This window comes from Rhinolophus sinicus, linkage group LG12, assembly GCF_036562045.2.
Source record: "Rhinolophus sinicus isolate RSC01 linkage group LG12, ASM3656204v1, whole genome shotgun sequence".
NCBI lineage: Eukaryota > Metazoa > Chordata > Mammalia > Chiroptera > Rhinolophidae > Rhinolophus > Rhinolophus sinicus.
In genome coordinates, this window is record NC_133761.1 from 41,319,574 (window position 1) to 41,463,752 (window position 144,179).

At 46.9% G+C, this 144,179-nt stretch overlaps 1 long non-coding RNA gene and 1 pseudogene across 2 annotated transcripts; both read left to right on the top strand.

Moving 5' to 3' along the window:
• The first annotated feature begins 13,247 nt into the window (after positions 1-13,247).
• LOC141567808 (eukaryotic translation initiation factor 3 subunit C pseudogene) lies at positions 13,248-15,909 on the top strand (annotated as a pseudogene).
• Positions 15,910-21,427: 5,518 nt separating this feature from the next.
• Positions 21,428-101,328, top strand: LOC109459874 (uncharacterized). Of its 2 annotated transcripts, XR_012490738.1 has the most exons (4): positions 21,428-21,616; positions 40,415-40,504; positions 72,079-72,329; positions 97,343-101,328. It is a non-coding gene; the product is annotated as an uncharacterized LOC109459874 (long non-coding RNA). The 2 variants fall into 2 exon arrangements; XR_012490737.1 differs by lacking the exons at positions 72,079-72,329; positions 97,343-101,328 and adding an exon at positions 62,978-63,390.
• The last annotated feature ends 42,851 nt before the right edge of the window (positions 101,329-144,179 follow it).

Below are 144,179 nucleotides of genomic sequence, written 5' to 3' on the forward strand. Positions count from 1 at the left end.
TAAATGGAACCATACTGAGCACAGAGTACACAAAGCTCTTTCAAAAACCTTATATGAAAACTATCACCGTTACCAGTGTGATTATCAGTAGTCTATTCCGCACAAAAATTGAAACTACTCTCAACTATGTGATAAGTACCCATTTCCCAAAACAGACAGGATTTACCCCTGCTGGGCTCCTCCTCCCTAATGGCGTTTTCCTAGGTAGTTACACCCAGGGCCCTACAGGAGACGCTGTATCTTATTGTACTTCTGCCATGCCCAGTCCTCACGTGGAGACAATAGTTTGCCTTTCTCATGCAGTTTATAATGTGCCCATATTTGGGATCTAAATGAGAATGATTGCTCTTGGCAATGGCACACAGCTGAGGGAAGCCCTAGGCTTTCTTCCAGGCTTCCTGGGTCCTTGTCCTTCCTTTGCCACTGACTTCTATGCGTTTAGAGGGTGAGTTTAATTTCTCTGGGCTTTAATTTCTTCAACCTCACCAGGAGCTGAAGTTGTGAAAGCTCCATTGTTCCTTTTCCCTATAATTTTAAGATAATCACACTTGTTTTCTGCCTCGATCTCCACAGGCTTAGGAGTTTTCATCTGAAGCAAAATCAATATCAAGTTAATAAATCTGTAGTTCTCACCAAACCCCAAGGACAGAAAATTATGTCTGGAGACCGTTGGGCTTAGCCGCTCCATGTGTAGCTTTTGCAGACGTGGAAGGAGAGGCAGCTGTGGTTCTGAGTGGGGCGGCCAGTCCTGGATCAACATGAGTGTCACCCCAAGACCGAAAACCTCTAGCATTCTGATGCCTGAGCAGCTCAATGAGTGGTCTTTCCACTAATCAAAACCTGTTAAAGGATTAAAGAAAAAGAAGAAAAAGGGAAAAAGTTAGATTCAAATAGTACAAAATAGAGAAAATAATGAAGTCAATTAAAGTGAGTGTATGCCATGAGAGTTTGTTGGTTCTTATCTCTATCAGGCAAAGAATTTACTACGCCCCTCTCTGTGAGTGCCAAGGAGAACCCAGGGCCTCGGGTCCTTGCTCTTCTGAGAACTTACTGTGCTGGTTTTGCAAAGTCCTATAGAGATAAATATGCTCCCTCTCTGATGTATTCTTGCTGAAATTTCCCAAGCTAATTAGTCTCTCTTGGGGAGACAGAGTTATCTCTTATTGCTGCAATAACAATTAACTTTTTAACAATTAACCACAGCCTGCAGCCGCAGATATGCCACAATTTAAACAATATGATAATATCATCAACTGACCAAGATGTGTCAGCCCTCAAGCACTTACTCAGTGGGGACCTTTATTCCTGAAGCCCCATGCTGAGTGCCACTCTGCCAGGCCTAGGAGACTGCCAGCTTAATGCCTAACACACTGGAGAGGTCACCACTGTGACTGCAGTGGGGTGGTGACGGAGGAGCAGGACGGGAACTGCAGTTTAGGAGGAAACAGCATTTGGAAACTACCATTAACAACGGTTTGTTTTAATACTTTTTAAATCATAAAATTAATATATTCTCATTATAAGAATACTGGAAAAACTGGAAAACTAGAAAAGAGAGAAGCAATTGTAGTCCCGTCACCTAACATTTTGGTAATTCTGTTCCAGTGTTTTCCTTCATGTCCTCATGCTTCCTCATCACTGTCCCCAACCCGCCTCTCCCTGGGCACTTTCTATATGCAGGTGTCAGCCAGATAGAGCTGGGCCAGCCTGCCGTTTGTGGCTTTGATAAGATCCACTCAAACTCCCTTCCTCCATCTGTGGGAAGTTGAGGGCCACAGCCCACTTCCTCTGAAATACCAGCTCTGATTTTTTGCCTTGTGAATTTAATCTTTCACATTCATTTGATCCAAATGAGGGCCACAGCCCCCTCCTCTTTCTTCTGTATGTGACCATTGTGCCGTGGATCAGCCCGTTGCCAGGGACACCAGGGTTTCTACCCTAAATTGCCCCACACCCTGACAGAAAAGGTTCTCCACATAGGCCTGAGCTGCCTCTAATCCTGCTATCTATAACAGCTCTGCGACAGGTGTCAATCGTACTGTACACAATTGACCAACATTCAACATTTAGCAGATCCCGTTCCCTTATTTCCATTCTCAGGCAGCATTGTAAGAAGCCAAGTCAGGGTGGGCTTCTGCACAGACGTTGAATGTCAGGCTTTCCTGAGGCTCCTTTCTGAGGCTGAGCTTCCATTTGCCGCCCACAACAGAAACCCTAAGAGACAAAGTGGCCACTGAGGTCAAGGGAGCATGAGTTTGGGGATAGCTATTGTGTTACACCCCAAAGGTTATATGATCTGCTGGAACATGGTGCTGCTGAGGACAAAACACTGCAAGTGCATCTGGCTTTAAAATATGCAGGAAGCATAATTTTTTTCAAGAGTCCCAAATTATGCAACTGATAGGAGCAGCAGTTAGTGCTCAGAAAGAATGGGAAGTCGGAGGCAGAATGTCCAGTCATGGCTGGAGGCTGGCAGGGGGAGGCAGCTAGCAGGAGGTCTTGTCCTCTCCCTGCCACAGTCCACTGAACCTCGGCTGGCAACACAGACACCAGCAAAGAGCATCTTCACCGGTCTGTCAAATCGTGAGGCGGTTCTGGCCAAACTTGTCTCTGCAGATACTCTCAAGAGAGACATGACTGTCAAGAGACCTGTGACTCCATCTGTTTCCATGATGAAAAGGTGACATGCCCATATGATGCACACACACGTGTGATGTTGCTGAGAGAACATATAATATCAATGTATTTGGATTCAATTCAACAAGTATTTGTTAATCACTTATTTGAGGTATTGTCATTCCGAAATGACTAAGGTGGCTTTGTCGTTAAGAAGCTCACATTTCTTTTTAAGGCAGGAAGCTAGTGCAGGCATCTAGTACAATAAGGCATTCTGTAGCTGGAGTCTGGATGGAACCTTGACGGACTCCCAAGGGGCTGACAGTCCTTCTGAATAGAGCTGGATCCTACTTAGTTGTGTGTATCTGTCCCTTCTGATAGACGGGACACTGCTTGAAGACAGGGATCACATCTTCTCTGTTGTTGTATCCCTACCAAAAGTACAGGACTCACCCTACTTTTTATAGAAAATTAGAAAGAAAGAGATAGGGGAAGGGAGGGAGAAAGGGCAGGAGGAAAAAAAGGAAGGAAAAAAATGCTAATAAAAGGCAACTCGAGTCAAACATCAAAGAGTGAATATAATTTTTTTCAATTGGAAAAGGAAGAGGAAATGATGAATTCTGCTTGGTTTGGAAAAAGAGTCAGCGAAGATTTCATAGAAGAGATGACATTTAAGCCCAGACTTGAAGAGCACCAGAATTTACCACCTGGAGAAGGAGAAAAGAGGCTAAGGCACACAGGCAGAGTGACACTTTTATAAAGAAATATAAGTGCTTGGAAAATGTCAGGAGAGTAAGCTAGACATGGAGAACTAACAAGAGATGAGGCTAGAAGGCATATTGGGGACCAACTGTGTAGGGCTGTGACGGTGGACCAAGAAGGCAGTTGACACAGTAGAAATAATTGATCTAGTCTTTGATTTAGAGACAGACACCAGGAAGGAGGAAAGGAAGGGTGAAGAAACACCAGGAGAGAATTAGGGCCTGTCACATGGTCCAGACAGAAGGGATGAGGGTCTGACCTAGATAAAGGGCCTTGGGAATGACAAATTGAGGATCAATGTCACATACTGGGGTAGAATCTTTAGAAATGCCTGACCACAAGAGAAACCAAACTCGACATTAAGGTTTCATCTTAAACGGAAGGTGACTACACCACATGCAGAAATACTAGGTCGGGAGAAGTTGGTTATGAGCCGGGGGGAGATGACGATTTGATTTGGGATTTGAGGTTATGACAAAACCAACGATACATGTTGCCATGATTAGGAGAGATCTGGAAGGGAAAGCTGCACCCCTGGCAGGGGTTTTTAGTGCCATCTTGTCCCCATGCTGTATAGGCCATGTCATGTCAGAACAGACTTGCTGTGTCCCAGCCCTGTCTGCAGCCTCAGCCTTCGACGACCAGTGGGTGTATTGCCCCCCACCTTCCTGACTCCCGCCCCATGAAATGGAACCTCACTGTACCCTTCCCTGAGAAAGGACAGGCATGGTGATAGTGCCATAACATATGCCCCCAAACCTCAGTGGCTTAGAACACTAGAAGTTCATTTCTTGTTTACATTACGACAGTAGGTCAGCTGGGGACACTCGACCATGCCATCATTGTCCTTCCTTTGGGTTTAGGCTGATGGAGCCGCTGTTAATAGTTGTCACAGAGTGGCAAGAGAGAACATGGCAAAGCCTATGCTGGCACCAAAACTTCTATTCCGGTGGCACAGGGACAGACAAGAGACCAAGCTCTTGTGTGGAAAAATTCCACATAATGTGCATACATACTCCTCCCTCAGGGAGCTGAAACTTAAGGCCCCTCAACATGACATGTAACGTGCTCAGTGACTCCTTCCCAAGAGTGTGGAAGGCAGAAAAGGAACTTCACAGTGGAGAAGCCCAGCAGGTGCCCAATTAGCCAGGTGATGGACATCGTCAGTGATAAGTCACGTTGGTGGCATGTAGCCTTGATATGATGTGATGTGTCGTGCAGGAGACCCTGCTCGCTGCGCCATTTGTCGGGCAGGGCGGCCTGTGGGGTCTCTGCTCCTGCTCCCCACATAAGAATGCAGGATATGGTGAGGCCAAAAAGGAACACCCACGGAGCCATCGGTAGGGGAGTCATACCACTATGGTCTCACTGGAGGCTGGGTTCACTGGACGTGCGACCTGCTGTCCACTCCTCCGCCAACTGACCGACGACTCTCCTCCACTCTCCTTGGCTCTCCTTGGCTCTCCTCGGCTCTCCCCCTTAGTGTCCCCAGGTAATGATGAAGCAGACGCCCTAGCACGGGTCCGATGGTTAGAACGGGCTCCTGCCACTGATGTGGCCCTTTGGCTGCGTAGGAAATTGCAGCACGCCAGAAGCTGAACCATGTGGCAGGTGAGCAGACGCTGGGGCCTGCCTTTGAAATGGCAGGAGATAGCAGATGCCTGCTATGACTGTGCCATCTGTGCCCAGGACAGCCCCCAAAGGCGGAGACTCCCCTGGGAGACACAGCAGATTACGCGAGGGAGGGTGCCCCTCACTCACTGGCAAGTGGATTACATTGGACCCCTGCCTAAGGCCCGCAATGCGATATACGCATTTACAGCAGTGGACACTGCTACGGGGTTGATGTTTGCTTGGCCCTGTCCGGCTGCGGATCAGCGGCATACAGTGGTCGCCCTTACACGGCTGTGCGCCCTCTATGGGTGCCCCCAAGTCATTGAAAGTGACAGGGGTACCCATTTTACGGGGTAAGAAGTGCAGCGCTGGGCTGCCAGGATGGACGTACAATGGTTGTTTCACACCCCGTACAATCCACAAGCAGCTGGCATGATTGAACGCTATAATGGCCTTTTGAAGCAAGGTCTCCGGGTGTCAAAACACCCTCCCACGATGTGTGACTGGGCCTCTTGTCTATGGGATTTCTTGAGAGTCCTGAATGAGAGACCACGGAAGGGAGGGCCCGCGCCAGTATAAGCTCTGCTACATCGAACGGCCGCTCCCATTCAGTTACAAGTTACCACTAGTGAGACTCTGTTAAAGCCAGGCTACGGCAGAAATGGAAACACTTTGCTGCCAGCACTCACATGCTTGAAAGCAGGGGACCGGCAGCAATGGACTTGGCCCTGGGAGGTCAAAAGCCCCCACTGTCGATGGTTGGGCCTGATAGCCCCATGGGGGGCCGGTTTGACTCATGATTTGCAAGTGACGCCAGGGGTGGTGGCTGAGTGGCCACCGCAAGTGACTGTAGTATACAGAGGTTCCGATACCGGGATGATTTTGCGAGGAAACTATGTGCTCTCACTATGGCCTATTATGGGGTCCCCTGTTCTGTTACATGTTGAAACTATGCAAGGGACCCCAAGCACTGCCATAAAGGTCTGGTACCACAAACCGGGAAAGGTGCCAGTGGCAGTGACCCTCCTTTCCCAGGACAAAAAGCTAGCATGTATCCTCCCAGATGGAAGGGATTTGCCATTGTTGGTTCCTAAGACTACCATTTCTTTTCGTCTGTAGGTGTCAGTAGGCTAATATGGCACAGGGACCCTCGCAGAAGACGCTTGTTGCGTAGATTATGAGGCGAGACCCTGTAGGGGTGGAGTGTGGGGACAGAGCCCCAAAGAGCAATTTCTAGGCTCTCGGCCTCATATGGAGGGGTGCTGGCTCGGGTAGTGGATGGCCGTCAGCTGTGGCTGATTGGCCGTCAGCTGTGGCCAGTTAGCCAATTGGCCACTAATATAACTGCTGCGGCTACGGAGGAGAGCTGAGGAGAAGGGAGGAGAGCCGAGGAGAGCGGAGGAGAGTCATCGGTCAGTTGGCGGAGGAGCGGACAGCAGGTCGCACGTCCAGTGAACCCAGCCTCCAGTGAGACCATAGTGGTATAACTCCCCTACCTATGGCTCCATGGGTGTTCCTTTTTGGCCTCACCATATCCTGCGTTCTTATGTGGGGAGCAGGAGCAGAGACCCCGCAGGCCGCTCCGCCCGACAAATGGCGTAGCGAGCAGGGTCTCCCGCACGACAGATGAGAAGGGCACCTCACCTCTCTGGTCCCCTCACAAAGCCCCATGACCCCAGTCTGATCATGAGAAAAACATCAGACAGACCCCATTTAAAGCACATTCTATGAAATCCCTGATCGCGACACCAAAACTGTCAAGGTCACCAAAAAGAAGGAAACCTGAGAAGTTGTCACAGCCTAGAGGAGGCCAGAGAGACACAACAACTGAATGTGGTATGTGGCTGGGCCCCTGGGCCAGAAAAAGGACATGAGGGGAAAACTAGTGAAATCCAAATAACATGTGGGAGTTAGTCACCAGTGATGCACCGAGATTGGCTCAGCTATGACAAACATGGCACATTGATATAGGATGTTAACAAGAGAAGGAACTGGGGGAGGGCAATGCGGAGGGCGTACTACACTTTTCTGTACGTCAAATTATATTCTAAAGGAAAAAGTTTATTCAAATTAAAATGAAGTATGTGTCATTTCTGATCACAAAACTGACCCAAGAACGCAGAACCACTTGCTCACACTGGTGTCTCTCTCTTAGATACAGTCACTCAGTCATTAGGGGATTACTAAAAGAAATGAAGTCTACATTTCACTTGTAAATACCGGGGGCCAGGAGTGACCAATACCAAATAAATGTATCAACTGCGATTAAAGGGAGGAAGGAAATTGAGTTAATGTCTATAAAACAAAGACAAATAGCAGAGAAATAATAGTGTTCAGAATTGTCAGCCACTCTCACTGTGCTTACTGGTGCCAGTCTCATAGCCACATCTCACCCACGATGGGAGGGAAGGGGGTTGTCGTCCCACTGTGTGTCCAGGGTACTTACCTTCTTTGGATCTAAGCTTAGTGACACTTCTCATGTTCAATGATCTCAGCTTCCCCCTGGACTAGGACTTGGATTTTTTGTCTGCACACACTGGACATCTCCCTTGGTCCAGGCTGGTCCCTAGAACACAAAGTCCCTTCTCGTGTACTCCTGCCGAGTCTGTCTGGCCTCAGGAGCCCACTAGACAGAGATAACAATGTCTGGGTCATCAGAGGTGGGGAGAAGGGCAGAACTGATAAACAGGACCAATCCTACTCTGTGGGGACACCATGGGGGACCCAGCAGGCTGGACTGGAAGACCATGCTGGAAAGTGGGGTAAGGTAGAGGGAGAGGTGGTGCTGGACATTGGGGTCCTGTGTGCTCAGCAGAGGAACAGGCACTTGGCTGAGTGGACAATGACTGGCATGGTGCCAGGTGGAGGTGGCCATGTTCTAGGACGTGGTGTGATGGTGGTGGCAGCAAGGAGTGTGGAGACCAGCTGCTGAGAAGCAGCGACACAGAGCTATTACCCAGGTCGTTCAAGTCAACACCAGCCTTCTGGAATAGAAAACAAAAGAAGACCCGTAAGAGTGAGATGGATCAGCTCCAACACGCTTCTATACACTGACACAGTCTGTCCTTGAGACGCGCGAGAAGCCCTGGGGCATCCGTGTGGGTGTTTGGTTTATAATGAAGTGCTCCAGGAGCGATTTTTGTTTTTTCTCATCTGATGTTTTCTGAAGCACTTTATAGTCCTGATTTGCACTTCTACTCTTCTCACAGCAACCTGTCCCTTTGAGTGGCTCACAGGGTCACTTGTGCCTTCGATGAATTAGTGGCTGGGCTAGGAGCCAATTTCGTGTTTGCAAATTGCCTTGTTGCCTCTGCTGAGCTAAATCCCAGCTTGTGGGACTGGCCAGCCAGGCGTGTTCATTCTGTGCCCCTGGGACTGAGTGTCGTGTTTTTCATGGCAGTTCTCTAATCAGTATCACTATGTTCTCATTTCTTCAAATGCTGCCACTGATTGGGATTTCTGTTTCATGAGAGGAATTTATTGAGTTGGTTTCTTTGCCATAAGGATGCACGGACTTGTGCAGAAAATCTGGTAAAAGGAGAGTAGGAACTGGGCAAGAAAGGGGCCAGTGCTTAGGGAGGAGTGGGAGGTGACCGGTGTCTTCCTCCCAGGTGTGTGGACACGGTGTTTGGGGCTTGCACTCGGCCACCTGCCTCCTCTCTGCTGAAACACTGTCTGCCATTTTCTTAGCAGGATGGCTGTTTAGGTAACAACCATATCAGTGTTCTGGGCACTTTGGTCCTTTACAGAGGTTTTTGTAGCATCTGTGGGGTCTTTGCCAGTGAAGAATAGGCTTGTGGACAAGGGTCAGGCACAGTGCCCAAAGCAAGGTGTAAAGAAAGGCAGTATCAGCAGTTTGCTGTCAGTTTCCAAACATCTCTTGTTTCTTTCTGTTGCCTTGGCTTGATGTTGCTTTGTTTCAGAAGACATTAGCACATACAATTCAGTTTGGCTTTCCTCTTTCCTCCATTAGAAGTTAATGAATTTTTTGGTATTTGATCTGGCCACAGGCTATTTCATTAGCTAAATAAGTTTCATTAACTTTAGCGATCTCATAATTATTCCGGATGATAGACTCTGGTGTGAGCAGATAGTCACACTGTCCTTGTTCAGTTTAATCTTTTACATTTCCCCTGGAGATGGACAGTATGGACCCGCTGATTTATATAACTACATAAATATGGATGAAAAACGGCATCTAAGATTGGACACTGTCATCGTTCTCCTCTCTGCTGTCAGGGTAATCACAGGGTGCTTTTTTGTGGTGGAGCATCTTCCTCCAGAAACACCCCACCCCTGAGACTTGTGGCAATGGAACAGGCAAGAGGACATGCAGACAAAAGCCATTAGGCACCTGGAGAATTTGACAGGCTCTGAAGAAGTACATAAGTCATGGTTCCCTTGGCATTTCTTTTTCATAAAAGAAAGAATTTTAGATCCATTATACGAATATGTTTTAGATACAAATAATTCTTTGCTCCTTGGTAGCTTTTAAGACAAGCAGAAGAAATGATTGTTCTAAATGGCATTTGAGTTGCACAGCGATAGCCTAATTTTATCTATTGCTTTACAGTTTAAAAACATTCAGAATGACAGCTCTACACAACAGTATGTTACATGATTTATTTATTTATAGAAAAAATAGGCAAAGCTAATGTGTGGTGTTAGAGGACCAGAGCATGGTTATCACCAGGGGTCCTGATGGGCAGATGTCACAAGGTTGGGCATCTGGGGTACTGGTGACATGCTCTGTTTCTGATCCTGGGTGGTGATCACACGAACCGATTTGCTTTGAATTAGGTCTTGGCAAGTCTTGCACGGTTTTGTTTTGTTTTTTTAAATTGGGGAATACTGGGGGACAGTGTGTTTTTCCAGGATGTCAAATTGTTGGTTTTTCAATCTAGTTGTGGGGGGCGCAGCTCAGCTCCAAGTCAAGTCATTGTTTTCAAAAGTTGTGGAGGGCGCAGTTCACTGGCCGATGTGGGAATCCAACCAGCGACCTTGGTGTTAAGAGCTCGCGCTCTAACCAACTGAGCCATCCACCCGCCCCCAATATGTTTTTTAAAATAGGTTGCACTTCAAAAAGTTTAAAAAAGGAAATAAACTCCTACCGAGAGAGAGAGAGAGAGAGAGAGAGAGAGAACATATTTATTCACTTAAATTATTTCACATAATTTCCTGACCACCACCCATGAAGGAGGCATGTGGGGTGTTAGGCACCCACCCCACAGGTGCTGCTCTTGCTTCTGAGCTGCAAAGTGCCTGCCCATCCATCTTCTGAGGCAGGTCCAGTGCATTCTCTCCTCTGGACCGGTGGCCTTATCAGTTGGGATGTGCCAGCAAAATTGGAAGAACTGGAGGAAGGCAGGAAGCCCTCTTGACACTGATGTGATGTAGGGAAAAGAAGCAAAAGGCATGCACCATCCTGTGCTTTGATTGATAAGCAAACTGAGACATGAAATAGGCAGTTTCAAAGCCAACTGGACCTATTGTTATCCTGCTCAGCAAGTGTATATGGCCCTTGTCTCTGACCCTGGATGTGGAAGTTGTCACAGCTGAAGGTGTTCACAAGTATGTGAGGGAGAATATCTGAAAGGACAGGCCACTTCCAGGAGCTTATTGGCACTCTGGGGCCATGTGGGGAATGTTTTCCTTTTTGGGAGAAGGCCATTGCATCTCTGGTCACTACCTGCCAATGAGTGTCTCTTCTGATGGTCCGCGGGGGTGACCCTCCTTCTGCTCTACACGAGGAGTGAATCTTAGGCCTGTGATCACTATCCTTCACTCACCCAGTCACAAGATATGTCTGCTCTGAGGACTGAGGATTCTCAATGGCCTCTGAAACACAAGGACAAGCTAAGCCGGGAAGATTTTTCTTCTTTATTTGCAGTTTCATCACATGAAGGATTGAACTAGACCTCTCCCACTTGAATGTTATATAGCTTTGACTCTTAAATTTCTGTAGGGCTTCCTGTTAAATGTAGAGGATTGAACCACTGCTCCATTCTAAAGCCCCACTGAAGTGACAGTAAGTGAATGAGTGAACCCGTAGGACAAAGAAATTGGCTGTGCTGAGCACAGAAGACAAGAGACATCAGTCAAGTTCAGGCAGATGAAAGCAGGTCAGAGACGGGTAACTGATCAACAGGACAGAGCAAACAGAAACCGCAGGTCTGTGGGGAGCAGGGCAAACAAGGAGCCAGAGCTACTGCATTCAGAAGAATGTCTTTGCTTGTTACCAGAATAAAAGTGTGAAGACCATCACTAAACCCAAATCCAAATGGAAAAGGACTCATGGCGGCATCCAAACTGTCACACCCACAGATGGAAGCAAGTCAGCCTCTACTGGCTGCCGGGTTTCAAATGTGGTGGAACCAGCAAGATATCTATGGGGAAGACGGCTATCTGCAAAGGGCTCTTCAAACACCACTGGGGCATAAAGAAATGAAGACTAAGCAGGAGTATGGACCCTGCCGATGTCTTCTTATGAGAGTTTGAGACCAGCAAGTACAATGTGACCTCCACTGACAACTAGTGTATGAATGTCCCCTTTCCTCAGGCTGCTGTAACATATAAGCACAAACTTAGTGGCTTAAAACCACACAAACGTATTATATTCAGTGTGCCCCACACGGGTCTCGCTGGACTAATGCCAAGGTGTCGACAGGGCTGCTTGCTTTCTGGAGGCTGGAGGGAGAACCCAGTTCCTTGTGGTTGTAGCACCAAGGTCCCATTTCCTTGCTGGCTGTCAGCTGAGTGCCAATCCCAGCATCTAGAAGCTGCCCACATCTCGTAACTCAAGGCCCCTTCCTCCATCTTATAGCCATCTTAATGTCCCTCTCATGCTTCAAATCTCCCCTACCTCTTGTCCCATCTTTTCATCTCTTTGACATCAGCAGTCCCATCCAGATAACCCAGAATAATCTCCCCAGTTTGAGATCCATAACCTTAATCAACTTCCTCTGGACCATGTGATGTAGCCCATTCCCAGGTCCTAGGGATTGGGGCCATTATTTAGCCTGCCACACCTTAGAACACTTTACCAGAAGCATGATCACAGCCATATCTCAGGCTGACTTCTGATCGTCGCCGTGCTGTGGGTGAATTTGTGGCTGGTGACTCAAAGAGTAAGCAGGGGATGTGAGGATGGCACTGCAGAAGTCAGATGTACATTTCAAAGAAAATGCTGTAACCCAGACACACTAGCATTTGTGTCACTTTCAGATGACAACACAGAGCCGAGTGCTTATGGAGATGGGGCTTATGGAGATGGGATGTCACTGTGAGAATGGCCACATCGGCTGACTGCTTACCCCCTCCTACCCACAAGGCCTCTGTCCGTTCCTCCAGGGCAATTGGTGCTGTCCCCGTGGGTCACATGGAGACTGGTTTTCTAAGAGCAGACGTGGGGGTCACCTTCGCCCAGTCAAAATCACAACCAAGGAGACATCTGTGGAAATGTTTTACTTTTAGTGAAGTTCAGCCTCAGGATAATGTGGCTTCAACATCAAAACCTGCCCATCAGAGACACTCGTCACAGCAAGAATGAACTCTGCTTCCATGAAAACTGTCAGCTTCTGTGCACAGGTGAGAACCCCTAGCCATTCAGGCCAACTCAGAGGTGGCCAAACCCTGGGGCTGCATGGCCATTTGCAAGGGGAAGGATGATCTGGCCAGAAGCCGGGAGAGGCACACAGCCTTGAACTTTGCGAATGACATCATCATTACATGGTTCCTAGGGGGCTTCCTGGACTATACCCCCTGGGAGAGCTCTACTGTCGGGATATGAGAGGGTCTGTAGCTGTGGATGTCATCAAGACAGTTAACAGGAAGGCAGATGGGGCAGCCAGGTAAAAATGTCTGCCCAGAAAGCTCAGAGGCTAAAAGAACATTCTTTGTCATGTGTGCCCCCTAGTCTTACCACAGCCAAAGGCTGACTTGGCAGTGTTTGTCCTGATGGACTATTTGAATAATTTTTGTTCAAGAGGAAATGATTGACTAATGAAAACAATGCATCATAAAAGCTTCAAAAGGAAAATAATGTTTTGTGTACCAGTTATTTGCAGCATTTTACGTTTTTAGATTTTAAAATTAATATTAAAGCTGGAAACAACTTGATCAAAAATAGGTCTCAAAATATTAGGACAGTTAAAATAAAATTTAGTTTTTCTTTCCGCATTTCCGTCGTTCCGCGGTGTGACTCGCAGGCTTAGTTGGCCCATCTGCATCTGCTGTAGCCCCTCAGGGCCATCGCCATGTCGTGGTTTTTCACCACCAGTTTGGACAGTGAGTCCAAGTTGTCCCTGTCTCCAAACTCAGGGGCAACTATGGCAAACAGCCATTGTTGCTGAGTGAGGATGAAGAAGATACCAAGAAAGTTGTTCAAAGTGCCGAGGACAAGAGGTTTGAGGAGCTGACCAACCTTATCAGGACCATCCATAAAGCCATGAAGATTCGGGATGTCACCAAGTGCCTGGAAGAGTTTCAGCTCCTGGGAAAACTCTTAGCATATGGGAAGGCTAAGAGAACGGTGGACAAGGAAGGTGTCCCCCAGTTCTATATTTGCATCCTGGCTGACCTGGAGGACTATCTTAATGAGCTCTGGGAAGACGAGAAATGGAAGAAGATGAGTAAGAACAATTCCAAGGCCTTGAGCATGCTGCACCAGAAGATCCGAAAATTCTACAGGGATTTTGAGTCCCACATTACCAATCACAAGCAGAACCCTAAACAGTCTGCAGATGAAGAGCTGAGAAGAATGAGGAGGTCTCAGAAGGCTCTTCAGATAAGGATGAGAATGAGAACAGAGTCAGTGCTGCAACTTTCCTGACGAAGAAATTGGAAGCTCCATCTGGGGAGAGTCGCAAGTTCCTCAAAAAAATGGAGGATGAAGATGAGGACTCAGAAGATTCAGAAGAGTGGGCACAAATTCAACGTCTTCTAATTCAGACTCAGAAGAAGACAAAGAAGGGAAACAGACTATGCTGGCCTCAAGATTCCTTAGAAAGGCCCCTGCCACAGAGGAGGACAAGAAGGACGCTGAGAAGAAATGGGAGGACAAAGCCAAGAAGGAGTGCGACAGGAAATCCAAGCGCCTGGATAAGGAGGATGAGGACAATGAGGGAGGGAGAGGGTCAAAGGTCGAGTGCCCCTCATTAAAGAGAAACCAAAATTGTTTGCCAAGGGCACTGAGATCACCCATGCTGTCATCAAGAAACTGAATGAGATCCTACAGTCACAAGGCAAGAAGCGAACAAATCGTGCAGCCCAAATTGAGCTATTACAACTGCTGTTTCAGATTGCTTCTGAAAACAACCTTGGTGTGGGGACAGAGCCCCAGAGAGTAGTTTACAGGCTCTCGGCCTCACGTGGAAGGGTGCTGGCTCGGGTGGTGGATGGCCATCGGCTGTGGCTGATTGGCCGTCGGCTGTGGCCGGTTAGCCGATTGGCCGCTGGTATAACTGCTGCGGCTACGAAGGAGAGCCGAGGACTGCCGAGGAGCTGAGCAGAGCCGAGCAGAGCCGAGGAGAGCAGAAGAGGAGAGAGGAACAGAGTGGAGGAGAGTGGAAGAGAGTAGTCGGTTGGTCAGTTGGCGGAAAGGCGGACGGCAGGTCGCACGTCCGGTGGGCCCAGCCTCCAGTGAGACCATAGTGGTATGACTCCCCTACCTATGGCTCCGTGGGTGTTCCTTTTTGGCCTCACCATATCCTGTGTTCTTATGTGGGGAGCGGGACCAGAGACCCCGCAGGCCGCCCCGCACGACAAATGGCGCAGCGAGCAGGGTCTCCCACACGACACTTGGGGAAAGTGTCATTGTCAAGATCAAGTTCAATATCATCACTTCTCTCTATGACTACAACCCCAACCTGGCCACATGCATGAAGCCTGAAATGTGGCCGAAGTGCCTGGGCTGCATCAATGAGTTGATGGACATCCTGTTCGCAAACCCCAACATCTTTGTTGGAAAGAACATTCTGGAAGAGAGTGAGAACCTGAGTAACGTCGACCAGCCACTGCATGTCTGTGGCTGTATCCTGGTGGAACAAATGGATGAAGAATTTACCAAAATAATGCAAAATACTGATCCTCACTCCCAAGAGTGGGTGGAGCACCTGAAGGATGAGGCATAGGTGTGTGCCATCATCGATCATGTGCAGTGCTACCTGGAGGACAAGGGCACCACGTCTACCTGAGGCACATCCTCCACGCCTACTACAAGTTTGATTACAAGGCCCATCAGCGGCAGATCACCCTCCCTGTGGGCTCTTCCAAGTCTAACCAAGCTCAGACAGAGAACAAAGGGGAGGACTCAGCTGTGCTGATGGAGAGACTGTGCAAGTACTTCTATGCCAAAGACTGCATGGACTGCATCCGCACCTGTGCCATCCTCTGCCACATCTACCATCATGCCCTGCAGTCCCTCTGGTACTGGGCCTGCAACCTCATGCTCATGAACCGCCTGCAGGACAACATTCAGCACACAGACCCTCCAGTACAGATCCTGTACAACCACACCATGGTTGCCTGGGGCATCTGCGCCTTCTGACAGGGCCTGACCAAGGACGCCCACACGCCCTACTGGACATCCAGTTGAGCAGCAGCGCCAAGGAGCTGCTGGGCCAGGGTCTGCTGCTGCGCAGCCTCCAGGAGCTCAACCAGGAGCAAGAGAAGGTGGGGCAGCACCGCCAGGTGCCCTTCCACCTGCACATCAACCTGGAGCTGCTCAAGTGCATGTACCTGGTGTCGGCCATGCTCCTGGAGATCCCGTTCATGGCCGCTCATGAGAGCGACGCCCTCCGGCGCATGATCAGCAAGCAGTTCCACCACCAGCTGCGGGTGGGTGAGCGCCAGCCCCTGCTGGGTGAGTGTGGGCTCTGGGGGAGCGGCGTCAGTCGCCTGTTCCGCGATGACTTCTAACCAAGGATTAAGGGAAGTGGAAGGGAATGGCTTTCCCTCAGGTGATTCCATTTGGTTTGATGACTGTCTCCATGTTGTCTCCTGAAGGCATCCTCCTTACTCAGCGTGTCTGCAGTCTCTTAGGATACATTGTCCTGGCCTGCAGATCAAACTCTGCGGCTTCCTGTTACTCTCCCCTTCAGTCCCTCTCTGTCAGCATTAACTTTCTACCAAATTTATGGTGTTACACACTCCCCACACCTTACAAGTCCTTTACTGCCTGCAGAATAAAGTTCAGTCTCCTTAGTCTGTCAGTTAAACACTAAAAATAAATAAATAAATAAATAAATAAATAAATATTTAAAAATAAATAAAATTTAATATAGAAACAAAATCAAAGAAAATAGTGTAGGATAAAGCTGAAGAAATCTCCCAGGAACTAGAATAAAAATACAAAGAAATAAAATAAATGAAAAAGATAAGTAAAGTAAATGACCCATCCACAGGCCCAACATCCTACTGAAAGCAATTCATGAGAGAATGAGGAAAGGGAGGGAAGAGCTTGTCAACACATCATTTAAGTAAAGACCTGAGATCTGAGAGGCAGGCTCAGGGTCTGCCCTGTACTCAGCACACAGTGGATGAAAAACACCTTCACCAAGCCACAATGGGCATGTTTTCAGGGCTGAGGGTGAAGAGAAGATCCTAAAACTGTCCAAAAGGGACAAGAAAGTTTTTATACAGAGAATTGAGAATTAAAATGCCACTAGATTTTCCATCTGTCCCACTGGAAGCTAGAAAACAAAAAGCCAGTCTTCAAAATTCTGCGGGAAGATATTTCTGTCCTTGAATTGTGCATAGAGTCCACTGGGTGTGGTCAGGTGGTAGAGACAGGCAAGCTCTCCAGAGTGTGTATTGCCCATGGGCCCTTTTTAAAGAAAATCAAAAGAGGAAGTAAGCAAAGAAAAAATGACTTGGGATTCAAGAAATGGGATCCCGCCTGGGAATTCCCGGCACTGTTGGAGCAGGCCTGGGGACAGCCCATCCAGGTAGGCTTCAGGAGGGATATTGTCAAAAAAAGAACAGAAAACAGATACATTACCTGATGTTTTTGTCTACACAGAGAGGAATTTTGTAGCTTTGGTTGCAGAATTTCATTAAGCGATAGGTAGATAGACAACTATGAAACAAAAAGAGTATATTTCCTACTTCCAGAAAACCAGTGTGCTGCGCTAGAAACAACATGTAGTCACAGTATATTCTGGGCTCAGCCTTGGGCCACGTTCACATGGTTGTGAATAACACAACCATTGACTGTGGATTGGGCCCTACTTGTGACGTGACTGTCTTAGGGGGTGTGGGGACAGAACCAGGAGTGCAGTTTCCAGGCTCTCGGCCTCACGTGGAAATGTGCTGGCTCAGGTAATAAATGGCCATCAACTGTGACTGAATGGCCATCAGCTGTGGCTAGTTGGCCGTCCCCTAACCAGTGAGCCATTGGCTGCTAATATAACTACCGTGGCTACGCTAGCAGCAAATGGGGGCTAGCAAGAAGATGGTGGCTGGCAAGCGCGGATAGCAGTTAGGACAGCAGGTTGCGGACAGTGTGGCTCCTGCTTCCTGTGTCTCCAACCCAGCCGCCAGCAAGAATATAGAGGTATGACTCCCCTATCTATAGCTCTGTGGGTGTGCCTTTTTGGCCTCACCATGTCCTGCATTCTTAAGTGGGGAGCGGGACAGGAGACCCCGTATGACACCCTGCATGACACATGGCGCAGTGAGCAGGGTACGGTGCCGGCCAAAGCTCTCCGAAGGGCAATAGAGTAGTTTGTGTGTATGAACACTCAGTCTCAGGAAGATCAGGAGGAGCAGCTGCTAGAGAGCTGGACCCCTGTGGAGGGGTGGGAAGACATGGATGGTTCTCCAACCAGCCTATGCCAGAGAAAGCAAAGTTCATTGAGGCCCTGTGGGCTGGGAAGTGCTTGCTGAAGCCCTCATCCCCAGGTTGGGGAGGACTTGGAGCCCTCGCCCTGCAGAGAGGGCACACATTGTGAGGCTAACGCACAGCCCTGGTGAATGACTGTGGACTGTGGGGAATGGGCTCTATCCCTAATTTAATGGACCGCTTGACTGTTTGCTTGGGAACATACCACCATGTAGTGGAACTGGTGGATGTTTGCTTTTGTGTCTCGACCAGCCACCATGGAGAATATGTGAGAAAGACTGGCTGTGCCCAGGAAGACTGATGGTACCCTGAGAACCCTGGCTGAGCCCAGGAAGTCTGGCTGTGCCCAGTGAGAGTGGCGGTGCCCTGAGAGGCCCCTGGCTGTGTCCAGGAAGTCGGGCTGTGCCCAGAGAGAGTGGTGGTGCCCTGAGAGGCCCTGGCTGTGTCTAGGAAGTCAGGCAGAGCCCAGAGAGGGTAGCAATGCCCTGAGAACCAAGCTGAGCCCAGGAGGTCTGGCTGTCCCTAGAGAGAGTGGCAGTGGCCTGAGAGGCCCTGGCTGTGCCCGGGGAGGCTGCTGGTACCCTAAGAGGCCCACGAAGTCTGGCTGTGCCCAGAAGGACTGGTGGTGCCCTGAGAAACCCTGGCTGTGTCCAGGATATTGAATTCACCTCCAGGCTCTTCACACACAGTCCCTCGCAGAAGATGCTTGTTGTGTAACTTGTGAGGCGACACCCTGTAGGGGTGGAGTGTGGGGACACAGCCAGGAGTGCAGTTTCCAGGCTGTCGCCCTCACATGGAAAGGTGCTGGCTCAGGTAGTAAATGGACATCAACTGTGATTGGATGGCCATCAGCTGTGGCTAGTTGGCTGTCAGCTTTAACCAGTGAGCCACTGGCCACAAATATAACTGCCGTGGTTATGCTAGCAGAAAAAGGAGGCTGGCAAGAAGATGGTGGCTGGCAAGTGCCGATTGCAGTTATGGACAGTGTGGCTCCTGCTTCCTGTGTCTCCAACCCAGCCGCCAGCGAGAATATAGTGGTATGACTCCCCTATCTATGGCTCCATGGGTGTCCCTTTTGGGCCTCACCCTATTCTGCATTCTTATGTGGGGATTGGGACAGGAGACCCTTCATGACACCCTGAATGACAGGGGGCTGGGGGTGAGGAGTAGGGGATCGATGGGGGAGGAGACATTGGCAGAAGACAGCTAGATTCCAACCCCATGTAATAGGAAGTCAGAAAATGATATTTTAAGTTGTAAAAATTTGAAAAGCTATGTGTGTCACTTAAAAATACAGAGGTAAGTTCTAGGAGAAAAGCTAAATGAGCTGCCTCTGGGGGTTGAGGCTCAGTGGTGAGGAGAAGGTGTCAGGAGACCCCTTGTTTTGTATTGCAGGACTTGTAATACCATTTAAATGTAAAAACTGTATACATTGCTTTGATAAAAGTAGAAATTAAAAAATGTAAATAACATTAACATTCTTCTGCTTTTACAGCAGCTGTGTTCCAGCACCATGGACAGGTGACACTGGGGTAAAGCAGAAGTGCTGGTGATGTCACACAGCAGACAAATGAATTTCGGGGTCCAGTCAAGCACCAGGCCGCACAAGAAGCTGGGCCACACATGCCTTCCCAAGTCACACGTGGATCTCCTGAGGCCATGTCTTCCTTCTCCCAGAATCACCAGGTAACTGGGAAAGAGTTGCTTAGACATGTCAATAGCCGAAAGTACTATATCCTGAGGTCATTAAGTAATAATGTGGAGTGATTACCTGGATAGTTCCGAATAACTCAGGTAAAAACCATGCACTATTTTAATGGGGGGTGTGGGGACAGAGTCCCAGCGAGCAGTTTCCAGGCTCTCAGCCTCACATGGAAAGGTGCTGACTCGGGTAGTAGATGGCCGTCAGCTGTGGCGAATTGACCATCAGCTGTAACCAGTTAACCAATTAGCCACCGATATAACTGCCATGGCTGCGTTGGTTGGTCGGTTGGTTGGGTAGCAGGCAGAGAAGCGGACAGCAGGTTGCAGGTCATGTGGATCCAGCCTCCAGTGAGACTATAGTGCCTCCAGTGAAACTATAGTGGTATGACTCCCCTACCTTTGGCTCCGTGGGTGTTCCTTTTTGGCCTAGCCATATCCTGCGTTCTTATGTGGGGAGTGGGACAGGAGACCCTTCATGACACCCTGAATGACAGGGGGCTGGGGGTGAGGAGTAGGGGATCGATGGGGGAGGAGACATTGGCAGAAGACAGCTAGATTCCAACCCCATGTAATAGGAAGTCAGAAAATGATATTTTAAGTTGTAAAAATTTGAAAAGCTATGTGTGTCACTTAAAAATACAGAGGTAAGTTCTAGGAGAAAAGCTAAATGAGCTGCCTCTGGGGGTTGAGGCTCAGTGGTGAGGAGAAGGTGTCAGGAGACCCCTTGTTTTGTATTGCAGGACTTGTAATACCATTTAAATGTAAAAACTGTATACATTGCTTTGATAAAAGTAGAAATTAAAAAATGTAAATAACATTAACATTCTTCTGCTTTTACAGCAGCTGTGTTCCAGCACCATGGACAGGTGACACTGGGGTAAAGCAGAAGTGCTGGTGATGTCACACAGCAGACAAATGAATTTCGGGGTCCAGTCAAGCACCAGGCCGCACAAGAAGCTGGGCCACACATGCCTTCCCAAGTCACACGTGGATCTCCTGAGGCCATGTCTTCCTTCTCCCAGAATCACCAGGTAACTGGGAAAGAGTTGCTTAGACATGTCAATAGCCGAAAGTACTATATCCTGAGGTCATTAAGTAATAATGTGGAGTGATTACCTGGATAGTTCCGAATAACTCAGGTAAAAACCATGCACTATTTTAATGGGGGTGTGGGGACAGAGTCCCAGCGAGCAGTTTCCAGGCTCTCAGCCTCACATGGAAAGGTGCTGACTCGGGTAGTAGATGGCCGTCAGCTGTGGCGAATTGACCATCAGCTGTAACCAGTTAACCAATTAGCCACCGATATAACTGCCATGGCTGCGTTGGTTGGTCGGTTGGTTGGGTAGCAGGCAGAGAAGCGGACAGCAGGTTGCAGGTCATGTGGATCCAGCCTCCAGTGAGACTATAGTGCCTCCAGTGAAACTATAGTGGTATGACTCCCCTACCTTTGGCTCCGTGGGTGTCCCTTTTGGGCCTCACCCTATTCTGCATTCTTATGTGGGGATTGGGACAGGAGACCCTTCATGACACCCTGAATGACAGGGGGCTGGGGGTGAGGAGTAGGGGATCGATGGGGGAGGAGACATTGGCAGAAGACAGCTAGATTCCAACCCCATGTAATAGGAAGTCAGAAAATGATATTTTAAGTTGTAAAAATTTGAAAAGCTATGTGTGTCACTTAAAAATACAGAGGTAAGTTCCAGGAGAAAAGCTAAATGAGCTGCCTCTGGGGGTTGAGGCTCAGTGGTGAGGAGAAGGTGTCAGGAGACCCCTTGTTTTGTATTGCAGGACTTGTAATACCATTTAAATGTAAAAACTGTATACATTGCTTTGATAAAAGTAGAAATTAAAAAATGTAAATAACATTAACATTCTTCTGCTTTTACAGCAGCTATGTTCCAGCACCATGGACAGGTGACACTGGGGTAAAGCAGAAGTGCTGGTGATGTCACACAGCAGACAAATGAATTTCGGGGTCCAGTCAAGCACCAGGCCGCACAAGAAGCTGGGCCACACATGCCTTCCCAAGTCACACGTGGATCTCCTGAGGCCATGTCTTCCTTCTCCCAGAATCACCAGGTAACTGGGAAAGAGTTGCTTAGACATGTCAATAGCCGAAAGTACTATATCCTGAGGTCATTAAGTAATAATGTGGAGTGATTACCTGGATAGTTCCGAATAACTCAGGTAAAAACCATGCACTATTTTAATGGGGGGTGTGGGGACAGAGTCCCAGCGAGCAGGTGGTCTGTGTACTTAGATAGCTGAGGCGAATTGACCATCAGCTGTAGCCAGTTAACCAATTAGCCACCGATATGACTGCCATGGCTGCGTTGGTTGGTCGGTTGGTTGGGTAGCAGGCAGAGAAGCGGACAGCAGGTTGCAGGTCATGTGGATCCAGCCTCCAGTGAGACTATAGTGCCTCCAGTGAAACTATAGTGGTATGACTCCCCTACCTTTGGCTCCGTGGGTGTTCCTTTCTGGTCACCTCTGGCTTCTACCTATGTAGACAATATTAGCCTGGCATTGACATGAATAGAACTGGACGTGGAAACTCAGCTATGAGTCTCGGAGCTGACCTCTGAGGGGAAACGGTCTGCTTTTCTATAATAGTCATGTAAAACAGAAGACTGGAGTAATGACATGTACAGTAACAGCTCAGAGGGTCCTTCTTCACCTGGAACTTCTAGGATAAGGAGAGAAAAGGATGCAATGTTGAGGATATGAGCTGGTCCCTTGGTTCTTGGCATTGTTTTGCATGGGGACACAGAGCTGGGCTCCTGGCCTCGGTCTGCTCTAAACACTTGGTCTGTCTTAGCAAACTACACGGTGACACTGAAGTTGGATTTCACAGTGAGCTTGGGGGGTTGGTCTGCATTTAACTGCACTTGCAAGAGGTATGGATTATAGCTAGTTTGTGACAGGGCGTAGCCGTGAGCAACAATCCTAACACTGAGGACACTGAGCTGACTCAGGTGACAGTGATAAGGTCCCCCATAGCTAGGCACTGCAGTATGCTTTCACCAATGTCTGCTCATTGACACTCCCTGGAACTCATTCCAGGTGCATTATATCCCACTTTACATGGGAGAAAGCTGGGGGTAAAGAGCTCGGGTGAGTTACCGCAGGTAAGCATTGCCAAAGCCTGGTTTTGAACCCAGGTGTTTGGAATCACAAGCCCAAATTCTTAACCACACCCATGTCCCTCTCCTGGAAGCCAGGTGGCCAGCTCTGTCTGGAGGGTGATGTGACCCCAGGTAAGTCATTTCTTTTTTTGGAATTCTGGTACTTTTTCTTTATAAAATGAGAAGTTCTGACAAGAGAAACTCTGGGCCCTTTTTTGCCCTGAGTGTGGCAGGAGTTTGTTCAAAAACTGTTGGGATGGATGAGTAAACAATCATGAGGAAATCTTTCTCACCTACCTGTGCTGGGGATCAACCACGCTCTGGAAGCCAGAGACCGGGGAGATTGGAGTCTTCAGGCACAAAAATGTCCCAGAGATTTTCTTGTCAAAACTGCTGAGGAAAGATGTCCTGTAGTGACTTTGTCTGCAGTTACGTCTGCTTCTCGCCTCTAGGAGATTGCAGGCTCCCTGAGACTGGTCTTCACTGAGTGCCTTGTCCCCTTTGTTCCTAGCTTCAGTGGGTGTTAACACATCAGGGAGGCTGGAAAAATGCAAACTTCCCGGCCCCACCTGCAAGGAGTCCTCACTCAGGAAGTCTGGAAGGTGGCCCAAGGACCTGCATTTTCACAAAGAAATCCCGGTGCTTCATTCTGTGGTCCTGGCTATGGGGCATCTGAGTGAACTCTGGAAGAATCGCTTACAAGATTAAAATATGTGTTTCAAAAGACCCCCGCCCACCCCTGTAGAGCCCAGTTGTGGGGACCTAGAGTCCCAGAGAGCAGTTTCCAGGCTCTCGGCCTCACGTGGAAGGATGCTGGCTCAGGTAGTAGATGGCCATCAGCTGTGACTCATTGGCCACAAGCTGTAGCCAGTTAGCCATTAGCCACTAATGTAACTGCCGTGGCGAGGCCGGCAGTTTGGTTGGTTGGCAGAGAAGCAGATGGCAGATGGCAGATCGTGTGGCTCCTGCTTCCTGTATCTCCAACCCAGTCACCAGCGAGCATATAGTGATATGACTCCCCTATCATGGCTCCATGGGTGTTTCTTTTTGGCCTCACCTTGTCCTGCGTTCTTGTGTGGGGAGCGGGAGCAGAGACCCTGCATGACACCAGCTCAGGGGTATCTAGTGGGTAAGGCAGTGCTGAATCCATAGGGACTCAGATCCCAGCTTGGTGGCCCATTTTAAGGAGCAAGATAAAAAGTAGGAGCCAAGAGGGCACAGAACAAGACAAGTAGAATGGTGAAGAGCAGATTACCATAAAGAAATAAGTCGGTTTATACGTTTGCATGGGCGTGTCAGGTGCACATGGAGGGACCAATGCAGAGTAGACACCTAAAAAGTGACACGGTAGACCAACCATGGATGTCTGGGGCCCCCAGCTCAGGGTGTCCTGGGCAGAGGGGGCAGCTGGGAAGGAGGGGCTGCTGGGTGCCAACCTGGCCTGTGCCTGCGTGGTGCTTGAGCCGGGTCCTGTGCCCTGTGTCCCCTTACAGTGGCGTGGCAGCTGCTATGCAGTAGCAAAGACCACCTCTTCAGCTGCCTGTGGACATTCAACTCAATCAATCATTGTGGACACTGGTGGAGGCCATCACATGACGACCAGGAGCTGGGCACTGAGGGGATCCAAACAGGTCAGTGAGGTCTTGGATCGCAGTGGGTGTCTAATCTAGTGGAGGGACAGGTGGTCTCTGGCTCTCACTGTCACCCGTGTACACGTGGCCATCACACTCTTGGACGCACATTCAGTGCATCCCATGCTGAGGACGCTGCAACTCCTGTGCCTGCTTCCCCTGGGCTTTCTATTCTGTCACCACACCTCCACTGTCCTGGTCACTTAGGCTCCAAACATCCGCAACCCCTCCTCTTCATTGAACCCTCTGCAATGTCAGGGGGCCACAGGGGTTCTACCGTTGAGTCCCCTGCCGGCCTGTCCCTGTCCTCTTGTGGCCACCGCCCTGCTGCTGTTCTGTCACCTCAGTGGAGGAAAGCCAGAGTGCCTGGGCTGTCCCTTAGCCCTTAAACATCAGGTGACTTTTGCTAAGTCACGGCTTTCAACATATCCTGTCCCTGCTCCAAGCCACTCCAGGGCCCCCTCAGACCGAGTTGCTCTCCACCTTGGCCTTAGCATGCCCTCCAGCCTCATCTCTACCTAGTCCACAAACGAGCCCCCCGTTCTGCACGGGTTTTGCTCCTGTGCCCCCCAGACTTGCCCTGCTCATTCTCGAGTTTTTGTCTCTGACTTATTATTGTCCCTGAACCCCTCCTCCCCTGTCTGCAGATGGGCCTGCCCCAGTCTGTTTCTTATTAGAGAGGAATTAAGAGGCCTCTCCCAGTGTCCGGCAGTGGCTCAGAATCAAGCCCCTCTTGCTATGTCCGAGTCAGCCCAGACATGGTGGCCCAGTTCCAGTCATGGGCCTGCATTTCTGAGTCCAGGCTTGTGCTGTGTTGCAGGAACTGGCCAGATTCTCTTGTATTTCAGGGCATCAGATACTCACTACCTTTATTATCTCCTAGAGCCTAGAATCTAGACAGGACTTAAGGTCACTTAAAACCACTCTCTCCCTTACGCTCACCTCCCCACATCTATCATAGGGCACCATGTGGCATTTGCTCTGTATTCTCAAGTCTGTCGCCTCTTCAGAGCCTTCCTCCCATGGTGCCAGCCAGTCCAGGCCCTGGTGAGTTCTTCTTTGAAGGACTGGAAAGGCTTCTAACTCAGCTTCGAGAACCACGCCTCAGCAGACCATGTCTCTGAATAACGTCTTCAACACACTTCTCAGGGTCTCACCTCTGGTCCCCTCCCCGCTCTGCTGCCTGACTCTCCCCAGCAGAGCCCCAAGTCTTCCCGTGCACAGTGCCGTGCTCACTCCCATTTGAGATGCTGCTGTGCACAGCCCGGATTCTGAAAGCCCCTCACTGTGCCCTAGGGTGTTTCTTATGCCCCTTTTAGTAAACCTGAGGCCCTCCTGACACGCTGCCTTGCCCCCCACAAACCACTGGGCTGGGCTGCGCTCCAGCCTCACCAGCTTCTTTCTCCTGTTCAGCCCCTGAGCTCATCTGCCAGTCTAGGCTGTGCCTAGTTGGGGGTCTGCACTTCTGCTTTTGTAGCACTTACCACAATTATTTTGTTTTGTTTTGTTTTTTTAATTGGGGAATATTGGGGAATAGTGTGTTTTTCCAGGACCCATCAGCTCCAAGTTAAGTCATTGTTTTTCAGTCTAGTTGTGGAGGGTAAAGCTCACTGGCCCATGTGGGAATCGAACTGGCCGCTTGGGTGTTATGAGCACTGTGCTCTAACCACTGAGCCAACTGGCCACTCCCATAACTGTGTTTAAATAAATATGATCAATTATTGAGTACTAACTTGTGATGGGTTTTGTGGACCTTTGTACCCCCAGCACCCAGCACAACTCCCTGAACAATCACGGTCCCCTGAAAATACCACATGGAACCTGCTAAGAAGCTGTGTCCACTGCTCACTGTGGTCAGGGACAGCAGCACCTGGACCGTTTCACAGCATCTCAGAGAGGGGCATTTATAAGGCTTTGGGGGTGGGTTTAAGAGGGTCTTTCAGTGTAGCAGGGGTGGGGGTAACTTCAGATTGGATAAAGCTCATGACATTAGAGTTTAGGATTAGGGAACACAGACAGCCCCACGATGGTTTTGAGGCAAGAGGTTCAAGAGTCTTCGGGTGAAATAGTCATCAATGCTGTCTATTGAAATGTCTAATAATTTAATGTTCCTTGGAATGGATTTTCCTAGGAAGTTTTTGAAACCAGCAAAGTTATTTGGAAATTTTATTTTCCTGAACAAGAGCTTCCTAAAAGAGCAGTCATGTTAATGTTGACAGTTAAGCCACGAGGGGATATGTGATTTGGGTCCTCAGAATGGAGGATTCCAAATGTCCTCTAGACTTCTCAGTCACACATGGAACTGCAGGTAGCAGATGCTGACCTCTTGTGCAGTACTTCCCAGAAGTCCCTTGGGATGCTTGCTTTGGGTGTGGCCCCATCACCTCTATTGTACAGGGCACTTTGGAGCCTGAGGGCGCTTTTCTCTCTGCTCCAGTGTAGCCAGTGCTGTGGTACTGATAGTCCCCAAACACCACTAACACAAGGCCTGTAGGCAAAGCTGGCTCTCTATGGAGATGGTGGTGGGAACAATTCAGCTTCAAACAGAGTATGGAGCATTTGTGCTCCTGAGGTTTGTGGACCAAAGACCCTGCCCTGTTGTCCCTTACCCTTCAGACTCCTCCTCAGCCCCAGGGGGCCTAGACCCCCATTGCCCCCATTGCCATTGCAACAGTGAGTGAAAAAATACCTCTGTCTAAGACAACAGAAACAAAACAAAAAACTTGAGGACATCATGACTTGATTAAGCAGAGTGGTTTGAGCTCCCTTTAGTCTCACATCTCTGATCTTTTGCTCCAAAATTTCCATTAAGGTATTTCCCCAAAGGAAAGATAATCCCTTCCCGAAGAAGACTTCTGCTGTTACCTCAGCAAACAGCTCTAACCCCTGCCATCTGCATAAGTATGAATTCCATCAGTGTTGATAATATGACAGTGAACCACGAGAAACCATCACTTTACAAGTCAGAATGGTCAAATAACAACTTCATGTTGTCCAACGTAAAAACATGTAAAATACTAACATAATGAATCAATTTGAATTACTGGGAAATTCATTTTATTCCCATGATTAAGCACAAAGAATTCTAGCAACAAGGTTGATAATTTTTGTTGCTGTCACATTAACCACAAGGGTAAGAAGTAGCCATTACCAGAAAGAGGGGACACGTGGCACTGGATGTGAGCACGCTGATGCTGCCACCGACCAGCCTCTCAGTCCTCGGGTAATGTCTGCCCAGGAAATCAACTGGAGTTGCCAACTGTCTGCTTGTTTCCCTAATCAGGGTCCATTGTAGGTTGGAGAGGCAGGCAGGTAGCACATTGAAACTGCAGCTGAGGGAAGGACAGAGAATCTGATTCCTGAGCACATGACAGAGAAGCCAACACAGACATAGCACGTGCTGTGAGCTTCACCCCAGATGTAGCTTGAGAGCTCTGCATACATCAGCTCTGGGAAGGAGCCACACCAGGCACAGCAGGTGGCGAGGTCCCATGGAGCCCTCCCAACTCCAGGCCACAGACGCTTGGGCACTAGAGCCGTTTGCTGTTCTCTCCCCTGGGATTGAGAGGCTGTGGAAGGAAAGGTTAGTATCAGGGAAGGACACAGCTTTCACAGTTACCACTACCCAGACCTCCACAGTCAGATCCTGTCTGCTAAGGGGACAGGCCAAGGTCACATAACACACTGTGTGGGTGGGATCAAACCACTGCATTCTCCATCACGACTCAAGAAACTGAGTGTCACTCCACCATCCAAGGTAGCTGTGCACCACTCTTCCAGAACCTAGATCTAGGCCCCCCTCGACTTTACTGAGAATTACACAGCCTCACTTTTGCTCTGGTGTGTTTCATTGTGATGCATGATCTGATTTCCTGTTGAGGCTGCCCTTCTCACCTGTGGGGACAAAGGTTACCCCAGTACTGAAAGGCAGACCCTGCTGGACTCTGCTTCACCCCGCTTAGCAGATACAACCTTCAGAGTATGTGGCACTGGCTCTTCTCTATTGCTGCCACAGAAAATCCCCCCAACCCTGGGACTGCCCTGTGTTTTCCCCTCCAAAAGACCAGATGCTGGTGAGGTGGGTTGATGGGAGCAGAGCGGCCCTGAGCTGGGCGTCCACAGAAGGCAGTTAGTACTGACTTTGGTGCATGCTATAGTGCTCCCCCAGGTAACTGATACCAGGTGAATATTCTAGAAACACCACATAGTTGCATTCCAGGGTGTAATCTGCCAGTGTGGCCACTGGGCGGGGAGGTTGTCACCATCTGCATCTCTGTTCTGGAGTTGGGGGAGTAAGGATGCTTGTGTCCAGGGTACATGGCTCAGGAAAGCTGGGGTGATTCCTCAGGTGCACACTGGGCCTCTGTCACATCTTTTACCCCACCAGTGAGGCCTGGAATAGCTTTCCATGGGTCTCAAAGTCTTCCGGGAAGGCTTAGTGCCCAGGTCATGCTTTATCCTCTGTGGGCATAAAACAAACTGTCATTTGCTCACTCCCTGAGAGGTAGATCCAGCAGCAGGTGGTGAGGAACGGACTGGAGACAAAAGGAGATGACCAGCCCCCAGGGTGCAGCTTACTGGCCGCCCACCCTGTCTGTTTTAGGGAAGCTCCTGCCGGCCCCACCCCACATGAGGGGGATAAGAAAATACATGAGCCCAAGCTCAGGCAATGATGCTACTTTATATTGTTGGGAAGTTTCATTGTTTTAAGACAATATTGAGGGACTTGAGAGAAAACATGCCTGGGGGCAGGAGAAAATACTCTTCAAAACAGGGACAAGGTGAGGGGGTCAGTCCGGTCACTAGAACCACAACTGGAAGAGTAACAGGAGAAACATCCTGCAAATAAACAGAATTAAACATGTTGCTCCAAACTGGAGATGATAGTTATCCATACGTTGACATCATGTTCTTAGATGACAAAGCAGGCCTGAAATAGGAACTGTGTGACTGTGTGTTTCTGGGTGTATGGACAGGGAGATGGGAACCCAAAGGGTACAGAAATGTACTCCCTTTCTCTGGTGCTCTTCACGTAGTTTGAGAGACAGATAGATAGTTGCTTACTGAAGATACACATGAAAAAATGTTCTTTATAAAGCACCACAGGCACAATTAAATACATGTACACACACGGAATAGATAGACTGAGGAGAAGAAAGATGTCTCCAGCGCTTTGGATTAAATTTACTTTATTTTCCTTTTAGCTCCATCTATTTCCCTTTCCAGCTGTTGCTCTCTTTTATTCTGCCCATTTGCCTTGTAGAAAACACATCTGTCCCTTCCTTGGGTAAGTCACATCACCTCAATGGACGTTAGTCTCCACGTATAAATTAAGGGTGTGGACTGGCTGAGCGCTAAGAATCTCTCTGCTCTGATTTTCTGAGAGCCACACTCGCATTTTCCTTCAACCCCCTGTCAGTTTCTCTGGTCTCATTCTTGATGTGCAACCTTGGACGAAGCACAGGAATTATTCACTCTCTGACCTCTTGCCTTGCACTCAGGACAAGTTAAGAAAATTTCTTGACCTGAGTATGGGTGACGAGTCAATGGGAGCTCTTGGCATGTGCAATGGGTAGATGATTATGTCCCCTCAAATTCAAATGTTGAAACCCCTAACCCCCAAGGTAGTGGTGTTAGGCGGTGGGGCCTGTCAGAGGATAGAGCCCTCATCATGGGATTTGTGCCCTTGAAGGAAAGGCCCAAGAAAGCTCCCTCACCCCTTTACCATGTAAGAAGAAGGCGGTCTCACCAGACACTGAATCTGCTAGTACCTTGATCTTGGACTTCCTAGCCTCCAGAACTGTGAGAAATAAATTTATTTTGCTTATAGGCCCCCTGGTTTATGGCATTTTGTTACAGCAGCCTGAACAGATGAAGACAGGGAGGTATGGAGCCCCGGGGCCTGTCTCACATTTTAACACATTTTCTTCCTTTCTGTTCTTAGGTACCATGTTTGCTTACATCTCATTTAACAAACCTCAAGTGTCCACAGAGTGCCAACGCCCATATTAAGCACAGGAATGTGTTTATAAGCAGCTGTAATTGCACTCGAGAAGTCATGGCTAGTGAGGTGTGTGCATGTGGGAACAGATACCCCAGACTAGTGACACATGACCAGGGAGGTGAGTGCAGAGCGGCACAGGAGCCCAGGAAATAAGGTCTGACCAGAAGGCACTCAGGAAGGATATGACAGAAGAGGTGACATCGGAGTAGAGTTCTAAAAGGAGCCAGAACTTACAGGTGGAAAAGGCAAGGGCCTGTGCATACTCTAAGGAGTGACATGGGGTTGAGGCTTCGAGTTCCTGGGCAGGACTGGGTGTAAAGTAAGAGGGATTGGTGGCAGACAAGGTGAGGACAGGCAAGTATGGGCAAGGGCAGGACTTCTGCTATCCTATTTAGGAGTTCAGATTTCATCCAAAGGCAACAGGAGACAGTTGATGGTTTTAATGCAGATCTAAATTTTGATGGCATATTGGGGTGACTGATGTAGGAAGAGGCTGTAGACATTGTTTCCTTTGGAGGTCATTGAAGTGCTGCAGGCTGAGAGAGGAAGAGGCAATGAGGATGGGGCAAAATCATTGAGGACAGATTCTCAGGAGCTCCCTTCAACAGAACTGCTAACTGCTGTGGGCTGCAGGGAGGTAGGGATCAAGAATGACTTTGTTTCTAGTTCAGACAGCTGAGTGAAGGGAAAGGGAAATGCAGGAGGAGTGGGTGTCATCCATGGTGGCACCCTAAAGTGCCCACAAGAAGACTGCAGCCTAGCTCTGCAGTGTCTTCAGGTGCTGTGGCCCTCCTGGCAGGCCCTTCCTGCTCGCCTGTTTTGGCGTCTTGGTTGTGGTCTCACATCTGGCTCCCACATCTCTGCTGAGCCCTTTTGAAGAGAAGTCTCACTCGAGTTTTCCTGTGGATACTGACACTGGATGTCCTTGACCGTGAGGCCTCCAGCTCCTGCCTGGACCATCCTGCTCCTCCCTGTTCCTGGGCTTGGAGCATCCCAGCCCTGGGCCCTGCCTGTCCAGATTACCGAGCAGAGGAAGAGGAGAAGGAGATTGCTTTTGACACGTTGGGCATGAACAGTGCAAAGATTTCCAGTAAGCAGGTGAGAAAGCATTCAGAAGAGGCAAGTGACTATATTTGGAAGCCAACAACATAGGGGAGTGGCCAAAACCACTCAAAAAGAGTGCCAGTGGGGGAGGAAAAAGAGAAGGAACTCTGAGGATTGACCTATAAGCAATGCCAATGTGAGGTGCACAGGGCATGAACATCAGTGAGAACAAGGAAAAGCAGTCACTAAGGTCACTGTGGACTAGGGTGGGGGAAGACTGGGGTGGGGGGAGTGTGCCAGAGCCAGTGGAGGTGACTCTGAGAAGGAGGTGACAAACATTCGTATAAAATTGTTCAAATGTGAACACATTTGTTGGCCTTCCACTCTGTGACAAATACTGTGCCAGAAATAGTTTCTGCAGCCCATACCCAGAGGGCTTTGCAGTTTAGCAGAAGAGATGACATAGGTAGATTAGTGGACTGAACAGGGGGAGCAGGTTGTTACGGCTCCAGAGAGATAGCATTCAAAGTGGGACAGGGACTCTGTGTAGGTCCCCTCGGGTGGGCAAAGGAGGAGGCAGTGGGAACTGTCACAGCGCTGTCAGTGTATGCATAGCCGGGGTTGAAGCATGGGGTAATGAGCAGAAAGCCAAGCCTGAAGAATATTCAGAGTCCAGACTGCCTAAGGTTTTGTGGTTTGGAGCAACTAGGTTTTGTTCAATGTGTGTTTCCTGTAGCTACCATAATAAATCACAGACTGGGTGGCTTGAAGCAAAAGAAATTTATTTTCTCACTGTTCTGGAGTCCAGAAGTCCAAAATCAAGGTGTTGGCAGTGCCACACACTATCCGGAGGCTCTAGGGAACAACCTTGCCTGCCCCTTCTGGCTTCTGGTGGCTGCTGGTGTTCCCTGGCTTGTGACCGCACTACTCCAATCTCTGCCTCTGTGGCTGCCTTGCCTTCTCCTCTCCTGTCACGGTGATGTCCTTCTGCCTCCCTCTTAAGGACACTTGTGATTGCACTTGGGACCCCTCTGGATGATCCAGGATAATCGCCCTATCTCAGGATTTTTAACTTAATTATACCTGCAAAGACTGTCTTTTTATATGAGGTCACATGCACAGATTCCAGGGGGCCATTGTTCAGCCTATGACAGCCAGGAATGTAAAACATTCAGTATGCTCCCTGGAAGCAAAAGACAGAATGGATTGTGGGGACCCATACTGGAGTCAGGGGTGACTGTCACTTTGGAGATTACTGAAGCAGTACAGGTAAGAGGTGACCAATGGCTGACCTGCAAGTGCAATGGCAAGTGGGAAAGTGTCAGTCATTCTGTGTGATCTGTGATGACTTTAGGTTCTGAGGACAGAACCCCAATCTCATGGGTTGAAAGTGACTGGAGGTTTCACTTCTTAAGCATCTGCTGGATACTGAGCAGGCCAGTGACAAGCCTGCATGTGTGCGGTGGTGTGGGATACCCTGTCAGAAAGAAAAGGAGGACACCGATTCTTTAATCCCTGAACATCTGAAACAATCAGTGCTTTGTGGAGACATTCTGTTTCTATGTCACTGCAACTAAAAACCATCAAACAGGTAGACAATATTTAGTAGGTAGGAATTCTTTGAAGTTCTGAGCCTAAAAAAAATCCTATCTAAGAAATTTGCTTAGAAACAGGCCTTGATGAAATAGGAAATCTGGATTCCAAGCAAAGTTACTTGCAAAGTGGAACCAGGGGGAAGTGACCTGCGGCCCTGCTTTTCCTGTGTTCAGGAGATTAGGACTCACAAATCCCAGCCCCCCAGCTCCACCCACCCCAGCAGCACCACAAGCCAGGATTGAGCCACGGGGTCTCCACTCCCTTGAGACCCCAAAGGGTCCTGCAACCTCTGGATGATGCCGGAGTAAGAATCCTGGACTTCCATCCTCAAGGGGCAGTAACTTTGGGGCTGCTGAGCATGTCATTTGCCCTAAAATCATGCAGAATTGTACCTCATTACCCACAGGAACAGGGTAGTTGAGTTTCTACAGGTGCATTGGCTTCTGGGTACCAGAGGGGATCATATGAGTGTCATGAGTTCTGGAATAATGTGATCCTGTCTAGTGCTGGTCTTCTGCTCCCACCTCCCCCATCCCGGCTGCTGACTGTCTGGCTGCTGGGTGAGGCCACTGTCCTCCTGGGCACTGCCTGCCAAGGTCCTCAGGGGGCCAGAGTTGGGCTCTTTGTGGAGTAGGACTCCGTGTCACATGGAACTAAAGCTACACTGGTGGGACTTGGTGCCCCCTCCCTGCCAGCAGCCCTTCTCCCCAGGGGCACCGGACAGGAGGACCAGCATCTAGGGCAGACGTCAGGCTTCCTCCCCACCCCAGCCTCCCAACTTGTTGCCAGGGGTGCAGCCCCTCTTGCTTCTATCCTGCACGCCCTCCTTTCTTTACTCCATTACCAGAGAAGAGCCTCATGCAAACTGGTTCCCATCAGCCCTCCTCAGTTGTGCAGACTCTGAGCAGCCCTCTCCAGTGTGTGTTCCAAGTCTTTGTATGGAGCACATCCTGCTTGTCAGGTGCTGGGCTAGTGCCAGGCACACACTGGTTGACAAAACAGACTTGGGGCATAAGAAATGTGTCTTGTATATTCCAACAAGCACGAGTCCTGAGGAGCTCACACACCCACAGGAAGCAAGTGTCCTGAGGAGCTGACATACTCACAGGAAGTATGTACATTGAAGAGCTCACACACTCACAGGAAGCACGTGTCCTGAGAAGCTCACACACTCACAGGAAGCAGGTGTCCTGAGAAGCTCACACACTCACAGGAAGCAGGTGTCCTGAGAAGCTCACACACTCACAGGAAGCAGGTGTCCTGAGGAGCTCACACACTCACAGGAAGCAGGTGTCCTGAGGAGCTCACACACTCACAGGAAGCAGGTGTCCTGAGGAGCTCACACACTCATAGGGAGCCAGCATACCAAGCCTCAGAGGATGCCTGCTCTGGGGAACTGACGTTGATTCTGAAAGGGAGCCCTTTTTCTTTTTTTTTTTCTTTTTTTTCTTCTTTTTTTTTTTTTTTTAATTAAATTTATTGGGGTGACAATTGTTAGTAAAATTACATAGATTTCAGGTGTACAATTCTGTATTACATCATCTATAAATCCCATTGTATGTTCATCACCCAGAGTCAGTTCTTCCATCACCATATATTCGATCCCCCTTACCCTCATCTCCCACCCCCTACCCCCTTACCCTCTGGCAACCACTAAACTATTGTCCGTGTCTATGAGTTTCTGTTTCTCATTTGTTTGTCTTGTTCTTTTGTTGTTTTTGGTTTATATACCACATATCAGTGAAATCACATGGTTCTCTGCTTTTTCTGTCTGACTTGTTTCGCTCAGCATTACTCTCTCAAGATCCATCCATGTTGTCACAAATGTTCCTATATCATCTTTTCTCACTGCCGAATAGTATTCCATTGTGTATATGTACCACAACTTCTTTATCCATTCATCTATCGAAGGACATTTTGGTTGTTTCCATGTCTTGGCCACCGTAAACAAAGCTGCAATGAACATTGGAGCACACGTGTCTTTATCTCTAAATGTTTTCAGATTTTTTGGGTAGATACCCAGGAGAGGGATTGCTGGGTCATACGGCAATTCTATTCGTAATTCTTTGAGGAACCTCCACACTGCCTTCCATAACGGCTGCACCAGTCTGCATTCCCACCAACAGTGTATGAGGGTTCCTTTTTCTCCACAACCTCTCCAACATTTGTTACTATTTGTCTTGTTGATGATAGCCATTCTGACTGGGGTGAGGTGATATCTCATTGTGGTTTTGATTTGCATTTCTCTGATGATTAGTGATGTTGAGCATTTTTCATATGTTTATTTGCCATTTGTATGTCCTCTTTGGAGAAATGTCTCTTCAAGTCCTCTGCCCATTTTTCAATTGGGTTGTTTGTTTTTTTGTTGTTGAGTTGCATGAGTTCCTTGTATATTCTGGATACTAGCCCCTTATCGGAGGCACTGTTAGCAAAAATCTTCTCCCATTCAGTTGGTGGCCTCTTTATTTTGTCAATGGTTTCTTTTGCTGTGCAGAAGCTTTTAAGTTTCATATAGTCCCATTCGCTTATTTTAGCTTTTACTTCCATTGCCTTTGGAGTCAAGTTCATAAAATGCTCTTTGAACCCAAGGTCCATAAGTTTAGTACCTATGTTTTCTTCTATGCAGTTTATTGTGTCAGGTCTTATGCTTAAGTCTTTGATCCATTTTGAATTAACTTTGGTACATGGTGACAAATAGCAGTCCAGTTTCATTCTTTTGCACGTGGCTATCCAATTCTCCCAGCACCATTTATTGAAGAGGCTGTCTTTGCTCCATTGTATGTTTTAGCTTCTTTGTCAAAAATTATCTGTCCATATTTATGTGGTTTTATTTCTGGGTTCTCAATTCTATTCCATTGGTCTATGTGTCTGTTTTTCTGCCAATACCATGCTGTTTTGATTATTGTGGCCCTGTAGTACAGGCCAAAGTCAGGAAGTGTGATACCTCCATTATAGTTCTTTTTCTTAAGATTGCTTTGGCTATTCGGGGTCTTTTGTGGTTCCAAACAAATCTGATGATTTTTTGTTCTATTTCTTTAAAATATGCCATTGGGATTTTGATGGGGATTGCATTGAATCTGTATATTGCTTTGGGTAATATGGCCATTTTAACTATGTTGATTCTTCCAATCCATGAGCATGGAATGTCTTTCCATTTCTTTGTGTCTTCTTCAATTTCTTTCAAAAATGTCTTATAGTTTTCAGCATATAGGTCTTTCACATCCTTGGTTAAGTTTATTCCTAGGTATTTTATTCTTTTTGCTGCAATTGCAAAAGGAATTGTTTTTTGTATTTTTTTTTCTGAGATTTCATTGTTAGTATATAGGAAGGCAATGGACTTTTGTGCGTTGATTTTGTAGCCAGCAACTTTACTGTATTGTTGATTGTTTCTAATAGCTTTTTGGTGGAGTCTTTAGGGTTTTCTATATATAGCATCATGTCATCTGCAAAGAGTGATAATTTAACTTCTTCATTCCCAATTTGGATGCCTTTTATTTCTTTCTCTTGCCTGATTGCTCTGGCAAGGACTTTAACACTATGTTGAAAAGCAGAGGTGATAGGGGACATCCCTGTCGTGTTCCTGAACGTAGAGCAAAGGGCTTCAGCTTTTCTCCATTAATTATGAGATTAGCAGAGGGCTTGTCATATATGGCCTTTATTATGTTAAGGTATTTTCCTTCTATACCCATTTTATTAAGTGTTTTAATCATAAATGGATGTTGTATCTTGTCAAATGCTTTTTCTGCATCAATTGATATAATCATATGATTTTTGTCCTTTATTTTGTTTATGTGATGTATCACATTGATGGATTTGGATGTTGAACCATCCTTGTGCCCCGCGGATGAACCCCACTTGGTCGTGATGAATAATCTTTTTAATGCATTGTTGTATTCGATTTGCTAGAATTTTATTTAGCATTTTTGCATCGGTATTCATTAGAGATATTGGTCTGTAGTTTTCTTTTTTTGTGCTGTCCTTACCAGGTTTTGGTATCAGGGTAATGTTGGCCTCATAAAATGAGTTAGGGAGTACTGTCTCTTCTTCAATTTTTTGGAAGAGTTTGTGCAGAATTGGTATTAGATCCTCTTTGAAGGTTTGGTAGAATTCACTAGTGAAGCCATCTGGTCCCGGACTTTTGCTTTTGGGAAGGTTTTGGATGACTGATTCAATTTCGTTACTGGTGATCGGTCTGTTTAGATTTTCCAGTTCTTCATGGTTCAGCCTTGGAAGGCTATATGTTTCTAAGAACTTGTCCATTTCTTCTAGGTTGTTGAATTTGGTGGCATATAGTCCTTCATAGTATTCTTGGATGATCCTTTGTATTTCTGTGGTGTCCGTGATAACTTCCCCTTTTACGTTTCTGATTTTGTTAATCAGTGTCTTCTCTCTTTTTATCTTAGTAAGTCTAGCCAAGGGTTTGTCAATTTTGTTAATCTTTTCAAAGAACCAGCTCTTTGTCACATTAATTTTTTCTATTGTCTTTTTGTTCTCTATTTCATTTATTTCTGCTTTAATTTTTATTATTTCCTTTCTTCTGCTGACCTTGGGTTTTACTTGTTCTTCTTTTTCTAGTTCTTTAAGGTGTAACATGAGGTTATTTATTTGGGAGTTTTCTTGTTTCTTGAGATAGGCCTGTAATGAGATAAATTTCCCTCTTAAAACTGCTTTCGCTGCATCCCAGAAATTTTGGTAGGATGTATTTTCATTGTCATTTGTTTCTATGTATCTTTTGATCTCTCCTCTAATTTCTTCTTTGACCCAGTCCTTCTTTAAAAGTATGTTGTTTAATCTCCATGTATTTGTGTTTTTCCGCTTTCTTTTTACAGTTGATATCCAATTTCAAAGCCTTGTGATCAGAGAATATGCATGGTATGATTTCAATCTTCTTAAATTTGTTGAGACTGATTTTATGTCCCAATATATGGTCTATCCTTGAGAATGTTCCGTGTACACCAGAAAAGAATGTATAGTCTGATGTTTTAGGATGAAGTGCTCTATAAATGTCAATTATGTCCATTTCATCTAATGTGTCATTTAGGGCTACTATTTCGTTATTTATTTTCTGTTTGGATGATCTATCCATAGCTGTCAATGATGTATTTAAGTCCCCTAGTATAATTGTGTTTTGGTCAATTTCTCCCTTTAGTTCTGTTAGTAGTTGCTTGGTGTATTTCGTGCTCCCTGATTGGGGGCATAAATATTGATGACTGTTATGTCTTCTTGTTGTACAGTCCCTTCACCATTATGAAATGTCCATCTTTATCTCTTGTTATCTTTTTCACCTTGAAGTCTGTTTCATCTGATATCATTATGGCTACACCTGATTTTCTCTGGGTACCATTTGCTTGGAGTGTCAATTTCCACCCTTTCACTTTGAGTCTATGCTTGTCCTTGTAGCTGAGATGTGTCTCTTGGAGACAGCATATGGTTGGGTTTAGTTTTTTGATCCAATCTGCTACTCTGTGCCTTTTATTGGTGAGTTCAGTCCATTTACATTTAGGGTGATTATTGATATGTGAGGATTTCCTGTCATTCTATCTTTAGTTTTCTGGTAAGGCTGTGTCTCCATTGTTTCTTTGCCTTTATGTTGTTGTCTATTATTTCTGTGTGGTGGTATTCTATGATGTTTCCCTCTGTTTCTTCTTTTATTTCAGTATATATTTCAATTCTGGATTTATTTTGAGTGGTTACCCTTAAGTTTATGTAAAAGAAAGTTTGATATTTAGAGTATTCCATTTTCTTCAGCACGCTTACTTTCTCCATTCCCATACTCCGGTTCAGGCCTTTACTCTCCCCTTTTTGAGTTTTGGTTGCCACAAATTGTCCCTGTTGATGGTGGTCGAATAGCCTCCTTTAGTATTTCTTGTAGTGCAGGTCGTGTATTAGAAAATTCCCTCAGCTTCTGTATGTCTGGAAAGGTCTTTATTCCTCCTTCATATCTAAAGGATATCTTTGCTGGATATATTATTCTTGGCTCATGATTTCTCTCTTTCAATAGTTTGAATATTTGGTTCCACTCCCTCCTGGCTTGTAGAGTTTCTGCTGAAAAATCTGATGATAATCTAATGGGCTTTCCTTTGTAAGTTACCGTCTTCTTTTCCCTGGCTGCCTTGAGGATTCTTTCTTTGTCGTTGATTTTAGACAGCTTCAATACAATGTGCCTTGGAGAAGGCCTGTTGGGATTGAGGTAACTAGGTGTTCTATTTGCTTCTTGGATTCGAGGGTCCAGTTCTGTCCACAAATTTGGGAAGTTCTCATCGACAATTTGTTTGAATATATTCTCTGTTCCTTCTCTCTTTCTTCTCCTTCTGGTATGCCCATTATTCTTATATTGCTCTTTCTGATGGAGTCAGAAAGTTCTTGTAGAGTTCTTTCATTTCTTTTAAGTCTCAAGTCTCTTTCTTCTTCTCTCTGTGTCATTTCCAGGTTTCTATCTTCGATGTCACTGACTCTTTCCTCCATCTGGTCAACTCTACTACCTAAGCTGGTTATTTCATTCTTAATTTCTTCTATTGAGTTCTTAATCTCCAGAAATTCTATTTGGTTCTTTTTTAAGATTTCAATCTCTTTCGTAAAATGGGAGCCCTTTTTCGAGCCGAGAGAACCCCATCCAGAAACTGCTTTGGGATTTTTCCCTATCAGTGTTGTGGGTGACTTTGCCACATGAGGTTGTCATCATAGCGGAGCCAGGCAGGCCCCACCCAGCCTTGCCCCTCGTGTCTGCTCTGAACTGTGTGTGCTGCCATCTGCTCAGAGGCGCCCACGGCCACAGTGATGAGGGCGTGGTCTCAGGTCTCTGGTCCCCTACAGCGGCTGCTGCCAGCACAGCCATCTTTCTGTCCTCAGTTCAAATCAGGCTGCAGCCTGGTGTGAGCTGGGAAGAACTAGAGACTCAGCGACTGCCTCCACGCACGCCCTCCATCCTCCAGTTTGCCTCTTGTCAGCACTGCTCAGGGTGGGGACGCGTGCGCCCCCAGCGTGGCTCTGGCTGCACAGGGCTGACACAGTCAGTCAGTCAGGCATCCCGAGCAGTCCCTCCTGTGGTTCGGTGGCAGCTGCTGGAGCCAGCGTTAGCGGTTATTTTCACAAGATGTCCCCAGGTGCAGCATCTAAAGAACTTGGGTTCTTTCCAAAGCAGAACAGTGTGTTTTGACTGCAGAAGCAGGTGGCTCATCGGGGCTGCCCCTGTGATGCCCGCACCCATTTGTGACCTGAGACAGATATCTGCCCAGGACTTCCAGCAATAGTTAATATTAACAGAGACAGAAATAAAGGTAATGACCATTGTAAGAGGTGACCCTTAGGGGATTAGCAAGAAGTGGGGGCGAAATGTGTCCAAGGCACTGCCTGTCCCACACCTGAGGCTATAGAAGTCGCTTTTGTCCCCTTGCTCTTTGGGACAGTTCTCCCCGGGACCAGCAGCACAGCATGCCACGTTGACACCCCTATTCCTCTCTCTTCTTCCCCCTCCCAGCCTGCCGTGGATGCTCAAGTCTGGGTCCACCCTCGCCTCCCACTGTTTCCAGTGCCACCCCAAGTCAGGACAGCCAGACCCACTGCACAGGTGAGCTTTTCTGGTCTTGGGTGGGGAGAGAGGAGGGTCCATACAAGGAACTGGATAACGGGTTTCATGCCATGTGCTGGTCTTCAGGCTCAACTCTGCTTTTCTTCCCTTCCTGTCCTGCTGAGCCAAGAGTCTAACCACAGGTACGTGGGATAAGCCACAGGAGAACTTAGAGATCCAACTTCCATGCCTCAGTTTCTCTACTGTAAAATGAGAAGAATGAATCTGTTTGAGTCACTCTTACAGAAGGTTGGTGTCTGCATGGAAGCTGTAAGGAGGTCCTGGTCCTGAGATCAGGGCCCCAAACCAATGGCACTTTGATAGACAGTGACTCCTGGAAGTGCAGCCCAAGCTCATAAATTGCTCAATGGCCAGTCAGACGTCAATACCCCTTTAAGTCTCCTTTATGCATTTTATGGGAATGACAGGCATGAAGTGCTCTCTGAAACAATACAAAGATCACTTACCCAGAGCCCGCTTCATCTCTCTTGGTCTTTTTCCTGATGTTGCCCATTCCTGGAACTCCAAGAACCCCTTTCTCTCTTTTATTGATGTTTTATTGACTGATGACCTCTCTCTTACTTGCTGTTTCCTTTTCCTTTTGATGATTGACTTTTAGCATCATTTCAGTGTCTGTAACTAAGTAGGCAAAGCCACTGGGTCCTGCATATGATTCTAAATTTCACTGTAAATACAAATGCTTAGTATCCACAGATTACACTACCTTTAAAGCCCAAGTAAGCCATAGGTTTTGTTTTCAAGCCAGTCATTTCTCAGTGGTCTCTGAGGACACCAGGCACTGTGCCAGCCAGAGGAGGCACAAAAATGGCTACAAAATGGGGTTCGTCCTCCAGGAATTCACTTGTTGGGAGACAGACAATAGCTGATGAATTTAATGATGACAATCCAATAAGGGTCAGTGATGATGCAATGACTTAATAACGACAACCCATGTGCTAAATGCTATCACAATGGCAGATTAACCTGCTGGGGCAGCCCAGAGGAAGGGCTGGCCAAGTCCATGTTGGTCAGAGCAGAGACAGGGCTGCATGGATGAGGGAAGGTTTGTATGGGCCCTCGAAGATGAGGAATTGCAATAGGGTGAGAAGGGGACAAGGATTTACAGATAGAAGAAAGGGCATCAGCTCACCCAGTGAACAGAGGTAGTGAGCCTCCACCACGAGGGAAAATGTGAGCAAACAGAGATAGGACTCGGTCCCCTTGGGCGTGGGAGCTTGCGGTTGGCACATGAACAAAAGCAAGAAAACATGGCAGGTGTGCGGTTTTTAAAACATGACTAGTACGGAAAATTTCAAACGTATGTAAAAATGGAGAGAATAGTACAATAAAGCTCCATGTAACCATCATCCAGCTTTAACAAGGATCAAGGTTTGTTTCTTGTGCACATTCACCCATTAAAACCAGCCCCCAGCCCCCGCTGTTTGTTAAAGCAAACACCTGACGCCATATCACTTCATCTTTAATATTTCAGTAATAGGTGGTTTGAGTTGTGGAACTATAAGTACTGCAGCGGGACTAGGAGGCGGGATTTTTTGGGAGTGTGTGAAGGAAGGAAACTGGCTGAGACGCCAATTGCTCCCCAACATTCATCTGGGTCAGCTTGCTTTTCTACTGACACAACGCCTGCATCATTTGGATGGTATTGTACCCAGCCTGCCTTGCAGCTAGTTGTGCTCATGTGACTAAGTTCTGGCCAGGACAATGTGAGTGAAAGTTGTTGAGGAGGAATTCTAGGAAGTCTTCTTAAAAGAGGGACAGAAGTCTATAGAAGACTCCTGGCCCCCTTATTTTCATTTTTTTCAAAGGTGGGTTTGGTGTCTGGAGCCCCAGCAGCCATCTGGACCTTGTAATAACTCTGATGATGGAAGCCAAGTGCTGAGTGTGATGGAAAACTAGGATTGAAAATATGTGATGAGGGGCTGGCCCGGTGGCTCAGGTGGTTAGAGCTCCATGCTCCTAACTCCGAAGGCTGCCGGTTCGATTCCCACATGGGCCACTGGGCTCTCAACCTCAAGGTTGCCAGTTCAACTCCTCGAGTCCCGCAAGGGATGGTGGGCTCCGCCCTCTGCAACTAAGGTTGAACACGGCACCTTGAACTGAGCTGCCGCTGAGCTCCTGGATGGCTCAGTTGGTTGGAGCGCATCCTCTCAACCACAAGATTGCCAGTTCTATTCCTCAACTCCCGCAAGGGATGGTGGGCAGCGCTCCCTGCAAGTAAGATTGAACACGGCACCTTGAGCTGAGCTGCCGCTGAGCTCCCGGATGGCTCAGTTGGTTGGAATGCGTCCTCTCAACCACAAGGTTGCCGGTTTGACTCCCGCAAGGGATGGTGGGCTGCGCCCCCTGCAACTAGCAACGGCAACTGGACCTGGAGCTGAGTTGCACCCTCCACAACTAAGATTGAAAGGACAACAACTTGACTTGGAAAAAAAAAAAAAAAAGGCCTGGAAGTACACACTGTTCCCCAATAAAGTCCTGTTCCCTTCCCCCCCCCAAAAAAAAAAAAAAAGAAAATATGTGATGACTCCATGGAAGCACCATCCAGCTTAGGCATTCAGAGCTCTTTAATGCATCACTGTGTGGCTAGGCCACTATTATCTTGAGTTTTCTATTCTATCCCATTAAACTAACCCGAACAGAAGGCACCATGAGTCCTTTCCGGACAAAGGTGTGTCCTGCACTGGACAGACAGCTTCTAAAAGGCAGACTGGGAGTGTTCCCCAAATTCCGAGCCAAGTGACAAGCAGGAAATGAAACAATCTGTTAATAGCCCTGCTCATGTCAGTTATTCATATCTGGGTGAGGATCAAGGTGGGTGCTGCCGTGTTTCCCCAAAAATAAGACCCAGCCAGACAGTCAGCTCTAATGTGTCTTCTGGAGCAAAAATTTATATAGGACCCAGTCTTATTTTACTATAATATAAGACATAGTATATAATATAATATAATATAATATAATATAATATAATATAATATAATATAATATAATGTAATATAATATAATACTGGGTCTTATTTTACTGTAAGACCAGGTCTTATGTTAATTTTTGCCCCAAAAGACACATTAGAACTGATGGTTTGGCTGAGTCTTATTTTTGGGGAAACAGGGTAGCAGAGGTGGTATAGTATCATAGAAGAAATGAGGACTTTTTTCCCTTTTTACTTCTGCAGATGCTCCCACCAGCCCAGTATCACCTTGTTATATACTAGCTTGATTCGAAGGAGATGAGGGAGCTTTACCAGAAGCTAACAACATGCAGCATAATTGCACCCCCTGCTTCTGGAGTAGTTGGCTGGTCTGTAGAGCAGGTCCTCTAACTCAGAGGTGTTTTCTGCAGTGGGGCTCAAATCAAAGAGTTACAGTTGATCTATGAGCACTGCCATCCCAAGTTGTTGGTGCCGCTGGAGGGAGGTGATGCTTCCTGTCGGATGAGGGCATCACTGCCCAGTGAGCACCTAGGTGCTGAGACCCTGCTATGGTTCAGCAGGACAGGGGTGAGAGCCCAGCTTGAGTGCAGGGTGTCAGTGAAGGTGTCTTCTGTCCTGCAACTCTGGTCAAAGGGCTGTCCTTCCACTTAGGGCTCCCAGAGGGCTAGCTCGGTTTTATCTTCAACCTTTTGTGATGGGTAATTTCATATGTCAACTTGAAACACTCATCTAGAGGTCACTGGTGAGGTATCTTTTTGATCAGATTAACATTTAAGTCAGTAGACCTTGAGTAACAGGTTACCTTCCACACTGTGGTGGGCCTCGCTCAATCAGTTGAGACACTAGGAGAAAAGAATGAGGTTCCCTGAGAAAGCAGGAATTCTGCCCCCAGGCAGCCTTCCTGCTTGAGATGAAACATCAACTCCTGCTAGAATTTATGACCTGCTGGCTTGTCCTGCCAGGCCCCTGATCATGTCTGCTAACTCCTTAAAATAAATCTCTTTCTAAATATATACATACATCCTACTGCATCTGTTTCTCTGGAAAACCCTGGTGACTACGCCTTCCCTTAAGAATGGAAACTCAAATAACATTTCATGGATACTGTTGGTCTCTGTTAGGCACAGACACGAGAGGACAGGTGACTGCACAGTCTCTCTGTGTAGAAACTCTTGATAAATAACTCGAGCTCAGTGCACAACTGTGTCAGTGACTTATTGGCCTGTGGCCTTGGGCAAGTGACCTCACTTATCTAAGGCTCAGTTTTCTCATCTATAACATGTGGATAACGTTTGCTTTTTCATAAAGAAATATATTATCCTTGTGAGAAGTGAAAGAAATTATACGTGAAAGTTTTCACACAGGCTTGGCAAATGGAAAGACTTACCAGTTCCTAATAACAGCTCTGCTTGGGTTCATACTTAAACAATAAATTTGGTTTGAATGATGGCTGAGGACTGAAGGGGGCTTCTCTGAAGAGATGATAACGAGGGTGATAAGGAGAGTAGGTTGGTGTAAAATGAAGTGGAAGACGCTGAAGACAAAGAGGAGGAGGAAGACAGCATGACGAGGAGAAAAGATGTGAAGACGCTCAGTGGGGGGAACCCACGTGTGATTAGCAGGAGGTCACAATGCATGGATTCTGAGCTGGAAAAACTGTCAGGAAATCATGTGCCATACCTCCTGTCTTCATGAAGGTCAACTACTCTTCATTTCATAGGAAAGCAAACAACTCAGAAGAAATTGTGTTTGCACTCATCCGAAAGGCAACGAGCAGCGACTGCGTTTTAAGCCGGGGTGTATCAGGATTCAGCTCACATTGTAGGAAGATCGCTGGGTTCGCGCTGGGAACAGCACAAGAGGAGGTAAGACAGCCAGTTAGGGTCAGTGGGAAGTCCTGGAGTCAGTGTGGTCTGGGTTAGGGAACTGATGTGGGGACGTAACTCAGAGTGCTCTGGAGGCAGAATAAATAGGTATTGTTAGATGAGGACTCAAGTGGGACAAGTGGCAATGAATTTATGGGATCCCTGCATCAGTTTGGAATACATTTGCCTTAAGAAGGTGGGGCATGTGACCAGAATTCCAACAGAGGCAGGGTTTGCCCTTGGTTCAGAGGCTCGGTGATATCCCAGCTGGGGTCCAGGCCACTCTCTCAGTCTTTGTCCACAGGTCAAAAGATGGCTGCTGCAGACACAAACCTCATGTCCTCAAGGCAGGGAGGCACGAAGACAGGGGCCTGGGAACAAATGTGGGCTAGCCCAGGCCTGTGGAGACAGCACTCCTGGAGATTATGTGATTTCTCCAGGACCTCAGACTGTCATGGAGGAGCCCCGTGTATTCACTCACCTCCAGGCAAGGCTGCTGAAGGTCAAGGGGGCTGTAATGATGAGCAGGGAAAAGAAAAGGGAGAGACACATGCTAGAATGGGGCTAATGAATTTATTTATTTAATATCTAATCAATTTATTTAGCAATATGCAATAGCAAAAGACAAAGGCAATTAATAGAATGTGCTAATGGCAGAAAGTAAAGGTGGTTAAGACTAAACTATATGCATTAATACCAATGTCATGTCAAAGGAGTACACATACATATAAGTTTAAGAGACCTCAACATGTTTACTATTGATCAAAAATCACTTGGCTAAATACACAAATAACATCAGTAAGCAGTATCCAAAAGCAATAATAAGCTTTATAGGATAGTAACTATTACAGTAGATGTCAAAAGCTCACCAAACTGGAGGAGAACAGCACTGGAAAAGTCATAAATCAAAATCTTGCCAGGTGTGTAGCTGAGAGAAACTCAGGCATCTCCCACACTGGCTGCTCGTTAGTTCCCAAGAATGTTGCTGTTGCCGTTGTTGTTGTGGTTGTTGTTGCTGGAAGTTAGGGCATCTTCTGATGCTCCAAGCTGCATACAAGCTTCTAAAATGTTAACAGTTCTCAAGAAGACTAACCGTGGGGAGCAACACTTGAGAAGTCGGGAACCAGCCAGGCCTCACCAGGTTCACGGCTGGAAGTCAGGACATCCCCTGGTGTTGTAAACTGCATGTTGCTGGGAGTCTTCAAAATGTCAGAATGATGAAAAATCACCAATGACAAATGACCAAATGATGAAATAATAATTACACTGCCAACTAAGGTCTGTGTTACATATTTTCTCAGATGTACCTTAGAGTCAAGCTTCTTTTTCCTCTCTCCCCCTCCGGGAATGGCCAGTTCAGGGAGGGTCCAGCAGTTACTGATACTGATACTGCCCATCCAGCCATAGGGCCAATTCATCAGGATAAGCAACAAGGCCTGGCAATGTGCCTGTCACGTCATCCTGATATAACTTAGCTACTTCTCCACTTCATCTGCTGATGTGAGCAAAACAGACAGAAAGCAACATCATCTCCTATCTCCCCTACTCGGGAGGATGAGACCAAAGGGGGAATTTACTCAACCCCTAATCATAGAATTTTTTTTTAACCCTAAGCTAACTATCACCTCACACACAGACAGAACAAACAGTAGCCTCATCTCACATCTCCCCTACTTGGGAGAATAGGACCAAACAGAAAAGCAACCTCATCTCATGTCTCCGTTGCTCGGGAGAACGAGACCAAAGGGGGAATTTACTCAACACCTGATCACAGCACAGAAATCACCTCACATGCAGGAACAGATAAAACCTAATAGACAAAAGCTCACATCAACCAATGAAGGCAAATTTTCCTCAACATCTACCCTTCAGGGGCAAAGGGGTGGACATATTTGTAGGGAAAGGCCCACGAGCTGCAGCTTGGCATCTAAGTGACTGGAGAAGGGAGGGGAAGGCAGGAGGCGTGAGGGAGCCACAGGGGCAAGAGGGTACAGAGCATCTGGGCCTGGAACGTAGAGCTGGTCCTTGTTGCTTGGACATCTGTGCTGCAGGCGAGGAAAAGCATTTTAGGGACAAGAAGTTCAAGAATCTGGGTAGGTCATCACACACGCAGCAAAGTCACTGAGGCCAATGGCAGGAGGGTGGAAGGTGACAGAGAGAGAGGGTGACTGGGTCTGGTGCTACCATGTTCAGGAGGGCCAGGGAACCAGAATATCCGCAGATGACAGCAGATGAGGTCCCCAGTGATTTCCTGGGCTCACAGGGCAGAGCCAAACAGCAGTGCCCTCTGAAAGGGGGCAGGGGGTGGCAGAGATTTGGGGAGTGACACTGGGCCTCTCAGAATGTAGCTGTCAATATGAGTCTAGGGTCCAGGCTGGGATGTCATCTTACAATGAAAAACTTTAGAGATTCTGAACTTCTGGACGTTCCTTTTCCTGAGGACAGTCATTTGCCCCCTTCCCCTCTCCCCCGCTCTGGTGTCTTCTATGACTACAAGTAACATCAAGGTGATGTTAATTGTGGTTTTTGGCCTTGATGGAATTGTGTGAGCTGAGTTTGTACCCAGGAACACTTCAATGAACTCTGACTATTGTAAGGGCTTATTAGAGCTTTTAAGAACCGATGTGTATAGAAAACGGCCTGAGAAATGGGCAAACAGTTTCATCCTCCTCCATCATGACAATGCTCTGTGTCACACATCGCTTCTGGTACGGCAATTTCTGTCAAATGAAAAGATTACCTTGTGTCCTCATCCACCTTATTCACCGGATCTGGCACTGTGCGACTTCTGACTCTTCCCCAACGTCAAAATGACCACGAAAGGCAAAGGTTTTGAATCAATTCAGGACATCGAGGCAGCCACCACAGCGCAACTAAAAACACGAAAGAGGACTTCCAAAACTGCTTCAGAAAGTGACAAGAATGATGGGATAAGTGTGTTCAAAGTGAGGGGGAGTATTTTGAGGATTAATGGCACTGTGTCTTTTACTGTAGTAATTTTTTTTAATTTAAATATTCACTGTATTTTGTGATCACACCTTCTGTAGTATTTGTCCTTCTCTGACTTATTTCACTGGCATAATGCCCTCAAGATCTATCCATGTTGTCACAAATGACAGGATTTCCTTCTTTTTATGGCCAAATAATAGATCACAACTTCTTTATTCAGTCACCTATGCTGATGGGCACTTAGGTTATTCCCACATCTTGGCTTTTGTAAATAACACTGCTATGAACATGGGGTGCCGATATCTCTTTGACACAGTGTTTCCATTTCCTTCAGATAAATACCCAGAAGTGGGATTGCTGGGTTACAAGGTAGTTCTATTTTTAATTATTTGAGGAACCTCTAAACTATTTTCCACAGTGGCTCCATCAATTTGCAATCCCACCAACAGTGCACGAGGGTTCCCTTTTCTCCACTTCCTCGCCAGCACTTGTATCTCTTGTCATTTTGATGACAGCCATTCTGACAGGGGTGAGGTGACATCTCACTGTGGTTTTGATTTGGATTTCCCTGATGATTAGTGATGGTGAGCACCTTTTCATGTATGAGCCTGTTGCTCATTTGTATGTCTTTGTCAGAAAAATGTCTACTTAGATCCTTTGCTCTTTTTTAAATTGAATCATTTGTTTGTTGCTATTGAGTTGTGAGTTCTTTAGATATTTTAGATATTAATCCCTTAGCAAATACATGGTTTACAAATATTTTTTTTTCCCATTCTGTACGTTGTCTTTTCATTTGTTCACAATCTCTTTTGCGGTGCAGAAGCTTTTTAGTTTGATGTAATCTCACCAATTTATTTTTGCTTTTGTTGCTTGTGCTTTAGGTCTCACATCCAAAAAATAATTGTCAAGATGGATGTCAAGGAGATTTTTCCTGTGTTTCCTTCTAGGAGCTTTATGGTTACCAGTCTTACATTTAAATCTTTAATCCATTTTGAGTTAATTTTTTGTGAATGATGTAAGATAGGATCTAGTTTCCTTCTTTACATGTGAATGTTTAATTTTCCCAGCATCTTCCTTTATCCACTGAGTATTCTTTGCTGTATGGTCAAATATTAGTTGACTGTAAATATATGGGTTTATTTCTCGGCTTTGGATGAGCCCTTCTAAGATGTGTGCTGGGACTGGCGTAGACGCACGCCTTCCCTGTGTCTGTTGAGAGTATGTCCGAACCCTCAGTCATGGTGAGTGAGGAGGTCGCTGGAATGAAGTCCGCATAGGGTCTGCAGTGCTGGTGCCAAGCCCTGAGCTTGTGATGCAATTCTGGATGCTTTTGCTTGAAAGAGTAACTCTGGCTTTGTTTGTGATGACTGCTCTGGATGATGTATGACTCAGTCAGCAGGTGAACGTGGAAAACTTTGCTGAAGGCTTTGACCTGGTGCCACGCGTTGAACAAAAATGTTCTTATTATCCACTGTGATGGATACTAGGAACAAGAGGGTTGAGGAGGTGTGTTGTTGATGACTAAATATGAAGGAGAATGCTGTGCTGTGAAGCAGGTGTGCCAGTGCTGACACATCGTACAGAAATGTGGGGAGAAGGTGAGGAGGGCTTGACCCAGGTGAAAGGGGCCTTCACAGACATGTTGGTGTCCATGTGAGATCTGACATGTAATAGGAATTCTCAGGTGGACAAGGGAGCGAGGGCTCTCCAGGCTGAAGGAGGAGCAGCTACAAGGACACATTCAGATGCGACATGAGGGGCCACTTTGGGGAGTGGGAGCTGTCTTGTATAAGAAAGTGCGGGACTGTGCTCAGGAGGGGACAGTGAAAGTAGATAGTGGCCCAAGCAGGAAAAGCCCTGTTGTTATTCAGGGTTTTTTTCATGCTTGCTAATGGAGAACTTACTATGGCTTTATAAACAATAGAAGCAAATAAGTTTGCTTCTATTGTTTATAAAGCCAATGTCACAAAACTTTGTAGCATCGATGCAGAAAATTCAAGTGAATCCTTCTGGGCTTCTCCTAGGCAGCAATTTCCCTGATTTGAGTTCTCCTACACATTAAACATTAAAGAGAAAAGAAGAAGGAAAATGAGATGAGAAGGAAGACAAATGCATTCACTAGGATCCAAACTGAACTGGAGAAATGAGAAGGGCAGGAGATAGATGGCAAACTAATGTTTATTAATCCATCATCACCGAAGTTAATTAAACATTTGGGTGAGCATAATGAAAAAACATTTGGGAATCTCGCTCAGCTGAAAGGGCTGGGTTTGTTCCATATAAAGATTTATAGTTAGAGAAAACGATAGTATACTTTTCACCTTCCAGTGTGATTGATGGCTATTTTGGGGAAGCTGACCAAGAAATAACTTCACCAGACAAAGTGACTGCTTTGTTCCTCAATTACAAACCAAACATCTTTGATCTGGAAATTCATAAAAGAAAAATTACAATTAATAAATATATAAAGAGATGTAGAACAATTACAGTTAATAAATATACAAAGATATGCTTAACCTCACTTCTAACCAAAGCCATACAAACGGAAGTATCAGGAAAGAATCAGTTTATGTCCATTCATTTTGCCAAAAACACAGTAATAGTAAAAGTTGGCAAGATTGTCGTCAGCAAGTATTAAAAATTATTCATTCAACCAAGTCACGATGCCAAAGTCTGTATATCAGACTCCAGGAAAGGCGCTGATATAAGAATACTAGAAACCCTCATTTCCTTTCATTCCGTTTTCAGAAATATCCTAGGAAATAATCTTCACCCCTACTCTACTCCAAGAAAATCCTGCACCAAGTGAATACATAAATAAAGATAATCAATGCAGCATCATTAATTATAAATGTGGAAAAATGGAAGCCACATAATTGCCCAATGATACAGAAATGTAAATAATACAAATTAAGTATTATTACATTTTAGTCCATCCACTGCATTTGTCCGAACAGCTTATTGTCGCAGTAACCAATAATTCCAGAAGTTGCAGTCACCTAACACACCAAAGGGGTGTCTCTTGCTCATGTAATGTCCAAAGTAGGTCGAGCAGCTCACCATAGAGTCTCTTGTCCATGCAGTAGGGGAATTAGGGACCCAGGCCACAGCTCTGTGTGCTGCCACCGTCTTCACACATGGCTTCCGGAAGGGGGAAGAGAAACAACAGGAAAAACTCACACCACCACTTGTCTGTCCTGACTGGAAGTGACATATTATTTCTGCACCCTTCGGGCAAACCTCGTCAGTCACATGGCCTCAGCCTCACCATTCTTTATGTGTCTTACCAGTTTTCTGACTGCATTGTTTGTTTTCTGCTGTGACCCTTTAAGAGCTTTTTTCTTTAAAAAGAAAAAAATGCATTCCACATACTAGTCCTTTGCTGGATACATGGTTTGAAAATATTTTCTCTTACTCTATTGGCTTGTCTTTCATCTTCTTAACAGTGTCTCTTTCAGAGCAAAAGTTTTAAATTTTGATAAAGTTCAATTTACCAATTGTTCCTTTTATGGATTGTGCTTCCGGTATCAAGTCTAAGAAGTCTTTGCCTAGCTCTAGCTCTAAGAATTCCTCCTACATTTCCTCCCCTAAAAGTTTCATAGTTTTATGTTTTACATTTGAGTCTATGGTCTGTTTGGAGTTGATTTTTGTCCCAGGTGTGAGACTGAGGTCCAGGCTCCTTTGCTTGTGGCTGTCCCACTGGCCCAGCACCATTGCTGAGAAAGCTGTCATTCCCCTGTTGACCCACTTTTGCACCTTTGTCAAAACCAGCTGACTGAAATTTTGTGGGCCTGCATCTGAGTTCTCTTCTGCTGCGGTGACATCTCTGTCCACTCCTCTGCCAACACCTCACGGTTGTAAAGTTAGGGGACTCATTCCTCCCACTTGATCCAATTTCAAACTTGTCTAGTTATTCTAGTTCCTTTGCGTTTCCACATAAACTTTAGAATAGTTTTGTCTATAGCTACAAAAAATTTTGGTGGGATTGCCATAACAATTGTTTTAAAATTGTGTATCAATCTGGAGGAGAGCTCACATCTTTACGATGTTGAATCTTCCAGTCTATGAACATGGTGTCTCTGTCTTGATTTAGGTTTTTTGTTTCTGTCATCAGCATTGTGCACTTTCCAATATACACAGGTCCTGCATACATTTTACAGATTTATACCTAAGTATTTTATTTTTTGAACAATTGTAAATGGTATTACATTTTTAATTTCAGTCTCTCTGTGTTCGTTGCTACTACATACAAATACAACTGATGTTCAATCTTGTATCCTGTGCCAGCTGAACTCATTTATTCTAGATGTTCTTTTGCAAATTCCTTGACATTTTCTGCATAAATAATGATAGCTGCAAATAGGCACTGTTTTATATCTTTCTTTTTGAACTGCATGTGTTTTATTTCCTTTGCTTGATTTAAATACTGGCTAGAACTCCCAGCACCGTACTGAGTGGGGGGAGAGCGGGGTGTGGGGGGGGGCCGGGTCGCACAGGTACCTGCCTTATTCCCAGTCTTGGTGAAAGTGCCCCTCCTGTCACCACTAAGTACATTGTCAGCTGTAGGCTTTTTGTAGATGCTCTTTATCAAGTTGAGGAAGTTCTCTCTATTCCCATTTTTCTGAGAGTATTTATCATGAATGGGGTTAAATCTTGTCACATTCTTTTTCTGCATCAATTGAGTTAGTATTGGAAAGGGGCCACACATTAAACCTGACAAGCTCAGGAAACTGAAAATAACCACATAAGATGTGTGAGCATAAACAATTTCATAACTAAGTGGGCCATGGCAGGAAGTCACATCTTTAGCTTCCTTCATAAAGTCAATCTGTGCCTGTAAGTGGGCCTGTCTGTTGTCTTTTTGCACCTAAGATAACATCTTTGGGATGTCAGTGATCCTTTTTCCAGACCAGAGCTGGAAACTGCAAAATCCCTTATTATTATGCTTATGTCCTGCTTACCATCTCCATGTGCTGTAAATAATCGAACTATTAACTATCCTGTACCACCCATGTAAAGGAAGTACCTGTCTCTCCAACTTACTTTTATCCAATCATAGAGATTTCCCCACTTTGCTTTCTCCCACCCCCTTAATCTACCAGCAATGGATTTCATGTAACCCTCCTCCTTTGATTTTATGCATAAAATAAACTGCAAACCATCATTTCGCAGAGTATCTTCTCAATCCCTTGAGATTTTGCTTCCCAGCAACTGTCGTCAGATTGGCTCAACTGAACTTGCATAAGGTTTCTCTTAGGCTGGATGTTTTTTTTGTCGGCAGTATAGACTCACAGGTTTAGATCACCTAAACCAGACTGCCTTCACTTCAGGTGCCAGCCACAAATTCTGGGTTTCTCAGGCTACCTGAAGTTCTGTCCAAATGGCACAAATTCAGGCCTTCTCTCTCCCACCTTGGGTTTGATAATTCACTAGAATAACTCACAAAACTCAGGAAGGCTCTACACTTACTATTAGTTTTATTATAGAAGATAAAAATTTGGACCAGCCAAAAGAACACACCCAAAGGGCAAAGTCTGGGAGGGTTCCCACTACAGAGGTTCTGTGTTCTCTCCCCAGGGAATCAGGATGTCTCCGCCTCCTGGAACCAGCCAGGAAGCTCAACCAAATTTCGGTGCCCAGAGTTTTTATTGGGGCTTCATTACAAAGTCTTGATGATTGAATCATTCACCAGATAGATGATTGAACTCAATCTCCAGCCCCTTCCCCTCCCTGGACATTTGGAGGTTGGGTGGATACCCTGTACTTGAAAGGCCCGACCTCTAATGACACATTTGGTCTTTTTATTTTAGCCAGTCTCATCCTGAAACCATCTAGGAGCCCAAGTGAGTCACTGCATTAGCAAAGCTCAGGCGTGGCCTCAGGGGACCAACAAATAACAGACACTCATCACTGGACAGTTCCAAGGACTTAGAAGCAACTTCCCAGAACCCAGAGGCAAAGACGAGACACATTCTTTATCATAGGAAATCCTGTGATTTTCTTCTTAGCCAATTAATATGGTTATATCAATATTGATTGATTTTTGAATGCTGAAATATCATTGCATCCTTAGAATAAAGCCCAATTCAGCAAATATATATTGCTGAATAGTATTTGCTAATATTTTATTAAAAACTTTTGCTCCTATATTCATGAGGACTGTTAGTATGTAGTTTTCTTTTTTGTACTACCTCTGTCTGATTTTGAAGCTGGGTAATATTTGCTTCATAAAATGAATTCAGAAGCATCCCTTCCTCTTTTATTTTCTGGAAGAGATTTTGTAAAATTGGTGTTAATTTTCTGTAAACTGTTAGAATTCTCTACAGAAACCATATGTACCTAGAGATTTCTTCTTTAGAAGATTTTAAATTATGAATTCAATTTCTGTGATAGTTATAGGGCCATTCAAATTATTTATTTCATATTGGATGAGTTGTGGTACTTCGTATTTTTTAGGAATTAGTCCATTTCATTAAGTGGTCAAATTTACATAGAGTTGTTCACAGCATTCCCTTACTATATTTCTGATGTCTGCAGAGTATGTAATGATATCACGTTTCATTCTTGATTCTGGTAATTTGTGTTTTTCTCTCTTTGCCAGTTTTTCTAGAGGTTTGTCAATTGTATTGATCATGTCAAAGAACTAGCTCTTTGTTTCATTTATTTTCCTTATTAGTTTTCTTTTTTTAATTTCATTGATTTCTGCTCGAATATTTGTTATTTCTCTTCTTCTGCTGATTTTAGGTTTATTTTGCTCTTCTCTTTCCAGCTTTTTAAGGTGAGAACTTAGATTATTGATTTGAGATTGTTCTTCTTTACTAACGTATACATTTAGTGCTATAAATTTCCTTCTGGGCACTGAATTAGCTGTGTCCCATGAATTTTAATATCTTATACTTTCATTTTTTAAATTTAGAAGTGTGTTGTTTAGTTTCCAAATGTTTGGAGTTTTTCCTGTTATCTTTCTGTTATTAGTTTGAGCTCGTGGTGGTAAGAAAACACACTCTGTATGATTTCAGTTCTATTAAATTGTTTGAGGCTTGTTTTACGGCTCAGGATACAGTTCGTCTTGGTATGTATTCCAGGAGCATCTGAGAAAAGCATGTGTTCTGATGTTGCTGGATGCATTGGTTGGCCTGCAGCTGCCAGGCTGATCCTCTGGACTGCTGCGTGGCTGAGTTCTTCAGTATCCTTGCTGATTTTCTGTCAAACTGTTCTAACAATTGTTGAGAGAGGGGTGTTGAAGTCTTCAATTGTAACTGTGGATTTGTCAATTTCTCCTTTTAGTTCTATCAGTTTTTGCTTCACATGTTTTGCAGCCCTGTTGTTTTGGTGCATTTACATTTAGAATCACCCTGTCTTCTTAATGGATTGACCTTTTCCTCATTATACAATGTCCATCTCTGTCTCTGGTAATTTCATTTACTCTGCAGTCTACTTTATCTGATATTGATATAGCTACTCCTGCTTTCCTTTGATTAATTTTACATGATTATCTGTTTTCATTCTTTAACTTTCAAGCTGCCTTTATAGTTATATAGGCATACCTCATTTTATCGCACCTCACAGATATTGCATTTTTACAAATTGGTACGACCCTCCAACAGCAAAAAGATTATGACAAGCTTTACTGTGAGATTTGCTTCATTCATTGCGGTGGTCTGGAACCGGACCTGTAATATCTCTGAGGCTGTGTGTTTTAGGAGTGAATTTCTTATAGGCATCTTATACTGGGTCATGTTTTTAATCCACTCTGTCGATTTCTGTCTTTAATGGGTATATTTAGGCCATTTAAATGTAATATAATTATTGATATGTTAAGGCTTAATTCTGCCTTTTTTTTTTTTGCTCAGCTGTTAAACATTATCTAGAAAACTCAGTGGGGAGAAAAGCGTGTTTTGTGTCCCCATATTTTTGCTGACCATGTTCTTCCTTTCTTCCTTCCTTCCTTCCTTCCTTCCTTCCTTCCTTCCTTCCTTCCTTCCTTCCTTCCTTCCTTCCTTTGCTGTTTTCTTTCTGTCCAGAGAACTTTCTTTGGCCTTCCTTTTAGGGCAGGTCTACTGGTGACAAATTTTCTTAGTTTTCCTTTATCTGATAATGTCTTGATTTCCCCTTCAATCCTGAAGGCTGTTTTTGATGGTTATGTGATTCTAGTTTGACATTTCTTTTTTCATCATTTGAAAAATATTGTACCACTTCCTCCTGGCCTCCTTTATTTCTGATTAGAAATGTCTTGGAGTGGATTTCTTTGGATTTATCTGGTTTGGAGTTTGCTCAGCTTTTAGCCTTTGTTTTGCTGAGTGTCTTTTCAGTCCTGCCCTCTTTTTCCTTCCAGGACTCCAGTGACATGAATATTATGCATTTTATTATAATCCCATAAGCCCCTGAGGGTGTGTTCATTTTTTTTTTCCTATCTCTTTTTTCTTCTGTAAAGATCGAGTACTTTGTATTTTCTATCTTCCAGTTCACTGATTCTTTCCTCTGTGCCATTCTGCTTTGAGCTTATCCACTGAGTTTTATATTTTGTTTATTGTATTTTCAGTTTTAAAACATCCATTTGGTTCTTCTTTATATCTTCTGTTGCTGAAACTTTTAAAAAATTTGTTTCAAGCAAGTTCATGGTTACTCGTTGAAGCATTTAAAAATTTCTTAATTGTGATACGATACATATAACAAAATGTACTATTGTAACCATTATGGAGGCATAAGTACATTTACACCGTAATGCATTATTATGGCACTTTACCGTGGCTGCTTTAAAATCTTTGTCAGGTCCTTCCTACATTCCTCATCTCAGTGTTAGCGTCTGTTGGTTGTCTTTTTCACATGAGTTTGAGATCTTCCTGGTTCTTGGTATGACAACTGATTTTCAATGGAAACCTACACCTTTTCCTGTTGTTATGAGACTGTGGACTTATTTAAACCTCCTGTTTTAAATGGCTTTCTCTGATAGCTCTGTGGCAGGGGAAGGGAGATCTGCCTCAGACCTGCCAGGTGGGGGTGGAAGTCTGGCCTCCCTATGTGGTCCACACTGAAATGGGGGAGGAGGTCTCACACTGGCCAGTGTGGATGAGAGCCCAGCTCCTTACTTGGTCTTGTTGTACACGATTCCTGAAACGGTGATGGACATTTGCTCAGCCTTTTCTGGTATGGGTGAGGGTGACATCACAGTTTATTTTCTGTGGGGTTTGGCTGGAGTAAGTGTTAATTGTCTAAAAATTTTCTGTCTTGCTAGGCTACCCTTTCCTTGCCCTTTCGCTAGAGAGAGCAAGCTTCTGTTGTGACTCTTTGGGCCTGCACCCATTGTCATTGCTAGGTAACTGGCTTCTTAAGCCCCAATTATGGGTTTATAACGCAAACAAACCAAAACCAATGAACAAACCTAGAGAATTCACCACCATGTCACTTGTTAGGTCCTGAGGTCCCTGGCCTGTTTTCCTTTCTTCTAAGGGTTTTTTTCTATGTGCTGTCCAGGCTTTTTTTTATACTTAGAAGTAAGAGTGTGATGGGGTTGAGTTAATATTTCTGGGATGTCTGCTTACTTTTAAACATCTGCTCTGCCTAGCTTCAGATTTTGAGAAATTTCTTGAGGGAACACCTGGTAGTATGACAGGTCCACTTCTCCGTCCTTTCATTCTCATTGAAATAATTGGTCCCTCAAGTGTGCACAAAATGTCCCAAAGCTCTGCTGAGCCTCTGTCCCCAACAGCAGCTCTGCACAGGCAAAGTCTAGACTCTCAGTCCTTGACCTGTGCTTGGAACCAGCAGATGTCCAGGGTCTGCATGGCTGCATGGCCAGCTCACTTCTTTATGGTTCGTCCCTCTTAGGGATCTATAACCCTCGAGTCTTCTTTGCTTTGATGGCTCTCTGATGCATGGAAAATTTTTTTTTAAGTTTTTTATCCAGCTTTTACAGTTATTTTGGCAGGAACATCGATCTGCCCCAATCATAACTGACAGCGGCAGTCTGTTTCTCAGAATTCATGTAACAGTGACAGTATTGTTCATGAGTGGCTTGATGTCAAAAGCGCCCTTCCCATTGACTGACATATTCCAAGTAGCAAAAGGATAGTGTTGCAAAGAGTGGTGGAAAGTGTGAGCTCCTGAGTCAGAGGGCCTGGCTTTGAATGCTGGCTCTGCCACTTACTAACCTTGGGTAATTCTTTAGACTTCTGAAGTCTTGGTTTTCTCATCTGTAACATGAGGATGATATAATATCCATCTTAGATCTCTGTTGTAAGGATTAAATGAGGTGATATGAGTAAAGGACTTAATGTGCTCCCTAACACATCATAAATGAAGCCAAAATTATTAGCTACTATTTAATACCAATGTTCTAAAAGATAGGTTTATATCAGTCAATAGAATTTTATGTAACCCACAAATACCTGAATTGATTATTTACTTATTTATGACATGCATTTGTGATTTTTTACTTAAACAGTAAAGTATTCCAGGTATCCAGCCTGCCTCCCTCCTTCTAGAACAGAATGGGATGAAATAGGTAGGACCTATAGTATGATACCACATAGTATCATAGTATCATGAACCATGTATGATACTATAATATGTGGATGGTATCATGACTTCAAAACATTAGATAGAATGGAGGAGAGGAGGAACTCAATGGGCAGCCCACAGAACTGTTATGATCACGATGGAGACTTTTTGGGTAGGAGTAACGGGAGGGAGAGAGAAAATGGATTTTATCTGAAAGTTGTAGTTCTCTGAATTGTCTTTCTGATACTGATAGCTTTGTTCATAGAAAAAAAATGAATGATAAAGGTGTGGGCCACTGCTTGGGAAAGATCTATAATGTTGGATAAAGCAGAGTCTCTTGATTTCTGTTTTGCTTTATTCTCTGTTTTATCGTGATTGGTGTTGAAAACAGGAAAGAGTAGAAGGATGATTAAGAGCAAATTAAATCCCGAGATAGGCAGGGATTCACAAAACAATGTAACTCAAGTGTCTGAATCTAGGATTAACCAAGTGAGCTGCACAGATCATAGGAAAGCAGCAGAGTGCAAGGGTAGGAGTTTGGTTTTGGTTTTAGACTGGCCTGGAAGTCCTGGCTCTGCCACATACCATTGGGAAAGGAAGCGTCTCTGGGCTTTATTTCTTTATCTCTGAAATGAAGGAAATCTGTGAACTCATAATGATCATCAAGAAAGAGACAAAGACGATTGTTTTTTACATGTGTCTGATCTTTAATTGCTTGTTGTTTGTGAGTAGGTGGGGTTAACTCCTAGGCTGACTAGTTGTGAGACTTGGCTCTGCCCACCGCAGGGTGTTCTGCTCTGTGAGGGTTGGCCGCTTAAATGTGGTTTGGCCTCTATGGGCTCTTGTGCCTGTAAAGAATCCCCTCTGGGTGTGTCACTTGTAGGTCAAACCCGGTAGTAGTCTGGTTTGGTCTGGAGTTGGCCTCTGGGTATGTTGAATCTGTGTCTCTTAAGCTGGGCCCTGGTAGGGCAATTTCAGAACAAAGCAAATCACCAAGCACAAAAACAACAACAAAGAAAAAATCAAATACTCTTTAACAGGACAATATACACAACACAAGAGTCACTTTTGGAGCACACGCAGAGGAGAAGAACGAAGTAGTGCAAGTTAAATATAAAGGACACATGCTACATAAGATAACCCAGCAAGAACTAAGAACTCCAGGGGATCTACCTAATATATCGAAGCAAACACAGAGAGTCAGCCAGAATGGGGAAACAAAGAAACATGTCCCAAATAAAAGAACAGAAGAGACCTCCAGAAATGGAACCAAATGAAGCAGAGGTAACCAACTTATCAGAGACAGAGTTCAGAACACTGATGATAAGAATGTTTGAGGAGCTTAGAGAGGACATCAAGAAGGATGTAGAAATCATAACGAACAACCAGTTAGAACTAAAGAACACAATTACCGAAATAAAGAACTCACTTGAAGAAATTAACAGCAGGTCAGATGAAGCAGAGGATCGAATCAACGACTTAGAAGACAAGTTAGCAGAGATCACCCAAGCAGAACAACAGAAAGAAAAAAGAATAAAAAACAATGAAGATGGTTTAAGGGACCTATGGGATAACATCAAGCGCAACAACATGTGTGTCATAGGAATACCAGAAGGTGAAGAGAAGAAACAAGGGATTGAGAACGTATTTGAAGTAATAATGTCCGAAAATTTCCCTAACCTGATGAAGGAAACCAACATACAAGCCCAGGAAGTACAGAAAGTTCCAACCAGGATAAACACAAACAGGTCCACACCAAGACACATTATAGTTAAAATGGCAAAGGTTAAAGACAAAGAGAGAATCCTAAAAGCAGCAAGAGAAAGACAGAGGGTTACATACAAGGGAACTCCCATAAGACTATCAAATGACTTTTCTGCAGAAACATTGCAGGCCAGGAGGGAGTGGCAGGAGATACTCAAAGTGATGGAAAACAAAGGCCTACAACCTAGGTTGCTTTATCCAGCAAAGCTATCATTAAAGTTGAACTATCTTATGATCCAGCAATCCCACTCCTAGGTATCTATCCGGAGAAATCCAAAACTCCAATTCAAAAATCTTTATGCACTCCTATGTTTATTGCAGCACTATTCACAATAGCCAAGACATGGAAACAACCGAGATGTCCATCGGTAGATGACTGGATTAAGAAACTGTGGTACATTTATACAATGGAGTATTACGCAGCCATAGAGAAGAAAGAAATCTTACCATTTGCAACAACATGGATGGACCTAGAGAACATTATGTTAAGTGAAATAAGTCAGACAGAAAAAGACAAATACCATATGATCTCACTTATATGCGGAATCTAAAGAAAAGAATAAGTGAATGAACTAATCAGAAACAGTTTTGGGGACATAGAGGAAAAACTGAGGGTTTCTAGAGGGGTGAGGGGGTGGGGATAAGGGGAAGGTGAGAGGTTTAGAAAATAGTCGGTAACCACAAGATGGCCACGGGGTTTTGAAAATTAATTTGGGGAACGTAATCAATAATGTAAAGATGTTGTAGGGTATCTGATGGACATGTGTCCCATTTGGGAGACCACCTCAGGTGGTCTGATCTCTGCACAGTACACCTGAAGCTGAACAATACTGAATGCCAACTATAATTATATATATATATTTATATTTATATATTCGTATGTATATTGTTACAGGAAGCGGAGTACAGCATTAGGAATAGAGACAGTGGAAATGTATTGGCTCTGTGCGATGTCAGAGGGATAGTGGATAGGGGGAGGGGGGTTCACACAGTGTGAGGGATATAGATGATAAATGTCTAAGTTTTGCTTTGTCTTGTGCACCTGAAACTAATAAAATTTAAAAATATAGAAAAATACCTAGATTATAAAAAAAAAAATCAAACAAGCATACCCTTTGACCTAGCAATTTTGCTTCAAGATATTTATCCTGAGGAAATAATTAGCAGCCTACGCTAAGATTTCTATATAAGGACATCTTTTGTAACAGAGAACTTGAAAGCAACCTTAAGGTCCCAAGGAAGAGGTTATTTAAGGCAATAAAAATGTATTCAAAGGAAAAAGAAAAAAAAGAAAGAGACAAAGAGAAAGAGAGAGATGCCCTCCATTTTCATTATTTGTTGCAACAAAGAATCAGCTTATCTGTAGGTCATTAAAGGACTGTCATCTTTGCATCACGCTGGCCCAAACAGCTTCAGTGGATAAAGGCAAGCTCTACTTTGCAGAAGAATGGCAGGCAATAATGATTGCAGGATTGATAGAACTAGAAAATCATTGAAAATTCTAATGAAATTATTCTCCAGTAATATTAACAGGGAAATGCTGGAAAGAGATAGATTGGTTATCTTGGCTTTAATTTCCTTCTAAACTCCAAACTATGAGTGCTATGAGAACAGAGTTCTTAATTTCAAGGGATGGTAATGTGCTCTTTGGAACATTTAGAAAAGAGTTCAAGTGACTTTGACATTTGGTATCTTAGGGACACATTGTTACCTTTGGGACACATTGTTACCTTTATGCCTCTTCCTGATTCTAATCTTACTATACCATGAAGACCTCATTTTAATAAACAAAAAAGTTTATTTTAGAATAGTTTTAAATTTATAGAAAAATTACCTAGCCAGTACAGAGCCCTCCTGTACCCTCGACAGTTTAGTGATATTAACAAAAAGTATTAATGAACCAGTATTGAAACATTGTTATTAACTCAAGTCTACACTCCATTCACATTTCCTCAGTTTTTATCTAATGTTCTGACTGAGTTCCAGTGTGCCACCCATGACACCACATGACGTTTACTCATCACATCTCCTTAGGCTCCTTTTGGCCGTGACAGTTTTTGAGACTTTCCTTGTTTTTGATGACCTTGTCTTTTGTGTGTATGTGTGTGTGTGTGTGTGGTAAAAAAAAACAAAAAACAAAAATAAACCAATAACAACAACAAAAAAAAACATGTCATTAAGACCCATGTTAAGGTTTGGTGAGGAAATGGCGAAAATGATCAAAAACTGTCAGCTGGTATGAGTTTTCAGGAGCAAATGGTGGGGTTTGAGCCCTTCTTTTGAGAGAGAGAAAACTGACACCATAGGGTCCGTACATCTAGGTGACTTTGAAATGAGATCTACCCCATGGGCCCAACAAAAGAATGTAAGCCTCTAGGCCCGTGCAATGCTCCTCTGAAAACGTTTCTCCTTTCTCTGTACTCAGCCAGACTTTTATTTCCCTTAAGGGTCACACTGATGAGCCTGTTGGAGAGGGTGTGTCTCCTGCAAGTATCTCTTCGTCCTGAATTCTGACAAGTCACAACAGTATGTACCGTGCTGTTGTGTGTAACTCAGCAGCTCAAGCTGTCCTCAGAAGGTGTCTGTTTTGCTTCCTCAGACTGACTGGAAGGCCCTTGACATCAAGGACCGGGTCTCTGACTTCTTTACACACTTTACAACAGACGTGTGGTGTTACAGGCTGGGCCTGTGGGGAGGAACAAACAAGTGGCCAAAAGCCACAGACGACTGCCTGGAACCACACACAGCAACAGTGAGTGATACTCATTTCCAGGTCGCTGGGCTGTGCTGGGGAAGCAGGGCAGGCTCTCACCTCACATGCAGAATGGAAGGGGTGCCAAAGAAGGCAGTAAGCAAGATGAATATTATTTTAATGCAGTATTTCAAAATTAATGCAATGTATCCATGATAAGCAAAATGTCAAAATTTTAAATAAAGATAAGTTGTTAGTCTTCTGACCGTGTTATTGAGCACTGAAACTGTGCTTTGCAATCAGCCCAGGATTCCCAGGCCTGTGTAGCCCCTTCCCTCTCTCCCCCTCACATACACACCAGGTGACACGCAGGGGTGACAGTGGCAACACTGGCTTTAGATAGAGTCATGTGTTTTCATTGTAGAGCTTTAACTTTTTACCCGTGGTTAAAAACAGGTGACAAGGGCCAGCCCGGTGGCTCAGGTGGTTAGAGCTCCATGCTCCTAACTCCGAAGGCTGCTGGTTCGATTCCCACATGGGCCAGTGGGCTCTCAACCACAAGGTTGCCAGTTCAATTCCTCGAGTCCCGCAAGGGATGGTGGGCTCCACCCTCTGCAACTAAGATTGAACATGGCACCTTGCGCTGAGCTGCCGCTTGGCTCCCAGATGGCTCAGTTGGTTGGAGCACGTCCTCTCAACCACAAGGTTGCCGGTTCGACTCCCACATGGGATAGTGGGCTGTGCCCCCTGCAACTAAGGTTGAATACGGTACCTTGAGCTGAGCTGCCTCCCAGATGGCTCAGTTGGTTGGAGCACGGGCTCTCAATCACAAGGTTGCCAGTTCAATTCCTCGAGTCCCGCAAGGGATGGTGGGCAGCACCCCCTGCAACTAAGATTGAACACAGCACCTTGAGCTGAGCTGCCGCTGAGCTCCCGGATGGCTCAGTTGGTTGGAGCATGTCCTCTCAACCATAACGTTGCCAGTTCGACTCCCGCAAGGGATGGTGGACTATGCCCCCTGCAACTAGCAACGGCAACTGGACCTGGAGCTGAGCTGCGCCCTCCACAACTAAGACTGAAAGGACAACAACTTGAAGCTGAACGGCACCCTCCACAACTAAGATTGAAAGGACAACAACTTGACTTGGAAAAAAAGGCCTGGAAGTACACACTGATCCCCAATAAACAATAACAAAAAAGTCCTGTTCCCCTTCCCCAATAAAAAAAAACAAACAAACAAAAAAAAAACACAGGTGACAATATTTTGATAGGTGAACATAGGATACACATTTTCCTTTTCCTTCACTCCTATATGATTCTTCATGGCACTGCAATTTACAAAGAATTTTAGTGTATATCAGTTCACTTAATTTTCAAAAGCCAAAAAAATCCCGAGTAGATACTGTTATCCTCATTTTGGAGAAGAGACTGGGCCTCAGATGAAGCTCCTAACCCAATGGTGTCAAGCTGGCGGGTGGGGACCTGGGACTCACCTCCCTGAGCCTGGTCCCCCCGGGGGCAGCCTGGGCAAACTGCCTTTGTGTTCAAACCCAACCCTCTGCCCTCCCTTCTGGGCTCTGTGCACCATATCTGTCTCTGCTATTTTCCCAAGGGGTGTGTACATGTGACTGTGTGTGTGCACATATGTGCACATGCATGTGTGTGTGTGTATTCAGAGTATGAGCACACGTGACACAGAGAACAGAAAACGTGGAAAGGAGAGCCGAGGATGCTGCAGTCGGGCAGAACTCCCATCTGACTTCCTTTGGCTCGGGGGTCACATCTGGAGAACTGGCACCAGATGACTCGCCTTCTTCTGTCCGAAGGAACCACCACTATAGGCCAGCATCGCTTCTTGAGCTTCAGGGAGGAGGCTCAGAATCTTGGCAGATGATGTAGGAAAAATTGCTAACCCCACAACTATATGAATAAAAATAATGTGTTATTTGGGAAACCTCGGTCTGCCTTTTCCAAACTGAGTGTCTGAAACACCCTCCCACAAATATGCAGCCCAACTTCTGGTCTGTGAATGCAGTAGTGGGGTGGCTTTTGGAATTGTCATGCAGGGTCTCTAGTCCCGCTCCCCATATAAGAACACAGAATGTGGTGAGGCCAAAGAGAAACACCAATGGAGCCATAGATAGGGGAGTCATACCATTATAGTCTCACTGTCGGCTGGGTAGGAGACACAGGAAACAGAATCCACACGACCTGCAACCCACTGTTCGCTTCTCTGTCAACCAACCAACCCCACTTGTTAGCTGTTATCCGCCCTGGTAACTGCAATCCACTGTGCTAACTGTAATCTCACAGCTAGCACTTGCTAACTCAGCCACCATCTTCTTGCTAGCCCCGCCTTTTCTGCTAGCGTAACCACGGCAGTTATATTAGTGGGCAATGGCTCACTGGTTACAGCTGATGGCCAACTAGCTACAGCTGATGGCTATCCAATCGCAGTCGATGGCCATTTACTATCTGAGTGAGCACCTTTCCACGTGAGGGCGAGAGCCTGGAAACTGCACTCCTGGGTCTCTCCCCACACTCCACCCCTACAGGGTTTTGCCTCACAATCTATGCGACAAGAGTCTTCCGCAAAGGGCCCTGTGCGAGGTGCCTGGAGATGAATTCAATATCCTGGACACAGCCAGGGTTTCTCAGGGCACCACCAGTCCTTCTGGGCACAGCTAGACTTCCTGGGCTTCTTAGGGTACCACCAGTCTCCCTGGGCACAGCCAGGGCCTCTCAGGGCACTGCCACCCTCTCTGGGCACAGCCAGGGTTCTCACATATTCTCGACGGTGGCTGATCAAGACACGAAAGCAAACATCCGCCGGTTCCACTACATGGTGGTACGTTCCCAAGCAAACAGTCAAGCGGTCCATTAAATTAAGGATAGAGCCCATTCCCCATAATCCACAGTCATTCGCCAGGGCTGTACGTTAGCCTCACAATGTATGCCCTCCCTGCAGGGTGAGGGCTCCAAGTCTTCCCCAACCTGGGGGTGAGGGATGACCTTGACTTCACCCACATCCTCCACTGAGGACCCAGCAAGCGTTTCCTCCTTGGACTACAAGTCCTGCACCTGGGCTACCTGGGCTGCCTCAGCAAGCACTTCTCAGCCCACAGGGCCGCAATGACCTTCGCTTTCTCTGTCCTATGCTGATTGGTGAACCGTCCATGTCTTCCCACCCCTCCACAGGGGTCCAGCTCTCCAGCAGCCGCTCCTACTGGTCTTCCTGAGACTGAGTGTTCATATACACAAACTGTTCCCACACCCTTCGGAGAGCTTTGGCCGGCACCGTACCCTGCTCACTGTGCCATGTGTCATGCAGGGTGTCATATGGGGTGTGGGGACAGAGCCCCAGAGAGTAGTTTACAGGCTCTCGGCCTCATGTGGAAGGGTGCTGGCTCGGGTGGTGGATGGCCGTCGGCTGTGGCTGATTGGCCGTTGGCTGTGGCCGGTTAGCCGATTGGCCGCTGGTATAACTGCTGCGGCTACGGAGGAGAGCCGAGGACTGCCGCGGACTGCCGAGGATTGCCGAGGAGCCGAGCAGAGCCGAGGAAAGTGGAAGAGGAGAGCCGAGGAGAGCGGAAGAGAGGAGAGGAACAGAGTCGAGGAGAGTGGAGGAGAGTCGTCGGTCGGTTGGCAGAAAGGCTGACGGCAGATCGCGCGTCCGGTGGGCCCAGCCTCCAGTGAGACCATAGTGGTATGACTCCCCTACCTATGGCTCCATGGGTGTTCCTTTTTGACCTCACCATATCCTGCGTTCTTATGTGGGGAGCAGGACCAGACACCCCGCAGGCCGCCCCGCACAACAAATGGCGCAGCGAGCAGGGTACGGTGCCGGCCAAAACCTACCGAAGCATGGTGGAGCAGTTTGTGCATGTGAGAGCCCAGCTTCAGGAGGCCCATGAGGAGCGACACTGGGAACGGGAGGCGTGGTCTGCCTGGGAGACTCAAGCCTCCAGCTGGCACACCACCTTCTTGGCCATAGAAGGCGTTGTCCTCTTTTTGTTGAGCTGCTGCGGCCTTAGGATCCGAGGGTGGTGGACATCTTACAAGGAGGCCTCCACCCAATCAGACACCTGGCACGGTGAGCAAGATTCCGACCAGGTAAGAATGGCGTCTGACTCTGGGCAGAAGGACGTGTGGCCCCCACACAGTGTATGGTGTCCGGTGGCCACTGTTCTCAGGAGTTGGACCCCCAAGGAAAGGGGGGAGGACATGGACGGCTCTCCGGCCAGTGTGGAGAGGGCCCTGCAGGCTCTGGCTGAGCGGTTGCCAGAGGAGGAGAAGGCTACAGCCGGCCGCATGGGCTGGATGTTCCTCACGGCCTTGAGTCTCAACACGGAAAATGGGCTTAATGAAATGGTCCAGGTGCCGGACCAGGTGTCCCGGTTGGAAGCGCTGGAAGCCGGGTCCGCCTGTTAGAACAGGGGCCCCAAGGTGGAGACTCTGAGGCAGAGGCGGAGGAAGCGAGTGGAGACAATGTAGCTCCCAACCCCCAAGCCCGGCCAATCTTAAAGCAAAGGGTAAAACGTGAGCAACCTTTGGGCCCCGGGGGCGTTGCTGCCGGCAACCCAGCTGTGACTGAGTTCACGACCTACACCGCTTACACTCCCACTGAGGTGCAGGAGCTGGGGAGGCGGTATAGACAGCGCCCTGGAGAGGCAGTCTCGGCTTGGCTATTACGTTTATGGGATGAGGGAGCAGACAGCATTCTCTGCTCCCCAGGCGAGATGGAAAAGCTAGCCTTCGTGACAGTGCATCTGTCCCTGCGACAAAGGTTACAAAACTTCCATAGATTGGCAACAACCAGGGCAACCATCTCTAATGGCGTGGCTCACGGCTGCGGTACACACCGTATGGGAACAGGCTGGCGAGCTGCCAGACACTGTGAGTCACTGGCAGTCATATACAGAACTTACGCAAATAATCCGTGAAATGGGTATGAGACATGCTATTTTTAACCTCAACATGCAGGGCCCAGATGACGAGCTGTTTACTGCCAGCATGAGAGATCTGGTGTTGGATACTGCACCTGTGAGTGCTGTTGGATCCTTGGTTGCTATTCTTACACCGTATGTAGGGCGACGGATCCATGAAGTTACAACTGCCATGGCCACCCTAGGGGATGTTGAAAGCCGGAGGCGAAGGAAGTTAAGACAGGAGGTCCGCACAGTTGAGACCTGGAAGCCCAAACCAAAGGTAAAGGGACGAGGTCGCGGGCCTCAGAGAGTAACACGCACAGATGTGGCGTGATCTCGTGGCAGCAGGGGTCGATAGGAAGAAAATAGACCGACAACCCAATGCACTCCTGCTTGAACTTTGGAAACAGTTGCGTCCGGAACAACAATTCCGGAGAAGCATAAAGGAGGAGTCTGGGAACGTGCGACCCGTGTCCCTCCAGGACTTCATGCAGCTGCTTGAGGCCGACTCCTTTCAGCTTGATTAGGGGTGGGGCCTAGGTACCCGGTCAGAGGGACGAGCAGGGACCAGAGGCCCCACGTGGAACTGTCCATACATTGGTCCCCTTCGAATGTACAGAGGGTTTTGTCTCTAGTTGACACTGGCGCCGACTGCAGTCTCGTTTATGGGAATCCAGAACTGTTCCCTGGACCAGCAATCTGCATTGATGGCTACGAGGGGAAAACTGTGACTATGAAAGCCGTTTCCTTACCACTGGGTATAGGAAGGCTTCCTCCTCGTACCTACAAGGTTTATGTCTCCCCCATTCCGGAGTATATTCTAGGGGTGGACGTGCTACATGGCCTCAGTTTACAGACATCGGTAGGAGAGTTCCGTCTCCGGATCCGGGTGGTGAAAGCGGTGACACGCGGACATGCTCACCACCCTCCTCAAGTGTTGCCACAGTCCTGGAGCGTGGTTACAATGCGACAGTACCGCCTGCCAGGAGGACAGGAGGAGATTGGTCGTACAATATTGGAATTGGAGAAGGCACATATTGTGAGGCCAACGCACAGTCCCTTTAACTCCCCAGTATGGCCTGTCAAGAAGCCAGATGGGACCTGGCGAATGACTGTGGACTATAGGGAGTTAAATAAGGTGACGCCACCTTTGCACACTGCAGTGCCTTCAATTCACGATTTGATGGATCGTCTGACTGTCCACCTGGGGACATATCACTATGTAGTGGACTTGGCCAATGCTATTTTCTCCATTGACATTGCACCCGAGTGTCAAGAGCAGTTTGCTTTTACGTGGGATGGGCGGCAGTGGACTTTTCAAGTCCTTCCGCAAGGATACTTGCACAGCCCCACTATCTGCCACGGGCTCGTGGCCCAGGATTTGGCACAGTGGGATCACCCATCCTCTGTGGCCTTGTTTCATTATGTTGATGACATTCTGTTAACCTCAGATTATCTTTCTGATTTAGAGAAAGCAGCTCCCTCTCTTCTCCACCACCTGAAGTCACGCGGCTGGGCAGTGAATAAGGAAAAAGTCCAAGGCCCTGGCTTATCCGTCAAGTTTTTGGGTGTTGTGTGGTCGGATAAGACAAAGGTTATACCTGAGGCAATCATTGATAAGATACAAGCCTTTCCCCGGCCGACCAAGGTCTCTCAACTGCAGACGTATTTGGGTCTGCTAGGATATTGGCGGGCGTTTGTACCCCATTTAGCACAAATGGCAAGGGCCTTGTACAATATGATAAAAAAGGGGGCCTCATGGGATTGGACTGAGGCTATAGAGCAAGACTTCATTGCCACGAAACGGGCAGTGCAGCAGGCACAGGCTCTGCAAGTAGTGGACCCCAGCCGCCCATTTGAACTTGATGTTCATGTAACCCAAGATGGGTACGGATGGGGCCTCTAGCAATGGCAGGAGGGTCTCCGGTTGCCAGCGGGATTTTGGTCCCAATTATGGAAAGGAGCAGAGGTTCGCTATTCTCTAATAGAGAAACAGCTGGCTGCTGTGTATGCAGCCCTAGTGGCCACAGAAGCCATCACAGGAACGGCACGCGTGTTGGTTCGAACAACGTATCCTGTCCAGGGGTGGGTCCGTACATGGACCCAGGGACCCAAAAAGGGGGTGGCACAGACCACCACCCTCGCCAAGTGGGGTGCCTACTTGGAGCAACGTAGCACCCTTAGTTCAAGCCCTTTGAGCACAGCGCTACAACAGGTCCTGGGTCCTGTGGAGCTTGTAGCCCAGGCTGAGCCAAGTGCTCTGCCTAGAGGGGAGGACTTGGAGCCCTCGCCCTACAAAGAAGGACAGTCCCCAGTACGTGAGGATGCCTGGTTTACCGATGGTTCTAGCCAAGGGGCTGCAGCTGTTTGGACGGCTATTGGTGTGCAGCCCAAAACAGACACCATTTGGTTTGATACTGGGACAGGCTAGAGTAGCCAGTGGGCTGAATTACGGGCTGTGTGGATGGTAATCAGCCACGAGCCTGGGCCCCTAGTTATTTGCACTGACAGCTGGGCGGTGTTCCGGGGCCTAACGTTGTGGCTCCCTACATGGAAACACCAAAACTGGTTGGTGGGACACCGTCCACTGTGGGGTCAAGCCATGTGGCAGGACCTCTGGGATCTAGGGCAGAGAAAGGAGGTGACCTTAATGCATGTCACAGGTCACTCCCCCTTAGTGTCCCCAGGTAATGATGAAGCAGACGCCCTAGCACGGGTCCGATGGTTAGAACGGGCTCCTGCCACAGATGTGGCCCACTGGCTGCATAGGAAATTGCAGCACGCCGGAAGCTGAACCATGTGGCAGGTGAGCAGACGCGGGGGCCTGCCTTTGAAATGGCAGGAGATAGCAGATGCCTGCTATGACTGTGCCATCTGTGCCCAGGACAGCCCCCAAAGGCGGAGGCTCCCCTGGGAGACACAGCAGATTACGCGAGGGAGGGTGCCCCTCACTCACTGGCAAGTGGATTACATTGGACCCCTGCCTAAGGCCTGCAATGCGATATACGCATTTACAGCAGTGGACACTGCTACGGGGTTGATGTTTGCTTGGCCCTGTCCGGCTGCGGATCAGCGGTATACAGTGGTCGCCCTTACACAGCTGTGCGCCCTCTATGGGTGCCCCCAAGTCATTGAAAGTGACAAGGGTACCCATTTTACGGGACAAGAAGTGCAGCGCTGGGCTGCCAGGATGGACGTGCAATGGTTGTTTCACACCCCGTACAATCCACAAGCAGCTGGCATGATTGAACGTTATAATGGCCTTTTGAAGCAAGGTCTCCGGGTGTCAAAACACCCTCCCATGATGTGTGACTGGGCCTCTCGTCTATGGGATTTCTTGAGAGTCCTGAATGAGAGACCACGGAAGGGAGGGCCCGCACCAGTAGAAGCTCTGCTACATCGAACGGCCGCTCCCATTCAATTACAAGTTACCACCAGGGAGACTCTGTTAAAGCCAGGCTACGGCAGAAATGGGAACATTTTGCTGCCAGCACCCACATGCTTGAAAGCAGGGGAACGGCAGCAATGGACTTGGCCTTGGCAGGTCAAAAGCCCCCACTGTCGGTGGTTGGGTCTGATAGCCCCATGGGGGGCCGGTTTGACTCATGATTTGCAAGTGACGCCAGGGGTGGTGGCTGAGTGGCCCCCGCAAGTGACTGTAGTATACAGAGGTTCCGATACCGGGATGATTTTGCGAGGAAACTATGTGCTCTCACTATGGCCTATTATGGGGTCCCCTGTTCTGTTACATGTTGAAACTATGCAAGGGACCCCAAGTACTGCCATAAAGGTCTGGTACCACAAACTGGGAAAGGTGCCAGTGGCAGCGACCCTCCTTTCCCAGGACAAAAAGCTAGCGTGTATCCTCCCAGATGGAAGGGATTTGCCATTGTTGGTTCCTAAGACTACTGTTTCTTTTCGTCCGTAGGTGTCCCCAGGGCTCATCCTTCCCACAGTCCGCTCCAAGGCATCCCACTCATAGTCCCCACCCTAGGATGCTGGTGCCTGCTAGTTACACACTAGAAGACATGCCTTACTGACGGGAATGTCCGGAAGCTAGCCGTCTGCAGTCTCCTGATCCCGGATGGACCTTCACTGGCCCACAGAGTTTGCCCTGAGTCCCTGATCACAATGTTCTTTGGTCCCATGACCCCCAGACTGGGTGGGTCACACACCTTGGTGAGTGTGCATTTCTTCATATTATTTTATATTCATTTTGCCTTCTCTTCCTTAGAAGGAAAACTCTCAGGAACGGAATTCAATCCTTCATTTCTTCCATATCTCCTCGCAGCCTCTAAGAGTGTTCTGCAGCCCTAAGGTCCCCAATTAAAAGGGTGACTTAAGCATTTTAATGAACCCGAGTACAGATCAAGGCTGGGTGAGAATACCCTTAGAATAAGACCTGCATTCATTCCTCGGGTTTCGGTGTATTTATAGAGCAAAAAGGATCCTGGCACTATGGGCAGGTCTGCTGCAGTTCCCCAACCCCAGGAGGTCCAGGTGCCGACAGCCATCACTCAGCTGTGTCAGAGGGCATGACTGGACCACCAGAGACATAGGGTGTTTTTTTTGGTGGTGGGGGCTGTTTCTGTTTTTATTTTTTTTAAGTGTGTGTGTGTGTGTGTGTGTGTGTGTGTGTGTGTGTGTGTGTGTCTGTGTGTGTCAGAACCACACAGCAGCAGTGAGAAGCTTCTACCTGCTTGGAGCAAAAATATGAGCCTGCATTTCCAGGCCCAAGTTTACTTTGTGTGTTGTGTGAGCAGCGTCAACAGGAGAAAGGAAAAAGTGGTAAGATTGGTACACACACCACAACTTTAACCCTCAAAAGAGTGCTTTCTAAATTGCTTGGTTTTGTGTTTTCATTTGCTTTCCTGAATTCAACTGGATTTGGAACCTGCGAATTCCTGACCCTACATGAGCCCTCTGGGTGAGAGATTGCATTTTTGAGTTAGTACATGTCACTTCGGAATGTGTTATCATGGTGTCAAGGATATAGTTTGTTAAAATGTAGGAATTGCCATAAAGCCTCTCGTTAAAAATAAGCAAACAACAAAATTTCTCACCGAACATAAAACAACTTTTTTCTGCTGTTCCCCAAGCAACGCCTGACTCTTTTCTGTTGTGGTGTCCCACGGGTGTTAGCTGTGGCTCCCTGAGAGTCACAGAGTTACTGTAGCTTGTCACTCCTCCTCAAGCCCTTCCTGCTGAGTTCACAGACACCCCCCCCCCCCCAGGGCAGCCGGGTGCTTCCTCAGTCAGGGGAAACTGGGGTACATGGCTTTCTTTCTGTAGAATAGTAGGATTTAGGGGTTCAGCAGCAGGCCCTCCCCCAACCCAGCTGCCCTCTCTCAGGTACTGTGGGGATCAGGCCCAATCCCACCATTTTGCACATGCAGACACAGAGGCCCCAGAAAGTTAGAGGATGGGATCTAGACTCCTCCTCCCTCCTCTGGGCCTGGCGGCCTTCGTTCTAGGCCTTTGGTGGGTGCTGGGCCTGCCCCCTTACAGCGCACCCCCCATGGAGTGGGGTGGCAACAGCACCCGGCGGCACTGGGCCGGGACTCAGCCTGTCGTCTACCCAGACCCTCTGGCCTCCTGGGAACTGGAAGCAGCTCAGAGGCTTCGGTTACAGAACTGGCTCCCACAGTTATGAGGCTGAGCACAGGGAGGCAGGTGTTATTGTGGTTCTCACTTCCGCTGTGCTGAGATGTACTCCAGGGGTCACGACGAGGTGGGGGAGGTGGGCAGGTGGGTAAGCAGGCTCAGCTTGAGAGCCCGGCCTGTGGGGGCCGCAAGGGACTGGCACGGGACATACTCAGTTTACCTGCCCTGGACCGGTGTCTCGACCATTCCTTTAGCAAACTGCTGGGCTGAGTGCCTACATCAGCCACCTGCAAAGGCCACGGATGTGCTGGGCTTGGTGGCGGCAGACATTGTGCGAGGGCCCTACACACAGCACCCAGCAAGACACAGAAGGTGTGGCCACTGGCTTGGGCTTCTTTGCTTTGGTTGTTTCTTTTCCTTTCGTGTCTTACCTGTATCTACGAATCGGGCCTCTGTTTGCTTTGAGTTAGAGCCAAATTACCTCAGAGATCAGTGACTCATGCTGTCGGCCTCTGTGCACAGGTCCAGTGACATTTACATGAAGCATTTCAGCCATCTGACGGAAGGGACAGTTTGGGTCACTCTTCTCCCTGTGGTTTTGTTTGTCAACTTAAAAGTAGGTGTGTTCTGCGGGTTCAGTGAATCCTGGGCTGGAAGAAGCCCAGTGGCTTTCACTCAAGAGTTTAAAGGACTCTCTGCATGGTAATTCAGCTCTAACTAGACAAAAATGCTAAAAGGGCCCCCACCTGCAGCCACAGGAGGCCGCACTCAGGGAGGCCAAGCTCTGTTCCCTGGGCCAAGTTTTGCCGTGGCTCCCACTGTCAGGCCGTTGCACAGCCAAGGTCTGAATGTGTGTGTCTCCCTAAACTTACATGTTGGAAGCCTAACCACCTAAGATGACAGTCCTTGGAGGTGGGGCCTTTGGGAGGTGCTGAGGTCATGAGGGTGGGGTCTTTGTGATGACATTGGAGCCCTTAGAAAAGAGACCCCACAGAGCTCCCTCCCTCCACCACGTGAGGCCAGGGAGAAGGCGCCTTCAGTGACCCAGGAAGAGGCCCCATACGACCACGCTGGCACCCCTATTTCAGACCTCTAGCCTCCAGAAACATAAGGAATACATTTCCATTGTCTATCAAACACTCAGCCTGTGGTAGTTTTTATAGCACTAGGAATGGACTGACACACACAGTGGCCACACAAATAGACACTTCCCAAGGAAAGAAGGACTTTGGGAAAGAGGTGATCTCAGCTTGTATCTGACTGGCTTCTGGGCATCGGGCCTGGCTTTGCTGTACCACTCAGCCCTGGGCGGGGCAGGGGTGAGGTGCTCAGGGTCCTGAGGCTCTGAGGGTCCTGTTGCTGCCTCCCAGCTCTTGCCAAGCTCCCTGGTGCCTCGGCTGTGCCACACGCAATCTCCTTGCTCTTAGCCACCAATAGCCAGGCCAGGCAAACAAGAGCATCAGTGCAGTTTGCAGATGAGGAAACTGAGGTTCAGGGATGTTAAATTGCTCCATCATGACTGTGATTCTGCGAAACAGCCAATTTGAGACTTAAGGTCTCCTTATTTCAATGTGCAGTGCCTGTCACCGAGGCCCACCGTCTGCCATTGATGTTTCAAATGGTCAGGGGCTTGCTGAGATGCTGGGGCAGGAGAGCCATGGGAGATGCCTGCTCCTTATAGGGGCTCCTGGGCAGGAGGTGCTGAGCCCACAAGAGTGGCCAGCACCCGGGTTCGACAAGGATGGTGAAAGGTGGCCTCTGAGCACCGTGGAGGGTGTGGGGCTGGGGAGTGAGGACAAGGGAGCAATAGCATTGGAGAGTCTTAGCCAAAGGGTTTCTCCAATGTCCCATGGCTCTAGGGGAAGGGCCAGAGTGTAGATGATAAACACCTGATACTGAGCCCGCATGGGATGCTTTGCCGAGGTCCCCGGACCCTTTCTCTCTGCAGACATAGAGGCTTAGATGGCCACATACATGCACACGTGAATGCTCACACACGCACATACACACACACAGACGCAGACACACGCACACAGACACTGTTTTGTTTGGCTGTGTTTTGTTTTTGCCACCAATAACAATTTATTCTATTCAGTAAGACTAGAGCATGCAGAATTGTCTATCTATAGCTGCAATTCTGTCTAAGACTTATGCTGATTTTGAAGATTCCCCCCCCCCCATATTGAAACTGAGAAGACTCTGAAAAGAAAGTTTCACTCAAGGAAGAAACATTTTGAGCTTTCCAAAATAATTGCAAGTTCTTCTGACCTCCACAGTCCTTCAGAATCCTCATCACAATTTGAGTGGCTTGGTTGTGGTTATTTGACGTCTGCTTCTCCCATCAGCTGAGCTTCGAAAGGGCTGGACCAGGCCTGCCAGTCCTTCTTTCAGCAGGCCTTTCTCCAGAGCTGGCATGTGCTCGACCTTGTCCTGCCTGCTGGGGATGCTGGTGAACTGTCTCGAGTGTGTCCCGACACTTGGAAGCCCCTACATCAGGCACTTAGCGGGTACTTACTGCATAAATGGTGAACACATTTCTAGCCTGTTTCTGCACCCCAGATTTTCCCTTAATAAGAGATTTGGGTCCTCACAGTCTTCCTGGATGAGCCCCCACCAGCCAGGCCCTCGGCCCCCTCTGTTCTTGGCACACAGGTCTGTGCAATAGGCCTGGGGTCAGGACCCCCCTGCCTGCCTGAAGCATGGTCTGAGGACAGACAGGGCAAACGGACACGGGCTGTCCCAGCACGAAGGGAGGAGGGAAGAGCAGAGAGGGCTGACCCACTTTTCTGGTCCAGCTGTGCGCTGGGCTCTGGGGAGGAGCCTGGCCTGCTGCCCTAACCCTGCTTTGTGCTGCATTGTTCTCAGGACAGTGATGTGTGTCAGTGGGGTGGGTAAGCAGGCTGAAGCCAACAGCCAGGCCAGGCAAACAAGAGCATCAGTGCAGTTGAAGAGCATCAGGCTGAAAAAAGAAGGTGCCAGAGAGATCCAGAATCCCGCCACCTTAGCCTGAACACAGCAGGTTTCTCCCTCCTCCTGGGGCTCTGGGCTGATCCATCCCCATCCCCACCCTTTGTAGGGTTAGCACAGAGAAACTGAGCTTTAATGGGGGCAAATGTACCCGCTACTCCTGGAACTGCCACTTCCCAAATGAACATGGACGGACTTGTGGCCAAGTCATTCCACTTATCAAAACCTTGGTTTTCTTACCTGGAAGTGGGGATAATAGTACTTCCCTCAAGAAGCTGTGAAAAGACTAGAAATCTGGCCCTTAAACAAATGGTGGGTTGGGATCTGACCCCATTTCATTCTCATGAAGACTGCATGTCACAAATCACAACTCATTCATGCCTGCCCCTGTCTGTCATGGCCGGGAGGACAGAAGAGGGCCCCAAGCACCCAGACTCTCCCTGCTTGGAGGACAAAGGCCCTGTGTGTCTTATCTGGTCCTGCAGCTCTTGGGGTTAGAGCTGCTGGGCTTCAGTTCCAGTGTGAACCTGTCACCTGAGGATAGCCGCCCCTCCACGGCCGCTATCATATCTCATCCTCTCTCCACGTTCTTCACTCTTATTGGAACTCCCTGAATTTCCTTTCCTACAGTTGGAAATGTCCCTGACCCTTGCCACATACTCCTCTTGGGTGCTCTCCTTCCGTCTTGGCTTAGAGGAGGAGATGTGCCATCTCCACACCTAGCAGCCCTTCTACACCTTGTCCTCTCCTCGGATTTCCTGCCCACCAGCCACCAGCTCTCCTCCCTTCCTCCAAACTGTCCCAGGGAACTTGTACTGCAGCATTCCCTAAGGTGCAGTCGCTGGCCACCACCCCAACGGTCACCTAAGCATCTTGTTAAAATTCAGATTCTCAGGCTTCATCCCCACCCTCTCAAACAGAATGGGGCCTGGGGACTTGGGTGATGTTTGAAAAATGTTCTCCTTTAAAACACATTGTATTTATATGTTTTAAAATTACACAAGTGACACAGAAGTGCAACACGAGGCAACGTAAACAGTCACAAAGCTCTCACCACCATGCTACCCTCTTCTTTCCAGGTAACCACAGGCAACAGATTTGTCTGTTGGCCACGTCCTTCTCAGTCCTCACACAAACTATGCACATGTGTACAGCAGGTCATGTTGTGGGTTTTTACAGAAACTGAAGGATGCTGTATGAATGACTCTGCAAACTGCTTTCCTCTTATATCAAAACATCCAGGTCGAGAGACGATGCTACCTCATTCCTTTAGAAGTTGTATAACATTTCATAGTGCAGAGGGACACAGTAGTAAAACCGCTCTCTAGTTATGGGCAGCAAGGCTGTTTCCAGTTTGTGTTTGCTACCATTAGAAATGCTGTATTTAACATCTGTGCATATACCAGTATTTACATATTGGTACTTTGGTTTATGTAGAATAGATTCATAAAAGTGAGATAGATCTGTAAAAGAATATATCTAATTTAAAAAACAGAAACTATTATTTTCCCAAACCGGAACAATTCCCACGCCCCTAGCAATGTACTGTGCATTCTGTTTCTTGCATTCTCAAAAGCATTAGGTGTTAATCTAATATGTCTGTTCTTTTCTTCATGGCCTGTAGGTCTCATGTCTTGCTTAGAAAAAGCACCCATACTATAAGAGTATACAGTCTTCTCCTCAATTAAAAATATTTTGATTACTTGTGTTTTTATTAAAGTATAGTTGACATAAACTATTATAGTAGTTCCAGCTGTACAACATAGTATTCAACATTTATGTGTCTTACGATGTACTCACCGCACTAAGCGTAGTACCCATGGGTGCAAAGTTGTCTCACTATTATTAACGGTATTTCCCTTCACCGTTCTCACCCATCTCTCTATGTTCCCACCTCTCTGGCAACCATGTTTGTTCTTTGTTTCTATGATTCTGTTTCTGTTGTGTTTGTCCATTTATTTTGTTACACATATATGTGTAATCATATGTGTTATTTCTTTATGTTACACATATATGTGAAATCATATGGTATTTGTCTTTGTCAGTCTGACTTATTTCACTCAGGATAATACCCTCCAGGTCCATCCATGTTGTTGCAGATGGCAAGATTTCATCCTTTTTTATGGCTGAGTAATAGTCCATTGTATACATGTACCACATCTCCTTTATCCATTTGTCTACTGCTAGACACCTAGGTCACTTCCGTATCTTGGCCATTGTAAATAGCACTGTAGTGAACATATGGGTGAATATATCTTTTTGCATTAGTGTTTTGAATTTCTTTACATAAATACCCAGAAGTAGAATTGCTGGATCATAAGGTAGTTCTAATTTTTTCATTTTTTGAAGAAACTCGATACTTTTTTCCATAGTGGCTGCACCAATTTGCAATCCCACCAATGGCACGAGGGTTCCCTTTTCTCCACATCCTTTCCAGCACTTGTTTTTTGGTAATTTATTGATAATGGCCATTCTGACAGGTGTGTGGTGATATCATGGTTTTAACTTGCATTTTCTCTAATGATGAGTGCTGTTGAGCATCTTTTCCTACATCTATGGGCATCTGTATGTCCTCTTTGGAGAGATGTATATTCAAGTCCTCTGCCAATTTTTTGATTGGATTGTTTTTGTTATTGAGCTGTATGAGTTCCTTCTATATATTGAATATTAATCCCTTATCAGTTGTATTACTGACAAATATCCTTTCATTTTGTTAAGGGTTATATCAACTACAGAATCTTTTTAATTTCATGTAGTTCCATTTTGTTTATTTTTGTATTTTTTACCCCTTGCTCATGGGGATATATTAAAAAAGACGTTATCAAGATTTATGTGAAATAGTTTACTACGTATGTTTTTTCTAGGAGTTTTATGTTTTCAGGTCTTACATTTAAGTCTTTAATCCATGTTCAGTTTTTTCTTGTATATGGTGTAAGAAGGTGATCCAGTTTAATTTTTTAATGTATGTTTCAGTTTTCTCAACACCATTTACTTAATAGACTCTCTTTCCTCCACTGTATGTTCTTGCCTCCATTGTCGTAGATTAATTGATATAAGAGGTCTGACAATTAAGTTCACGAACTTGTTGCAACAATGTTGCTAACCTTTTTTGATATCAGAGGGATTATTCATTATAAATTTGTACCAACTGGACAAACAGTTAACCAAGTTTACTATTTGGAAGTGCTGAAAAGACTACATGAAAAAGTTAGACAAAAATGACCTAAACTTTTCACCAACAATTCATGGCTCTTGCATCATGGCATTGTACCAGTTCACACGGCACTGTCTGTGAGGGAGGTTTTAGCCAGTAAGCAAATAACTGTGTTGGAACACCCTCCCTACTCACCTTATCTGCCCCCCAATGACTTTTTTCTTTACTTGAAGTTAAAGGAAATATTGAAAGGAAGACATTTTAATGACATTCAGGACATCAAGGGTAATACAATGACAGCTCTGATGGCCATTCCAGAAAAAGAGTTCCAGAATTGCTTTGAAGGGTAGACTAGATGCTGGCATTGGTGCATAGCTTCCCAAGGGGAGTACTTCGAAGGTGACCATAGTGATATTCAGCAGTGAGGTATGTAGCACTTTTTCTAGAATGAGTTTGTGAACTTAAATGTCTGAACTGTTGTAGGCGTGGATTTATTTTTGGGCTCCCTATTCTGTTCCATTGATCTATGTGTCTATTTTTATGCCAATACCATGCTGTTTTGATTACTATTGCCTTGTAATACAGTTTGATATCAGATAGTGTGATACCTCCATCTTTGTTCTTCTTTCTCAGTATTGCCGTGGCTATTTCAGATCTTTTGTGGTTCCACATAAATTTTAGGGTTATTTGGTCTAGTTCTGTGTAAAATACCATTGGTATTTTCATAGGGATTGCATTGAATCTATAGATTGATTTGGGTAGTGTGGACATTTTAACGATGTTAGTTCTTCCTATCTATGAGAATGATATATGCTTCCAATTATTTGTATCTTCTTCAATTTCTTTCTTCAGTGTCTTATAGTTTTCCAAGTATAAGTCTTTTTACCTCATTGGTTAAATTTATTCCCAAGTATTTTTTTTTGATGCAATTGTAAATGGGATTGTTTTGTTAATTTCTCTTTCTGATAGTTTATTATTGGTGTATAAAAATGCAACCGATCTCTGAATATTAATTTTTTTATCTCACTACTTTATTGAATTCATTTATCAGTTCTAATAGTTTTTTTAATGACTCTGTAGGGTTTTTATATAGAGTGTTATGTCATCTGCAAATAATGACAGTTATACTTCTTCCTTTGCAATTTGGATGCCTTATATATTTTTTCTTGTCTGATTGCCGTGGCTAGGGTTTCCAGTACTAAATTGAATAGAAGTAGTGAAAGTGGACGTCCTTGTCTTGTTCCTGATCTTAAGGAGAATGCCTTTTAGCTTTTCCTTCTTCAGTATGATGGTAGCTGTGGGTTTGTCATATATGACCTTTATTATGTTGAGGTATGTTCCCTCTGTTCCCACTTCATTGAGAGATTTTATCATAAATGGATGCTGGATTTGTCAAATGCTTTTTCTGTATCTATTGATACGATCATATAATTTGTATCCATTTTGTTTATGTGGTGTATCCTGTTGATTTGCAGATATTGAACCAAACTTGCATTCCATGAATAAATTCCACTTGATTGTGGAGTATGATCTTTTTAAAAAAATGTATTGCTGAATTCAGTTTGCTAATATTTTGTTGAGGATTTTTGCATCTATGTTCATCAGGGATATCAGCCTGTAATTTCCTTTTTTTGTAATGTCTTTGTATGGTTTTGGAATCAGGGTAATGGGGACCTTATAAAATGAGCTTGGGACACTCTGCCTCTTTAATTTTTGGAACAGTTTGAGAAGAATAGGTATTAATTCTTCTTTGAATGTTTGGTAAAATTCACCTGTGAAGCCATCATGTCTAGGACTTTTGTTTGTTGAGAGTTTCTTAATTACTGATTCTGTTTTGTTAGTAGTTATTGGTTTGTTCATATTTTCTGTTTCTTCTTGACTCAGACTTGGAAAATTGTACATTTCCAGGAATTTATCCATTTCTTCCATATTGCCCAATTTGTTGGCATATAATTGTTTGTAGTATTTTCTTATAATTTTTTGTATTTCTGTGATATCTGTTGTTACTTCTTCTCTTTCATTTCTTATTTTATTTATTTGGGTACTCTCTCTTTTTTCTTGATGAACCTGGTTAAAGGTTTATGAATTTTGCTTATTTTTTCAAGAAACGAACTCTTGGTTTCATTGATCTTTTGTATTTTTTTAGACGCTATATCATTTATTTCTACTCTGATTTTTGTTATTTTCTTCCTTCTACTCAGTTTAGACTTTTTTTCCTTTCTTTCATTCTTTTTCTAGTTCCATTACATATAAGGTTAGATTGTTTATTTGAGATATTTCTTTCTTGAGGTAGGCCTGTATTGCTATAAATTTTTCTCTTGGAAGTGTTTTGGCTGTGTCCCATAGATTTGAGTCATTGTGTTTTCATTTTCATTTATCTCAAGATATCTTTTGATTTTTTTTTCTTGATCTTATTATTAATCCATTCATTGTTTAGTAGCATGTTATTTAGCCTCCATGTGTTTGTTTTCCAGTTTTCTTCTTGTAATTGATTTCTAGTTTTATACCATTGTGATCAGAGAAGATGCTTGATATGGTTTCAAAATTCTTAAATTTATTGAGATTTGTTTTCTGGTCTAACATGTGGTGTATCCTGGAAAATCTTTCATGTGCACTTGAAAAGGATGTATAATTGGCTGCTTATGGGTGAAATGCTCTAAAAATATCAATTAAATCCATCTGGTATAATATGTCATTTAAAGTTACTGTCTTCTTGATTTTTTTTTCTATCCACTGATGTCAATGGGGTGGTAGAGTCCCCTGCTATGACTGTATTACTGTCAATCTCTCCCTTTATGTTTGTCGTTATTTGCTTTATATATTTAGGTGCTCCTATGTTGGGTGCATAAATGTGTCCAAGGGTTACATTTTCTTATTGGATAGATCCCTTTATCATTATGAAATATTCTTCTGTGTCTCTTGTTTTAAAGTCTATTTTGGCTGGTATAAGTATTGCTAGAGCAGCTTTTTTTTTTTTTTTTTTTCATTTGTATAAAATACATTTTTCCATCCCTTTACTTTCAGTCTCCCTGTGTCTTTCGATCTGAAGTGGGTCTTTTGTAGACAGCATATGTATGGGTCTTGTTTTCTTATCCTTTCAGCCACTCTACATCTTTTGATTGGAGCATTTAATTCACTTTCCTTTAAAGTAATTATTTCCATTTTATTGTTCATATTCATGATCATTTTTTCTCTCATCTTCTTAAAGAAGTCTTTTTAACATTTCTTGTAATACTGGTTTGGTGGTGATGAACTCCTTTAGCTTTTTCTAGTCTGGGAATGCAGTTTCTTTATCTGGAAAATGCAAGACCAAAACTCTGGTTTCCTCCCAGCTTGTCTGTAGGGTGCAGAGCATGTCCCTTGCCTTCCCCTCCATAGGCACCAAGTGTTCTGCCCTGGGGTTGGTCCTCCTGGTTCCAGGATCCCTAAGGGTCTCTGTGCAGACTCCTCAGCCCTCCCATCTCCTCTCTGCAGCGAGTCTCAACTTCAAAGGTCACCTCTAAGCAGATGATGCTTAGCTTTTCACTTTCAACTCTGGCTTACACTTGAGTCAATTTCTGAATTTTTAAAAACTATTATCTTAGTTTGTAGAGTTACTTCCTTAGTATTTATGGTTTTTCTTTTTCCAAATAGGATTTGAAGTGACTCAGCCATGGTTCCAGAGCTGTCTGCTGGCCATCTCCTCAGAGACTTTTCCACGCCAAGGTCACTTAATAAGCCACTCTTTCCCCCTCAGATGTCTGCATCTTTCACTATTGTCCCTTAGCCAGGTACCAGCAGCCCCTAGTCACTCAGACTGGAAATGCCACAGCTGTGATCTACTCTTTCTCTGTGATGTCCAACCAAGCACAGAGTCCTGTTGGGTCTCCCTCCACAACATCTTCCAATTAAACTTCTCTCTAAGCCCTGTGGTCCTGCCTTCACTGGGGACCTCACAGCCTCTGCAGTGTGACTGCAGCTCCTCGCTGATCTCCCCCAGTTTCCCTGCTGCTTCCTTGATCAAAGCCCCCCAGAGTTCCCTATGGCCCATAAATACCATTCAAACTTTGTACAATGGCATAAGAAACTCTCCAGTTTCTGTCTATAGAGTCATTTTTTTGGTTTGTTTTCTATTTGTAAGTCTATTTTGTTCAAATGTGTTTTAAAGTGATCATGAAAGGAAAGACTTCATCCCTCTGAAGGAAATTTATAAACCTGGTGGGAAAATGCAAACGTGAGTAAAACATCCTTTCCTTTTCATCAGTGCCTGTGTGAATGAACAATGTCCGTTCAAGGATGAAGGCCTGGGGGAGGACATCACTCCCTTCCTCAGTAAGCTGTCTGGTAAACTGTCTCTGCAGGGCATCTGGAGAGAGGAACTTGCCAGGAGCAAAAGCCCTTCTCTTCCCTGCTGAAAAGGTGCAGGTCCAAAGAACAATTAGGACAGGGAGGAAGGCAATTAATAGAACACTCACAGTAAGGGAAGGCAATTAAACTGAAACCCCACATACTAAAGGATAACAGATAATGTGAAGATTAGCGGGAGCAAGTCCCTGTTAATAACATGGTCTATCAATAGCTGCACCACTGACCGAGTTTATTATCAGCCAGGTCCTATGCTAAACGTGAAATTATTTCATTTAATCCTCACCTCAGGCCAAGGAGGAGGAACTGTCATGGCTCATTTACCAGCTGGGGAAACTGCTCTGGGTGTAGAGTAATTTGCCCTGGTTGTCACCCAAGGTGTGGGGTGCGCCCTTCCAGTGCCTGGTGAGTTCCCATGGTGTGAAAGCTGGAAAGATCTCACTTCAGTCCATGTTGACATAATGCCTATGAGGAAGAAGAGAATCTTTTTCTCTAAGTGCCCCAGAATTTGCCACATTGCTCCCAGCTCACACAGGAGCTGGGGCTCCACATGCTAGTGCTCCACTTTTCCCTTTTCAACTTGTGCCTCCTGGGGTCTCCCAAGTATGAGAAAGCAGCCTTTTGTAGAATCCTGCAGTCCTGAAGGGTTTGCCCAGCAGCTGCACAAATACAGGCAGCCGGAGCGTTAAAATGACCAGGTCCTCACTTGCAGGGAGTCAGATTTTAGACAAGAAACATCTTCCTTCTTAGTGTGTGTCAGAGTGGCAGTGGAGTATTTCTATTTCCCCTGTTACATTTAGACTCTTGAGCTGTGCAATCACTGTAAAACATGACTACTCTTAGTCATTGCTGTTGTAGATACATGTATTCTTATTTTAATAGAACTGCAGTTTCATGAGGAAAGCTTCTTCTTCTGGTTTTTATATTAGCTGGCTCAGGCTCTGGGTATACTTGGGGAAGCCTGGACAAGCTTAGCTCTTTCTAATAGACCCATGGTGGCCCTGCTCACCGCAACTGCAGGAGTGGGACAAGGAGCAGAAGTGACCACAGTGAAGCAGCATTCAGATCCTTCTTACAAAAGCCCTGCCCTCCTGTGCAGCCTACCTGCAATGCTGGCCCTCTGGGCTGAAGGATGGCTGCAATTCCTTTCCTAGCAGGTCTGTTGTCCTTCTTTGTAATCATCATAAAAGCTTACTATTTCATCCCCTCCAGTCACCCCAGTCTTTTAAAGACATGACCTCTAATAAGGACTCAGCTGTATACACTGAGTAGCATATGCCTCATTTAGTTTACAAAAATGTATTCCTGAGATTTCACTGTTTATGCTTATTTTGTAAACAGAAACTGTTTAAATGCAACGGAGGAAGTTTTTTTTTTCTTCTTTTTTCTTTTTTACAGGATCAGTAATAATGTTTGCATTTATTTCCATGTAATCCCTCTTTGTCAAAGTCACAGTTGGCTCTTTATCTGTCCTTCAGTTCTATAATAAATGATAGCTTCGCTGGGTACAGTAATCTTGGTTGTAGATCCTTACTTTATATCGCTTTGAATATTTCCTGCCAATCCCTTCTGGCCTGCAAAGTTTCTGTTGAAAAATCACCTGATAATCTTCTTTGTGCTCCCTTGAAGGTAACTAACTGCTTTTCTCTTGCTGCTTTTAAGATTTTCTCCTTCTCCTTAACCTTTGGCATTTGAATTATGATGTGTCTTCTTATGGGCTTCTGTGAGTTCATCTTATTTGGGACTCTAACTTCCTGGGCTTGTATGTCTCTTTCTTTCACCAGGTTAGGGAAGTTTTCCATCATTATTTCTTCAAATAGGTTTTCAATTCCTTGCTCTCTTCTCCTGGTACCCCTGTGATGCAAATGTTGGTATGCTTGATATTGTCCCAGAGGCCCCTTAAACTATCCTCATTGTTTTTGTTTGTTTGTTTGTTTTGTTTTGTTTTGTTTGCTGTTCTGATAGGGTGTCTTCCAATTGCTAATTCGATCCTCTGCTTCATCTAGTCTGCTGGTGCTTCCTTCTAGTGAATTCTTAATTTCAGTTGTTGTAGTCTTCACTTCTGACTGGTTCTTTTTTATGGTTTCTATGTCCTTTTTAAATACTTGCTCTCTCTTTGCTGAAGTTCTCACTAAGTTCCTTGAGTATCCTTATCACCATTGTTTTGAACTCTGTATCTGTAGGTTGTTTGCCTCCATTTTGTTTACTCCTTTTTCTGGAGTTTTCTCCTGTTCTTTCACTTGGGACATCTTTCTTTGTTTCCTCATTTTGGCTATCTCTCTGTGTTTGTTTCTATATATTAGGTAGATCTGTTGTGTCTTGTAGTCTTCTCAGGTGGCTTTATGCAATATGTGCCCTATGGGGCTCAGTGGCACAGTCTCCCTGGTCACCTGCAGTGGGTGCTCCAGCAGGGTCCCTTGTGTGCCCTCCTGTTACAGTTGAGCATTGATTGCTATTATCATGTCAGTGGGTGGGAATGACCCTCAGGCTGATTGGCTGTGGGGTTTGGCCATGTCCAAAGCTTACAGGCTGCTGCACAGGCACAGAGGGCTGATCCCATGGAGAGAGATTTGCCCCAGCAGGCTCTGGTGCCTTGAGACCATCCTTTGGGTGTGCCACTTATGGGGATATTGGGTGGTGCTCTGCTGTGGTCTGAAGCCAACTTCCAAGTATGTTGGCTCTGAGGCCTCTTGGCAGGTGCAGGCCCAGGTCACCCATTTCCTCTAACCAGCTGGAGACTACCTGGTAGAAGCTACAAAATGATCTATGGTTGGTTGTTCCTTGTGCTGGACCTGGAGACATATGGATGAGCCCATAATGTGAACCAAGGATGTCTGCCACAAGTACCAGGCCTGGGGTAGCTCCACAAAAAGCCTAGGGCATCCCGAGGCCTGCTGCTGCCTGCCACCTGTCCATGAGTCTCAGCTACTGCTAGAGCCTTGTGTGATACATGAGTTGGTTGAGGCAGGGTCTCAAGGAGTCACCAGGGTAGGGTGAGTGGTGTTCGCCAGGTTAATGCTGATTCAGGTTTGGTGCCAGAGCTGAGTCTGGAGTTACTCAGCAAAAGTCTCAGAGTATCCTGAGGCCAGCTGCTGCCTGCCTAGGGCCTTTGAGCCCCCAAGAGTTGTCCAAGAAAAAGTGCAATGGGAGTGGGGCTGGTTGCCAGCCACAAAAGGCCTCTGGCGATGCATGAGTTGAGGTCCATTGTTTGCTGCTGAAAGAACCTCCTGCAGTATGTGGGGCAGAGCTGGCTGCCTTTTGCAGAAAGTGCCTCCAATGTGTGTGAATTGGGTGGGGCAGGGTCTCATGAGGTCACTAAGATAAAGCGAGCAGAGCTAACCAGGCCAATCAGATTCATATTTGGTCTGTGGGGGGAGGGCTGAACACAGGAAAAATGACACCCACCTGCCCACTGCATGGAAGGAGGATTCTACATGAGGAAAATGGTGGCTATGTCTCCAGTTCTCACCTGCCACACAACTCAGTCTCTCCCTGTGTGTCTCTGATATCACCTAAGTCATGTGCCTCCGCCAGAGCCCCAGGTGAGTGCCTTTAAGCGAGTGAGTCTGTTTGCGAGCCCTTTAAGAGGATATCTGGATTTCCCACCACCTTCCTTCTCACATAGATCGTCAGAATCCCTGCTGATTTTCACAGCCAAATGTGCAGGCTCCTCTTCCTGACTCCACTACTCTGGGCTGGGGAGCTCAGTGTGGGGCTGGGGTCCTTCACTCCTCTGGGAAGAATCCCCATGGCCGAGATATTCCTCCTGATTTTTAACTGCCACACATGGGTGTGGGACCAGTCAGTTCCACATCTCTGTCCCTTCTACCAGACTCGGTGTGGCTTTTTCTTTATATCCTTAGTTATAGGACGCCTGTTTAGCTAAACTTTGGATTGTTCTCCAGGTTGATTGTCCTATAAATTAGTTGTAATTTTAATGTTGTGGGAGGAGGCAAGCACAGTGTCTATCTACTCTGCCATCTTGGCCCCTCGTTCTTGTCTTGAAGATTTCTGAAGTGAAATCTACTGATAATATTATTGGGATCCTTTGTATGTGACAAGTTGCTTTTCTCTTGCTGATTTCAAGATTCTCTCTTTGTCTTTTGCTTTGGAAAATTTGATTATAATGTACCTTCATATGGGCCTCTGAATTTATCTTGCTTGGAGTTTATTGAGCTTCTTTCATCAAATTTGGGAGGTTTTTGGTCATTATTACTTCAAATAATCTCTCTACCCCTTCCTCTCTCTTCTACTTCTGGGACACCCACAATGTGTATGTTGATCAGCTTGAAGGTGTCATTTAGGCTCTGTTCACTTTTCTTCAATCTTTTTTCTGTCTGTTCCTCAGACTCAATAATTTCCTATTTTCAAAGTCATTGAGTTTCTCCTTTCTGTCAAATCTGATTTTTAATCACTCTAGTGAAATTTTCATTTCAGTGTTTGTCATGTTCAGTCCCAGATTATTTTGGGTTACTTTTTGTGTTTTTTTATCTATTGATATTTCCATTTTGTTCATACATCATTTTCTTGACATTGTCCATGTCTTCTCTTAGCTCTTGTGGTATTTTTAAGACAGTTGTTTTGGAGACTTTGTCTAATAAATTCACCATCTAGTCTTTCTCAGGGACAATTTCTGTTGATTTCCTTTTTTCCTTTGAATGGGCCACATTTTTGTTAATTGGTATGATTTGTAATTTTTGTTGTTGTTGAAAACTGGACATTTGAATCTTACAGTGGTAACTCTGGATATTCAATTTTCTTCCTTCCCCAGAGTTTGCTCTTTGTTGTGTTGTTGTTGGAGGGCGTCTCTATGCCAGGGGTCAGCATGAGGTATAAACTTAAGGCCTTCACAGGTCTTTTCTGAGCTTATGATTTTCCCTGGGTATGCACAGTGACTTTCTAAATTCTTCCATATGTGTTGTTTTTCAGCATCTGGGTCCTTAGATGTCTGGTTCCCAAAAGGAAAGAGAGACAGAGAGAGAGAGAGAGAGAGAGAGAGAGAGAGAGAGAGAGAGAGAAATGGAAGGAGAAAAAAGGCTCTAGCCCTTCAAATCCCTCTTGAAGTCACTCCAGCCAGAGGGGAGAAGCTTGCTGTTCATCACTGTATCTTAATCTCCACAATCAGAAGTAGCAATCAGTGATCAGAGCCCAGATTCCTGTTAGTTGGAGAATAGGGTCCTTGGTTCCCAACGTGTCTCCCACAAGCTGTGTGTGAGCTGCTCCTGGAATGTGATCACAGCTGCATGTCATAGACTGGAAGTTGGAGGATAGGACACTCCCACTGTAACCCCACTGTACTGAGAGCTGAGATTGACCAAAATTAACGCTTTACTGCCCAAGTCATCTTGTGGAATTTGCAAACCTTCAGTAGTCTCTTGGTATACACTGAATTATGTTGTCGCAAAATTCATATGTTTAAGCCCCAACCTTTTTTGTAACTGTGTTTGGAGATAGGGTCTTTAGGGAGTAATTAATGTTAAATGAGGTAATAAGGGTATGGCCCTAATCCAGTTGGACAGGTGTCCTTATAAGAAGAGACAAACAACACCAGAGCACGTTCTCTCTCTCTCTCTCTCTCTCTCTCTCTCTCTCTCTCTCTCTCTCTCTCCACAAAGAAAAGGCCATGTGAGAACACAGCAAGAAGACAACCATTTATAAGCCAGGAAGAGAGGGCTCATCAAAAACCAAATCTGGTGGCACCTGGTTCAGAAAATAAGTTACTGTTGGTTAAGCCACCAAATATGTGGTAGTCTCTGATAGCAGCCCAAGCTAATACATCCCTGGAGAATTAAACTAGTTCCATCAGATAGATTTTGCCAACGCAGTTGTTGTCTAGGTGGGAAACAGACTTCCGATGCTTCCCTCACTGCCATCTCCCCTCCAGTTCCCTAGAGAAGACTTCAATGGAACAAGAAAATTGCTGTTTGTGTCCAGTGAGAAACTAGGTCATCCAGGGCCCACTCTGTCAGTTTTCTGATTCCATACAGTTTACACCTTTCATTGCCTTTGAGCCATTTTATAACTAAATTGTAGATAACTGCAGCAAAGCAAATCATTCTGGTTGCTAGACATGCAAATAAATTCTGCCTAGTGAACGACAATTGATTTCCCTCACCACCCCTACCTCCCTCTATATGTCTTAGGGTTATTGTATGTTATAGCTCAAGATTTTCCCTTTATAAAACATATATTTATCCATTATAAATTAGACCTATCATTCACTGACTTATTTGAAAATAAATTTAAACACTTTTCTTAAAAATATTTTGCCTAAAGATTTTGTTTTGGAATAGCTTTATTTTCTTTGTTTCGTATGCCAGAGAAACAACCGGTTTTTTTCATCACATGCATTATTCTTATTATGAACTCTCATCACACTTTCTATACTTAAAAATTATCAGTAACAAGTTAACGATAGTCATTAAGTCTTTGTCATGTACAGATAGTTTTTGTTATATCCTGAGGCTTGCCTGAGGTTCTGTGATAAAGTATAGATTACTGATTGTGTTGTCAACAAAGACCATCTCAGTGACTAGTGGAAAAGAAGTGTCCCCAGTAATTTGAATTACTGGCACTTCAAAGAACAGACACTTGAGTACAGGCTTTTGGGCTGACATGACTTAGACAACTTATAGACTCTGCCAAGAGGCTGAGTCAGGACTTTTGGAATTTTTTAGCTGACACACATTTGACTTCATGAGACTGCAAGCCCAAGGTCCAGCAGAACAGGAATGATTTCATAGGACTGAGGGAATTAATGCGGGAACTATTATTGTGGCTGCCTGTATAGTGTATTGTGGATTTGCTTTAATGTTCTATTTTCTGGGTATACAGAATTCTCTTTTTCTTTCTTCTTAAGCTGTCCATAATCCGCAGCAATTTAGTAATTCCATTTTTATAAAGTGAAATAAAATATTTTAAAATGATGTTTTCACTGATCTCACAGAATTCAGAAATACAGTTATTTGCATGGGCTCAGTAAGAAATTGTCTTCCTTTGCAACAGGATATAATGAAATAAATTGATGGTACAACCAAAGCTTAACTGGAGTGTTACATTTGGAGATAATGCTCACTAAATCAGGTATGACAAGCCACTTTAAGGAATAAAGCTTGTTCATACTTTTGAAGACAATGTCTATAAAATCCTTCCAGGAACACTGGCCTGGTGGTTGGTTTACAAGAGCCCAGCCACCCGGGTGGAATGCAAGGTCACTTCCTGGCAGTCCAGGAGCCTTAGGACATCTGGGAGACCTCCAGAAAAGAAGAATTCACCCAAATTTATAGGACCACAGGGGAAAGCTGAGGGAGAGAGTCAGCTGGGCTTGATTTCTGAGCCTCAGGATGGCAGATAACTGAAGCTATTAAAATCTGGTCTGATCCCTTATGCAAACTGCAGACAGAAGGCTATTGCATGGCTGGCTCTAGGTGTTGCAAAGCACCCAAGGAGGCCAGTGGTGTACTGAGCACTCTTGCTGTACAGAGAAAGTACCCAAGGGGAACCTGATGAAAGTCATGTTTTGTGGTCAAGAATAATCTTTCTTTGAGATTAATAAGATTGCAAAGGAGAAACACTATCAGGAAAAAGAAATGTGAAAGTATTTGAAATTCACCTAAAGTATTCCTGGGTGTTCTCAGCAGAAAACAAGTTTCATGCACACCCTCCTGAGTTATCTGCTTCTGTGGGATTGGCGCCTATCAGTGTCTCTGAGCTGTTTTACAGCTAGACAAGTTGTAGGTAACAGAGCAACGCAAATAATGCTTGTCTGTAAACATGCAAATAAGCTCTGACAGGGGGATGACTGACTTCTACTCCCATGGAAAAAGGTGGTTTTGTGTCTATTTGAGTTGTAAATTAATTTCACTAACTGTATTTCTGGTCCTGTAACTAGTGTAGCATCTTACTTACTCCCCAGTGAGTTAAGTAAAATCTTTGAACTGTGTTTGTTTTGTATTTGTCAATAGTAGTACATTTAAGAAACACCGGGCTGGCCAGGTAACTCAAGCCGTTGGAGCTCCATGCTCCTAACTCCGAAGGCTGCCGGTTCGATTCCCACATGGGCCAGTGGGCTCTCAACCACAAGGTTGTGGGTTCGACTCCCACAAAGGATGGTGGGCTCCGCCCCCTGCAACCGGCAACTGGACATGGAGCTGAGCTGCGCCCTCCACAACTAAGATTGAAAGGAGAACAACTTGACTTGGAAAAAAGTCCTGGAAGTACACGCTGTTCCCCAATAAAATCCTGATCCCCTTTCCCAATAAAAATCTTTAAAAAAGAAAAGAAACACCGCTCTACTATTGTTTAGTCAACATTCCATAAGCATTTGAGATATGCCACCCTGGGAAACTAGCCCACCGCTTTCCACCCAAGGGGCCCAGCATTTGGAAAGAAAATGAACCAAGTTGATGTGCAGTGTTTACATCTACAATGGATCCAGGAGCACTGAGGAGTGTGAGAGTGTGTGTCTGAGGGGACAGACCAGAAATGAGCTTGTCCCCACAGCCACTGGAGCGTGGCATGTCAGTGGTTCCACAGGCAACTTAGCATGCCTACACCCTTTCTTGTGAGAGGCTTTGGCTGCTGTGCCATTGGCAAGGACATCTTTGGGGCTGCTCACTGACTGGTGCCCAGGGACGTGGGCCATGATGATGGTTCATTTTGTGTCCACTTGACTAGGCTGTAGGTGTAACGGTGAAATTCAGGAAATCATTAACACAGTTAGATTTAGCTAACTTGCCGTTTGACTCACCGCGTAGCTTGCTATCTAGCCACCTGTAATTAGACATAGTTAGTTTGCAGTTTGATTCATCCTGATACTCAGCTGTTTTCTTTGTTTCTCCCCTCACTGATTAACTTAAGAGCTCTTTTTGTTCCCTTTTTTCAAGGCTACCCATACCTCGTTTAATCAATAGAATCCTAACCTGAAAAGAGCAATTTTGCAATCCTCAGGCGCCCAGATGCTAGAATCCAATGTACAACTCCCTTGCAGTTTTTACTGGTGACGCACTGAAGTCCCAGGCCGAGCTGGGCGAATCCGAGTCCAGAGTCCGGAGATAACATCATCTTCAAACAGACCAGACCCCAGGAAGGATGTCAGCCCTCAAACCTACCTAAACATCTGCCCCTTTCCTATATAAGAAAAAGCTAACCTGAAGTTAGGTGCAGCTGTCCACTCTGAGACTCTACGCAGGCAACACCCCTGCTGATGTTTCTCTCCTTACTATCCGGGGCAGCTGTCATCTTTGGACACTGCCATGGGCATTCTCTCTCTGCCCTAACTTTAATAAAACCTTACTTTGCTTTTTCACTGTTCTGAATCTGTGAATTCTTTCACCTTCTGCGAACAAGCAGGGATTAATTCTACGCCAGGATAATAGGGACCCAGACATTTGGTCAGACTTTATTCTGGGTGTGTCTGCAAGGTTGTTTTTAGATGAAACTAGCACTTGGATCAGTGGCTGAGGAAGCAGACGGCCCTCCCATATGGGTGGGCCTCATGCCATCAGGTGAAGCTTGAATAGGACAAAATGGCTGACACTTCTGCCGCTAAGAGGGACTCCTCCTGCCTGACTGGTTTGGGTGGGGCCATCAGTTTTTTCCTGTCTTTGGGCTCAAACTGAAACAGCACCTCGAGCCTGCCAGCTTTTGGACTGGGGCTACACTGTTGACTCCTGGGCCTCCAGCTTGTCAGCCTCCATGTTTGTGTGGCCAGCTCCTGAGGACAAACCTCTTTTTATATGTACCATCCTGGTGGGCCTAACTGACTCCCTCTTCTCTCTCCTTCCAGTGCCAGAAAAAAAATAGTCTCTGGGGCTCTTCCACGTGACACCATTTTTTCCTGAATCTCTGTAGAATAAACTTGACTCCCAAGTTCCTTATCACTAAAACAAGCTCATCACCCAGGTTTCAGCATGCTTTTTATAATCCATACACACTGCAGTGACGATGGGCCAAGCTGCAGGACACCTAAAATGAACAACTCTGGCTCCCACACTTTATTCAGACTGGTTCTGGATCTTGGCTAAACTGTGTTTCAGCTCACCCATTCAGTGTCTTGTCACTCTAGGTTCTTTCTAGGAAGTCCTGCCCAATACAAGCTCTGCTAGATTCAGCTGGTCCCTCCTGCTGCGTCGGGGTGATGCTCAGCCCTGCCCGGCATCTGTTTGTGGATGTCTGACTGTGGCCCCGGCCACCTCTCCATGCCAGGCTGCTCTGGGGACCTGCTCCTGCCCACTGTGTGCCCCAGCATGCTCCCTCTTAGGGTGAATTGGCCTGCTTTCTCTCTCTTGTTAAGACCTGGTGGTCCTCAGAAGAATGGTCCCTGAAAGATGTCCATATCCTCCTCCTGAATTCTGTGACGGTGTAGGTTACATGGCAAAGGGGGATTAAGGTGGCAAATGGATTAAGATTGCAGTCAGCTCATTGTCAGATAGGGAGACTTTCCAGGATTGTCCTGGTGGGCCCACCGTAATCACAAGAGTCCTGAACTGTGGAAGCTGGAGGGAGAAGAGGATGTGAGAGTGACACAGTGATGTGATGTGACCAGGATGAGGTCTGAAGCCACTGGCTTTGAAGACAGAGGATGGGGCCACCAGCTGAGGAATGTGGCAGCCTCTGCCAATGGGAAGGGTGGTGACACGGACCTTCCCTGGAACCTCAGAGTAGACACAGCCTGCCGCCAGCTAGCTTCAGTCCCACGATACCCATTTCCGACTTCAGATCTCTAGAACTATAAGATAGTGAATTTGTGTGGTTCTAAGCCACTAAATGGTGGTGATTTGTGACAACAGCAATAGGAACATATTGCAGAAACCCCCTTCTGAAATGGTACTCTCTGGAGGCCACCGGCCCAGTCCTTGACCTTGACCTACCCCAGCCCCTGTTGCAGTGGGCTCCCATTGGAAGCCATCCTTCCCTGATGGATGGCCCACACTGCTCAGCTTCTGTTCTCCTGCCTGAGGGATTTCCTTTTCTGAGCTCAGGGTCAGGAACGCCAGCCTCATGGGTGGAGCCAGAGCACTGTGCTTAGAGGGCCCCACCCTTGGAGCCAAAAACTCTGCAATTGCTATCTAGGAATTGTCAATAATTCCATGCTTGAACTTGTGCTTTGCAAATGAAGCCCGATAGGACACTGGTGCTCAGAGGCTGGGCACGGGCTCTGGAAGGTGCGGCCATGTGTGGGTCCGTGTGGCGCAGTGCCCGCCTCTATCTGGCAGAGCCTTAGCTGGTTTGGTGGTCACTTGGGGGTGGGGAGTGAGCAGGTCATATAGCCGTGGTCCAGGTACCTGACAAGTCCTGCTCTGGAGGCTGCAGTGCCCTTGGGGTCACCTGTCTGCAGCAGTTGGGGTGTTGGGTCTGAGGGAAGCCAATGTGTCTGCTAGACATCCCTGCTCCCAGCAGGGCCTGGCACTTCTGCCCACTGTCTGTAGTGGGAGCTGGCATGTGAGTAGCAGAGTGCAAGGCGGGGCCCTGTGAAGGACTGCACTGACCCTGTGAGTGCCCTGGCTGAGGGTGCAGCACATTCAATGGCAAATAAAAACATGAGACCATGCGAGGAAGGAAAAAGCTTTGTACAGCTGCCCTCCTTATCCATGGGGACACGTTCCAAGACCCCCGGTCTTGGATTCCTGACTGCAGATAGTACCAAACCTTATGTAGACTATGCTTTTTCCTCTAATACATAATTATGATTAATTTAATTTGTAAATTAGGCACAGTAAGAGATTAACAACAATAATAATAAAGTAGAACATTATACCATAATAAATGTTGTGGGAATGGGGTCTCTCTGTCTCAGAGTAAGTATCTTATTGTCCTGTCCATACAGTGTGGAGACGCTGGACAAAGGGATGATTCATGTCCCAGACGGGACGGACTGAGATTTCATCGCACTACTGAGAATGGCGTGCAATTTGAAACTTATGAATTGTGTATTTCTGGAATTTTCCATTTAATATTTTTGGATTAAGGTTGACCGAGGGTAACTGAAACCGCAGAAAGTGAAACCTCGGCTGAGGGGGAAGACTAGTTATAGTACTCTTAGTGGCACTTTATCCTGCCTTTTAAGCAAGGGGCCCTACAGTTTTCTTTGGCTCTGGGCAACTAACAAAGACCATCCTGGCGGTCATGCATGTGCTGGGCTGCCCCTTGCCTGGGAGCAGGAGTGTCTGTGTGTCTCACCAGCCCCTCCCCGCTTCTCTTCCATAACCCACTGGTTACAGAGTGACTGTCTGTCCTACAGGGACACGAAGGAGGAAAGCTGCATGGGCCACTAACAGTAACGGTGTTCCCAGGGAGGGTGGCTTGGGCGGGCCGAGAAGATGGACCAAGGGGTTAGTGTGAGCCCGTAAATCAGCACGGCTTATCCTTGTGAGTGACAGGAAAGAAGGAGACTCCAGAAAATAATGGTCTGTAGAGACAATGTCAGCTAGCTTGTCAGTCTTTATTGTTGTTTCTAGAAATCTCCAAATACAATTTGAATCGTTAATTTGAACTTAAGTATTACATATTCTGTTTTGAATCTAATCAAGCTGTGAGCAGTGTTCAGTGGAGTAAAAATGTTGAAAACTGCTGATAGTTAAATGTCTAGACCGGGCCCTCCAGACTCCTCCTCGGTCCCATTTCGGATCAGCTGGGAGGGACATGAGGAGTTATATGGAGACTCCAGTGACCACCGGCCAGAGGGTGGCTGTGTCACACCAAGGACCAGGGACGCTCTGCTTCTGTCTCTTTAATACAATGCGGGCGTCATTGAATAAAGGGGATCAGAGAGGCTACTGTGTCCTCTGCAGTGGACCCCCCACTTAGGCGTGTGTGTGGGGAGAAGGTTGTGCCCAGGACCAGGCTTTGTGTGGGGCAACGAGGTAAGTAGACCCTGGCTTAGATCACCGCGTGTGCGCACAGCCCTCGCTCATAGCGCTCTCCCAGTTTGTCGGATCTCCTTTGGCCCGTGAAGCAGGGACGCTATTGCTGCCCTTTTCTTCCTTTTCAAGAATCTGAAAAGGAAGAAATGTATGCAGAGGGGCATTTTTGTGCAGAAGAGAACAGGTGTGTCCTGGCTGCTGGTCGGAAAAGGCCCCATCTGACTAACTCTGCTCACCACACCCGTACCTTCCATCCACAGGTGTGTCGCGCGCGGGCTCCGTGCTCCATGGCTTACACCGCTTCCTCCTGCGATCCGAGTGGGGCTGTGTGATACTGCAGCAGCCAACAGCAAGAACCACAGAAGCCGAAGCAAGCAGCTTGGACTTAGTGCGTTACCTTCTTCGCCTGTCTAGGTTGGTGAGGCAGAGTGGTCAGCTCAGTTCTGGATCAGTACATCGGTCATTGGGGCCGGCTGCACAGGCGGAGTGCCCCAACACCCGTCCTGCAGCCACAGCACCTGGACTGAGCCCTGCCTGTCCGCTCCCACGGGGCCTGTGCCTCCAGGTGTTCCCTGCCCCATGGTCCTGGGAGGCCACCTGTCCTAACACAACGTCTACAATCACTAGCGTCAAAACAGATCCCAAGGTGCAGGTGTGTGTGTGGGGTGGGGGGGTGCGTTTGAGGAGGACTCTGCAGAGGAGAGAGAATAAATGCAAGTGTGGCTGTTGCCTGATGGGTCTGAGAGCTGACCCTGGTTTAAGACCTGGTGCTGTCAGCGTGGTTAAGAAGGCATGGGTGGCATTCACCTCCAGTTAATCTCCAGTGCACCCTTCTTGGTGTCATGCTTTACTTGCAAAGAGCAGTCTCTCTGGCTCAGCTCTGCCCTTTCTGACCCAGGTCCTGTGTCTACAGGCCTGCCAGAGTGAGGAAGCCCAATTCTCCTCTGTGGAGGCAGTGGCTGTGGAAACTAGGCGGAGAGTGGATTTGTGGGCACGGAGGTAATGTCAGAGCCAGGCTACAGCTTAGAGGGGCACTGTCCAGTTAGTTAAGTACTCATTTAAATTTTAATTCATTAACGTAATAAAAAATCAGGTCCTCTGTTGCACTAGCCGCCTCTGAAGTCACATGTGACAAGGGGTTACCTCACTGGCCAGCACAGATCTGGGATATTTCACTCACCACAGAAAGTTATGTTGGACGGTGCTGCCTCATGGACCAGGTGAGGAAACTGAGGCACGGTGGACCAGGACTTGGGCTCCAGGCTCAGTGCCCCGATCAGTTTAGACAGCAGTGAACCATGAGTTCCCCCCAGTTTTGGAGGGAAAAATTCTCTAAATCCTTCAGGTGATTTTCCTGAAAGCCAGTGGAGCAAGGAAGCTATTTGTTTATTTTGACTTAGTCTTTTTCTGTTTGTTTTTTAAGGAGGAAGAGAGTTAATGTCTGAGGTCATAGATCGGGTCCAGAGGGTCCCACACCTGGGTCTGTAAAGGGCCTGGTCAGGGGGCCTGGGCAGAGGGTCTGAGCCCAAGTGAGCCCAGGGCTTTGACTAGCAGTGGTTGTCACCTGGCAGCCAGCATGCTCTCTGCTAGGTCCCGCCATCCTGTTGGTCATCACCCAGACACCCATTGCCCTTCCCTGGCATGTGCAGTCACGGCCCCCAGGAGGAGTCCTCCGACAAGGGTGCACAGCCTACCTACCCCAGCCCTCCCAGAATTTGTCCCTGGATGTCAGGATCTCAGAGAAAACACGGCTATACATTGTCTAAATACTGGGATAGACAGAAAAAGTGCCATGGGCCAGCTGTCCAGGCATTGGAGGGCAAAGACAAATAAGACCGCGCTTCTCTCCAGGGCTTCATCTGCTAACAGGAGAGAGGAATGTGAGTAGACAGCGCTCCCAGGACAGGGCTGTGTTCACTCACCATCCATTCTTTCCTCTATGCACAGGCAACTTGTGAGCTCCTGTGTGCCCAGCACTATTCTAGAGCCTGGGCCTTTAATTCCGAGTAAGACCCGCTTCCTTCTTTAAGCAGCTTACATCTAAGGGAAGCAGACATCATCCAAGCAATTGCCCCCAGTGCCAGGGCTGGGGCAGCATGGAGGCATCTAACTGGTTTGTGGGGCTCCGATGTGCACAGGACACAGTGATGGCTCCCTGGGGGGGCCCAAGAGGTGGCTGTGTGGCTGGCAGGGGAGTTCTGCTTGCCAAAGGAGACCATACACGCTCCCCAGGCTGAGCTCGAGAACCCCTTAAAAATTCTGAGATCTCAAACTATGTTTTATTTGTCTGGTTCGTTGGTTTTTCTTGACAACACTCACCGGTACTTAGCATGTGACAGACACTGTGCCAAGAGCTCCATTTGTTGTCATAAGCTGCCCTGAAAGGTCAGCTTTACCATAATGCTTTTAACTTTTTTTTTAACAGATTGAGAAACTGAGGCTCAGAGAGTAATGGCACTTCCTGCCTATCTCACAGGGGTGTTGTGGGAAGTGAAGACAAGAGTGGTGACAGGGATTTGGCCTCCTTAACCAGAGCTCTTAGGTACTGAGGTGGCCTGGAGGGATGAAGTCCCCGAGCAGAGCAGGCCTACGTGACCGTGCCCCTGTCACAGGCCGCTGTTGGGGCAGGAGGCAGTGAAGCCACTAGAGGAAGACGCTGCTGAGGGTTCTGGACCTGAGGAAGGAGGGCCGGGAGCAGAGCTGCCAGACATGGCCAGGATGGGGAGGAGCTGCCAGCTGCCCCCTCCCCGCTCCAGGCATGTTTGTGGAGAGCTTGCCTGCAAAGGCTTCCCCTTGGGGCACCCAGCATACCTGAGCCCAAGGCCCAGGTCTCACGACCAGCACAGGGGATTCTGCGGAGTTGGTGATATTTTAGAAAAGGCTCAGAATGGAGATGACTTCTCTCTGTCCTACTCCAGACACCACTTGCAAATTCCAGTGGGCAATTAGAAAAAACATCAAGATTAGAAGAGTGCTACCTTTCCCACATTTCCTTGGTAAAAGCTCTCTGGGATTTTTACAGGGAGGTGGTGGGAACATAACAAGTCCCCTCATCTCACACTTTAAAGTTGAGGAAACTAATGCCCCAAAGTCTGAGGACCTTGCGTGGAGTACAGTGTCCTCAGGGGCTGCACACACACACACACACACACACACACACACACACACACACATTTCAGTACTGGTGTCCGTTAAAGAAAAGGAAAGGGGACCCCAGTTATGTAGTTAAGTCACCTTTTCCACTCGTTCATGTGCACCATCTGTAACCCAAATGGTTTGGGGGCAAGTATTTCACCAAGGAAAGAGCAGGAGGAGCCCATGAAAAGTAGAGGAGGTGAGACCCCACCACACAATTACACCAAAATCTGTGCAAACATTTGGGAGCCTGGCTGCTCCTTGCAGGACACTCCAGGTGTTTGTATTCACCCAGCGCTGGAATTGTGACAGATGATTTTGCCGGCAGGGTCTCAACAACATTTTGAGTGGTCTTGTAAAGGAAAGCAAATATTTAAGGCTTCCTCCTTCTGTCTCCGGTCTGTTTATGTGGAGGGGAGGTGTGGGCAGCCCCGGCATGCACTGCGAGCCCCCGCTTACTGCTGGCTGGGTGCTGGACTCACCCAGGCCCGGCCAGCAGGGAGCAAGATTGCTTCGAGGCCACAGCACTGGGGGACATCTGTAAAGTCACGTACAGCCTAGATGTCTTCCTCAGCACCTGCTTAGTCGAGCAGCATTTAGCAGAGGGCACAAATGGATCCATTCTGCTGTCTAAGGACACTTGGATGATTGCACATAAGCGGTTTTCATGTTTGTGTCCTGTGCACCTTGAGAGAGCAAAGCTGACCAGTTAGTTATACGTCCATGTTATCAGTTCACATGTATGGCCATCACCATAAACAACGTCTGTGGAGCACTCACGGGGGTTCAGTTAGCTCCTGGACAATGACACAGCACTCTTAGGAAACTATGATGTTACCTGCAAGGGGATTAAAGACTGTGCCGGCTGTGATGACAGCGTGTATAAGGTTTTACAAGGGACAAAGTTCTCACAACACGTGATCTTCACCAAACACTGTGAAGTTCAGTGTCCTGCACGCAGGCATTCAGTGGTTAGAGCAGCTGTGATAGGGCCACCAGACCACAGGCTTCGGCCTGCTCTCTCCCCTGGGCAGCGATGTCCTCGGCACAGGACTGGGGTGTGGGGGCATAGAAGGGGACCCTGATAGCAGAGGCCATGCTGTGCATTAAGTGGGGCTCGTGGTTTCTATGGTGTGGAGATGGGCGAGTGTGGGGCAGGGGTGAGGGGAGGACGGTGTGCAGGCTGCGTCACAGAGGGGGCGTCACCGCCAGGCGGAAGCCATCGGAGCAGGGCTGAGGTCTGCCCAAGAATGTGGCTTCTTCAGGGAGAGTGACGCTGCTGGGTCCCTTGCCGGGCTGTACCAGTGGGTTTGGTAGGGCACATACAGCAGGGGCCAGCGGCACCAGGGTGACAGTAAATGCTGAGCACTTGCAGTGTCTGGGATGCTGGCTACACCTCACCTCACGTGTTCTTCATAGACACTTTTATTCCCCCAGTTCTGCCTCTGAGGGGACAGAGGGTCAGAGTGGTTGAAACCATGTTTGAGGCCACACAGACGGTAAATCAGTCAGGCTCCAACCCCATCTGCTGCCTCTGAAGCCGGAGTGCCTACCCGGTCTGCAGGCTGTCCCCATAGTCCTGCACTTGGGGAAGGGCACGAGGCTAGAGGGAGCTCACAGCTGAGAGATGGAAACAGAACTAAGGATTGAGGCTGAAACCTAGGTACACTGAGACCCTAACCCTGGGAAGTCATTTATAACCTGTCAAGTGGTGACAATGTGCTCTTGTAAGCAGCACGAAGGGAAAGGACTTGGATCTCAGTGGTGTCATCTGTATCAGTTTCCTCACCTGTAAAATGGGATAATGACATACCTTTTTTATGGTATTATAAAGATAAAGCCATAGTATATCTTAAAGTATCCTGTAAACTGCAAACTGACAAGCAGTTGTAGTTTTTTTTTTTATTTTAACACTTGAAATTTAATTTCAGTATTTGATATCATTTTAAATGTTTCATATTTAACAAGAGGTTTATGGGACCTCCTGCTACTATCAAACAACAAGAACAAAAAATAAAATTTAAAAAACAAATCCGAAGCCCAAAAAACCAAAAACCATAAAATGACAAGTATGGCGGGATGTGGGGAAATTGGAACCCTGATGTTTTGCTTGTGGGGATGTATCTGGAACGGCCACTGTGGAAAACAGTACGGCAGTTCCTCAGAGAATTAAACCTAGAACTGCCTTATAATCCAGCAATTCCATCTCTGGGTATTTACTCAAAAGAACTGAAAGTAGGATCTGGAGATATTCGTCCAGCCATGTTAATAGCAGCATTATTCACAGCAGCTAAAAAGTAGATGCCACCCACCGCTGGATGAATGGATAAGTGAAATGTAATGTTACTCACCTTAGAAAGGAAGGACACTCTGACACCAGCTACAGCATGGATGGACCTGGAGGACATGATGCTCAGTGACGCAAGCCAGTACCGAAAGGACAAACACTGTGATCCCACTCAGATGAGGCCCCTAGAGGAGTCACATTCATAAAGACAGAGAGTAAAAGGTGGGGGCCAGGGCCTGGGGGGACAGGGGGTTAGTGTGTAATGGGGACAGAGTGTCAGCTTTACAAGATGGAGAATTCTGTAGGTGGACAGTGGGGAAGGTGGCACGACAGTGTTAGTGTGCTAATGCCACTGAGCTGTACACTTAAACGTGGTTAAAACTCTAAGTTTTATGCTATCTGTATTTTACCTTAATTAACAAAAAAGCGGCTGCTGAGAGTCATGGTGGAGACTCACAGAGAAGACATGCAAAGGCACCTTGCCTTTGGAGGTGTCAGAGTCAGCAACTGGGGGCTGCCAGGCACTCAACGACCCCTCAGAGGCCAGACCATTTCCTCTGACGGGTTGTGGTCACTGCCGTGTTGTCACAGGGACTGCTGGGCCCTGAGAGCCACTGGGAGTCAGGGACATCCTGCGCTTGGCGAGGTGCTCGTCTAAGTGTGGGACTGTCCCACGCCTGCTATGTGCCTAAAAAAAACTGTCAAGCTCAATTGCTTCCTTTTTGCTCTGGGGAGGGCCACTGTGTGCGGCATCCAGTGAGTCATTGAGCTGGTCCAGAAACCGCCAGAGGTTGTGCTCTTTTAAAGAACACTTTGTGTGTAAAAGGCCACTTGGGGGCAGAAATCTGCGTTGTGTGCATGTTTCAGGCTCAAAGCTGGTGCTCTGGGCATTTTGGGGGACAGGAGGGCTGCAGGGAGCTCCTCAGATGTGTGTCCTGATGGAGGAAGGCTGCCCCGCTGTCACCTCAGCCCCTGGTGTGGGGACAAAGGGCAGCAGGTGCATGGTTGGCTGGGAGCTCTGGCCCGTCTGGTGGTGGGGACATGGCTGCTGCTGTCAGAGGGAACAGGTTTGTGGGGGTGGCAGGCTGAGGCAGTAAGCAGATGAAAAGCCCCTTGAGCAAAGTATCCAGGGTCTCTCTCAAGACAGGCCCTTTGAGGAGTGACTTGGTCCACACCAGGCTCTGCTCCTCTTTTCAGGAAGCTCAAGTCCCCTTTCTCAGAGCATGGCCATAAGGACTGCTCACCTCAGGGCTCCTGAAAGCAGCTTTGCTGAAGCACATATTGTGATCAGGGACTTCTGTGGCTACTCCCATTAGAAGTGGCCTTGGCGTTGGGCCATGCCCTTTCTGCAGGGCCTTGCTGGCCTGGCCCCTCTGACGCGGAGGATGGAGGTTGGGGGGGAGAATGAGTAGCCCAGGGAGAACCAGAGAGTGGGCAGGTGGGCAGTGAGCAAGAAGACTGTCTGGGGACTGAAGGACATGGTCCCTGGATTCCTCTGCAGAGCTGTCCAATTCACTGTACACGCTGAGGTCACTGAGCTGTGGGTTCTGCACTGCCCAGCAAGGGGACAGCAGGTGGGAGGGCACACAGGAGCATGAATCGGCTCACAGAGGAATTCTCCCAGGAAGGCAGGAGTGATGTGAACAGAAATAAAGGAAAATAGGGGAGTACACACAGGAGCTCCTCTTCCCAGAGAAGACCTGACCACTGAACAGGGATTTGAAGGTCCTGACACAGAACTGACTTCATCCCCAGACCATTCTAGGGGGCTCCTCCAATCGCCTTTACACTTGGGAGCAGTGAGGCTGGATGGGGGCTGGGACCAGCCTTGCCCTGTGGGTCCAGGCCCCATGGCAGGTGGGAATGTGAGTAAGGGCTCCAGACCCCAAGAGGCTGGGGTGATGGGGACCCAAGGGGACGAGGGTTGGGGGTTGGGGGCTCCAGGACAGCTCTCACCACCAGGTCAGGGGAAGGGCAGCTGGCCGATGGCATGGTGGAAGGTAGGCCCACAAACTCAGGTGGACTCTGCCTCTCTGGTTTGTTCTGGTTTTGAGAATTTGGGTGGCAGCCACATAACACTGTTCTTTAGGGCACAGGACCCCTCATGCCCCTGACAGCTGTGGGGACACAGCCCCCCGCCATGACCCCCACATCTGCTACTAATCCACGTGGGCCTAGGCTGAAGTGGTCATTGGTCCAGGACAGCCAGGCTTTGCCTTAGAAGAACTGGAGCCTTGATTGGGTGTGGAGGGCTCGCTGCCAAGCCCCTGAGTGCAGCTGTGTCTTTTAATCGTATCTGCAGCCCAGGCCAGGTTTCCTGGAATCTTCCTCCAGACTGGGGCTCCTGGCAGGAAGGCTGGGACCTAGAGCTGGCTTCGGTGGTCTAAGTTCCCACAGTGGGGCTGAGTCAGGGTAGCCGTGGACGACAGTGGCAGGCCCTGCTACCTGCAGCACTTCAAGCCGGGCCAGTCTGCCCTGCTCCCACTTTGTCCACTCTTGTCACTACTTTGAGCCCTTTACAAAAGTGCAGCAGTTCGGAGGCCATCAGATTTCTTCAGAAGTGGAAAAGTGCAGAACAAAACAGGCCATGGCTCCAGGCTGTTCCCTTCAGGGCCCTAGGGCCTTCTGAGGTCTGTGTGCTACAGGTTGCACTTCCGGGACCCCGCAGATCCAAGAGGCCCAGAGAGGTGGAGACACAGGCTCCTGCTGGGCAGCCAGGGCTGGGGATCAAGCTGGGCGGGGCCTGCCCACAGCCTGTCTGTGTTCCATGTGGTGTATAGGTGGGCACTTTTGAGAAGTGTCAAGGGCTGAATTGTGTCCCCCTTCCCAGATTCATATATTGAAGTCCTAACCCTCAGAATGTGACTATCTTGGGATAAAAGCTCTTTAAAGAAGTGATTAAGGTAAACTGAGGTCATTAGAGTGGGCTCTAATCCAATACGACTGGTGTCCTTATAAGAAGGGGAGATTAGGACACAGACACACATGGAGGACGACCATGTGAGGACATGGGGAGAAGACAGCTGTCAACATGCCAAGGAGTGGCCTCAGGAGGGACCAGCCCTGGGACACCTGGATCTCGGACGTCCAGGACCGGGAGAAGATACATTTCTATTGTTTAAACCACCCAGCGTACGGCACTTTGTGTCTTTGTAAGAAACAGCCAAACCTGCAGAGAACTGTAAGAGTTTATTTGAGCCAAACTGACGACAATGCCGGGGAGCAGGATCTCAGATGCTCCCGAGAGTGACAATTTGCAGCTACTTTTATGCACTTGGAATTAAGGAGGGGACGTGAGGAAGATGACATGGGAGAGCAAGGCGGGGACAGCTCACAGGGCAGGTAACATGAAACTGTGCTCTCTTGAGGGTGGTCACACTTATTTCAGAGGTGTGTGAACCCAGGTGCACAGACACAATGGGCGGGGCTGGCTTAAGGCAAAGGTAAGGCGTTTACTAAAAAGTTGTATGCCTGGGGCGTGACTGCCCACCGTGACCTGCCCGGGTAGGAGTTTATGATCAGGTCACCCTGTGAGGTCACTGTCATGGACCCCTTCTTTCGTCCCCACCATCATGGTCATCCAGTTGCTTTCATTTCTTGGTTTTCTACAGCTCCCACTGCAGTGCCGGAGTTCTCATCTCCATCTCCCACCCTCCTCCTTAACAAAGTAGGAAAGCCTTTCGTTCCAGTCCTCCAGGAAGCCCTCACCTCCCACAAGGAATTCTCTGCAGTGGAGCCAGGCCGCTGCAGGTGACACTGTGTTTTTCATCTGGGAAAGCTGCTCGTGTGCATAGGCAGCCCAGCCAGTTGGGTGGCCCAGCGTGGAGGCAGGACGGAGGGCAGCTGCTGTCAGCCATGGGGCCCACAGTGAGAGGCTCATCTCTACCTCACATGGCCCTGTCCAGTTTCTGTTCGTCTAGGTTAATGCCTCTTTGAATTGCGTCTTTTCAGACTCCTCCTTCTAATGCGCGACCACCTCCAGAGAGCACACGATCATGTTCACGTCCCGTAATCCAGCCGCGCCTTGCTTTCCCTCATGTCATCTTCCTTACGTTCCCTCCTTAACTCCAAATGCATAAAAGACGCTGCAAACTGTCATTTCTGAGAAATATTTTTTTTGTTCTGTTGAGATCTTGCTTTCAGGTGTATCCCCTGTTTGACTCAAATACACTTATAAAAAACTCTACAGGTTTGCATGTTTCTTAACATCAATAATGAAGGGGACCAAAGTTTTGCCACCCCAAATGTTTTTTGGGATATTGATTTTAAGCTGGTTATCAAGAAACAAAAGACTCAAAGAGTTTGTTACCTCCCCTTTCCTGCCTACAGAGATCCAGGTAGAGAAACCTGCTCCAGGGAAGGACTGGCTTAGTCACCTTAGCACATTCACTTTAGCACAGTGAGACAGATGGGAAGAAGCTAGTAAAGCCTGTTTCTGGGTTGCTTAGCAGGAATTTGTTTGCCAGGTGCTCTGCCCTTGGCCACCTGTGAATGGCCCACTCCCGTGGCTCCAGAATAGCACATAAGCCTCAACTGCCCTCTGCCTCTTTGGTGGTCGCATGACATCCCCGAATGTACATTTGTATAATACACTTTGGCATGTTTTCTCCTGTTAATCTGTCTCTGTTAATTTGATTATTAGCCTAGCTAGAAGAACTTAGAAGGTAGAAGGAAAGTTATTTTTTATGTCTCCACAGTGAGTTATGCCCTGTCAGCTGTTTTCAGTCATGGGTCCTGTAGCTGTAACTATGTGCCCGACACTCTCCGACCTGCCTCTAGTTTGAATCCCATACTATTGCAGCCAAGTAGTTCTGGGCTCAAAAAGGCCATTTCTCCCTAGGCAGATTACATTTGGAGAAATTCTGTTTGAGAGAAATATTGGTAAGAACCTATTGTGCCAACAGCAGGGCTCTGGTGACTCACCTGGGTTTTGTCAAGGGGCGAGGATGACGTGAGCAGCTGTATGGCTATGGAAAATTGGGCTGGAGGACATGGAGCACACAAGGAGCTCTCCAGCATGGCTAGTGGCCGGGATGACCATTGAGAAAAAATCAAGGCCAAGTGGGACAAAGGGGAAGGGCACAATTTGTGGGGCAGTTTGGGCCCCAAATCTATGGGGACAGTGAGTGGTCCTGATAGGAGTAAGGAATGGGGTACCTGAGTGATGTCCATGGAAGAGTTTGTTCTGTTTACACTGGCCTTCTTTATGAGGATTGATTTGCTTAGCTCCTAGGTTCGACCTATTTTTATCCCTTTGGAGTCAGAAGGGACTTCACTGGAGGGATCCTATACTGTATGTTGGGCACCATCCTTGGATGCCTGGCCTTTTGGCATGGCCCTCCTATGGCTTCTGTGAGCTGCTCAAGAACCTGTGATACATTTCTGCAACAAAGAACCCAGACTGACACTTATCCAGCAAGCTGGCCACTGAGATTGCCAAGTGCATTCTAGATTATGGAAGACCCACCCAAATGTCCTTCACCGTGACTTTGAACACAACTCCTGCTCTCTCTGTGCCTTGCTTCTTGTTCTTCACTACGCTGACACAGGAGCTTTCATTGGTCTCTGAGCCCTCCCTCGTTCCTTGCAATAGAAGGTGCTGAGAAAGTTTATTGTTGAGTAGTGAAGACAACAGGCCTCATCACTGTACAATTTGTAAACTTACCTTCTCCTCCACCTTGTTTTGAATTCCTACCCTTTGTTGGGCTAGCCTGGGTGTGTCTAATTTAGGACACTGTGCTGTCCAGACCCACCATTCATGTGCAAATGATGGGTTTGAGAAATCAAAGACAGTGCCAATAAAGTTAGAAAACAATAGAGAAAGAAACTGCTCCCATCACTATGACCCCAGGACATCCCATTGGAGACCCCTTAGGATCATACCATATGCTAGCCCTAACCAGCCCTTTGCAGTCTTAAACCAGATTTTCTTATGAAAATCAGCAGCTCAGCTAATTTAAACTTGAGAAGTCTGTGGTTTTTCTGGTTCTATTCAAAGCAAATCAGCATTTTCTTTTTGGTCTTGTTTAGACAGTTGTGTAAGAGAATTCATCAGTCAGATGGTACAGAATGCGCAGCCCCTTTCACTGTAGAGGAAGGTAAAGATTGTAAGAATGATAACCATGACTGATGGCTGTGGAACGCCTATGGCTGCTGGAGCCGTCCCTTCTCCTCAGGGAGGGAGCAGCTGGACATGGTAGGTAGGAGGGAGACCTGCTTGATCTCAGAATACCACCTAGGGAAAGGTGGAGTGTGTGATGCTAGCACAGAAATCTCCACTCCACTCATATCTATGGAGCTGCCGAGGAAGGTCAGGGGTGGATTACACAGAGAACCAAACTGACAGCACAAGCTGTCCCTGGTTGTCTGGTACCTGCCCTGGGTGACTAGCACAGGTGCACAGTGGCCAGAGAGCCCCAGGAGGAAGGGGGGCCCAGCTGGTTTGCCTATGAAAGGGCCCGTAGAGACCACGAGCGAAGTGAGCACCTCTGCTTTACAGTGGAGGAAAATTCACTGGAGTAAACTCCAGAGCTCATGGCATGTGATGATATTGTTGAGACCTCTTAGGGCCAGGGGATTTTAATTATTGGGTCATATTACTCAGCATTTTTATCAGTGGTTTGGGAGTCAGCAGTGACAAAAGAAAAGGCAATTTTCTAGAGCAGAGCTTCTCAAACTTGACTGTGCATCGTCACCTGGGGGCTCATTGAACATGTTGGCTGTTCATTTGGGGACTTAATTGGACATTCCTGAGTGCCTGCTAACTAAACGTCAGAATTTGGCGGCCTTCTTGGCCAGTCAGGCTTCTCCGCATGGTGGGGCTGACCCGGCAAACTCGGGCCCAGAGAACGCCCACTTCCCGCTCCATGAGCCAGAAGTCCCGCTGAAGCTGAAAAGAGAATACAATTATTCACCCCACATTTCCTCAGAAAATGAAATCATCCCTCCCTTCAGGCAGAATGAGAATGTACAGTGACCAAGAGAGGCCAGGAGTATTACAGCTGGTGGAAGTGTCCCCTCCCAATGTCCCCTGAATGTTTCTTCATCACATAACTTACTGAGCTCCTTCTCAGAAGAAAGGAGGCTGTAGAGAGGCCCTACACCTTCAGGACTCTCTGTGGGACTTTCTTAAAGCTACAAAGGCCAGAGCAGGCCTCACAAGTTGTGTGCCAGTGGGTTTGGCAGGGGAAAGCTGGGGCTCAGTTCCAAGGACAGGCTCTTCTGTCAGGCTGAGAAGTCTGAAATCACAGCATAGGCACAGCCACTGAAATATGTTCATCACCGGGGTAGCACAGTCAGAACCTGCCTGTGGGGACAGAGCCAGGAGTGCAGTTTCCAGGCTCTTGCCCTACATGGAAAGGTGTTCACTCAGGTAGTAAATGGCCCTCAACTGTGATTGCATGGCCATCAGCTGTGGCTAGTTGTCCATCAGCTGTAACCAGTGAGCCATTGGCCACTAATATAACTGCCGTGGCTACACTGGCAGAAAATGGGGGCTAGCAAGAAGATGGTGGCTGGGCTAGCAAGGGGGGATTTCAGCTAGCAAGTGAGGTTGGTTGGCAGAGAGAAGTGGATGGCAGGTTGCGGATAGTGCAGCTCCTGCTTCTTGTGTCTCCAACCCAGCCGCCAGCGAGACGATAGTGATATGACTCCCCTATCTATGGCTCCGGGGGTGTTCCTTTTTGGCCTCACCATGTTCTGTGTTCTTATGTGGGGAGCAGGACCAGAGACCCCGCATGACACCCTGCATGACAAATGGTACAGCGAGCAGGGTACGGTGTTGGCCGAAACTCTCCAAAAGGTAATGGAACAGTTTGTGTGTATGAACACTTGGTCTCAGGAATACCAGGAGGAGCAGCTGCCGGAGAGCTGGAACCCCATGGAAGGGTGGGAGGACGTGGGTGGTTCTCCAACCAGCCTATGCCAGATGTGGGGACAGAGCCCCAGAGAGTAGTTTACAGGCTCTTGGCCTCACATGGAAGGGTGCTGGCTCGGGTGGTGGATGGCCGTCGGCTGTGGCTGATTGGCCGTCGGCTGTGGCCGGTTAGCCAATTGGCCGCTGGTATAACTGCTGCGGCTACGGAGGAGAGCCGAGGACTGCCGAGGACTGCCGAGGACTGCTAAGGACTGCCGAGGAGCTGAGGAGAGCGGAAGAGAGGAGAGGAACAGAGTCGAGGAGAGTGGAGAGTCGTCGGTCGGTTGGCGGAAAGGCTGACGGCAGATCGCGCGTCCGGTGGGCCCAGCCTCCAGTGAGACCATAGTGGTATGACTCCCCTACCTATGGCTCCGTGGGTGTTCCTTTTTGGCCTCACCATATCCTGTGGGGAGCGGGAGCAGAGACCCTGCAGGCCGCCCTGCCTGAAAAATGGCACGGCGAGCAGGCCTCCGCGCACGACAAATGGCGCAGCGAGCAGGGTCTCCCGCACGACAAATAGCACAGTGAGCAGGGTACGGTGCCGGCCAAAACTATCCGAAGGATGGTGGAACAGTTTGTGCGTATGAAAACGCAGTCTCAGGAGGCCCATGAGGAGCGACACCAGGAACGGGAGGCACGGTCTGCCTGGGAGACTCAAGCCTCCAGCTGGCACACCACCTTCTTGGCCATAAAAGGCATTGTCCTCCTTTTGTTGATCTGCTGCGGCCTTAAGTTCCGAGGGTGGTGGACATCTTACAAGGAGGCCTCCACCCACTCAGACACCTGGCACGGTGAGCAAGATTCCAACCAGGTAGGAATGGAGTCTGACTCTGGGCAGGAGGATGTGTGGCCCCCACACAGTGTATGGTGTCCGGTGGCCACTGTTCTCAGGAGTTGGACCCCAAAGGAAAGGGGGGAGGACATGGACGGCTCTCCAGCCAGTGTGGAGAGGGCCCTGCAGGCTCTGGCTGAGCGGTGGCCGGAGGAGGAGAAGGCTACAGCCGGCCACGTGGGCTGGATGTTCCTCACGGCCTTGAGTCTCAACACGGAAAATGGGCTTAATGAAATGGCCCGGGTGCCGAACCAGGTGTCCTGGTTGGAAGCACTGGAAGCCCGGGTCCGCCTGTTAGAACAGGGGCCCCAAGGTGGAGACTCTGAGGCAGAGGTGGAGGAAGCAAGTGGAGACAATGTAGCTCCCAACCCCCAAGCCTGGCCAATCTTGAAGCAAAGGGTAAAACGTGAGCAACCTTTGGGCCCTGGGGGCGTTGCTGCCGGCAACCCAGCTGTGACTGAGTTCACTACCTACACCCCATACACTCCCACTGAGTTGCAGGAGCTGGGGAGGCGGTACAGACAGCGCCCTGGAGAGGAGTCTCGGCTTGGCTATTACGTTTATGGGATGAGGGAGCAGACAGCATTCTCTGCTCCCCAGGCGAGATGGAAAAGCTAGCCTTCGTGACAGCGCATCCATCCCTGCGACAAAAGTTATAAAACTGCCATAGGTTGGCCAACAACCAGGGCAACCATTCTCTAATGCAGTGGCTCACTGCTGCGATACGCACAGTATGGGGACAGGATGGCGAGCTGCCAGACACTGTGAGTCAATGGCAGTCATATACAGAACTTACGCAAATAATCCGTGAAATGGGTATGAGACATGCTATTTTTAACCTCAACATGCAGGGCCCAGATGACGAGCTTTTTACTGCCAGCATGAGAGATCTGGTTTTGGACACTGCACCTGCGAGTGCTTTTGGATCCTTGGTTGCTATTCTTACACCGTATGTAGGGCGACAGATCCATGAAGTTACAACTGCCATGGCCACCCTAGGGGATGTAGAAAGCCGGAGGCGAAGGAAATTAAGACAGGAGGTCCGCACAGTTGAGACCTGGAAGCCCAAACCAAAGGTAAAGGGATGAGGTCGCGGGCCTCAGAGAGTAACACGCGCACAGATGTGGCATGATCTTGTGGCAGCAGGGGTTGATAGGAAGAAAATAGACCGACAACCCAATGCACTCCTGCTTGAACTTTGGAAACAGTTGCGTCCGGAACAACAATTCCAGAAAGAAGCATAAAGGAGGAGTCTGGCAAAGCGCGACCCGTGTCCCTCCAGGACTTCATGCAGCCGCTTGAGGCCGACTCCTTTCAGCTTGATTAGGGGTGGGGCCTAGGTACCCGGTCAGAGGGGATGAGCAGGGACCGGAGGTCCCACGTGGAACTGTCCATACATTGGTCCCCTTCGAATGTACAGAGGGTTTTGGCTCTAGTTGACACTGGCGCCAACTGCAGTCTCGTTTATGGGAATCCAGAACTGTTCCCTGGACCAGCAATCTGCATTGATGGCTACGGGGGAAAAACTGTGACTGTGAAAGCCGTTTCCTTACCACTGGGTATAGGAAGGCTTCCTCCTCGTACCTACAAGGTTTATGTCTCCCCCGTTCCGGAGTATATTCTAGGGGTGGACGTGCTACATGGCCTCAGCTTACAGACGTCGTTAGGAGAGTTCCTTTTCCGGATCTGGGTGGTTAAAGCGGTGACACGCGGGCATGCTCACCACCCTCCTCAAGTGTTGCCACAGCCCTGGCACGTGGTTACAGTGCAACAGTACCGCCTGACCAGGAGGACAGGAGGAGAGGAACAGGGTCAAGAGAGTGGAGGAGAGTCGTCGGTCGGTCGGTTGGCGGAAAGGCGGACGGCAGGTCGCACATCCAATGAACCCAGCCTCCAGTGAGACCATAGTGGTATGACTCCCCTACCTATGGCTCCGTGGGTGTTCCTTTTTGGTCTCACCATATCCTGCATTCTTGTGTGGGGAGCAGGAGCAGAGACCCCCCAGGCTGCCCCGCCTGAAAAATGGCGTAGCGAGCAGGGTCTCCCGCACGACACAGAGAAAGCGAAGGTCCTTGCAGCCCTGTGGGCTGAGAAGTGCTTGCTGAGGCCCTCACCCCCAGGTTGGGGAGGACTTGGAGCCCTCGCCCTGTGGAGAGGGCACACATTGTGAGGCTAACGCACAGCCCTGGTGAATGACTGTGGACTGTGGGGAATGGGCTCTATCCCTAATTTAATGGACTTCTTGACTGTTTGCTTGGGAACGTACCACCATGCAGTGGAACTGGTGAATGTTTGCTTCCTGTGTCTTGACCAGCCACCATCGAGAATATGTAAGCACCTTAACTGTGAGTCGCTGTTGTTCCAGCATGGTAACCTCAGAGGCCCAGAGAGAGTGGCAGTGCCCTGAGAGCCCTGGCTGAGCCCAGGAGGTCTGGCTGTGCCCAGAGAGAGTGGCAGTGCCCTAAGAGGCCCTGGCTGTGCCTGGGGAGACTAGCGGTACCCTAAGAAGCCCAGGAAGTCTAGCTGTGCCCAGAAAGACTGGTGGTGCCCTGAGAAACCCTGGCTGTTCCCAGAGAGCCTGGCTGTGTCCAGGATATTGCATTCACCTCCAGGCTCCTCGCACAGGGCCCCTCGCGGAAGACGTTTGTCGTGTAGATTGTGAGGCGAGACCCTGTAGGGGTGGAGTGTGGGGAGAGACCCAGGAGTGCAGTTTCCAGGCTCTCGCCCTCACGTGGAAAGGTGCTCACTCGGGTACTAAATGGCGATCAACTGGGATTGGATGGCCATCAGCTGTGGCTAGTTGGCCATCAGCTGTAACCAGTGAGCCATTGGCCACTAATATAATTGCCGTGGCTACGCTAGCAGAAAATGGGGGGCTAGCAAGAAGATGGTGGCTGAGCTAGCAAGAGCGGATTGCAGTTAGGATGGCGGATTGCAGCTAGAAAGTGAGGTTGGTTGGCAGAGAGAAGTAGACAACAGGTTGCGGATAGTGTGGCTCCTGCTTCCTGTGTCTCCAACCCAGCCGCCAGCGAGACTATAGTGGTGTGACTCCCCTATCTATGGCTCCGTGGGTGTTCCTTTTCGGCCTCACCATGTCCTGCGTTCTTATGTGGGGAGTGGGACCAGAGACCCCACATGACACCCTGCGTGACATTGCCTTTTAGGAGAATAGTCTGACAGTTACCTGTAGGAGCGATTTGGATGGTCATTGCTAAGGTGGGGGCTGCTGCGATGTTTTAGGCAAAATGGAGAGAGGGCCTTAACTAGGGACTAACTACATGAATGCAGAAGTGAGGTCAGAAAAAAAAAGAAAAAGAAAACTTTTTTAAGAAAAAATAACCTTTCATTGTTATAAAAGCCAGACCCATAAACCAGCTCCCTTGCACATTCTTTCTTTCGAATCCCCTTCTGCTGCAACCTGGAGGCCATGTACTGGGGCTGGTGGGTCCCTGAGGTGGAAGACACCAGATCTTTGAGCAACTGTGGAAAGCAAGGCCGGACCCAATTTCCAACCACATTATTTTTATATAAGCCATTGTGTGTGTATTTTCTAAAGAATAACTTTTTAAAATTTTAAAAATAAGAAATATGATAAAATAATATATTCCCACCACCCAGATATCATACTTTTAATAGGTTAGGCATATCCTCTGGCTCTTTTTCTATGTACTTATGTATGGACACACACACACATACATATATAAAATTTTTTAACTAAAATGAGATAATATTGTATATACTACATATTTGTATATAGCTTGGTAGGTATAGATATATGTATATATACACATAATCTATCTCTATTTTTTTTTTTTTTACCAAAATGAGATTTTATGTAATATTATCTGTGTACATACTGGGGGTGCCGAAAAAAATGTACACAAGTGGACGCTTTGGTCAATGTTGCTCAAGCAGCAGTTCGCCGTATTCAGAAGTGTCTAGATGCTTATGAGAAACACTTTGAGCACCTCTTGTAATTGCAGAAGTCAAACGTGACTTGTATTCATCTTTTGTTATCTGTATATATTGAGTATTACAATTTTAATAGTTTTTTCCTTTCTGAAAATATGTGTACTTTTTTGGCACCTTCTATATATCCATACACACATGCACCACATGTATGCTATATGTGTCTTTAACCAAAATGAGATCAAATTGTACATACTATATTATAATTTTTTTAGTCAGTGATCTCCATTCCTCCATTTTAGTAAATTTTGAACTCACAGAATAACCAGACCGTATTCAACTTTTTTCAATTAGCCAAAACTTTTTCACTTACTGCTGCTTTATCTAAATAGTATTCAATCTAGTATGGCAATTGGTTTTCATGTTTCTTAAGCCTCCTTTATTCTAGAAAAGTCCCTTTTAAAATTACGCTCATCTGTTGAAGGGACTAAGCCAGCTGCCTACGGGATATTCCATTTTCTGGATACTCCTGATTACTAGCTCCTATATTTCATGGAACTCATATCTAAACAGTGTTGGCTTGAATAGGTCACAGCTGGTCAGAAGGCCCATAATACCTGTTCGACCCATGATTGTATCAAGATGATTTTACAGTTATATTTTCCCCTTGTGACTACATTTTGTGTGATATTCCTGAATGTGCAGTAGGTTCTCCATCAGCTATTCACATAATGGTTTTAACATCAACTGCTGAAATCTAAGGCTTATGAAATGACTCTTCATTACCCTATCACTCATTCTGCATTTATTATTTGTCATTCTTAATTATAGTATCAGTTTGTTTCATCAACTGGGACTACTTGAATATCCCAAATATAGTTCCTGTTAAAGGCAAGATAAATGCTTCATTCTTTCTCTTTTTCTACATCTTTTCAAAGCAAAGCAGTATTTTAATAATTATCGTAAATGGTGATAAATGAATTTTCCTGACTTTATAAAAAAAATCAGTATGAATTCACAAATTTTCACTGATTTAATGCATTTCAATCCATCATAATTACTATACTTTTTGATGTTTACATTGTTGAGACTTTGGCAAGTGGGCCTTTTTTCAAGCTGTCTCCTATGTCCTTTTGACATGACCCCTTTAATATTTGAAAGTTGCTTACTTTCTAGCACAGTGAGGTGTTACAGTCTCATCTTGAAACTGATTCAGACAGAAATTAGCCATTTCTCCTGATTCCTTCAGGGGAAATGGTCATAGAGACTTTGTTCTGGCTTTTTAAAATCAACTTTACTTATAATTTACAAACATAAAATACATCCATTTTTAACACATGTACACGCCTGTGTAACCACCACCAGAACACGGCACAGAACACTTTCATCGCCCAGAAGCTCCCTCTGGCCACTTTGCAGTCAATCTCCTCCCCACCACCACCCCAGGCAACCACCGATGTGCTTTCTGTCACTATTGATTTGTTTGGAATGTTCTAGAATTTAATATAAATGGAAAATATAGTAGCTTTTTGCATCTTGCTTTCTTTTCCTCTCAGAAAAACATTTCCCTGTGGGGTGGGGATAATTTTTTTAAAACTCAGCCAAAAACTTATAGAAAAGTTGCAAGTGTAGTCCAAAAACCATTTTTATTCTGAAGCGTTTCAAATAAAGTTCTGGGCATAATGAATACTTTAGTGTTTATTTCCTATACTACAAGGTAGGACAGTTAAGTTTAAGAACTCATCCTATAAAAAGTGCTACATACCTCATTGCTGAATATCACTATGGTCACCTTCGAAGTACTCCCCTTGGGAAGCTATGCACCTACGCCAGCGCCTAGTGCACCCTTCAGAGCAATTTTGGAACTCTTTTTCTGGAGTGGCCCTCAGAGCTGTCGTCGTATTACCCTTGAGGTCCTGAATGTCATCAAAATGTCTTCCTTTCAATATTTCCTTTATCTTCAGGTAAAGGAAAATGTCATTGGGGGCCAGATCAGGTGTGTAGGGAGGGTGTTCCAGTACAATTATTTGTTTACTGGCTAAAAACTCCCTCATAGACAGTGTCATGTGAGCTGGTGCATTGTCGTGATGCAAGAGCCATGAATTGTTGGTGAAAAGTTCAGATCATCTTTTTCACGCAGCCTTTTCAGCACTTCCAAATAGTAAACTTGGTTAACACGTTGCGTACGGCGGGGTTTAAATCCCTCATACCCCTCTGTTCCGGCAGGTTTTTAAAAGAAACTACTTTAAAATGCACTCTTCTCTTTAAAGCGTAAATGCTTCTATGTCATTTATTATTTTTCTATGGAATTTTTTAGGATTTACTCACCTATGATGTTAGTAATCCCTCCTGGTGTGATACTACAGAAAGCAGCTTCCTTTGTTATTAACGAAACACAAATAATTCAATAAAATATGCAAAGTAAAAAGAGTCAACAGTAAAAACGAGGATTCTCGTTATCCGTCCTTAACGCAAGGCTCAGAAAAAAATGAAGATTTTCGTGATCCGTACGCAACGTGTTAACTATTTGTCCAGTTGGTACAAATTCATAATGAATAATCCCTCTAATATCAAAAAAGTTTAGCAACATCGTTGCAACAAGTTCATGAACTTAATTGTCAGACTCATATACCATCAAAATCAGGATAATATTGATATATGACGACCGTCTAATCCTCAGAACAGATTCAGATTCCATTAATGTCTCAATAATAAAAGAATACAGATCAGAATTATATGTTCCATTCAGTTGTCATATCTCCTTACTTTCCTTCATTCTGGAAGAGTTGCTCAGTCTTTGACTATAATAATTTAAGATCATAGGTTATTTATCTTATACAATAACCCTCAATGTGTGTGTCTGGCATTTCCTCACATTTGTATTGAGATTGGGCAACTCTGGTGAGAACATCATAGCAGTGATGACTTGTCCTCCTTGTCACGTCCCACCAGGACTTCTGTTTGTCCCACTATTGAGGGCTGTCATGTTGCTCATTTGATTAGTGTGGGCTCTGCTAAGTTTCTCCCCTGTGAAATTATTTTTAACATAATGATAATAAAACCACAACATATCAAAATTTGTGGCAAACAGCTAAAGTTTATGGGGAAGTTTATAGCTTTAGGTGCTTATATTTGAAAAGTAAAAAGGTCTACAATACTAAGCTTAAGAAGCTAAAAAGAGGGGGCAAGTTATACTGAAAGTAAGTAGAAGAAAGTAATAAGAAAACCATGAAATAGAAAAAAGACAATTAAAATAATCAGTGACATCAAAATATTGGTTCTTTGAAATGACTAATACATCTCTAATTAGACTGATTAAGAAATATCAAGAATCAAAGAGGAAACATCACAACCAACCTTACAGATGTTAAAATATTACTACAAGAATAACAACTTATGCGAATAAATTCCACCGCTTAAATGAAATAAACAGATTCCTTGAAAGATGCATATTATCAAAACTGTCAAAAGGAATAGAAATTCTTAATACACCCATATCTATTAAATGAATTGAATTTAGAATTAAACTTTCCCATAAAGAAAATTGTAGGCCCACCCAGAGGCTTCCAAGTTGAATTTCATTACACATTTAAGGAAGGAGTTATACCAAACCTACACAAATTCTTTCTAAAAACAGAGGAGGAGAGAACATTGCCAGCCTGGCACCCCCAGCACCAAAACCTGACAAAGACGTTACCAGAATGGAAAACTATAGATCATTTTCCCTTGTGAATATAAATGTAACCAACATGTGTGGAAGACCATGTAATTATCTCACAGGCGCAGGAACAGCACATGAAGAGACCCAGTCTTTCCAGGTTGAACTAGCTCTTCCATTCTTTCTGGCAGGGGCTGGCATGCGTCCTTGCCTTTGTGAGCTCACCCTGCAGCCACCTGACCTATGCTCTTTCTATATTTGCTGTGAGAGGAGAAGCCTCTGGAGGGGATGGATCCTCCAAGGGGACAGGAGAGGGAGGGGGAAAAGCATAGAGGGCAAAGGACAGGCTCTTGTAAAGGACGCGCCTTGCGTTGAGGGTACTAGCTACTAGCAAAGAGGATAGAACTTAATGGGGAAGTTAAGGAGCTTTCAAGGAATGAGTGTTACATATCATATCTGGTAATGAAAAGATCATGTGTGAGTGCTCAAAGATTTCCAGTAACTGACGGGGGCGTGACCTCGACTGCAATGGGTTATGGGGAGTGGGCACCTAGGAAGTGGAGGAGGGGAGAACAAGTGAAAGGAAAAGCAGCGACTCTAGGGCAGCTGGGGTGGTGAATAGATGTTGTTCCTTTGGGGGATACCTAAACTCACTCTTTCCTGAACTCCTGCTGGAAATCTGACTTGCTGGTGGTGTGGGTGTTTGGACCGTAGGAACTCCTTCCTACCCATCATGTGAGTGTTTACCTACTGTGTGCCTTGGTCCAGAGGGTTTCCTTCCGTCCGGGACCCTGGGCCCAACCTCCCTGTGAGCCTGTGCTCTGTGCTCGGGGACTGCACAGGTCTGCGCACGAGTACGGTTTCTGAAGTTGACGTGCGCTATGACAGGAGCACCCCGACACTGGCCCTCCTTGCTGGGGGAGCGTAACCTTAGCAGGTAGAGCCTTTTTTGGCTCAGCTGCTCCTACAGATTGCTGGCCAGCCAGCTCAACACCAGGCCCCAGCTTGTCCCTAAGAAGCCTCACAAGTCCTGGCTACTGTGGCATGTCGTGTCCTGCAGTGCCAGCCCCAGGTGATGGGTCCTGACATGCGGACGGACCCCCTGTCCCCAGGCATGTCTCACTCTGTTTTTCTTTTTTGTTTGTTTTAATATTTATATATTTGTATTCAACTTATTTAAACTAAAAACAAAAACAAAGCCAGTTCACCCATTGTTCCCACCCCCACCCTCCTCCTCTGGCAACCAGCAATCTATGGAGACCAGCACTCTTTCAGTATGGCCTTGCTGTCCCCTGCCCCTGTTTTACCTCAGCTAGGTCCTGTCTGCACATTTTCTGCAGGGCACAAGAGAGTCTGAAGAGGATGCTGTGTCACCTCAGCGGGCCCTAGGCTTCTTGAATGAACTCTACCCGTTGGGGCTTTTTCACCAGGGGATTTCAAGAGTTGCAGATGTGAGGCTACCTTCCTTCCCAGGCCAGCTGTGATAGCTTTAGCTTTAAAACACTTTCTCAGAAAAATGCAGACAGTAGCTAAGAGCTCCTTTGCTTGTCTGTAGCAAGTGTGTAAGCACAGGCTCCAAGAGATCAGATGACGAGTCCAAGGTCACAGGGACGCACTGTGATGGAGGAAAGACTGTTACCAAAGCCTCCAGCCTCTCACTGAATTCTATGGTCTTGCAAAGGGTCTGAGTCTTACTGTCAGACAGCAGGTTCCCTCCAAGTCGCCACTCTGAATATACAGTGTGACCCAAATTAATCCACAAAGCCTGGTGAGGCCATTAGGGGATTCTGTACATTTGAAGAGAACAAAAGTTTCATCGTCAGGTCCAAGGATGCCGCTGGGCTGGGGGCTCTGAACTTAGTCTTGGTGTCACTGGACCTTTTAAATTTGCAGACGATAGGAAAGGACAGTGTGCCCAGTCCTGCGCCCAGTGCTACAAAACAGATATTTCAGAATCACTCGTGCTGTATACTTTGTGTATTTCAGAGTTCTTGGTCAGTGTCAGCTAATTATGTCTCATGACTTTTTGTTGGTGGGTTAGAATCATTATCCTTTATCAGAGAAATGGAGAAAACAGTGATCCACACCAGACTGAAGAGGAAGTCGGGGACATAACTGACAAGGACTCTGGGCCATGGGACTTATACACAGGCAGCGCTGACTTTTCTCAGGAACTCTGTCAAGGCCAATCTCAGAATGACATTTTGGGCACACAGCAGTCTGGAATGAGGATAACACCTTTTAATAAAAGTGGATATCTTCAGCTCCCAAATACCTCCTCACTCAGCAGGTGAGGCCAATCACCCACCCCACCTGCCCCATCTTGCTGGAAATATAAAAATACTACCTACCCACTTCTTCCTATGTTCAATCTGGAAGTAATAGCATCTGCCATAGACTGAATGCTTGTGTTCCCCTAAAATTCCTATGTGGACGCCCCAACTCCCAATGTGACTATATTTGGAGATAGTAACTTTGAGGAGGTCAGAAAGGTTAAATGAGGTTATAAGGGTGGGCCCCTAATCCGATAGGGCTGGGACCCTTACATGAAGAGGAAGACACACCAGAGCTCTCTGCCATGTGAGGACACATGGAGAAGGCGGCCTTCTGCACGCCAGGAAAAGAGGCTTCACCAGGACCCAACCATGCTGACCTTGAGTCAAATGCCCAGCCTCCAGCATTGTGAGAAGATAAATGTCTGTTGTTCAAGCCCCCCAGTCAGTGATATTTTGTTGTGGCAACCCAACCTGATTAATACAGTATCCTAGAGTTAGAGGGACCTCAGACAGTAGTTATTTTATGTCTTTAATTTTGAAAACGAGGAAACTGGGGCTCCAAGATGTGATTTGGTGTCTGACTTACCACCATGCCACAGCGACTTTTACAGGCAGCTATCTGCACCCACACCTTCGACACGCTGTGCTGCTCCTCTTCAATGAGCCTCTACTATCTTCCTGACTTTGTCACAGGATCAGATAACACATATCTGAAACTTTCAGCAGGAAGTCATTTTGATCCAAAGCTTTCGAGGCCTGCAAATTCACGTGTTTAATGGAGCTGGGCAGGCGAATGTGCGACATGGCTGGGTAGAAAGCAATAGAGAGGGGTGGGGATTGTGGCAAACTGGTGCTCTGTAGGGCATTTAAATTCCAATTGTTTTCACTGTTGCCCTGCTGAAAACAAAACACATCTGGCCTGTAGGCTACAATTGCCACCTCTTTGAGGGTAGCAAACCTCAGCCACAAAAATAATGAAATTGTGATGTCTCAGTGGCTTGTCACAATAAAAGTTTATTGCTCCCTCATGTCACATCCTGATGTAGTTGGAGGTTGGGAAGAGATCTGCTGTACACAATTGCCCAAAGACCTGGCTTTTTGCTCCTTGGGGAACCACCAGCCCCAACACATGGCATTTAGGTCGTAGCAGAAGGGGATTTGAAGGAAAGTGTGCAAGGGAGCTGGTTTATGGGCCAGGCTTGGAAGTGGTATCCCTCATGCCATTGTCCAGAGCCAGTCTGTGGACTCTGAGAAAGAAGATACCTGCCAAAAAGGGCTCCTGGTGGTTAACTGGGCTCAAATTAAAAACAACAACAAAAATCCCCCCAAACAAAGAAACAAACAACCCACAGTCTAGCAGCCATTTCTATACAGGGGCCTCTCACTCAAACTGCACTTCAGGGAGAATCCTGCACTGAGCTGCCTGCATCCTACACTGAACTACCTGCCTGAGCTGTGTTCCGGCCATCAGAACCAGCACTTACAACGGAGTTCCCGGAATAGTATTTCAACCAATAGGAATGAGGCTTTCCTCCTACAATCAGAGCTGCACAGCTTTGTCTCCATCAGCATCTTCACCAAACAATCAGAGTGGCTGTATTCTGACCAATCAGGACAGTGCCTTTTGGACCCATCAAACTGTAAGGATTTGAAGTCCTCATTTGCATGAGGATGGCCAATCAGGGACCAAGGGCGAGACATCTGTCTATATAAGTCAGCTGTTGCATAGCTCAGAGAGCTCACTTTCCTTTTCCATCAGAATTGGGTGACTGCATTCCAGCTGAAGCTGAAACACCGGAGGCAAAACGGGCAAATGTGAATAGCTTGTGAGCACATAGTATTCATTGCCTGGGTCTCAGCTACTCACGGGTGCTGTGCCTCATCACATCTGTCTACCAACTCACTGTGGGAAGCAGGCAACGTTACTTCAGTCTACTGACAACAGAGGGCCAGAGAAGTCAAGATATCTCTCATGGTCACACAGCACTAAGAGGATCAGGATTCCTGCTCTCCAGCCCCTCCCACTGCCCCTTTCAGCCCAGCTCTCAGGGCCATTGGGAACAGGCAGAAGGAGGTTAGCAGCTTCTCCATTCCATTGAGAAGGGGTGTGGTGTGGCCCCAACGCAATTCCTCCAACACTGAATACAACGCACTCTTTTTGGGTGAATGGGCCAAAGCTGTTCAAAGGGTGGTGACTTCTCTGTAAACAGGGTGACTAGATGTGGAGGGAGGAGCTGGGGGCCAGGGCTGGGCTGCCCCTGGGTTTGCAGGACAGTCTGGATGCTGTTGGGGCCATGCTGGGCACCTAAAGACAATTCAGAACTGTGCCCCCCAGTGTTGCTGACCAAGGTCCAGCTCCATGTTCCAGGATTTGGTGCCTGGGGAGGACCCCAGACAGGCTCAGAGGGGTGGAGCTGGTATGAATGAGATGCAGTCAGATTTAAGCATTAATTTGTGGGGTTGTGGAAATGGAAGCAACTCCAGTGGTATCAAGCTGCAGAAAGGCAAACCAACCACTGTTTTGTTCTTTATTTGTATGTTTTGTTCTGTTCTCCTTTGTTCCTTCCATCTGGGAACCTCAGAACACACCTGTAGTACATTTTTCATCATGGAACGTGAAGCTGCGGGGCACATGTGACCTCATGGGAACCCCAAAGAGAACTGGGCCTCTGGTAAACACCGGGGTGGCAACAGGCTGGTCTGGAGGTTTCTTCCAGCCACACCAGAGGCCCTGCCCTCTGTGCTGACTGCCTGCTCCTCCCTGTCCCTGGCCAGATGCCTCCCAGAGAAACTGTCACCACTTCAGTCGTCAGGAGCAAGGGGACATCCCCTCAGTGAGAAACCTGTCATGGTGGGCACTGTGGCTGATGAGCTCAACACAAAGACATTTTATTGACCCCCCAACAATCCTGAGTGTGTTGTTGGGAAGGGGTGACTGAGGTGGGGGGGTCACTGATTTGAACCCAGTATTCTTAACCTGGGGGGGCATGAGGGGTCTGGGACCCCTAAAGTTGTGTAGGACATTATGTGGGCAGAGCACTGTTATTTTTCTGGGGAGACTATCCAGACTCTTAATCACATTCTCAGGGTCTAAACCTAAACGGGGTTAAAAACTGCCAAGCACAAGGGGCTCTGAGATGGTTAAATACATGTTTGTTGACTTTTCTTTTTCTGGTACAAAAAATAGTCAATGCTGAACTGATGTGGAAACAAGAAGAGTAATGTAATAGAAGGCTGATGGAAAAGCAGAATGAATATACAACTGTATGTCTGCCACGCAACAGCAGGTCTTCCTGGAGTGTACACTCTGCACCCTCGCCGCTGAGGACACAGTCCCAAATCACTTCACTCATGGAGAATGCTGTCTGGTGGTAGAAGAGAAATAGCAGCAGTAGGGGATGTAAGGTAGTGCCAGTGCCAGAGAGGAAACAGGAAGCAGAATCAGGAGTGGGGGTGGGATGGTGGTGGCACAGGGGAGCTTGCAGGTGAGGGGCAGAGGCAGGAGGAGAGGAGTGAGTGCAAAGGCCCTGAGGGCCGTGTTTGTGGACAAGCTTCTGGGGCGAGTGCACCTGAACCAGCTGGACCAGCTGGGCTTGCAGAGGTGAAGCAGCAGCTTCCAGACGTTCACCACTACAGCCTGATGCCCTCATGACCCATGGACTGAAAGGTCTGGAAAAGTCCATGTGTGTCACCTGTCCCCACAGGGTGACTCACCCTGGGGTCCTCCAGCAGCCTGGCCAGCACGTGATCCCGAACACGGGCAGATTCGGGATGACAGGAAAAGAAAGGCATGTTCATTGTGGAAGATTTAGAAAACACAAGAGTGGAAACAAGGACCTCACGGCTCACTCTTTGCCGCCTCAGCCGAGGGGCAGGCGGAGGAATCAGGAATCGTTGTCTGGGGCTGCTGGCCACCAGCCCTGGAAGCCCAGCTCTCTCTGCCTCCAACAGCTGCCCCAGGCCACTGTCCTGGTGTCCTGAGCCCCTGTAAAATGCAAGCAGACACGTGATTTAAGAGGCTCTGCAGCCATGTCTCCCAGGTGTCATCGAGAATACTGCAGGTGTCCTGGCCACGTGGCAGCGAGGCCTCTGCACTGCCAGCTCACCTCTCCCTCGCTGTGATGCGGCTCATGCCGCGCGTGCCGGGGGGAGTAGGCGGGTTCTCACAGCCACTCCCCCTCACTTAGGTGCCTGAGGTCATTATCCAATAGCATGGCCACAGGGACAGTGCTTCCAGGCTCCTGAAGTGATAAAAGGGCCCTTTCTTGATAAGAAACAAGTTAGAATAAAAGGGCTGCCTGGCCACTGGGATTGTTGAATGCATGTTTATTGATGATTCAATGCAAACCACAATTCCAGTAAGCATATAATTGAGCTACAAAAAGTGGATGTGGGACCAGAAGTGAGCAGAGAAGGAAAACATTGTGGCGATACAGAAATTGTTTTGTTTTTTTTTTACTTGAAAGACTGTTGTGATTGAAAAAGAGTTCATTTCTTGCCCTCTATAACATAATTGTGTTTGTACTTACACCCAGGCATCAGGTGATACTTACCATTTACTGAAATATGACAACAGGCTGGTACAAATGGATGCAAAAACTTTACACCTAACCAATCTTCCCCATCCTCTCCCTCCAGAAAAAAAAATGAAAACCCCAAACAGTTGGTCGTGAGATTTACTCCTCTACTCCTCAATGGACACGAGGAAAGCTCAAGGCCACATGGAGCTAGGTATATTTGCAAGTTCTGCATTTGGGCTTAGAAAAAAATGATGGGGTTTTATCCAGGGCATAAGCTCTTCTTGACTTGTGGCCCAAGCTCCAAGTGGCCACACAGAAAAAAAACAGTGAAAGTCCACCAAAAAAAAGGGATGGGGAGAAGGGAGGGCATTGAGATGTGTTTGCTTAGACATTCTCTGTGTTTCCTGCCTGCTGGCACTAAGTATTTATTCACAGCCTATAGTGTTTAGAAAGCATCTTACATTACTACCAGGCCTGTTGCAAGGTCTTGCCGCCACTGGGTGGTTGTGGCCAGTGAGGTGTGAGTGAGGGGAGGATGGGAGGACCCCGGTCGGTCCATCCCAGGCTCTTGCCAGTGGCAAGAGCAAAGCCTTGTTATGGTTACTTTATCAAACCTAGAACTGCTCCCTGGTCCACGTACCCAGACCACACTTGAGATTACACTGGGCCTTATATATAATATTATATAATCTTCAGAGAAATACAAAACCCACATTGCAAAGCAGATGTTTCTATCTGCCCCTTACCTTTCTCACCCTGCTGTCTCAGGCAGGACCCGGCAGGAGGGTGCTGTCCAGTGTGTGTGAGCCTGCCCAGCGTCGGTCCTTCCTGGACCAACCCCTCTCTTCCATCTGGATTATGTGATCAATCCTCTGGCATCTCGGGACCTGCAGGGTTGTGGGCATACCCTTCACCTGCCCATTGGAGCAGAGGAGGCGGGTGCTGGAAACTCTCCTGACCCCTTTGGGCCTGTAACTGAGCCACCAGTGTCATGGTCCCAGGATAAGACCATGGGTCTCATTTGAGGTTCAGAAAAGCTATTCCCAAAAGTAGGGATCTGGGAGTGTGATGAAATTGTGTGCCTGGGCTGGAGACCAAGTACTGTCCCCTAAGGCGCGCTCTTCCCCTCACTCCTGTGCGCCTGCTCCTGGCCCCCCCAGCAAGCAGCTTCAGCCTTTTGGTCTCCTCCAGCCTCAGGAGCCTTCCGGCTTAGCCTGAACTACGCCTTCCTACAGGCCAGTCACTTACAGGGCACACACCCTGCAGGTAGATTGGCCAGAATTGATGGGAGTGGGACGTGGGGACCAGTACCCTGACTGAGCTCTCATGTGCCCCAGGGCCATGGTCAGAGCTAGAAAGAGGGGCTAGAGGCCAAGGGAAGAGGGTTGTTTCCAGGAAAGCCTTTGCCAGACTCTGGGAGTATGCCACCTTGCTTCAGGGCCAGAAAGTGACCGCTGGGCAAGGGGCACTGTCCTCCCTTGCACACAGTGGACTAAAAGGGAATGTTCGGCAAGCCTTTGGCAAATAGGCCTACTCTCTGAACGAGGCAGGCAGCCTGAGCCTTGTAAGGTGACTCCCCGCTGGGGTGGGGGCACGAGGAAAGCAGGCAAGTGCTGTGTATAAGGAACAGATCACTGCCCCTTGAGGATGACGGCAGCAAGTGAGCAGCAGCAAATGGCAAGGTGCCCACAGCTGGGCTTTTCCCAGGCTCTTTTTTCACATGTCACAAGAGACAGTTTGCTGGAAGAGAGCGTCAGCTGGCAGGACTCCACTGTTTACATTTGGTCATTTATTCCCAATTCTCATGAGGCAACCAGAATCCCCGCTGGTGGCGGCTGTGCTGTGGTATCTGGGTCAGTGCCATGGACTCTGTGTGATATGTTTTCCCTGGAGGATAAAAGGGACAGATAGCCACACACAGGCCACACACTTCACAGGGGCAGCCACAGAGCTGGAGTAAGTGAACCAGTTCAGCTGAAACAGGGCCAACCCCATCATGGACCCAACACAAACCCAGGAAATGTTGTTTAAAGCAGTAAAAGGTCAGGACTCCTGTCATCACTAGGGAAACCACTTCCTGGCAGTCCCATGGAGACTTCAGGTACAAATCTCTATCATCACACTGGTGATGGTGGTGGGCACCCTTGGCTGACTATGTTCTCCCAAAGAGCCCTCCTTCTCCTAGGCGCTGGAAAGGTCAGACCCAATCTCCTCAGCCTGAGGCCCTGATGTGACGGGGTTCTTCAGAGCAAGCTCCTTCCTGGGGGGGGGGGGGGGGGGGGGCTGACCTCAGAACTGAGCTCAGCACAGCAGGCACTGGACACCAGGAGGTTCTGAGGTGCAATGTCGCCAGGGCAAGGTCACAGCTCTCCAGGCACAGCTGTGATACAGCTCTCTGATTTCTGGGACAGTTTCCTCCTAAAGCCCAGGTGGGTTGTTCCAGAAACTGCACCCTGGTGCTGGCATCCAGTTTCAGTGGGCAGTATCCCCAAAGCAGCAGCCACTGCAGCAACTTTGGTGGCCAGTTGAGCAGCATGGCTCTGGGTCTGTTCCCAAAAGCTCAGCTCTCCATGGTGATTCTGTCAACCATTTGACACTCTAGATAAATCCTTCTCTGCTTAAATGAACAAGAACAGGTCGCCTTCTCTGCAAGTCCGTCCCGGGTAACAGAGCACCAAGTGGGCACGTCAAGGTCACTGCACAGTGCGTAGGACCACGTGGGAGCCTAAGCTAACTGTGGTAAGCTGCAGAAGCTAAGCCGAATTTGAATGATAAAGGAGAGCTTGCTAACTTTCAAACTACCCAGTTTAAAAATCCTCACTGCTCCTCATCTTTATCCCTTTCTGAGATCCAGGGAGAATTCTCCACTTTTTACACTGTGCTGAAAGTATGAGGCACACTGAGCTGGTGTAGCTGTTGGCGACAGAAACATTCCAGGGGCCCAACAGGGCCTGGGCACTCTTGTCACCGACACAGGTTCTTGATGCTCAGTTGGTCCCTGTGTGCTGTGCTTGGGTCAGGAAGCAGCTCTAAATTTCCTGTTCTTTTCTTTGCGGTCTGCCCAGTTCTCGTGTCATCCGGACCGAGGGAGGCAGAAGAACAGCCCCAGAGATGTCCTCGTCCGAATCCCCAGAACCATGAAAATATTTCTTGGAAAAGGGGCCTTAAGATTGTCAGTCAGCTGCCCTTCAGAGAGGGAGGTCATCTTGGACCATTGGGCTGGGCCCAAGGTGATCACTAGGGTTCTTAAGAGCAGAAGAGAGGCATCGAGGAGATGAGCCCATAGGAGAATGACCAGAGCAACGTCCTTGGTTTTGAAGGTGGGGGTAATGGACCCTGAGCAGAGAAACTAGGTGGCCTCTTGTTGCAGAAAAACGGCAAGAACCGAGAAACTCAAGCAGCACGTGGAGATCAGGGAGAACACAGCTTTATTACGCCGGCGGACTCAGCGGGATCCTTCCCAAAGATTGAGCCCCTAGCAAGGTTTTGAGCAGGTTTTTATGGGTTGGGGACTTCCTTGAGGCGGGGAAGGAGTAGGTGTCCTCTGGTGATTGGCTCAGGGTGTGGCTTGGAGGGGGTTATGCGGAAGTGGGCTGGGGCTTAGACTGGGGACTTCTCTCTCCACTCGGGCCACCATCTTAGGTCAGTTTCATGGGGCAGGGAACCATTTTAGGTCAGTTTCTCCCATCATTTCAAACGCTTGCCACCACGCACTGTTCTCACGGTCAGGGGTCAGGGCAGACCTCCAACCAACGTTCTGGAGGATGGGGACTGGTACTGTGCCACAGAGGACACCCTCCGGGAGCTCTGCTCCTAGGGTCCAAGAGCAGAAATCTAAGAAGTATTTGTGGGCCCAAAGGCACCCAGTTCATGCCCACCACCCCGTGCCACGATTGTCTGTGCACGAACCCTTGTCTGCAGTAGTAAGGTATGAAGGGAGCTTCATGGGGGCCAGGCACTAGCTCGGCAGGAGTGTTGCCAAGGGAGAAAGTTCAAAGTGGACACCCCTTCAAGAAGGAAGAGGAAGAGGATGAGGCTCAGGTAGCAGCCTGCGCCAGATGGCCAGAAGCCCAGGGTTGGGGTGGGGGGAGGGGGTGGAAGAAGGCCAGCAGGGGGCTCAAGGCCATTTTTCCCACAGCTGGGAGCAGCTTCCCCTCACTAGGGACTCAGAGCACCTGGAGGAGCCTGGAGGTGACAGTGGGGAGGTGGGATCATAAAGAGAAGGTCTCAAAACACCACAGTATAGCTGTGGACTGTATTTCATCCACTTTAAGATTCATGCTTTTTTCACATTTTTGCATCCTGAAATAGGACTGTGAATTACAAGTGACAACGTTTTATAATCTCTGTCACTGTCTGTGTATGTGTGAGCGTTGTTGGTAAGCCTGGTGGCCTGACTGGACCACTGAAGCTCTGTGATGCCTCAAACAAGGACAATAAGAGGAAGGAAGGGAGGTGAGGCTTCATCTGAAGCCGAGGAACTGAATTTCAGTAGAAAAGCTTTTATAAATGGATCATTTCCAATAAGGTCATGAGAGCATCAGAATAAAAGAAAAAGAAAAAAGCAAAAAACAAAAACACGGTCTTAGGGCTTGAAAGAAGATTCTGGGACACTTTATAAGAAATGCTGCATCACTAGATTGGGAACAATGCTGTCAAAAACTGAGTAAAACGACCTAGAAGAATCAGACTCTGACTGCAAAGAAGTTTTAGGAACATTTTTAACCAGTTCATTTCCGTCCTATTTTCTTTTTTATGCCTGCACAAATGGGATATTTCAGTATAGGTTTTTAAAACAATATGTCTAAAAGAGCTCTTTCAGTAAATGTAAACTAAAATATCTAAGAAAAAAAAAGGCACTGTGCCATAGTTCAATTGGCAACATTTTTTCTTTCTTAGTGCTCATAAAACAATGAGGCATCTTATGGGATCTTTGATTTTATGAACTGTTAACCATTCTCTCTTTTATTGTGTTAATCTGCTATTGAACCCGCCAAAAGGATTTTAAATTTTGGACGTTATATTTTTATTTCTAGAAGTTCTATTTGGTTGTTTTTCAAACATGCTGGGTCACTTTTTATAGATTGCTGTTGCCTGCAGATATTTTCAAGGAGGGAGCATAGTTGTTTGATAATCTTTGTCTGATAATTCCAGTAGCTAAATATTAAAGGCATATTTGTTCTGTTTATTGTTTTGCTTGGGCTCTTTCACTCTTTTCTTATGATGCTTCATTTCCTTGTACGCTTGGCTATTTTTGGCTCTTTGCTGCTTGCTGTCCTTGTAATAGTGTTTATGGGCTTATGTCGAGGAAACATTTATCCTTAAAAGGATTTGTGCTTGATTCTCCCAGGCACCCCAGGGCACGACCAGCCTGGGACCCATTAAAATAAATCTGTGGCTTGAGGTGTCCTGTGCCACCCCGGCAGCGTGAGGCTAGGATGCATGTGAACCAGCTTGTAGTCACAACTTCTTCAGGGCAGTTGTGTTTTCCTTTCCTTTTTCCTATGATCTGCCTTAGCACCAACGCGGTCTTACCTGCAGTCTCTGAAAGGTGGGAATTGAGTGGTTTCACCTCTGAAGTCCCAACGTACATGAAGAAGGTATCCTATTAGACTCGCCACCTTGGATCAGTGCTGAGCCTTCACTTCTGGCTCCTCATCCCTCAGAGTTGCCAAAGCAGAAGCCCAGGCCTGCCTGGCGTGGCTAAGGCCCCGGGCCCAAGTGTCCTCAGTGCCCCTCTTGGGACCTCAGAGGAGTTCCTCCTCTACCAGAGGCTTTTAAGGCTGGTAGTTCTTTACTATTTTATAAGTTATTTCATGTTGTTAAGGAGATGTTTTGAATATTTAATTTAGAATGTTGATTGTTCTCAGGAAGGTTGGTTCAAAAAATTTGGCTGAACTTTCTGAAAGCAGAAATCTCTATTTATCATTGTTTCTCAGTGTTACGATACTTCATCTGCTGGGGTCACATGTGGTGTGAGAATTAAAGCAGAGAGGCAAAGCTGCTGCCCAGCCACAGGGAGTGAAAGAGTGAGGCCCTTGGGAGTCCAGACTAGGTGTCGCAAAAGGGATGAACTCAATGGACCCATCCATGCCTGTATTTCCCTGTAAGAATGGCTTTCTTACTATTGTCGGGGGAAGGAGGCCAGGGCACCCTCTACCTGTGACTTTGGTCCTGTGGTACTAGGTATCAGTAACCACAATTTGGTGCCAAGTCAGACAAGGTGTAGTGTCTCTTCATTGTCACAGCAGATTCCTTGACCATGTCGTGACTCTTGGAGGGTGCTGCTATGTCTTGACTTTCCTTTTGTATTTCCTTCACAGTTGAAAACAGTGCTATGTCCTTGGTGTTTGTAGACAAAAACTAGATGAATAATGAGTTGGTTAGGTTTATTTGCAGTTTCTACTAAAGCTGAACTTAGAGATGCTCTATGATCCAGTAATCTCATTCCTAGCAATATCTCCCAAATACTTATTTATGTTCTAAGAATGGTCATAGCAGGACCTGAAATGATTCAAATTTCCATCAACAGCAGAATGGAAAAGTAATTATGGTATGTTCGTTTAATGGCGTACTATACACCCCTGAAGATGGACAAGCTGTGGTTACATGCAAAACAGAGAGGAACCTCACAGAGCACAATACATCAGAATAGGAACGTTCTCATTGTATAGCTTCACTTAAAGTTCAAAAAGGGGCAAAAATACTCTGCAGTGTTAGAAGTTAGGCTGTGGTCATCTTGGACTGCAGAGAGGAAGAGGAAGTGAGTGGGGGAGCGCCGGCGAGGGCCCCAGGGCCTCTTTCGTGGTTACTGTTATGGTGTCTCTGGAGTGTTGACTTTGTGGATACCTGTCAAACTGTATACTTACAATTTGTGCACATTTTTCTATGTATCTTATATTTTAATTTAAAATTTCAAAGTTATAAAATGTGGTTGAATGTTATTTTTTTCTTCCTAAGAGAGACCATTTTTGTTCAATTTTTGGATGTAGAAAAATCCAGTCGTTCTCCAAATGGCATTTGGGCTCTCTTGCTGGGAGTTAACATTGGGGTAACACCACCCCAACTCTAAAAGTCAGCCACAGAGTTTCGTGTCTGTCACTGGGGCATCTCAGAGCAACTCCAGAGGGCCATGCAAGAGAAGAACATGAGTTTACACACTCAGCAAGGACTTGTTAATTATTTCACTTTCCCCAAGTGAATCCGCTCGTGTGTTATTCATGGAAAATATAGATTTTCACTGTGTTCCTTCTCTCTGAAGGCAGTGATTATGGTGATGTGTGCCCAAAATCCAGCCTTCCTCCCTCAGAGGCTTATCCTCCCTTTTGGCCAGCCAAGGGGAGTGGCCTTTGTTTCTCTTTGTTAAAAGGGTGGGCCTGGGGAGAAGGATGGTGTGAAAAGGGGGGAGAGGACATTAAAAATGACATGAAGGGGTGGCCAGTTAGCTCGGTTGGTCAGAGCGTGGTGCTAGTAGCACCAAGGTTGCTAGTTTGATCCCCGCATGGTCCACTGTGAGCTGCGCCCTCCACAACTAGATTGAAACAACTACTTGACTTGGAGCTGATGGGTCCTGGAAAAAGACACTTAAAGAAAAGTTTTTAGAAAAATGAAAGAAACAAATACAAATAAAATTCTAGGCTTCCAAACCAGGACTTCCGCCTTTAAAAAACCAAATGCACATGGCTTATCACTGGTTTGCCGCTCAGGACAAAGACGGGAGGATGCTGAGCTGACCCCTGCCCCGGCTTTCTAGGCCATGGTCTGAAGGGCAACTAGGGCTGGGGTGACTTCAGGAGAAATTAAACACATTTTAAAAAATCCAACCACAGACTCTCGGCTGGGGCAATCATCTCAGTTTTGTTGTCCTCTTTTCATTTTCCCTGAGCAAATCTGTCTTCAAAAATGTTCTATAAATAGTGGGAAAGATTTGCAAAGGGAAATAGGGGCACAGAGGGTGGTGAGCAGGTAGGAGATAGACCATTGATTTGATGGCAAATGTTCTCCCCATTTGTCAGCTGGAAAATCTTTCGAAATCATTGAGAAAAGGTGACTTGGGCTCCTGGCTTTCCAGCTCAGTCCTGACTCACAGAAGGTGCAAATCCAAATCCAGTTTGAAGGGTTTAAAGCTTATACAACTTGGGGGATCTTTATTAAGAAAAATAATACAAAATTACAATGACCCCTTCAGGACATTGGAAAGGATTCGAGAAAGTGAGGGACCTTGAAGATTTAGCTTCATTAGCTTCATAGTAATGCCTCACCTCACAGAACACTTACATTATAAAAGCAGAAAATCCTATGCTATGTTGTACTACAAATAATTGTATATGAAGTGAACAGGTAATCCAGGATGAATTTAAGGCACAAAGTGTGGTGTTACCTAAAAGGTGGTAATAGACAGAGCAGGACAGACGGTAAGTACCATAAGCAACTAATACTCAATTATTTGGCAGTTGCACCCATTTCACAAACCAGTATAACACAAAGATAGAACAAGGGAGAAAAAAGACTCTTAGCAGCCAGAAAGGAAGTCCCCAAATCCAGTTACTTGATTTTATCTAAAAGCCCTGGGACCAATATGCTCTATGAAGCAGGTACTTAGCTTAGAGGCTTCTTGGAGCCCTCTTAATCTGATGTATTTTATGCACTTCTACCCAACTACGTAGAATACTGTTTCCTGTGCCCACAAACAAGCCATTGTGGACGCTGTCCTCTCCCTCACCTTCTTACTCCTCAAGGGCCTCTCAGAGTTGTCCCTATCCCTTTCTTTCTCAATTCGTGCTCATCCTCGGTCAGACCCCCTCATATCTTATTTCGGTTATTTGAAGGATGTAAGTGGGTCTCCAGGTTTTCATCTTGCCCAGCCCCCACATTGCTGCTGGTGATAGAAGTAAGGGGAGGGTTTCCTGGGTTGGTTAGGTGTAAAATTCAAAGACTGTGAGTCACTTAAAAGTATTAATCCAACTTACGACTACAGTTTGTTTCAATTTTTTTTTAATTAAAGTTTATTGGGGTGACAATTGTTAGTAAAATTACATAGATTTCAGGTGTACAATTCTGTATTACATCATCTATAAATCCCATTGTGTGTTCACCACCCAGAGTCATTTCTCCTTCCATCACCATATATTCGATCCCCCTTACCCTCATCTACAACCCCCTTCCCCCCTTCCCCTCTGGTAACCACTAAACTATTGTCTGTGTCTATGAGTTTTTGTTATTTGTTGTCTTGTTCTTTTTTTGTTTTTGGTTTATATACCACATATCAGTGAAATAATAGGGTTCTCTGCTTTTTCTGTCTGACTTATTTCGCTTAGCATTATAATCTCAAGATCCATCCATGTTGTCACAAACAGCAATTTTTTTAAATCAAAACAAAAAAACCCACATCATTTTGCTGGCATATATTAAGTGCAATTGGAACAAAATTTTCTGAAATTTTCATTAGGAAGGAAATAAGGCTAACGGGAAATATCTGATTTAAAAGTGCAGGAGAAGTAATCCACATGTCCATTGATGGGTGGAGGGTCTATACACACACTGGGGGAGTATAAGCTTTGAAAAGAAGCACATCCTGACACAAGCAACCACATGGATGAACCTGGAGGGCATGATGCTAGCGGAATCAAGCCAGTCACAGAAGGGCACATACTGTGTGAGTCCAGTGATCTGAGGTACCCAGAGTGTCACAATCATAGAGACAGAGAGTAGAAGGCAGATGAGGGCTGGGGGTGGGGGGTGTTAGTACTGTAGATGCAGGAGTGTCTACCTGAGATGGCCCCACTCCAGGCAGGAGTCAGAGCCAGCGCTGGACCATCTCACTCCCCCTCCCTTCTCTTCTCAAGATGCAGGTCATGTAATCTGAGATGCAGGTCAGTAACCATCTACCCTCTGATGTTCCCAAAGTATTCACTCACACCCTCCATTCCAGTTAGCTTGTTTGTTAAGAGAGACGGTTTAATCATCACACAGATGGAAATAGGGTTAACAAAAGAGTAGAAAGGGATGGGGTTTGTTCACAGTGGGGTTGGCTGATAATGGGCCATTGGTCAGGGTCCGGCTGACACCCAGCTGAGGGGGTTGTGGGGAGCAGGGAGAGATGAAAGGAGACTTGCTTTCTGTGGCGTGGATGAGGCCTCCACAGGACGTCTTTCCGCAATACACTGGGGAAGGCCATGCTTTCAGTATGTCCCCACGCCCTTTCGTGAGCCTTACTCTGTGCGCATGCACTTCCCTCCGCCTTCCGCTAGTGTCTAACTTGGGGTGGGAACAGAAATCGCAGCATTCTGGGACTGGGGAAGTTCGGAAAGCTGCTAGGACCCCACAGAGAATGCATTTCTGGTCGTTGTCGGTGACTCCAGCTGATGTTCTGAAACACAAGGCCCAGGCCCCGAGCACACAACTGTCCCCAAGGGATGCTCTGTCCAGAACATGCTCTTGCGCTCACAAAGGACTCGTAACTGGCCTGGGAGAAGGGCCAGAATGAAGCCCGTGCTGGGAAGTGCGTGGTGTCACCGTGAGTCAGCGTCGGTAATGAAAACCCAACACAGCTGTGTTTATTGGAAGTCACTTGCGGTCAGCAAGAAAGGTCAGCCCCAGATGGCCTGCTCCTCTGCAGGAGTGACCTTGGAGCTGGGGATCGCTTCTGTTCTGTTTACACAATGACATCTCGGGTGGACACTGACTCTTTGAGTTCACATGCTACTTAAGCTCAAGAAACACAAATTTGATATTTTAGCATATGTGAACTTGCTTCCATTTTCTTCTCTAGAAGTGCAGGTGGCTGGGAGCTAGAAACGAGATGAAGAAGAGCCAGATCAGAAAAGGGTTCCTACAGTGAAGTTTAGGGAGCAAGATTGGAAACTGAGGATTGTATTGTTCGCCTCTGAACTGTCCCTCAGCCTCTGACAGCGGGGAGCGGACTCAGCAGGGTTTTGGGGTGAAGACACCACAGGGAAAGCTCAAGCTGGACCTCCAGGCATTGAGAGGGGCCCTGAGAGCACCCTCACCTCTGATCAGCAAGTTGGGTAAGGGTCAGGCCAAGCTCACTGGACCATGGGGACCCCTGTCTAGGCAGCACGGGGGTCCAAATGAGTCTGCAGTTAACAACTCCAAACTGCAAATCAGAGTGCTTTGGATAGCAGACACACCCATTAAAAACAAGGAGGGATGGAAGGAAGAGAGAGAGGGAGGTAGGAAGGGAGGGAAGGAGGGAGGTCCTAGAAAATTTCAGCAGAAGGCTGAGTCCCCTTGCTAGACCAGGACGTCCTTGAATTGTATGGGGTGCCACTGTCTCTGTCCATGGACTCCAACTAGCTGGTCCAGTAGGACATGGGACTGGTGAGGGGATCAGAGGTACAGAATTAACCCCAAAGCATGGCCAGATGGCCTTTTGCTCACAGCAAGAAGAAAGCCACCAGTCTCAGCAATAAAATTAGCATTTATCAAGTGTCTGCAATTCATCAGGAATGCTCACAAGTGCTGTTATGTCTTAATCCCCTGCTGGGTGCCCATTATGTGGCTGGCCAGTCGACATGCCCATGCTCCTACCCTGAGGCCATTGTTCTTACCGTGACATCATGGTTTTTCAAACCCCTGGAAGTTCATAGCAGATTGTTAGGGAGGCTGTTTTAAAATGTACCCAGGATTTGTTTTACTCAGGCAAGGTGAGATATGCAGACACGGAAATGACTGCCATCAAGGAAGAAGTTTTATGTTCACAGATTCCAAGAGACAGGAGGCATGCAGGGCAGGGTCCCCAGGGAAGCACCAGGGAGGTCCAGAGGAGGAGGGAGACTTTACTGTGGTTTCCACAGAACAGATGGGTTAGGGTCAAAAGCTGCAGGTTTGGCTAGTTTGAGTAACTCAGGGTTCTGGGGACACCCTGCATTGTCTGGTAACCACCCTGAGTAATTAGAGCCTGAGGACAGTGGCCCAGAGTGAGAGTGCCATTGGGAAGGTGACTGGGTGTGGGCTGAATGGTCTCGGTTTGCATTTGAAAGACTCACTCTCAGGTGAGTTATTTACTACCCCTAGGGGTTGGCTAACCTTGGGAGGGGCGGTCCCTCCAGCATCAGCAAGGCCCCAAATGTCAAAACAACTTGAGCACAGAAAACTAGTAACAATGGTTAATATACAGCCTGGCTGTGCTCAATGAACATGTCTAAGTTCAAAGATAAACTTCTGTGTTTCTCAGCCTTGGCTCCAGTGACCAGACGTACTGGTGACAGTGACAGAAGGAGACATAAGAAGGCCAGCTGAAGGCCGAGTGACACCCCCACATGCTCTACCTGTGGAGAGCAGGCAGTGATTCATGTAGGAAGACTGGTGGAAGACAGCAGTCCACAGGAGGATGGGGACACCAAACTGAGAAACCTAAAAACTGGGGCTATGTTGACTCTGAGAATATCTCTTCTAGGTTTGTTGGTTCCAATTTTATAGATTTGTAAAGCTATTTTATATTCACTTATTTGCTAGGTTTTACAGTTGTATAAACTCTATGAGGTCAGACAATTAAGTTTGCGAACTTGTTGCAACAATATTGCTAACCTTTTTTTTTTTATATCAGAGGGATTATTCATTATGAATTTGTACCAACTGGACAAACAGTTAACCAAGTTTACTATTTGGAAGTGCTGAAAAGGCTGCGTGAAAAAGATGATCTGAACTTTTCACCAACAATTCATGGCTCTTGCATCACGACAATGCACCAGCTCACACGACACTGTCTATGAAGGAGTTTTTAACAACTAAACAAATAACTGCATTGAAACACCCTCCCTACTCACCTGATCTGGCCCCCAGTGACTTCTTTCTTTACCCAAAGATAAAGGAAATATTGAGAGGGAGACAATTTGATTACATTCAATACATCAAGTGTAATACAACGACAACAGCTCTGATGGCCATTCCAGAAAAAGAGTTCCAAAATTGCTTTGAAGGGTGGACTAGGCACTGGCATCGGTGCACAGCTTCCCAAGGGGAGTACTTCGGAGGTGACCGTAGTGATATTCGGCAATGAGGTATGTAGCACTTTTTCTAGGATGAGGTCGTTAACTTAATTGACCTCATATATATAGAATATAAACCCAGATTTACATGTGTGCTTTTTAATGAAATATGCACACAAATATAAAGACAAAAAAGTCAATATCAAAGAACTGTCAAGAAATTCTTTTCTTAATAACAACAAAAAAGTCAGTGTGTTCCTGTTTGGAACTGCACTTGACAGCTCCTCCTTTCAGCTGCCCAGTGGGAGCACAGTCCGCATTCACATGGGGTGGCCCTTGTGGAAGACACACACAGTCACATGTGTGACTTTCTCCTGTATGTGACATGTGCAAGTGTTGTGATGGCTGCAACATGACCATGGACAAAGGAAACAGGACACACAGAGAATAACCGAAGAGCAGACCTTAGCAGCCAAGAAAAGAGGCAGAACAATGTGCAGACACTGTGAGGTTATTTATTGTGGTAAAATATACATCACACAGTATTTGTCATTGTAACCATTTGTAAGTGTACACTTCAGTGGCATCAAACACATTCACCTTGTTGTGTAACTATCGCCACTGCCAACACCCAAAACTCTTCATCTTTAACAAAAATTCTGTCCTCATTATACTAAGTCCCTCCTCCCCCCAGCTGCTGAGAACCTCTATTCTTTCTGTGCCTACAAATCACCTATGGTAAGAAGTCCTTCCATGTTGGACTTTCACTCTGCACATGTCCTCGGGGTCCATCCATGTGGTAGCATATGCCAGAATTTCCACCCTTTTTAACGATGAGTAATATTCCATTGCATGTATACACCTATATGAGTACAAGAAAAACCTACAGCCTTTCCTCCTCCTGTGCATTTCTCCTTTAATTTCACACAGAACACTTCACTTCTGACACTTCTGGTCACCAAAGGTGTGGAAGTTTTCCCCAGTCCAAGCAATTCTCCGACTCAGCTGGGTGTCCTACCATTTAACTCTATTCTGACACTATTTACTTAGAGATAGTGTCAGATCCCTCAGGTTAAAGGCTCAGTCCCACAAGACTGCCCCCCACTTCAGACACCAATCACAAGTACCAGGTCCCCACGTCACCCACACTTCTGCTGCCTTGGCTAAAAGGGGAGGTTTCTGTCAACCAGCAAAACATAACTCTCAAAAAAATCCACCAAAAGATCAGTTTATTCGGGAAAATAAAAAAGAAACAAAGCCACCAAGGAGTGTGTATACACACACTTGCCAGCCAGTGTCCCAACCAGCCAGCCACGTGGAAAAAGAGTCCGGAGATTAACATGGCTTCCCCCTTTATTTGCACCCCTCACCCCACCGGAAGTTACCACAAAGTTCAACAGGAAGTCTAGACTAGAGAGTTAACAAGGGGCCCAGCTCCACCCCATAGTCCTCCCAGCTCTATGGTTAAGCATCTTAAGATGACAGTTCACTTTTATCATTTCCAAAACCCCCACCTCGGGTTTGGTTAATTTGCTAGAGCTGCTCTCAGAACTCAAGGGAATGTGTACATATGTTTACCAGTTTAGTGTAGGAGCCTGACTCAGAGAAACTATGCTATCCCGCAGCACATGACCTAATTCCTGGAACAGTCAGTTTGCCCTTAAAAGGTCACGTCTCTGATAAGTAAAGCCCCTTCCTCATTCCGCTCTCTCCTTCCTCATTCACTCCCCGCCCAGTTTACCCTAACCCATATAATCTTGTAGCTGCAATAAAAAAATTTGAGGCTTGATCAGAACTTTGTCTTGCCTCCATTTCTTCGCGCCTCCTATTTTCTCTTTTCAGGGTGTCTCCCTTCGGTCCCTGTTGAATGCCCCGCTGGTTGGGGCAGTTTAGTAAAGGACATGATAAGGTTACAGATGAACACTTGAGCAAGAGAGACATGGGCGAGGTCTGGGAGAGGCCCAAGCTCAGGAACCTGTGTCCCTGTGTGTTCGGGTGTGTCATCCTCTCGGTGTGGATGTGTCCATCAATGTGGAAATTCCTCACACCCCCTACTATTAGGATTTTATGGAGGCTTCCTCAGTAGGCATGAGCAGTCATTGACTCTGGTTCCAGCCCCTCCACCCTCTCTGGAGGCGGGGGTGAGGGCTGACAGTCCCAAGCTTCTAATCACAGCCTGGTCTTTTTGGTGACAGCCCCCATCTAGGAGCCATTCAGAGCCCACGGATGATCACCTCATTAAGCAAAAGATGCTCTTATCACTTAGGAAATGAAACGATTTCAGGAGCTCTGACAAGGAAGTGAGCAATACACACATTTTCATTATCTCACATGGGTAGCTCCGATCTTTCGGCTGTTGTGGAAAATGCTTCTGTGGACATAGGTGCAAGTATGTGTTTGAGGCCTTGATTCCCATTCTTCTCATATAAGCTGAGGAGTCAAAGTGGTGTGGGGACAGAGCCAGAAGTGCAGTTTCCAGGCTCTCGGCCTCATGTGGAAAGGGCTGGCTCGGGTAGTAAATGGCCATCAACTGTGACAGGATGGCCATCAGCTGTGGCTAGTTGGCCGTCAGCTGTAACCAGCGAGCCATTGGCCAGTAATATAACTGCCATGATTAGCTAGCAGCGGATGGTGGCTGGCAAGCGCGGATTGCAGTTAGCAAGTGGGGTCGGTTGGCAGAGAAGCAGACGGCAGATTGCGGATCGTGTGGCTCCTGCTTCCTATGTCTCCAACCCAGTCGCCAGCGAGACTATAGTGGTATGAACCTCCCATCCATGGCTCTGTTGGTGTTCCTTTTTGGCCTCGCCATATGCTGCATTCTTGTGCGGGGAGGGGGAACAGGGTCCCTGCATGACACATGGCATAATGAGCAGGGTACAGTGCCAGCCAAAACTCTCCGAAGGACGGTGGAGCAGTTTGTGCATAAGAACACTCAGTCTCAGGAAGCCTGTGAGGAGCGGTGCCAGGAATAGGAAACACGATATGCCTGGGAGAAACATGACCCCTTGGTGAATTGGTGGTCTTCTCAAGCCTCTGGATAGCATGCTGCCCTATTGGCAAAGCAAGCATCATCTTCCTTTTGGTGGTCTGCTGCTGCTGTGGGTTCCTACAGTTGTGGATATTTTACACTGAGACCTCCACCCAATCGGACACCTGGCATGGTGAGCAGGATTCCGGCCAGGTAGGAATGGTGTCTGACTCTGGGCAGGAGAACAGGTGGCCCCCACACTGTGTGTGGTGCCGGGTAGCCACTGTTCTAGGGAGCTGGAGCCCCGTGGAGGGGTGGGAGGACGTGGATAGTCAACCAGCATAGGCTGGAGAAAGCGAAGGTCGTTGAGGCTGTGTGGACTGGGAAGTGCTTGCTGGGGCAGCCCAGATGTGGGACTTATGGTCCCAGGAGGAGATACTTGCTCAGTCCTCAGTGGAGGATGCGGTTGAGGTCAAGGTCATCCCTCACCCCCAGGTCGGGAGGACTTGGAACCCTCGCCTTGCAGGGGGGACACACATTGTCAGGCCAATGCACAGCCCTTGTGAATGACTGTGGACTATGGGGAATTGCCTTCCATCCCTGATTTGATGGACCGCTTAACTGTTAGCTTGGGAAAGTACCACCATGCAGTGGAACCGGTGGATATTTGCTTCCCGTGTCTCGCCCAGCCGCCAGCAGGAACAGAGTGGTATGACCCTCCTATCTATGGCTCCGTGGGTATTCCTTTTTGGCCTTGCCATATTCTGTGTTGTTATGTGGGGAACGGGAACAGAGTCCCTGCATGACAGTTGGGTATGATGGTAATTCCATGCTTAATCTTTTCAGAAACTACCCAACTGTTTTCCACAGAGTTTGCCCCATTTACATTCCTGCCAGCAATAAATGAAGGTTCCAAGTTCTCCTGCTGCTCACCAACGCTTGTTCTTTTAGTTTCTTTTTTATCATGGCCACACTTCTGGGTGTGAAGTGCCTCTGACTGTGGTTCTGACTTGCATTCCCTGGTGGCTGACCTTGTGGAGCACTGTCGTGTGGGTGTTGCCATCTATGTAGCTTCCAGTCCTTCGAGAGGCAGACATTGTCTTGCCTTCTCCATAATGGACCCTCATCTCCTTTGCAACAGACTGTAGCTTTGTTTGGGCCTCCCCTCTGGGAAGGTGATCCTGTCCTTAACTAAGGGCAAATCCTAAACTCCAGTCTTAAATGAGGCATAGTAATCCATTCCCTTTGCTGATTGTTTCAAAGGGCACATTCTGGCCAAGGAGATATGAGGGGAAGTTTGCTAAGGACCTTCTGAGAAAGACTTTTGTACAACTAAAATGGCAGAAGGGAAAGGCAGTCGTTTTTCTTCTGGACATTGTGGTTGTGGACAAGATGCCTGGAGCTGTGCAGCCATCTTACCACCATGAGGGCAGTTATCCTGGAGGCAAAGCCAACCTGCAGAGGATGGCAGAGCAGAAAGAGGAAGGTCCCTGGGCCCAAAAAACATTGTTGAGTTACCAGATTAGCCAAACTTTGAGCTGCCCCACCTTGGGACATCTTGCAATCATAAATCTGTAACTGACAAGGATATTGGAGTCAGAGTTTTCTCTTTCTTACAGCCAAAGTTATCCTAACTAGGATTTAAATTTTTTCTTATTTGAAATACATGCAATTATACATATAAACATTAATTTAGTCACCAAATATTTATGGCACCAAGTGTTAATTTAATCTTTGTTAGTACTCTACTAGCTCACAGTTTTCTTTGGAAGATAAGTAGATGTGATACAAAATGTCACATGATTAAATATAAAAGGAAATACACAGACAGTAAAGGAATCAGAGGGAGGAGTGAGGTTGGGACCTGGAGCAAGGCTCTGGGTCAAAGTGGAGGTCACAGCTGGGCTGGACCCTGGATGCACTCAGGATGGGAGCAGGAGGAAGGGAAGGCAGTACCTTCCCCCTCCTCTCCCTTTAGTGACTTTTCCTCCTGAAAGAAAAAACATACACATCTGCCCAGGATGGAGCTGAGGGGTCTCCAAGAGCAACTGAAAGCAATTCTCTCCCTCAGCAAAGATAAGGTTTGAAAACCTCATCCTCCCTGCGTTCCTTCAAGTACAAACTATTTTCAAAATACTCTAGCACATTTGTTGCAAACTGTTTTCATCATTTGGAACTTGCGATCTCACCTAAAAGAAATGTGAGTTTATTCAGCTCAGAGGTTTGAGATGTGACAGGAGGAGGCCATGAGCTGAAGCTGAACACGGAGAGGAAGAAATGTGCTGGGGGGGGTGGGGGGGAACACTTCAGATTTTCAGATTCTTTCATGCAGTGCTAAAATAAAAAAGAAACAGGGAGGGAGGGAGGGAGGGAGGGAGGGAGGGAGGGAGGGAGGGAGGGAGGGAGAGGAAGGAAGGAAGGAAGGAAGGAAGGAAGGAAGGAAGGAAGGAAGGAAGGAAGGAAGGAAGAAAGGACAACTGAACCCAAAGGAGCACCTTGGGCCTAGTGAGGGGCTGCAGAGCAAGGAGAGGACATGTTTCTTGGTTCAGTGGCCAATTGTCCTCTCCTCTCATTGTTACACACTGAGGGACCGCTCCCAACAGCAGCATCTTATTATCTATAAACCCGGCTGTTGTGTGTAAGTAAA